Source organism: Cydia strobilella, chromosome Z (genome assembly GCF_947568885.1).
Source record: "Cydia strobilella chromosome Z, ilCydStro3.1, whole genome shotgun sequence".
In the NCBI taxonomy this organism is placed as follows: Eukaryota; Metazoa; Arthropoda; class Insecta; order Lepidoptera; family Tortricidae; genus Cydia; species Cydia strobilella.
The window spans coordinates 20,301,966-20,414,430 of NC_086068.1; the positions used below are offsets into that span (position 1 = coordinate 20,301,966).

Below are 112,465 nucleotides of genomic sequence, written 5' to 3' on the forward strand. Positions count from 1 at the left end.
TCATCCGCATATATAAATGTCCACCGTGCTGCGTTCTGAGCACCCTCCGTGAGAGTATCTACGTATCTAGTACCAAGCTAAACAGATACGGGCTGAACACCGATCCTGATAACTCCTTCGGTGACTGGTATTGAGCTGGTTACTCCCGCGGTGGTCCTGATCACAGACCTGGCTTCCCGGTACATGTCGGCTATTATACTGAGACCAAAGATAGATATAACTCCGTAATAGATGGATACAGTGTAAGGAAAAAACGTGCCTCGAAAATCAAGAAAATTTGATTCTCGTTCAGAGGGCGCTACTAGCTTTGGCCTACTGTCGTATAGATGGCGTTGACGGTTTCGTGTGTTATTTAACAATTTTAACGCATATCAGTGAAAGAACATGGGTCAAAATCATAAAAATAATTAATGCAAATAAAAAAAAATCATTTATCCATATTTAAATACATTTTATCGTATTTTTATAAATCTTCATTTTTAGTTTTAAAGTGTGTTGACAGATGGCAGTGAATTTACTGGGGTTACAAAATTTACTATGACAGTACCGCTCTAGTATAAGTTACTCTATGACTGAGACCGACGTATGTATGCCTCGGGGATGTTCTTAGTACGAAGACACCGCCATATTGTCTCACGAGGCCATATACAGCGGTTTTTTCTTATCCCGGTATTCTTCAGCGATGGTATTGAGAGCAAACATTGGGTCAATGGTCGTCATGCCTGGCACAAAGCCGTATTGGTTGAAAGAGAGCGTGCTTTCCATCCGTAATCGACTATCGATCACTCGCTCGTACAACTTCATGGTATGAGGGTATGACACATCAACTTTATGCCTCTATGGTTGTTGCATTCATAACGATTGCCTTTGCCTGTATAAAGAGGTACAATGGTGCTAAGCCTCCACGTATTCGGCATGTGTAGGGACTCCAGCATGATAAAGTTGAACAGATTTGCCAGTAACACGACGCCTTTATCTCCTTAACACTTACACGCCTCAATTGGAATGCCATCTGGTCCTAGAGCTTTTTTGTTAGCCTTCTTGTTTAAATATTTATTGACTTCCGATGGTGATAAAGGCGCTATCATTACTTTATTCGGTTGCGGTGTCGGAAGACATAAGGTGGGACTTTTAGTGTTCAGAAGTGTGTCGTAGTACTCGTACCTACGCTGTATAATATCCCGATCGCTTTACAGTATCTGTCCACTCGAGCCCTTTAGCAGTTTCGTTTTTGTGATGTCTTTAGTTGCCTGATTACGTCTCCTTCCAAGTTCATATATGTTTTTCTGGGCCTCTTTACTCTCCAAGCTCTCATAAATACCTTTCAGGGCTTTAGACCTTCTTAAGCGACTACTTTCCTCGCTGCTTTTATGAGATTTTTATATTCTTCCCTATCTTCATCCGTTTTAGTGACTTGCCATTTCTTAAAAGCTATTTTCTTTTCTTCTAGAGCAGTTTGCACTGGCTGAGTCCACCATCACGTTTCTGTAGGTATTCTCTTCCCCCCTGATCCCCTGATGTTCTTCCTAGTACTTTGTTAGTCGCTCTGAGAATATTACTCTGTAGGTGCTCCCATATCATTGGCTACATCACGTTGCCTTAATACTTGAAGCAGGGGGAACGCAGTGCCTAACAATTATTATCTTAAAACAATCATTGATTTTTTTAAATTATACGGACGGAAACACTTTTTTAATTTGCATAAGTTAATTGGAGTGGCGCTGTTAACGTCCTCGACTCCACAAAATATCTAATTTGCGATTCTGAAAGTAGTAGTATCTAACAAGGTCACGCCGATGCCACGCCGATGACGCCGCATCGGCGGCGGCGGCGTGGAAACCTCGTCGGCGGCGGCGGCGCGCCGGCGCGGCGCTCATATCTACTATGAGGTCAATGAGAGGAAAGATCATGTTTCGGCTCAGATTATCGACACCAACGGTATTAGACGAGATGGCTATTACGTTCTTCTTAACGTCACTGTCAGTCAATTGAGCAAGAGAGAAAGGGGGATAGTCACGAGTTGGGATATTTGAAAGAAAATTAGGGTGTCCAACTTAACTGACCCAGAAAAAGTGGCAGAAGAAGAAAAATGCAGGCAAAACTGGTCGAGGTCAACGCTATAATGAAAATAGTGACTAGTAGTAATAATGGGAACCCTATAAAAATCGCACTAAATAAGAAATATAACGCAAAAATGAATGAGCAGACTATCAGGTAAGGCATGATAATAAGCGTAGCGGTTTAGCCATAACGTGGTCACAGGCTGCCGCAGCGGGGAGAGACGAGAAAACATATGTAAATATGGAAGTAAAATCCGAAATGGAGATGGTCAGATAGCAGCGACTCACTGCTATGAATGATCTTTAATGGCAATCGCCACCGTGCTAAATCGTGGCCAAGCCGTAAAGCCTGCTGCTGTACACACACTCACCGATGCTCATCATCTCCACGAGGACCTCTAGCTGCGTGAGCAGCGCGACGAGTGCGGCTGCCGCGCCGCCGCACACCGTGGCCAGTGCCGGCGTGCCCGTCGCCTCCGAGATGTTGGCCAGCTTCCTGTACAACCATACAACGTACATCAAAACTACGAGCTCCTTAGCCTTTGTTTGAAGCTGACGCCTGTTTAAGCGTAGGTAGGTATTTCTCTTAATCGGGAGCCGTGGAGATCAAGGGGCTAAGTATAAAAATTATTATTTCACCGTTATAAACAATATCCAATCTTAAATATATTAACTGGTTATTACTTTAATTTATACAGGCTTTAGCTTTACAGAAAGAGATTGTTTACTAAACTTGTTTACTGAAATTCCTTGTAAAAGGCTGAATAACAATAGGGAACGCCCGTCAGGGCCCCTATTTCTATATTTTACTCGAAGCTTTTCCTTCTGGCAATCCAGACTCAAACAAACTGAGTGCTTCCGATTAGTATCTTTTGAAGCGTGTTATTTTTATTAAACTCGATGTTTTATACATGCACATAGGCGCATGTAGAAATTAATTACGTACGGTAATAATTTTCTAGTAAGATAATACTAGGCCATTTAACAAAAACCGCCATCAATAACTTTTAGAACCTTTTTCGGCTAGGTAGTACTATTTAGTTATTTCCAGATTTATTCCATTCCAGAATATTTACTCGATTCAGATAGAATTACTTAAGCGCAAGAAATAAATATTTACAGTGTAAGGAAGCGTAAATGGCATTTGGCAATTGGCAAATCTGAAAAAACGTTGTATTTTATATTGTATTGTGCCTACTTTGATTTAAAAAAGCGAGAGATGGTGATAGTGACCTGACTACTAAGTATGTAGGTAAATCTCTACAAGGTAGAGTCATACAGCGTAATATTTTTACTATTTTTGATATGACCACATAATCAAGGGTAGTTAGTTTAGGCTTTAATGAACACACTCATTGGCTTTATAAACTTTTATTTTTCCATTTAAAATAATTCAGCAAGCAAATGTATCACTACATTGTTTTTTTTACATGGGGGATAAATAACGTTACGATGACAAAGTCACCGTGACTCGCCGTCAAAAGGTGTCACTGTGACTTTTCACAAAAGAACGACGTTACAAAATCACATACGTTCCTACTGTTCCCAGCGCAGTCTCTGTTACTCAAACCACGACAAACGCGGAGCGTGACGCTACTGACGCTGTGACTATCCATACTGTAGCTGTAACTCGGCTCTAATCGGGCTCAGCCGGAGTGTTCGGGACAAAAAAAAAACGTTCGTTACAAATATCACAGTGACACGGGTAACAGGCGTGACAAAGTCACGATGACTTTTCACCGTGACTTTTTTGGAACGGGATCGTCAGTCACTGATATCAAAATGTAACGCTTTTCCCCATGTCTAGACGCGATGTCACAATCACAACTGTCACAAGTGGTTACGATGGGTTACGACCAAGGGTCTGACACTCTTTGATAGAGAAAGATAGTCTTATTGCGATTCCTATAAGAGGAAAGAGAAAATAGTGCCATGCTTTGTCCTTATCACCGACCCGGTGGCATCATAGGTAGGAGGCGATGGCGAAATACCGAAATGTATAAGAGTGAAAGAGAAAAAATCCTATGCTGCCCAAATTTTATATGAATATTCTTTCTTTTACCCCCGGTCGCTCGGTGGCGCGTCTATAATTACTTGTATATACTATGTCTATGGTTACGACCATAGTTACGACGTATAGTGCCTGCAACATAAAGTAGTAGAAATTAAATGAGGGCGCCACTTTCTACGTAACTGTCACATTTTTGATGTAATTTGCGTAAACATGGCAACAATTTAGTATGTTTTTTTTTAGTTCCATTTTATTTAATTTCTATTCTACTATATAGCTGGTCAAGCAAATCTTGTCAGTACAAAAAGGCGGCAAATTTAAAAAATGTAGGCGCGAAGGGATATCGTCCCATAGAAAAGTTGAATTTCGCGCCTTATCCTACTGACAAGATTTGCTTGACCAGCTATATTTTGTCAAAGGACTGTCTCATTTCAAACATAGACAGAGAGAATCATACTATCTTTGTCTTACACTAGTACTTGCACCCAAAAGAAAAGGATTAGTATAATTTGTTTGTTCTTGTTTACTGACAATTTGGTTTGACCAACTATAAAAAGTACAATACAATACAAACAATAAATATTTCCTTGATATACTATAGTTGGTCAAGCAAATCTTCACAGTAGAAAAAGGCGCGAAAATCAAATTTTCTATGGGACGATATCCCTTCACGCCTACATTTTTTAAATTTGCTGCCTTTTTCTACTGACAAGATTTGCTTAACCAACTATATTTCAAATGCAAAAATACAAAATACTTTTTAAATTTATATTTAATAATAATAAAATAGGTATTTTTTTTAATCACAAATACTTAAAGATAAAAGGTACTCTGAATAGTGAATACTTACATATAGTCTGAATAAAAAGTATTACTCGGAATTTCTGAGTTGGAAACGCTCTATTTATAATAAATAGTGTGTAAATCACACGAATTAATCCGTGGTCAATCACAATCAGTCCTCTAGACTAGTGCAAATTTATAATAAATAGTGCGTAAATCATAGGAATTCATCCGTGGTCAATCACAATCACTCCTCTAGACTAGTGCAAATTTATAATAAATAGTTTGTAAATCACACGAATTAATCCGTGGTCAATCACAATCACTCCTCTAGACTAGTGCAAATTTATAATAAATAGCGTGTAAATCACACGAATTAATCCGTGGGCAATCACAATCAGTCCTCTAGACTAGTACAAATTTCGAGTTGTTTCCTCAACCTCATGTTAACTGGTAGAATGGATAAATTTTTAAAAGCATTTATTATTTTACTACTACTAATTCATATAATGTTGTACAGCTAGTATATGCCTCTCGTTGGTGTGGTGAAAACGTCTCGTTTGTGTTTCACCAGGGTAAAAAAGTCTGTTCACCTCTCGTGCCTTAAAACCATCGCAACGCTAAAAATTCCACTTTTTCAACCACTCGCTACACTTGTGGTGGTTGTGGTCATATGCGGCGTTGGCGTTACTAAGCAGAATCAACAGTTCCACATGGAACTGAATGAGAGAGTTGCAAGGATTGTAACGTCAGGTCAGGAGAGATTTTAACTTATCTATTTACGTATTACGAGTATTTTGAAAATAGAAATAGGTCCCAAAAACTATTTCAAATAAAACACAACATAGTTTTCTTCAAAAGTTATTTTGTATTGGCATTTTAGAAACAGTTGTGGTTAAGAGTAGGTAAATTTATATTTTCTTTCAGAATCATTTCATACCACTAAAACCTACGTTTGTTTAAGTTTTATATAGGTACTTATTAACCGACTCCAAGATTTTAAAGGAGGAGGTTCTCAATTCGGTTGTGTTCTTTTTTTATGTTTTTTAATCCATAACTCCGTCATTTCTGGACCGATTTTGAAAATTCTTTTTTTGATTGTAAGTATATACATACAGATTGGTTCCGTTTTTGTCAAAAAGCAGTTCTGATGATGGGATCCATGAGGAATCGAGGGAACTCCTCAAATGTTAAAGGCATACATATAGTGATTTTAGTATTTTCATCAACAAATTAAGCACTTACATTTAAAAAAGTGACATTTGATAAAGTGGAACTGCTGATGATGATCAGAATGGAACTCTTCAGTGACGCATAGTTCACGTTTGGCGATTTGTCCTCTTCGTTATGTTTGTTAAGCAAGTTAGGTTTTCAAGAAACATTATTGTCAAGCTCGAGTTCTGATGATGAGATCCATGAGGAATCGAGGGAACTCCTCAAATATGAAAGGCATACATATAGCGATTTTTGTATTTTCATCAACAAATCCAGCATTTACATTTAAAAAAGTGACATTTGATGAAGTGGAACTGCTGATGATGATCAGAATGGAACTCTTCAATGACAGATATGTCACGTTTGGCGATTTGTTCTCTTCCTTATGGACCCCGACCCAAACTTGGACCCGGACTAGGACCCGGACCCGGGTCTGGACATGGACCCCAACTTACCCGGTCCCGGACCGAACTCTGACCCAAACTTGAACCCGGACAGCCGGACACGGACCCGGACTCGGATCCGGACCCAGACCTGGACCCGGAAATGCTACTAGAAAAGTGGGTTATTTTTGAACTGCGATTCTCACAGAACAGAACTGCTATCAGAAAAGTAGGTTAGATTAGAGCTGTGACCCTTACAGAAACGAAATGCTATCAGAAAAGTAGGTTAGGTTAGGTTAGAACTGTGACCCTTACAAAAACGAAATGCTACTGGAAAAGTGTGTGGTTTTACCTCCTTTTCTACATAATTAGGCAAAAGATACTGTCTTTTTCATTTCATTGTCTGGAATCTAAGAGTGCACCATCAACAATAAGTGAACTTTCAGCGGCATCCCCCATTGAAGTCGGTTTTTTTTTTTCTTAAAAATTATTATCAAAAACAGACGTAGTATTACAAAAGAATTATGAGTTGTACAGGGAAGATAAGTTGTTTTGCGAACTATTCTACTTAAGCTTAATCGTGGGTACAGTAAATAAACTATGTCTCATACGAACGCTTGAAGTAGAGTACATCGTGTATATCTTTATCTGTTATTCAATTCGAGGCAAGTATTAGATATGCGAGGAGGATATGCAAATTAAATTTAACTTTGATCATATTTCATAATGGTTTGGCTCTCGGAATAGAACTTTGTATTGTATTTTTTTATTTCTTTGTTATATTTATTACTGTACTTGGGCAAAGTTGATAATAGTTATAAATTTACTCAGCTATACTCGTATCTATTGTAAGTAAGTCTTTAGGACTTCCTAATACCTACTAATAAATCTAAGCGTCGTAGAGATCTATGCCGATCTCCAATAATTCAATTAGCCCTCGCGTCTTGAGTGGTATGCACCGGGCAGGCGGAAATAAATAGGTAGGTAGGTTAAAAATCTGTATAAGAGCGTAACGATATCGCATCGATGAATCAGGGGGAGCTTGATCGATGTCAGCGAGGACAGCGAGGCGTTAAGATAAAATAAGATAAGATAAGATAGTTACTTGAAGATGAGTCCGTCGTGGGCCATGGCGTAGACGACGCGCGGCATGGGGAACATGGAGCCGAACATGGAGACGGTGAGGCCGGCCAGCGCGCCGACGGCCACGATGTACTTGCACGTGGGCGCGCGCACGTGCGCGAACATCTGCACCAGCGCGCTGTCCGTGTCCACCTCGTCGTATGGCACTGCGAAAAATGCTTGTCACTACCATCAAACACTATTGTATAGATCGTACGTATACATATACACGGTGTTTCATGACTCACTGAAAACCTAAAAACAGTTTGTTCAGTAACGATAGGAGAATCGATTGCGCTATGTTTTAATGGGGGTATTTTTTTTATAATTTTTATTATTTTTACACGCCCATTCTACAGGTTTCTAATGCAACAATATCAATAACTAGCATTTGACACGTTCTTTGTCAATGAGCAACACCCTTAACTGGCCATTGGTGGGTTACAATGGCCAGTAAAGTTATCTCGTTGCAGTAAGGTATGCAAATGGTCTGTTAACAGCGTTTACGATGGTAACTAGCAATTGTTTCATGTCACTAAAACGACGAAGCATCTAGTGTAGAATTAACAGTCGAATAGAATTGTTAAGAAATCTAAACAACTAATATTTTTTTCAATATTTATCGGATTAAAGAATAAATACTCAAGATGAGTTCAAAATAAATAAAAAGTGTTGGGGTGTCTCAGGTTTTCAGTGGCTTAACACCGTGTATATACATATATGTATATATATTTAAAGGTATATATGTAAAGCCTGACCAGTAATATATGATCACGCGCCATACTGCGGAATTTCATTGAAACTATATGTTTCATACTAAACTGAACTGTCACCATACATGAGAATAACAGCGCCAACTTGACAGTGATCATATCTGGTCGGGCTTACATATGAAACCAATATTCTTTTAAGTAAGTACCTAAGTAGTATTACCTATCCAATTTATTCTGTAAGTTAGGCTTTAACAATATTTTTATAGAACTAAAATATAATATAATATATCTTAAACATATAATAACAATTCAAAGAAATGGTATGTATGTAGATAAAAGAAATATTGTTTCAAAATTATTAAGTATAGATGTTATTGGAGCCTAACGCTAGTACCGGACAAAGTAAGCTAAAGTACATAGATATATAGATATAACCAGCCAAACCCCAGCATTAATTACAGAAAAATAGCCGATTTAATGAATTAGGGGAAGGCGGGGTAATTACGAACACCTAAGGGAGTTTTGAAATAAATTAAAAGATAGTATTTGTAGGTTAACTGTAATAGCTTCTTCTGAAAGGTAAATTATCGTACTTTACTACAACCAACAGTATTCATTTCTCCTTATTTAATCAACTTTTATAACAAAAACAAAACCTCTAGTAGGACGACACTGGTCGGGCAATCACGGACACCTAATGGCACAATTTAAGATCGTTCACAATTGACCCAGACTAGCCTAAAACTGAGATCATATAAGATAGATTAGTCAAGATTAAACTTAAATTTTAAAAACGACATACTGCCTGGCTAAAATCACGGCGTTAGCCAAGTAGTCCATGGGCTAGCCAAGATATCGGTATAATTTGGGGGTAGGTACCAAATTTCCTTTTCACAGCAGCTAGATAGGTTTATTATGATATTAAAAAACCATAAATAAATAAATAAATAAATAAATATTATAGGACATTCTTACACAGATTGACTAAGTCCCACGGTAAGCCCAAGGAGGCTTGTGTTATGGGTACTCAGACAATGATATATATAATATATAAATACTTAAATACATAGAGAAAACACCCAAGACTCAGGAACAAATATCTGTGCTCATCACACAAATAAATGCCCTTACCGGGATTCGAACCCAGGACCATCGCAAAACCATGATTGCCAATTATCTAACTGCTGTGAAAAGGAAATTTGGTACCCCCAAATTATACGATTTTCTTAAATTTGGCTAGCTGGCTGTGAACCACCACAATACTTGAGTATTGTTCGTTTGGTGGTAGTTTGTTATATTTATTTGCGTATTTATTTTTGCGGTGGGAGGGCGGGAACATTAATTGCATGTAAAAATACGCAAGTAAGTATAACGGGTTAGCACTGATTGACTAGCACGTTATCTTTTCGCCGATTAGTATGCAATATTTAGGTATTAACGACATTTATTTGCATAAATAATTAGTAGTTTAGGTATTAATTAATATGGATTTCCACAAAGTAACGCCTGATTCTATTCATTAAATAAATGTCGTGTTAGAACTATTATTACTTTACAATTTACAATGTTAATGTGTTGTTACAGTGTTTAAATTTAATTTAAATAAAATTTCAATTTAAAGTATGCAAATATTTTGAATTAGTTTTAGCTTGAATATTGTGTGCACTCGTAACGCTCCACTAGTCGCTTGGCAGTAGTGACGTCATATTAGGTATCTCTTTCTAATATATAGTGAAACAGCTGCGGTCGCGATTACCCAGCGTTCGTGATTACCCTAAGGGGATATTAATTAAATTGAATGATAACTTACGCCTACTCTACGATAGACCGACATAAGTAAGTAAGATACGTAGGTGCTTGTCGATCGTGTTATTTATAACCAAACCGTATTTGGTAGACAACTCGACCGAAGTCAATAACTCGAGACTTATTTAGAATAGAACAGACTGTTCACTCTGAACAGGGACACACCTATGAAGATGGTTCTGGTGCAGCTTTAACGTCAACGTTGAGACATTGTGGACGCTTTCAGCAGTTTAATAAATATCTATTAGACAAGAAATCAATATTCTCAATTTAATATTGAAATGTAATTATAGGCCCTATTCAAATAACTACTGTGACTGCGACATCGTAGTTAGTGTACATGTTTGCCTTCGGTAAAGAGGCGAGAAGCGGAGGTAGATAGCTGTAAGTGTACCTACCCCAAATGCATATGCGTTTAAATATAAATTAAGATATTAAGAATTTCTAGTAGCTAAAATAGTAAGGTAATAAATGAAGTCACCTATTAAAGTGAGCATCATGGAGCTGCTGACGTAGGCGACGAGGATGATGCCGAGACTGAGCACGATGGCGAGCGGGATGGAGCGCTTCGGGTTGTTGGCCTCCTCACCCGTGGTCGCGATGATGTCGAAGCCGATGAACGCGTAGAAGCAGGTAGCGGCGCCGCTGAATACCTGCCCGAAAACAACTTGCACTCATGGGGAATAGCGCTATTTAATGAAGCCTCAGGCCGTAGTACTTTCAATCCCATTTTACAGCAAGTAATGAAATTATATAAGTTAATGTATGAGTGTATGTTTTTCTGTCCTGCATAGATAAACGGAGGAGTTTAGAACCGTTCATCCGTCTCCCCGTCTAGAACTTAAAACTAAAAATGTCGCTGTGTAATGGACGATCACAATCGACGAATAAGTACTTTTACAAGATCTCATTGGCTCACTCACTCATATTGTAATATTTACTTAAGTCAACATTAAACCGGCCACAGCTGAGCAAATATTTTAGACTAAATCTGAACTTAATAATTAACTAATTGTCTGTTAAAATTATTCAAACTTATAAATGTGACATACCTAGTTATAATATATTTGTATACCTAACATGTAAAATTACATTGCTTTTACTAATAAATATCCTGATTCCGATTCTGTTGAGACAAAAAGTAATAAAACGGTAATTTGACTGAAAAATGTATTTTCTCTCTCTGACTTTTATGAATAAAGACATAGCGAAGTTAATAGACCGCGGGCCAGGAAAAAAAATCCATGACCAATCACCTCCCGGGCGAAAACTCGTATATTGGTTAACGGCTATGTTTGATGAACCCTCGTGAACGTCAGCGGCTGCTCCGTTGGTGGGTTGAGGAATGGCAGCAAATAAATTATATAAAAAAATTTAGTCAACGCCTCCCGCTTAATATTTTGTCAGAGTTTAGATGCTATTGTGAATAAACAAAATCGTCAGCCGATTGTATCGCTGTGGAAAGACCGTCAGCTGGTCACATGAACATGTAAAAAAATCTTTTCAGTCATCGGCGTCATCGCCTCCCGTTTGATACTTTGTCAGATGATAGTTTAGATGCTATTGTTAATAAAACAAATCGTCAGCCTGTTGTATCGCGGTGGAAAGACTGTGTTACGCGTTTCGGTGGCTGACATTCCTCAACCCACCAACGGAGCGGCAGCTGACGTTCACGAAGGTTCATCATACATAGCCGTTAACCACTATACGAGTTTTCGCCCGGGAGGCGATGACTGACGAAATTTTCGCCTGGCTCGCGGTCTATAAAGAAAAAGCAAATCAAATAAAGCCCGAGGGAACTGGCACGTGAGAAAAATAAAAAGCTATTACGGAGCCTGTTGCTGCGCTGGTCGATTGAATTCCATTTCTGACTTCATAAAATATTCAGTGACCGCTATCATTTCCAAATAAAGATAGGAACATCAGAGAGGCCAAAAACTATCAAATACTCGTATCTGACCACGCCTCTATTATCTAGGGCCTAGTTTCTAGGCATTAGAGCGCATGTTCACATAATTTTGGCCTCCTCGTAAACTACTGGTATTTTTAACACAGCCAAAGATAAAACTCCCAATATTTTTTTACCAGCACATCATGACATTCAGCTCGTAAAGGCTCTCTTTATTCTTCACAAATTGATTAGAAAGTTGCAAAGTAAAGTTGGCAAAGTAATTTAAAGCAAATTTTGAGCTGTTATTAATTTCTTTATCTGGGGGCACGGTAGAGCAAATCGAAGCGCAACCTTTTCTCGAAGCGCTTCGTCGTTTTTTTGAACCCTCATAACTTGGGTTTGGATTATACCGGATAAACAAAATTCTCGAAATATGATGTCATTAGTGGACTTATTAAGCATAAAAAAAATCAATGATATAGCTCTTATACTTTATATTTTATTCATATTTTAAAAAACCCCGATTTCGTCACTCATCACTCACTGCTCACTGATGACCATCAAACTTTAGGGTACTTCCTGAAATCCCAGGAAGCTGAAATTTGGTATGTAAGATAGTCTTAGTACACAAACAACAGAAAATTTTAAAAACTTGAAATTTTTAGCCCCTAAGGGGGGTGGAATTTTGTATGGGGAATTAATAACCGCTGAAACCGATTTAGGTTATTTTATAATCCATACTATACCATCCATCCATACTTCCATATACTATATATACTATATACTATTATACTTACTATAATACTATACTATAATATTATAAATGCGAAAGTCTGTCTGTCTGTCTGTCTTTCTGTCTGTGTGTTCCCTCTTCACGCTTAAACCGCTGAACCGATTTAGATGAAATTTGGCATAGAGATAGGTTGAGTCCCTGAGAAGGACATAGGATAGTTTTTATCCCGAAAATCATCCCTTAAGAAAGTAAAAAGCGGGGTGGAATTGAGATAATTAACGAAGTGCCTGCTAATTTGTGTGTATAATATGCTTAAATTTAGATTACTAATGAGAATTTTTCCAGGCGCTATTCTTACTTTAGCTGCGGTTACTAAGACCACGCAGACGAAGTCGCGGGAAAAAGCTAGTATGGATATAAAAGTAAATTATGATTATTTGTATCTCCTTGGATTTAATGGGCCTTCTGATAGGCATGCGTGGGGATATAGATCCAACACATAGAGGCCCCCTTGGAGAGCTTTAATGTCATATAGAACGCCTGCTGGAACCCGTTCACGGGCGCAACAATAGACACCCATCAACCGGTCGAAGCAGGCATTATTATTATTATTATGTCTTTCCCACCACGAAACAATTGTGTTCCGGACCTTTGGGAGGCGTGCGCGGAGCCGAAGACAACACGTAGAGATCCTTTTGATACTTTAATGAAATGTACGGGGTACACCGAGCGGATGCTGCCTTTGCCCGGGTCATAGGATGCACGCAGAGGCAGCACCCGCCAGGGTGTAACGACTATTGAGAGTTGATGGAATCTAAAATAAACTAGGTTATTGGGTGAACGCGATGGACTAAATACTGAGGTATGGGATTAAAAACCGGACGCCTGCCTAATAAAACGGTATATATGCGCTCTCACAAGATAAGCCCCCACAAAAAGCTACATCTGGGATGGCTCAAAGACAACACCGGTGTGAGCTGCTCAGGACTCAGGAGTGTCGAGAGATATGCGCTGCTTTGGAAAGCACTAGGTAGACAGCCACTGTGCCAAATCGCGTCTTGTGCATCACCCCTGGAGCAGAAAACAGAGAAGAATTAGCGTCCCCTGTTAACAAGGACTATTGTATTGTAACTTATCAAAAACACAAACACAGCCCCCGGAGTTAGTTAACACCATTAACACTATGCAACACCTAAAGAATGATGAGAGACCGACAGAGGGCTCGGCACAGTGTATAACTCAATCTCAAACACAAACAAAGCATTTAGATACGTGTAAAAAATCGCCGGTCAATGCTACAAAACCCAATAACAAACGGCGGCGACATAAAACTAACGGGGATAATACGGGTAAAGTTGCGACTACCTGTAACCCTGAAATACTGCATAAGTCTAGTGAAAGCGGTGAACTAATGCTCGAGGGCTTTAAAATAGTATCTAATCGAAAAAAGCGGTCTCGAAACAAAAACATCGTCGGATCAGCAACTAACGTCGTCAGCAATCTGATTAGAGCAGCCACCCGCACAGCGAGTGTTTATGTCGCGAACCTAGAATCCTCGGTTACCACCCAGCTACTGGCGGATTACCTCACACAAATCGGCATGTCCGTCTTAAGAGTCGAAAAATTACCTGCCAATGAAAAAGTTACCTACAATGAATTTAAGGTAATAGTCCCGTGGGACAAGCTTGACAGCGTTTTAAAATCAGATATATGGCCCAAAGGTGTTATCATTGGTAGATACTACAATCATACTCAAATACTCTACAATAATCCGATCTTGACAAGTATTAGCGCGAACCACGACATTTTACCCGTTTTTGACCATCTGAGCTAGTTGAGGTAATAAATAATTTTATTGAACGTTCTTCTGCCTACTCATTTTAAATTTCCCATTCCTATCGGGACAATTAGTAGGTCAGAACATCCCAGAACGCGACACTCAAAAGAGTATTCACAAGCACAAATTAAAATAATTACGAAGTTAAAAATAGCCTCAATTAATTGTAGATCCGTACGGCGATCTACAAAATTTATTTACGATCTGTGCACCAATAACGATGTCGTACTTTTGCAGGAGACGTGGTTGCTTAGTACGGATATTCATTACTTAAACACTATTCACAGCGAATACAATAGTGTGGGTACGTCAGCGGTGGACAGTTCGATTGGAATACTACGCGATAGACCGTACGGCGGAGTCGGCATACTATATAACAACAAACTAAAAGTAATGTCAATAGACTGTGACTCGCCGAGACTCTGCGCCATAGAAATAAGTACCTCCGACTCCACCACTTTGCTTCTTATCACGGTCTATATGCCTACGGCGAGTGTTGATAATTTCACGGAATACTGCGAGTTATTAGGCAAAATACACTCCATAATTGAAGACCGATCTATCTACGACCGACTGCCTAGTGTTGGGAGATTTTAACGCGGACCCTGCGTACCGTTTTGGACACGAATTGGAGATGTTTTGTTCAGAATATAACTTTAAATACGCTGATAAACTTCTGCTACCGCGAAACACATAATCATACGTCAGTGACGCGCATAACACTACGAGCTGGCTCGACCACTGCCTGGCGACTGAAAGTGTGTTCGAAGCGATAACTGCATTGTACATAGACCTAATGGTCGACTGGACAGACCATCGACCTATATACGTCGAGTTGAAGTTGGACTCGTTGACCTCAAGTAGCAATGGGCACAATATTAAACCATCTAATTGAAACTGGAAATCATGTACAGCAGCGCAAATTGAAAAATACGCAAGTACGGTCGGAAACGATATTTGTCAGTTAATAGCTCAAAAAATTGACATGGAAATACCGACCAATACTGATTATTGCTATAACAAGATAGTGTCAATAATTCAAAATGGATCTCGAGTAGCGTCGTACAAACGTAAGAATACGCGCAAGAAGAAAAACGCGTCAATTCCAGGTTGGAATAAATACGTAGCAGAAAAATATGCCGCGTCTAGATACGCACGATGTCTATGGTACCGAGCCGGTTGTCCAGTAGGCCGAGCACATGATTGATGCGACAGTATCTCGCCGCGAGATAGACTACCCGTCTTCTACTAACTGTATGAATTAAAGGGGGATGGGTAGTCTATGTCGCGGCGAGATACTCTCGCGCCAATCATGTGCTAGCCCGGCTGGTACGGGGGAAGCGGCCGAGCGACGTAAACAATGCCGGGCGCAATTTAAATCTGCGTTACGATTGCCAAAATAAACATGAGCAAATAGTTATGGATAATATTGCGAGTGAAATGAAGCATAAACATTTTTGTAACTTCTGGCAAAGCGTAAATAAAATTTTAAAACCCACATCTAGCTTCCCCTCGCATATGGATGGAAGGACGGACGACGGCGACATAGCAGAAGCTTTTAGCAAGCTATTCACCCAACAAAAACCTGCAATAACGCACCAGGCTCAAGAGAAAGTCGACGGGGGCCTTGTATTATTTACGATCACGTCAGACGACATCAGGAAAGCACTCAAACAAATGACGCGCGGCAAGTCTCCCGGGTTAGATGGACTTACAGTTGAACACATCAGATACGGAGGCCCCGCAATGTCTCATATGTTGGCCATGCTGTTTACTGCAATAATTAGAACCGGTCACTTGCCGCAGGACTTGACAGATACCGTTATTGTACCTATCTGTAAAAATAGGAGGAAAAATATCGCAAGTGACAGTAATTACCGTCCGATAGCTCTGGCAAATATAATAGCCAGACTGCTGGAAAGGGTGCTGCATCAGCTTGCTGCTCTATACTTATACAGTGCCGACAACCAGTTTGGTTTTAAGAGTGACGTCTTAACAACCTCGGCTATATATGCCTTTAAGCATCTGCTTAAGATTTAGATTTAGATTTAGATTTATAGTAGCCTACTATCTAGTAGGCTACTATAAATCTATAAAAACGCCTGTATACGCCTGCTTCCTCGATCTCAGCAAAGCCTTCGACAGGGTTGACCACCAACTGCTGTGGAATAAACTACGTGAACGGAAAACGCCCACACCAATTGTTAAGGTACTGGAGAAGTGGTATTCCCAGCAGAAGAACGTCGTAAGATGGAAATCTACTCTATCCACAGCTAGCGGACTTAAATGTGGCGTAAGGCAAGGTGGAACTATGTCCCCGGCGCTCTTCAGCGTCTACATGGACGGGCTTTTGCACGCACTGACAAGGACCGGGGTCAGATGCTCCATCAATGGCACAATGGCCAACCACATAGCGTATGCGGACGATATGGTCCTACTAGCGCCATCTGTGGGAGCAATGCGTGAGTTACTCGCAGAATGCGAGAGGTACGCCACCGAGCACGATATGACGTACAATCCTGACAAGTCGGAATTTATGCTTATAGAGGCGGCACATATGCCCGTACACATACCACCACTGCTGCTCGATGGGGTTCAATTGCGTCAAGTGCACAAGGTCAAAAATGGCCATATTCTGCTTTCTACCTTAAAAGATCAGGATGACATAGAAAGACAAAGGCGAGCTATTGCGGTACGGGCGAATATGCTGGCTAGAAGATTCGCCAAATGTAGCAACGACGTAAAAAGGCAGCTATTCCTCAGTTTCTGTACAAGCGTCTACACAGTGGAGCTATGGGCCGACTACACCTGTGCGGCGATCAGTGACTTGCGCGTGCAGTATAACAACGCGTGGCGGGCGTTGTTTCGCTTGCCGCCCTGGTGCAGCGCGAGCGCCATGTTCGCAGAGGGGCGCGCGCCGGGCTGGGCCGCGCTGCTGCGCGCGAGGAGCGCCACCGCCAGAAAGGCGATCTACGTCTCCTCCAACACGCTGCTGTCAGCGGTCAGAGAGTGGGACGCCAGTCCGCTGCACGAGCGCTGGAGGGCCTACCACAAGCCTGTTAAATCGGGGTCGGGGTGACAAAGATTTTTGTGTTTTTGTGTTTGTGTATGTCTTAATCTAATTTAATTTAATCATATATTATTATGTAATTCGTTTTAAATGTTTTAAACTCATATGGAAAAAAAAATCTGGCATTCATAAAGCTCTAACGACCCCACTCTGGCCGGCCAGCTAAGGCAAGCCAGAGGCAGGGAATTCTTATTATTTATCATTCAAATTGAAATCATGACTTAAAAGTAAAACATGAGCAAACAACTCAAAATTTTTATCTGATTACTTTGCACACATGACGATAAAATGTAACTTTTTTATTAGTTTTTCAAGTACAAAGAGCCTTCACGAGCTTGGGTAGTGAAATAAACTATTATCAAGCGTAAGAAGATATTAAAATATTGATAGAACAATAATACTAATCGATTATTTCAGGGGCGTTTGCTAATTGCATTCAGCTCTTGAGAATATGGTTCTATTTTCTTGAAGAGCTCTCATTCACCCGAGCGGCCTCCAGATCAGACGATCGAAATAAATTGAATGATAGGCTGTTTAAAACAGATGACAATATTTATTTAATCTTTTAACTAGAATGAATTATATGGTCTCATTTAAATTTATGTACTATTCATGCATTTTATCAAATAGGAAGGCGGATGGATAGGTAAGTATGAATTCACTATAAATTTAACATCTGTACGGATATATGTACTGTATAATCTATACACGGTGTTTCATGACCCACTGAAAACCTAAAAACAGTTTGTTCAGAATCGATAGGAGAATCGATCGCGCTACGTTTTAATGGGGGTAAATTTTTTATTATTTTTACATGCCCATTCTACAGGTTTGTAATGCAACAATATCACTAACTAGCATTTGACACGTTATTTTGTCAATGAGCATTGAGCAACGGGTGTTATTTAATCGATCTGCGAAATATTCCTATTTTGATGAACAAAAATATATATTTGGTCAGCCAAAATGTGTATTTGATCAGCAACTTAAGGTTAGCAAGTATTTCAAAATCAGTTCGCAATTTATGTCATAATGAGCTGCTTTAAATTGATTTGGTTGGCAAATTAATTATTTGATCGGCAGTAAGTGATCCACCATTAATCAAATTTTGTTAAGCAGTCAGTGGGTAAGCGGATTATTTTATTTTGGATTACAATTTAACTGATCCGCAAAAATTAGTTCTAACCAAACTTAACCCACTTTTCTAGTAGCAGTTGGTTTCTGTAAAGGTCGCAGTTCTAACCTAACCTAACCCACTTTTCTAGTAGCAGTTGGTTTCTGTAAAGGTCGCAGTTCTAACCTAACCTAACCCACTTTTCTAGTAGCAGTTTGTTTCTGTGAATGTCGCAGTTCTAACCTAACCTTTTTTTTTTTGTTAGGAGGGAAAAATGCATTACGCATACCACCCGGGTGCGGGGGGTGTCCCGAGTGGTTATGTGGAACTCCCGTCTAGGCTAATGAGGCCCACGGTGTACCCACTAAAAAACCCCATATGCCGCCTCGTCGCCCTATTGGTGGGGTTACGGGAACGCTTACGTTAAGGAGCCGCTCGTGGGTGAGTACCCACGAGCGGCTCCTTTTCGAATGCCCGAAGGCCCTTCACGCTAGGCGCGCCAGATGGTACGACGCGCCTTCCTCCTCGGCTTCCGTTCTGTATTGTAGCGGACCCCCCTGAGCCCGCCACAAGGAAGCCACGGGCGCCAGAAATTTCCCCGGCGCCCGGCGACAGATCAGGTTTATGCTTCTGCCGCAAAACAACAACTCGGCTGCAGAGGACAGGGAGAACGGCACATCGTAACACCGACACTCCTCTTCCTCTGCAGCCCCACCAACGCCGCTACAGCGGAACGGCGCCGCCATTTTCGCAGGGGATAGGGAGAGTGGCGCATCGAAATACCATCACTCCTCTTCCCCTGCGATCCCACCTCGGCCGCCGAGGATAGAGAGAATGGCTTACCCGCTTACCGCAATACCGACACTCCTCTTCCTCGACGGTCCACCTTCGGCGCATCACAAGCGGGCTAAACCAGCCCACTTGGAGCGTCCTCCTCGGGCCAGCCCGCGACCCAAACAGGCCGGCCCTGGTTGCCTCTTCGCTTCACCGTGGCGTGGGTGACCAAGCCACGGTTACTAAGCCCCTCCACCACGACAAGGTGAGCAACCCGCCGGGGGAGTTCTAACCTAACCTAACCCGCTTTTCTAGTAGCAGTTTATTTTTGTGAAAGTCGCAGTTCTAACCTAACCTAACCCACTTTTCGAGTGGCTAATATATTCCATTTTACACCTATAATACTCTCAAAGTACCAAAACGGATAAATATCACCATTAAATACGTTAGAACACCGCAATGTGACTGCTAATAATCATTGAATGAAATGCACGCGCACGATTCCGCTTCGCCTGCAACCCTGCCGATTTTTCAAATCAAACGCAACCCATCGTATTATATCAGATTACCATTTGTTTAATATGCATACGTCTCAATTAAACTGCCAACAAATTTTTAATCTTGCTGACCAAATAATAATTTTGCAGCTCAACTATTTATTAAGCAGATGGATATTGGTTATAATGTTGACCGTTTGTGAATTATTTGCTGAACAAGAGTTGCAGCTCGATTTTTATTTATTGCCGGCAACATATTTGTATGCTGCCCAAATGATTTAATGGCAATTTTTTTTTGCAGATCAGTTTTAAAAATGGCTGATCATTTAATTACTTCCCTTGAGCAACACCCTTAACTGGCCATTGGTAAACCTTATCTCGTTGCAGTAAGGTATGCATATGGTCTGTTAACAGTGTTTTCGATGGTAACTAGCAAAACGACGAAGCATCTTGTGTAGAATTACCAGTCGATTAGAATTGTTATATAACTAAACAACTAATATTTTTTTAAATATTTATCGGTTTAAAGAATAAATACTCAAGATGAGTTCAAAATAAATAAAAAACTGTTGGGGTGTCTAAGGTTTTCAGTGGCTCAAGTAACACGTACCGTGTATATATAAATGCACGTGTCCTAACTGACTGACTCATCAACGCAGAGGCGAAACCACAAAAGCTAGAAAGTGGAAATTTGCACACCAGGTTACATTTATAATATGTATAAGAGATAAAAAGCGATTTTGAGAAAATCGACCCCTAAGGGGGTTAAAAAGGGGATGAAAGTTTGTATGGGGTTCAAGTTTTATTTTAAGCTAGGAATTTGAAATTTCGGGAAAAGATATATTATTAAAATACAAGAAGAATAATTTCAGTGTTTTTGAAAATTCATCCCCTAAAGTGGTGAAAAAGGGGTTAAAAGTTTGTATGGAGATCAAAATTTTTTTCAAGTGCGGCAAATCATTGTATATGGGCATATTATTAGAATATAGGAAAAGTAATTTCTGCGTTTTTTTTAAATTCATCCCCTAACAGGGTTATAAAGGGGTTGATAGTTTGAATCCATTCAAATGCTTAGAAACTTCTTGGAAAGGCATAATAGCCGATTACAAAAAAAATGATTTCGGCGTTTTTGAAAATTCAACCCCTAAGGGGGTTCAAAACGGGATGAAAGTTTGTCTTGGGGTTCTATTTTAAGTTTAAGCTAGGAACTTAAAACTTTGCAAAAAGGTATTCTATTGAAAAACAAGAAAACCAATTTCAGCGTTTTTAAAGATTCATCGCCCAAGGTGGTAAAAAAGGGGTTTGTATGGAGATCAAATATTTTTGTGAGTGCGGGACTTGAATCTTTGTATAAGGGCATATTAGTAGAATAGAAGAAAGGTAATTTCAGCGATTTTGAAAATTCATCCCCTAAGGTGGTGAAAAAGGGGTTGAAAACTTGTATGGAGATCAAAAAAATATTCAAGTGCGGGACTTGAAACTTTGTATATGGACATATTATTAGAATACAGGAAAAGCTATTTTAACGTTTTTTAAAATTTATCCCCTAACAGGGTTAAAAAGGGGTTGAAAGTTTGTATAAGGTCCTAATTTTATTTTAAGATATTTAATGAAAAGAGAAGATAATTAATTTCTGCATTTTTGAAAATTCATCTTCCAAGGTGGTAAAATATGGGTTGAAAATTTGTATGGAGATCAAACATTTTTTTGAGTGCGGCACTTCAATCTTTGTATAAAGGCATATATATTAGAATAAAAGAAAACTAATATAAGCGTTTTTAAATATTCATCTCTTAAAAGGATTAAAAAGGGGTTGAAAGTTTGAATCTATTACAAATGCTCAGTAACTTCTTAGAAAAGCATTGTATAAGATAACAAAAAAGTTATTTTAACGTTCTTAGAAATATATATATATATATGTATATATCTACGAGTATTATACAAAATTCCTTACGCAGCTACACCAAAACATGTACAGAAAACTTCTTAGATGTGTGGTACTTCTGAATAGTGCATGAGTAGGTACTTGTATTTATTGAAAAATAACAAAACATTGTGTGAAACTCATGAACGATCGTGTGATATAAGCGCTATCCGATCAAGCGCGATTTGATGGCGTTGCAGCGCCAGTCATGAATTTCATTTGTACGGTTTCCACGTCGACGGTTCAGAATGAATGCTTCGCTAAGGGGTTGGAAGTTGGAAGCTATGAGCACAGCGTCGGAAATTCCTTTGACACAATATGATTAGGATTTATTCGTCATGCCAACAAATATTCGCTATTAGGTTTCTGATTTGGAGAATGTAATAAATTTTTTATTCCATAAAGATTAAGGTACCTACACTCAGCATCAAAAATTACGAATCAGACTATGCGTCAAAAGTAGCTTAACAAAAATAATAAATAAATAAATAAATGTCTGTCTCACACTATATTCAGCAAATTTTTATTTAGTCTTTTTCTGAGGAGGTCAGATTCTCAGTAGGTTAGGGAGTTTTTTTCGTAGTAGGTTAGATTGGAACACGGACGGGAGAGGCGGGTAAATTTTCAGATTCTGTCAATTTACCCCATTTCACACACAAGCGCACTTCACGCACACTACCTCACTTTACAGGGGCAGGTCAGTGACCCCGTCATGTTTTTTTTTTTTAAGATAGTGTTTTTAGTTTGGTATTAACCGCTGGCCTCCTTTGAGGAACAGAAACTGTAAAAGTGCCCTCTAGTACACTTGAAGCGCACTATTTCGACAAGACGTATTTCGTTTTAAATAGTTGTGAATAGTCGAGTCCGTACCTCTACCATCAGTTGGCAGAGTAAATTTCACTTACTTTAAGTGAATAAACGCGCCGTACGTCACATATTTACGTCGGTTTACGTATTATGTGCCCAACTTCACTCCACTGCAAACGATGCTGTCCCTTTCTAAGTATACTAAAAAACAGAGCAAGAATTATATCGGAGTATTGTACAGCGCCTCTAGGTGTCACCTAAAAAACTAAATATCAAACGTATGAGTAAACGGTAAACTACCAGTTTTGACATTGGCATATTTACTCACGTCTACGCGGTCAACGTCAAGTCAACGTATATTCACCGGCCAATTGTCTTCATAAAGCACGTGCCTTCCTAAACCTTGACGTTGGCGGAATCATCGACAATATCGATGGAGCCATAATACCCAAAGATTGATTGAAGTCAACGTAATTTACTTTCTTGTATATATGTATGTGTTTATTGTTAATTTAATATAACTGCACTCGAAATATATATAATAGTAACTGCACTCGAAAATCAAGGTATTAATTCCACCTATATAAATCTCATTCAATCCATATACAACAATAGTACAGCGGACGTTAAGCTACAGTCATCCGGTCCATCGTTCCAAATACAGCGAGGTGTCAAGCAGGGTGACCCGTTGTCTCCGAAATTATTTACAAGTACCCTGGAAGAAATCTTCAAGAGCCTAGCAGCTTCCTGGCAGGATAGAGGAGTGGTCATCGGTGACAGGAAGTTATCAAACCTTCGCTTCGCCGATGACATCGTTCTCTTTGCCCATTCCGCTGCAGAACTTCAGGTAATGCTCCAAGACCTGAGCAATGCAAGCCTTCAAGTTGGACTTCAAATGAATCGAACCAAAACTCAAGTGATGACCAACAGCAGGAAACGTACGGTTACGGTAGACGGGCAGACTATACACTATAGGTATATTTACTTGGGCCAGTTAGTCTCTTTCAACAACAGGCAAGACAAAGAAATTGAGCGCCGTGTCGAAAACGCCTGGAAGAGCTACTGGTCCATGAAAAAGCTGATGAAGGGTAGCCTTCCACTGTCACTGAAGCGAAAACTCGTCGACATGTGTATCCTGCCCGTCCTAACCTACGGTGCCCAAACATGGTCACTCACAGAGAGTCAGAAGTCCAAGTTGAAGGTATGCCAACGGGCTATTGAGCGCAGCATTTTAGGTGTGAAGAGGACCGATCGTATCCGAAACACCACGCTGCGCGCAAAAACCCGCATTGCTGACGTCGGTGAGAAGACTGCTAGGCTCAAATGGGACTGGGCCGGTCACGTCTGCCGCATGCATCCAGACAGATGGGCTAGCATAGCCACCAACGGAGATGGCGGGACGACCTAGACACCTTTCTCAACAACTGGCCAGAGGAGGCACTATATCGGGAGTCGTGGAAAACAAGGGGAGAGGCCTTTGCCCAGCAGTGGGACACCATAACGGGCTAGTAAAAAAAATAATATATATTTTTTAAGCCATCATATAATGTTTATAATTCTCTGAATTCAAAATTCTGGGCTAAATCATCAGTGGCGTGCCTAGAGTTTTGGAGTAAGGCAAGCCGAAAGATTATGTTTCCGTAATAACTGTCCAATCTTCACTCTTTGTACTCAAATGAATTTCCTAGCGTATCGAGGTGAGCTAATCATAGCGCACAGGGCATACTCATACTACTACTAGATAGAATTTTACAAACATATCAGGGCCTACCGCGAACACCGAAGTTTGCAAGTTCCAGGCATTTTTCTCTGTCACACTAATTATTTACGCCTTAATTGAAGTAAAACAACAATCCCTTGTGTTTTGTAAACGGCCGTACAGAATTTTCTCTTATGCGACTGACTTGTAATACGTGGACACATCCCTTCCCTTCACAAGAAACGACTTCATCCATAGTTAATGTAGCCACTTTCATAAGTTTTACAAACAAATTAGAGGACAAATTGTAAGTACAAACGCGTAACTGAACAAGGCCACATCGACTAAATAATAATATACTTAAAGTTGATTATTAAACACGAACTATGCAGCTAACTTCATACCAAATAAAATTGCTATAGTTTGTCAAACATGAATCTAGATTCATGCTCATTTCAAACATAGACAGAGAGAATCATACTATCTTTGTCTTTCACTGGTACTAGCACCCAAAAGAAAAGGATGAGTATAGTTTTTTTGTTCTTATTTACTGCCAATTTGGTTTAACCAACTATAGTCGGTAAATAAGGCCCCATTCGCACGAGAGTTTTTTCAACGCGCGTTAAAAAAGCGTTTAAATGACAAATGGATAATCATGTATGTATTCACACGAAGGCGGTTTTTAAGCGCGGCGCTTTTTAGGGTTCCGTAGCCAAATGGCAAAAAACGGAACCCTTATGGATTCGTCATGTCTGTCTGTCCGTCAGTATGTTTCAGCCACTTTTTTCAAACAATTAAAACTATAATGTTAAAACTTGGTAAGTAGATGTATGTTGTGAACTGCATTAAGATTTTCACACAAAAATAGAAAAAAAAATTAGAACTGAAACTCAAAAAAAATTTTTATCTAACCCATACGTGTGGGGTATCTATGGATAGGTCTTTAAAAAATGATATTGAGGTTTCTAATATCATATCTTTCTAAACTGAATAGTTTGCGCGAGAGACACTTCCAAAGCGGGTAAAGTGTGTCCCCCCCCCTGTAACTTCTAAAATAAGAGAATGATAAAACTAAAAAAAATATATGATGTACATTACCATGCAAACTTCGACCAAAAATTGGTTTGAACGAATTTAGTAAGTAGTTTTTTTTTAATACGTCACAAATCGTAAACCGCAATTTACCTTTCACTCACATTTCACATAAAAAATACATTGTTTAAATTGTGTAATGTACGGAACCCTCGGTGCGCGAGTTCGACTCGCACTTGGCCGGTTTTTATCGAGCACTCTTCGATTTTCGACGTTGAGCGTTGGCCGTAAATTGAATTGAGCATACGGAACTCCGTGTATCTGTTCTCACAAGCGTTATAAAAGCGCCGGCGCTGCTGTCAGATGGCTGTCGAGTGTCAATCTTTGGTGTCAATCGTCATGGCTCTGCCGAGACGCGTTTGAATACATAACGCATATCGTACCATTCGTAACAAATAACTATGTTGGAGCTCGATCCCGAATTATTAATTCAAGAAGTCGAGTCCCGACCATTTTTACCGGAATACGCAAATAAACTACTTAAAAAATGAAGCGTGTGTTTATTACTATACTTCCACAAGGCAGGGACTGCAGGGAGTACGACTCACAAGTGATTTTTAAGCGTTCATATGAACACAAATATCAGAAACGGTAAAAAAGCTCCAACGTCGGGTTTTAACGCGACGCTTTTTAAGCTCTCGTCGAATGGGGCCTAATCTAATATGTGTTCAAAACGCGAGTTTTAAATGTTATATATATATATATATGCCTATGCACCTCTTGCTAAACCATAGTGTTGTTTTGATTACACATGATTTTCTGTATCAGAAACTGTATGTGTGAACTGGGTCTAATGACAAGCAGATTAGATCCACGCAAAAGCAAACAAAAATGGTATTACTATGATAATCTAAATTATCAAATCTCATATAGTCTTATTTATATACTTATATATGAAGTTAGTATGAGATGTAGTTATTACTGTTAGTTGTACATACTTACCAAATATGCTACAAACCTATTAAAAAAATAAAAATAAATAAATAAATAAACGTTTATTCAAAGATCTTACTTACAACTAAATACCTATTTTCTTCTGCCAAACCACACAGTGGTTTGTTGGCAGACGAGGCTCCTTACAAAAAATACCACTTCATTTTATTATTATTTATTACAACCTTGGAAATATTGTTGCGTTTCAGAAGGTACATCATTTTTCTAGCAAGTGTTCACAAAGTTAAATATCTAGCATAATCTACCTCTATGACTATATAACATTTTTAGAATTTCTAGAGTTGCCTGTGGCCTGTTTTATTTACAAATTGCATTGTAGTTCGAAGCGGTTAAAGTACCTAAAGATTACTCAGGTTTAGGTGATTTATCAACTATACATCTAACTTTCACTACCAACATATTTTTAGTTCTTATTTAGTTTTTAAAAAGCACTATATAACACTATATTCTTCAGATATCTTCCTGTTTTTATAATTTCTGAATGTGTAATGATGTTTACTGGCCAAGTCACATCCAGAATACTGCACATTCGGCCACATCAGATGATGTGGCTGTGATCATACAGTTCCATAGCTGTTACTTAAGTTTCCAAGTTTCATCAGCTACTATCATTGTTGTTATACTCCTGAAAAAGAATAAGTTTATAGTTTATTTAGGTGTAAGTTTACTGCTACCTACGTTAAGCATTATACACATTCATACTTTATAGATTAGTCACTAATCATATGGTATATTTACCTTGCATTTTGAAAAGGTATCGAGACATTATAAAGACATCGATGGACAGACATGGCAGGTTGTCTGATAGGATTAGGCCTTACAATAACACTCCATCATTATATTTGTGGGGTTGTTTTCTTGGAGGAACAAAAGTTTTACTATAAGGCGTTTAATTCGACCGAACTTTACACAGTATAGTTATTTATTTTAATATTATTTTCTAAACGGGCACTTGCCTCTTGTTTGACTGTTTGACACTCTTAGCGTACGTTCAAATACTTCTGTTTTTTCGTGTGTTTTAGGTAAGTCGTGATAAAACTACAATGATTAACTAAGCATTTAAATGATAATTTCATAACGGAAATGCATTTGTAACATGATAAAACGGTAATAAACATCCGAATAAAAATATTTCGTTCAAATATTGTATAGGTAGTTTCCAAGTTGACAGAAAATGTCACATCGAAAACGCACGTATTTTTCGATGACATCTGTCACGTTTATTCGCGTAAACGGCGTAAAGTATTTACCTTGACTTCCGGTTCGAGCGCCATCTTGATAGTTAGCATCGTGATTAATTACTTTGTTTTTTGCTTATTAATATTGTTTAAAGTGTAATATCGATAGCTTATTATACAGTAAACTAATGTGGTAGTGTGCAGTGAATGGAGAATTAATTTTGAAGCGCGTTTAACCAACATCTTGGAGTCAACGGCCGGTAGTCCACGTGCTTCTTGTAAAGTCTAGCTATCGATTTACAAGAGCTAACAAATCACCGTACACTGTCTTGTACAACCGTACAATTTTTGTCGTTTGTAAACCTCTCAATACCTTGATACTGGCGAAATAGTCCCACTGGGCTGAAGCCATAATTTTAAAAGAAGAAGAAGAAGAAGAAGATTTACCTAGAATAATTCTGGCTCAGTTTTCGTTATATAGTTAGAAAGAGAACTTTTTAGGTGTGAAGTTAGGCATGTATCGAAAACTCACGTTAAAACGTTTGTGACTCATGGTGCCAGTTGTTTTTTTTTTTTTGTTTTTTACGTGACCGGTAGAGGCACTGTACAATTACTCCATACATTTTCCTTAACTTTCTCACTTTCGACTGTCATTTACGGAACTCATGGTAGCCGTAGTTGCAGTAAGGTGGCGTTTTAGTATTTACTTATTATGGAAAATATGACCTAAGTAACTGAAGTTAACTACAATATGCCTACCTATTTCCAGATAGATACTTTCCACAAAGATTAGTTATAGATAGACTAAATGTGAAAGTTTGAAGCGGTTACTTTTATACTTACCAACCTAATTATAAAATCTGCTAATTAAAAAAATGTTCTTCACCGGTAGTTCCACTTCTCCATTAGAACGGATGTCTTTGTACATGTAATGCCATTGATGTCACTACCTACATAACAGTTTAATTCAACAGTACAGATGAAGTGCACACTGTGCACAGTAATTGTTTTATATCGTATGTTCTCGGAAACTTATATAGTCTCCATGTCGGAAACGTTCCTATTTGTCATGCTAGTTCAGTCAATGTTAGTAAAATAATTATGAACTACATCAGATCTATTCTGTATTTTCGTATTTTTTTGCAAACACGATGGGTACGGTGTCGGATGTCATCTAAATACAGTTATTAACCTAAAAACGCCAAACCTCGTAAATTGTATTGAGATGAGATTTGTCACCGTACCCATCGTGTTTGAATTTTTTTTTTTTTTTTTATACCACGTCGGTGGCAATCAAGCATACGGCCCGCCTGATGGTAAGCAGTTACCGTAGCCTATGAACGCCTGCAACACCAGAGATATTACACGCGCGTTGCCGACCCTTTAAAAACCTGTACACTCCTTTTTTGAAGAACCCCATACTGTAGCCCCTCGGGAAAACCTCGGCAGGGAGCTCATTCCACAGCCGAAGCGTACGCGGGAGGAAATTCCTCTTAAACCGCACAGTACGCGACCATTTAGGTGCTAGGGTGTGAGGATGAACACCCTGCCGATGGCGAGCGGTGCGGTGATAGAAAGCGGCCGTTGGCATCATGTCAAACAGCATTAGTAGGTATAGGTATAGGTACTAACAATAAGTATAATCATTTATCAACCTCTTTCATCATCTAACGTGTACCCTAGAAATGAATATAACTCCATCATCAGATCCTGAAATGATAACAATGTGATCATGTGACAAACTATCACATTTTTAGCTATATATATGATAATTATGATACTTGGAAACAGTGAGTTTAATTTAATTTTTAATGATCATTGATCAAGTACTTCATGCTACAGGGTTAGTTGTCCAACGTTGAAACAATCGTACACAATAAAACTTTGCGATTTCTCGGAAACTAGCTGTTGTTAGCTAGTGCCGTCTGTCAAGCAAAGGCAGGCTCAGGGACCCCCAGCACCTCCCCAATAGGGTATTTGACAACATTAAAAATATATAACGAATTGCTGTCATCCTGAAAGATAATAAACTAATAAAGTATATTTCACTATATTTGAATGTAAATTATGTTTAGTTTTTGGAAAATAAACGAAAGAAAATTTAATATTTTTTGAAATTTCATCAGGGACGTGAACGCTCTGTGATTGGTCAACGCTCGGATGACGTCACAGGCGGGTAAACATTCTTGATTGCCTTGAGTGTTTTAACAGTTTTATTTGTATTTAGTTAATTTTAGTTATTGTTCCACAGTTTTCTGATATATTCCGATTTATCCGTATATCTAGTAGCACAATATTCATAAGAATCTCAAAATGGAGCCGAAATATGTGAAAGCTGATAGCGGCAACCTACCAGACATAGACGCATTAATGGTTGCACTTTTCTTTAAAGATAATCCGGATTACTATGCTGCGGAACTTAGAAATGTAAAAACAGCTGTGTGAGTATACGTAGAAATTGTTTATTTACGAACATTTCGATTTCGATGATACGAATACGACGACGATATATATATAGAATACGATGACGAGAATAGTATCTCCATACTGCACTTCAGTTTGAAAGAAAAAGTATGCTACTAACTACCTACTAATGCTGAAAGAGCTATGTTATGAGGTTATGTAGTAATACGTTAAATACCTAAATACAACAAAATCCGCTGCTTTAACTACCATATTTATTTACAGTTAAATATTACTTACATCGAAGTGGTCTTCACACATAAAAACATTTGTATGCGCTAAAATGCTCTTTGGGTCTCTTCGGGCTAGTTTTAACCACATTTTTCTTTTTTTGGGATTCGTTGGAACGGAAACAAACAATTTATCTGGATTTTTTATAGTCGTACTTGAACATTGCGGCACTATACACCATTTATATACCATTTTACTGTGAAATAATCAATTCAATGCACATAAACCATAAGATTTACTAAGGTCATTGACTGAGTTTACTCGCGTGTGACGTCACACGTGTCACGTGATTAGCCCCTTTGCAAAAACAGCGTTTAAGGCGCGTTCAAAATAAATAAACTTTAACATTGTTTTTTATATTTAATACAGGAAATTTCACGGAAATATCAATGTAGTGTAATTATTAAGTCATAAACAATCAATTAAAACCATTTTCAAAAATTAGTCAAATAGCCTATACGCGAGCGCGCCTCGGAGAAGGAGCACGTTGCTACGAGCATTATTGTGAATTCGTGCGGCAAAAGTAAATTTTTTCATGTATGTTTCACAATTTTTAACGAAGATATAGAATCGAGTTTGGCGTTATTTAATTTTTTGTTGTGTTCTATGTGTATTAAAGTTTATTTGGAGTTAAGATTTTTAAATTTCGTTCACTCTTTGGTGCAGTTTTTTTTAATTGGTTAAAAAAACACCCCCTAGTCTCACAATGAAACATTTGTATCAAGGATAGATATAACTCCGTAATAGATAGATACAGTCTAAGGAAAAAACGTGCCTCGAAAATCAAGAAAATTTGATTCTCGTTCAGAGGGCGCTACTAGTTTTGGCCTACAGTCGTATTGACTTGACGTAGGCTTTGACGGTTTCGTTTGTTATTTAACAATTTTAACGCATATCAGTGAAAGAAAATGGATCAAAATCATAAAAATAATTAATGCAAATAAAAAAAAACATTTATCTATATTTAAATACATTCTATCGTATTTTTATAAATCTTCATTTTTAGTTTTAAAGTGTGTCGACAGATAGCAGTGAATTTACTGGGGTTACAAAATTTACTATGACAGTACCGCTCTAGTATAAGTTACTCTATGTTTGTATGTAGTATACAATGAAACAGGTCTCATGTTTAATGAAACATGATGTTCACTGAACACCATTTACCAGTACACAATGAAACAAACTTATTATTTTTTTAAATAATTAAAGCATATGAGAGAAATTTGTAAAAGTATAATACCATGAAAATTGATAATAATTTAACATTTAAAACTTTAGCGGTTTAAACACATATTAAATCACATTTAGAAACGGGTCTATCGCGAATTTATTTTGTTACCTTTATTTACCGACGTTTCGACACAGGTTTCACTGGTCGTGGTCGCGGCTAACTGACGTCCCAGCAAAATGTCAAAACAGAGATTTGTGTGACTACCCCACGAAAAGTGCATTTAAAGTTCGAGGTAGACATCACATTTTCAAACAACCCACTACACATAAAAGTTAATTATTGTCAATAGTCCGACACACAACACTCACAACATCCGCGCACACATCCGAAGATAGATCCCTTGGCTTTAACTTCTGGATCACTGGTCCCCAAGTTGCCGATAAGTTAAAACCATCTTCCCTATTAAAATTTCTGGGGTGCTTCTTGATTTCAATCGCTTCTCGCACAACTCGAGGATAATAATGGCGTTCAGTGGAGACAACTTTTGGTTTATGAAGCTCAATCCAGTGATTTGCGCCGCATGTAAGTAGATGTTCGGCGATCGCGTACTTGTTTACTTGGCGATTTTTTACTGCCGCTATGTGTTCTTTCACTCTCTCTTGCACACTTCGTTTGGTTTGACCAATGTACACACTTCCGCAACTACATTCTATTTTGTAAACGCCCGGATTTTGGTACGGAATGACATATTTTGGACTGCGTAAAAGATCTGCTACTTTGAATAACGGCTTGTATACAGCCTTGATGGAGAATTTCTTAAGTACTGCTCCTACTTTGTCCGTTATCCCTTTCACATATGGTAAGAACGCTGGTTGTCTGTTGACCTCTGGATGTCTTTCCGTTCTCTTCGGCTTGCGTTTCATCCCCTCTCGGTATCCATTCTTTTCCAGTACAGCTTTGACATGCGCTAGTTCACCGTCCAGGTGCTCAGGGTCACATAAGTCATGTGCCCTGTTCACCAAGGACGTGATCACGGATTGTAGGTGCCTTGGGTGATGATGAGAGGATGCCTGTAAGTATCTGTCGGTATGCGTAGGTTTTCTGTATACAGAGTGTGCCAAGGTGCCGTCCGATCTCACCATCAGTTTGACATCCAGAAAAGGTAAGGATCTGTCACATTCTATTTCATGTGTGAAATTATCAAAAAGAAAGAAAGAAACTACAGGAATGTAGGATATCGGAAAAGTATATCACTTTACTGGAACACTGCTTGGAGGGAAACTATTTCATATATCAAGGCCAGTATTTCCTCCAGGTGGATGGAGTAGCAATGGGTAGTCCGGTTGCTCCAGTAATCGCTAACATCTGGATGGAGCATTTTGAGGAGTTAGCACTGGAGTCGGGACCTAACGTCATTGCAATGTGGAAGAGGTACGTGGACGATATTTTCTGCATTTTTAAGGGGAATAACGATACCGTCAAAAGTTACACCGAGCATCTAAACTCCATCCACTCAAGAGTGAAATTCACACATGAAATAGAATGTGACAGATCCTTACCTTTTCTGGATGTCAAACTGATGGTGAGATCGGACGGCACCTTGGCACACTCTGTAAACAGAAAACCTACGCATACCGACAGATACTTACAGGCATCCTCTCATCATCACCCAAGGCACCTACAATCCGTGATCACGTCCTTGGTGAACAGGGCACATGACTTATGTGACCCTGAGCACCTGGACGGTGAACTAGCGCATGTCAAAGCTGTACTGGAAAAGAATGGATACCGAGGGGGGATGAAACGCAAGCCGAAGAGAACGAAAAGACATCCAGAGGTCAACAGACAACCAGCGTTCTTACCATATGTGAAAGGGATAACGGACAAAGTAGGAGCAGTACTTAAGAAATTCTCCATCAAGGCTGTATACAAGCCGTTATTCAAAGTAGCAGATCTTTTACGCAGTCCAAAATATGTCATTCCGTACCAAAATCCGGGCGTTTACAAAATAGAATGTAGTTGCGGAAGTGTGTACATTGGTCAAACCAAACGAAGTGTGCAAGAGAGAGTGAAAGAACACATAGCGGCAGTAAAAAATCGCCAAGTAAACAAGTCCGCGATCGCCGAACATCTACTTACATGCGGCGCAAATCACTGGATTGAGCTTCATAAACCAAAAGTTGTCTCCACTGAACGCCATTATTATCCTCGAGTTGTGCGAGAAGCGATTGAAATCAAGAAGCACCCCAGAAATTTTAATAGGGAAGATGGTTTTAACTTATCGGCAACTTGGGGACCAGTGATCCAGAAGTTAAAGCCAAGGGATCTATCTTCGGATGTGTGCGCGGATGTTGTGAGTGTTGTGTGTCGGACTATTGACAATAATTAACTTTTATGTGTAGTGGGTGGTTTGAAAATGTGATGTCTAGCTCGAACTTTAAATGCACTTTTCGTGGGGTAGTCACACAAATTTCTGTTTTGACATTTTGCTGGGACGTCAGTTAGCCGCGACCACGACCAGTGAAACCTGTGTCGAAACGTCGGTAAATAAAGGTAACAAAATAAATTCGCGATAGACCCGTTTCTAAATGTGATAATAATTTGTCTATCATATGGCAAAACATAAGATACTTAACTTTAGAAACGGCTGAGATATGATGGTTTATATGTTAAATGTATCATTGATGGCAAGGTATTGGTCACATGTCTAAAATTGAAACAGTCGTACACAATGAAACATCACGATATTTATAAAACACTATGTTGCTAGAAAGTGTATGATATCAAGCATGGAGATGCTCAAAACCCTCCGGCGTCCACCTAGTTGGCAATCATGCTCCGTGGACATAGAAGGCGTACCTTTCTCGCAGCATGCCGTACATGCCGACCAGATTTTCGATTTACATTGAAACTCTGGTGTGCGTACAATGAAATAACTCTTTCACTTTTATATATTTCAGCAATATTATAATCATTCCATAAGTCGGAAACCTTTTAAATAACCAATTTCAACCTACCACTATTTTCTCAGTTCCTTTCTCATTAATTGATTGAAAGCATATATGTATTAATGTCACTTATTTTTACACCGTTTCAATGTTTACTGACCATGTTTCATGGTAGACTATAATTATTACATTTGTTTCACTGTAAAAATTAGAGTGTTTCATTGAAAACAAGCATAAATACACAATGAAACAAAACTCATTTTTTGGAAAAAGTATTATAATACAGAAACTGTTAAAGATAGGTAGAAACCAAGAATGCCATACGATAGCCAACTAAATTGTTTATCTTCATACGAAGTATCAGAATCATAACTTTAACTTTTGGTGTTTCAATGTTCCACAACTTACCCTAAGTATACACCGTGTTTGTGTTGAATTCCGTCAACTCGTAGTTTCAAAATCGAAAATCGTGTTAGTTTAAATCAATATATCCGTCTACTCAGTCTATCGTTTGGTATATTTAAAGAAACACAATGATACAGTTAATTTTTGTTAAATGGTATTTTTTATTTATTTATTTCTTATACAAAATAATAAAAGCTACATTAACCGCTATTGTATAGCAGCTGTTACAATTAACTCACTCTCAGAGGAACAATATGACAGAGGTTAGGGTTTTTGTTTTTACAATATGAATATAAAAGTAAAATATAAAAACGAGTAAGAAACAAAACAAATTATTACATACAAACACATAAGAACCTAACCTAGGCTCTAGAGAGCCGCCAGCAGCAGAGCAAGGCCCAAGCCGCCAGTGGTCAGGGCCGCAGAGATAGGAACCGCCCGACTATCCGCGCCGTGTTCAAGACTACCGCCTTCTGCATCTGAGCCTTGATCCAATCACCTAGCGAGTCTCTCAAGATGTTGGTCGAGACGCGTTGATGTAGCGAAGACGCTATGAGACCGTTCGCTGAAAGACTATCAAGATCGTTGAATCAACAATCCACATGGCGGATATCTTCGTGAGCCAGGTCTAGGTACTTACTGGACTTGACCTTCTCGGCTTTCACGGGGGATCATGGGGGATGGTGGTGTCGACGAGCACGGGCCGGCGTTATTGGCTACAATAGTTCTGTAAATGATGATAGATAGATCTCAATAGAGCGTGGCACGACGGCACGACCATTTTCGAGAATTGGTGCAGGGAAGTAGAAGCAACTAATGGCTCGAACTGCGCAGAAACCTATTGACTGCATTAAATGTTGGACGCGTCATAAAAAGAAGAAAAGACACCATAAGCTATCAAAACATAGTGAAAGATATATTATATTATATAAACAGTCGATTGACCATGTGGTTTCAATTTAGGAAGGAAAATATCATGAAAAAGGCCTTGGACCAGTTATCTCGACAGGAGAATATTGAAATAAATAGATGTGGTCTGTTTATCAAGCAAGACATACCGTACTTGTGAGCATCACCAGATGGTGTAGTAAACGAGAAAATTATTGTTGAAGTCAAATGTCCAACCTGTAGGAAACAAAAAGCTGGTTAGAAGGTGAAGGTTTAAGGCCATTAAATACCGGACACCGCGTATATATTGACTATATTGTTTTATTTCTATTGATTTAATTCATTTTCTTTTTTTCTTTGCAGCATGTTCGGCCATCATACTCGTTCGGCTCATTATGGTGGATGGCTGGTCTGAGCAAATCCCGACTGATCTGGTTCTTTTTTTGGCGGTTTTTTGTACATTGGCAGATATATCTGTACAATGACTTGTACTGATGTTAGGCTAATCAGGGGAAATGGCTTTCGTTGTGACTGTAGTAGAGGTGGACTGGTCCGTGCAGACTGTGGCGTGGCGTGGGTCGATCAATTCCGGCAACAAACAATCCATATATTTTTTTTTAATTTTTATTTAATTTTGAACAAAATACACAAAATAGTTCTCTACCTATAGATCCAAACCTATAAGAAATGTGCAGTCAAGCGTGAGTCGGACTTAATTATTTAGTTTTTAATCCGACCCCTACAGATTTTTCAAAACATTTCACTCACGTTTCACATAAAAAATGCATTGTCAAAAATTGTGTAATGTACGGAACGCTTGGAATGCGAGTCCAACTCGCACTTGGCCGGTTCTTTGTTCTTTCCTATTAATGACTAGCTGTTGCCCGCGACTTCGTACGCGTGGATTTGTATGTTGGTGGTTATATATTTTAAATGAGCATAGAACATTATGCAGCAAAAGATATCAGTAGGGACGGTAAATCATTTGTTAATAATTATACAGCGCATGAAATTTGTCTTTCACAAAGTACGAAGTTTCAAGCCCCTAACTGAAAAAAAAATGTTCTCGATATAATGCCTCTCAACACTTAGATTTTCAAGTCCACTATTTAAAAAAAAGTTCGCTCCCGCTGCTAACTTTATTAATACAAACTTTTCAAACACGGTGCAATCAGTTTTCGTCTATTTTAATATAATGCCCTTTTACCAAGTTTCATGTTCCTAGCTAAAACGAAAACTGGTACTAAATATAAACTTACATCCCCTTTTTGACACCCTTAGGGGTAGAATTATTAAGAACCTTGAAATTACTTTTTTTGTAATATTATACAATGCCTTTCTAAGAAGTTTCAATAAGCATTTGTAATGGATTCAAACTTTCAACCCCTTTTTAACCCTTTTAGGGGATGAATATTTAAAAACGCTTAAATTACTTTTCTTGTATTCTAATAATATGCCTTTATACAAAGACTGAAGTTTGATCTCCATACAAACTTTCAACCTCGTTTTTACCACCGGCGGATGAATTTTCAAAAATGCTGAAATAAGTTTTCTTCCCTTTTAATTAAATATCTTTCTACGAAGTTTCAAGTACCTAGCTTAAAATAAAATTAGGATCCTTACAAATTTTCTACCCCTTTTTAACCACTTTACGGGATGAATTTTTAAAAACGCAGAAATACTTTTCTTAACAAGACTTCCGTGAGACACAGACATATTAAACATATTAATAACGGGTCACTCCCGTTACTTCAATACTTTTCTTGTATTCTAATAATATGCCTTTGTACAAAGATTCAAGTCCCGCACTCAAAGAAATGTTTGATCTCCATACAAACTTTCAGTCCCCTTTTTTATCACCTTGGGGGAAGAATTTTCGAAAACGCTAAAATCAGTTTTCTACTCTTTTAATGATATACCTTTTTACGAAGTTAATTCCTAGCTTAAAATAAAATTTGAAACCTATACAAACTTTCAAACCCTTTTCAACCCCTTTAAGGGGTGAATTTTTAAAATCGCTGAAATTACTTTTCTTCCATGCTAATAATATACCTTTATACAAAGATTCCAGTCCCGCACTCAATAAAATGTTTGATCTCCATACAAACTTTCAACCCCCTTTTCACCACCTTAGGGGATGAATTTTCAAAAACGCTAAAATTAGTTTTCTTGTATTTTTATACAACGAACGACGACAACGATTTTGTTTTTCTTTTTATCTTTTAACGAAGTTGCAAATTGCTAGCTTAAAATAAAACTTGAAACCCATACAAACTTTGGACTTAGGGGATGAATTTTGAAAAATCCCTTCTTAGTGGATACTAACGTTATAAAAACTACCTATTGTGAAAAATTCAGCTCTCTAGGTACAACGGTTTGGGCTGGGCGTTGATTTAAGTCAGTCAGTCAGAACTTTTACGTTTATATATATTATTATTATTATAGCCTCTTTATTCCTTAGGAAAAAATCACAATTGTTTACATGTATATAAGTACATAATTTTACAGCTTAAAATAGTAACATTTCAACATACCTACAAGCGTTATTTCTAAAACAATTAATTACAAATATGATTAAATGAATACTAATTTTTATATAATAATATTAATATTTTTTTCAGAAAAAAATATATATTCGATTAAATTAAATTAACAGTTAAAATGATATTTAAATCACTTAAACACTAACATTTGGGAAGTCATGAATGAATAAAATTCAAAATTTAAAATGTCATTAAAAAATACCTAATATAAATTAATTCAATCAATGAGCAAAAATAGTTGTATAAAATTATTTAAAATTCATTTGATTTAATTTGAAATATATACATATCACAGTTTTAAAATTCATAAATCGACAAAAAAGTTGTATTTTAAAAGGATTAGTTCACATTTTGTTTGTATTTCATTATTAAAATTTTAAAATAGATAAATAATTAAAACTCATTTCATTCGAATAGATAGTTAGTAAACTTAAGATTAAAATTAAACAAGAATACTTATTACATGCAGTTTTTTTGTTAGTTAAAATATTTTCTAAGGACCTCTTCGCGAGTAAAGGCCTCCTCCATACTCTTCCAGGTGTCTCTGTCTCTTGCTTTTTTTATCCAGTCTTTTCCCGCCACTCTGATAATCTCATCATTCCATCTGTCTTTCGGCTTTCCTTGCATTCTTTTATTGGGCGGGCCTGTCCATGTAGTGACTTTTCTTGTCCATTTTTCGGGGTTCATACGGGAAATATGGCCAGCCCACTTCCATTTTTGTTTCTTGCAGTATTCTAGGGCGTCTATAACATGCGTTCTTTCCCTGATATCGACGTTGCGTATTCTGTCTTTCCTTTTAATATTTAAAATACTTCTCTCTAAAGCTGCTTGACATGTTCGAATTTTGTGTTTGGTTTCGTTACCATATATCCATGTTTGGCTGCCGTAGGATAGACAAGGAAGTATGCAGGAATCTAAAACTTTTTTCTTGAGTTTTATAGGGATTTTGGATTTCAAAATTTCTTTATAGCTCCAGAATTTATCCCATGCCATGTTTATTCGTCTATTTATTTCGTCTTGATGTCTATTTTTGTCAAATGATATTTGTTTTCCTAAATACACGTATTCTGGTACATATTCTAGTGCAGTGTTGTTAATGTAAATAGGTATTTCTGTAGAATTTGTCATTAGTTTTGTTTTGGTAGTGTTTAGTTCTAGGCCGATGTTGAGACTGACTGTGTTGAGATCGCATATCATTTTCTGCAGTTGACTAGCTGATTCTGAGAAAATAATGATATCATCAGCGAATCTAAGATTAGTTAAGAAGTCGCCTTTTATGTATATGCCTTTTCCCTGCCAGTTTACTTTTTTCATTATATTTTCGAGCACAGTAATAAAAATTTTCACGCATGATACGCTTTTTCTATAAATATCCTGTAAGAGCTCTATAGTCTCTGTTGGTACATTGCAGTCGTGTAGTGCTCTCCACATGCTATTGTGCGATATAGTATCGAACGCTTTGGCGTAATCAATGAAAGCCAGGTAGAGCGGTGTTCTATACTCTTGGTATTTCTCTGTGATTAGATACAATGTGTGTATGTGGTCTGTTGTAGAGAAGTGTTTTCTGAAACCGGCTTGTTCAGGAGGTTGGTAGTTTTCCGTATATTTTACAAGACGATTTTCAAGGCACGAGGCGAATAGCTTGTAGATGTTGTGTTGTAAACTGATAGGCCTATAGTTACTAATATTCGCTGGATCATCTGGATAATCGCCCTTCTTGTATAATAAAATGATGTCGGATTTTGCCCATTCTTTTGGTACTATTCTGGCTTCGAGAATTTTATTGAACAAGTCAGTAATATGAGACACCAATAAAAACCGACCTGCTTTTAGTGCTTCGTTCGAGATTCCGTCGGTCCCGGGACTTTTGTCTGTTTTCAGTCCTTCTAATTTTTTCATGATCTCTGAACTTGAAAATCGCTCTATTTTGGTAGAGTTTTGAGGAATTGGTTGGTAGTTATTTGTTTCTTCTGTGTTCAATGAATAAAGAGATGTATAAAATGATGTAGCGATCTCAATTATTTTTGATCTAGAGAACGTTTTGACCACTGTAGAGTATTCGTATAGGCAAGGAATCCAATTTTTAGTGCAATTTAGTGCTTTATATCCTTTTTTCAGGCTGCCTGGTGATTTGAGGTGGGTTTCTATAGTTTCTATTCTGTGGTTTTGATTTTCTTTTTTTATGAGCTTATGAATATGTTTGTACAGATAACAGCGCTCTATCTTTTCTTCTTTTGTAATTTTATCCTTACTTGTCAATTCATATCGTCTTTCTATTAGGCGTTTTATGTCATCTGAGATTGTATAATGTTTATGCAGAGCTTTGTCGTCTATGTTTTTCAAGCTTCCTGTTATAGAGTTTTTTATTGCCTTATAATAGAGCTCTATATCCTCGGTGTTCCATATTTTCAGGTTTTTGAGTTGTTCGTATAGGTTAGCTAGGAATTGTTCGGTTTGTTCTGGTGAATTTAGCTTGGTTATTTTGTTTTTGAACTTGGCTCTACTCTTGGTCGCTTTAGATAGCAAAACCGTACTTCTTATCAGGCGATGGTCGCTGGGAAACGTATTGAGTACCTCGATGTTGGCGATTTTATTTTTATTATTAGTTAGTATGTAATCTATTTGGCTTTTTTATTTTTTGGAGATAGCCATGTCCAGAGGTTCTTGGTTTGCTTTTTAAATAGGCCGTTTGCAATGATTAAATTGTTTTGCTGGCAAAAATTTAGTAGTTTGGCCTCTTTTGTCTCTTTTTCCATAACAAAAATTTCCTAGTATTTTTTCTTCGCCTGTACGACGCTGTCCGACGCGCGCGTTGAAATCACCCAATATAAGTCGTAGGATTTGACGCTCTTGACGTGATGTGCCGCCGTGAAATTACGCACTTACCGTAATTCTCATTAGTGAAAATTACCGTAAATTACCGAGAAATTACGGTAACTTACCCATGAAGTATATTAGATTAAGATTGAATGTTGCTTACAAGTTTTGTACTTTTAAAATATTTAAATGTTTTTAACGTTATTGTTATTAAGTGTAGTAATGTTATCTGACACGTGGTTGATTGGTATAATCTATAGTCTTATTTCTCCTTATCTTAGTCCCAGCTCTATCTGGGCTTTCTTGTACTGCGGAGCCAAAGCGCTTTATCCTGGGGTATAGGGGTAAGGTTCTGAGCTTTCAATGCTTTTATCTCCCTCTTGACATTGAACGACCATGTGTCGGGAGGTCTTATTGAAATGGCTTCGTCTTTCCAGAAATGTTGTGAGGATATTGTATTGTAGCACAGGCAGGTTTTCGTAACTCAACGACGGACGCCTATTTTTCGTGACGGGGGAAGGGGGTGGGGGCTAGTCCTGCCACCCCAACCCCTCAAGAGGAAGGGCAACCTGCTGGATCCTGGAAGAGCGTATTCGTGAGTCTTTCATTGATGCCAGGTATGGCCTGTCGGCCTCCAGCCTGGTTTAGCCAGTGTGCTGTCGTGGTTTGTACGTTCCAGCAGCAGTGAGCGTACATTGTTAAAAGGCATCGGGAGAATCGATTCCTGGTCAATCGCCTCCGCACCTGATCCTTGCCTGGAAAGCTCGTCCGCACTGTCGGTACCCCAGGATCCACTATGTCCCTCGATCCATTAAAGGGTGAGCTTTTTATTATGACATACAGGTATGCCATATGGAGGTCTCCATTAGTCGTTCATGGCATTCATGTATGAGTTTTAATGTAATATAGGGCCATTAAGAGTGCTCTTCTGTCGGATAGTATGTGGATGGAGGATCCTACTACCTTCCTTGCAGGGATGGTAGCCGCCACATTGCTGATGTCCAAGCACTCAGCTTGGAATACTGAGTTATGAGCTCCTAGCGGAGTGGTAATGAACGTTCAGGTCTTGTGAGAAGGTTCCAGAGCCCGACCTACTGTCTGTTTTGGACCCATCAGTGAAGATTCTGAGCTCACGGGTATTAAGTCCTCCGTGATTGTCCTCATATAATTGTATTTTGTACATTTTGTCGAAGGTATAATTTGTTTATGAATCCGATCCGTGCCTGCTCTGAGCATTGGAAAGTCATCGTAAACCTTTTCCAGGCATATTGTGTGCCGAGCTCCCAGGTTAGACCATATGTGGAGGTCGTTGAGATTTCGCAACCTTGCCGCTGAGGGGGTGGCCTCTTGCTGTATGTGTAGGTGAAGCGGTGGAAGGTTTAGCATGACCTTCATGGCTGCAGTCTGTGCGGACCTCGTGTTTGTAGGGATGTTTAAGACGAATTTAACTGGCAAACTATCATCTCGTTTCATTATGTGGCCGGACCATCTTAGGCTTCCTCTAGTTAGTCAGTAATAGGGACCACTCTGAAAGATCCTCTCATGTGCTCATTGCACTATCGAAACGAGTAACAGGACATACTAGTAGAAAAGCCGAGCGCTGAGAATGCAGGATCTTGAGGGCGGGCCATCAGGAACCATTTTAATCCGCTAGTACCCAAACTGTACAAAAAATGCAATTTTCACGTGTTATTTTTTACCTGCAGTAAATGGTACATGCGAACCCAGTTGATAAGCGCTTACCTGTTTACAATATTCCGAATAGCCTAACTTAAAATAAACACGAGATGTAAAGTAATAAAATATCTTAAAACACACTTAAGCCAAGCCATTGCAAATCTAACTTTACCTTAAACATCAATGCTTGCTTACATATGATATGACTTATTGAAATATTGATGTTTGTTTTTTTATTACACTATTACTATTATTTTTGTCTTATTTTAAAACACTTATAGTAATAAAGAATAATTTTATTCATTATGAGATAGATTTTATACAATTAGGCTGGCAGAAATAATCAAGAACTCACTTTATTTTTCGTTAGGCAAGCACCTACTTTCATTAAAAACACTTTAAATCGCACATCGAATGAAACTTATTAAAATAATTTAATATTATAGTGCATTTCATCTCTAACATCTAATTATATCATTGATTAAAGTAAAAATTTATCTTAGAAAAATTACCCGAGAACATTCGCGGGGAAGATTCCCCGTAAATTACGGCGGTAATTTACGGTAATTTTGGTAATAAACTAGTTCCTGTAGACAGATTTTTTTGCAAATTTCAGTACAGATTGTATTACCTAAATAAAAATCAATTCTGTAAAAAAAAGTTAAAAAAAATTAAAACTTAGACAACTTTCTCGATAATTACCCGTACGGAGAACGTTACCGCGTAATTTACCCGACGATTCTCTTTGTTCTCGTAATTTACGGTAACGGCACATCACTACTCTTGACAGTGCACGTAAGCTTGCAGAAGTTGATTGTAGAAATTGTTTATTTCATCTTCGTTCGAATCAGAGGTTGGTGCATGAACTTGAATCAGAGAAAGTTTTGTATTTACAAAATTCAGTTTTAAGACGCATATGCGTTCCGATATTCCAACGAAGCTTTCAAAGTTTTGTTTATATTTCTTTTTTATAATAAAACCAACTCCGTATTGGCCTTTAGTTTGGCCGTAGCTGCAGAATATGTGATCATCGTCTTCTTCAAAGATTCCAGTCCCGCACTCAATAAAATGTTTGATCTCCATACAAACTTTCAACCCCCTTTTCACCACCTTAGGGGATGAATTTTCAAAAACGCTAAAATTAGTTTTCTTGTATTTTTATACAACGAACGACGACAACGATTTTGTTTTTTTTTATCTTTTAACGAAGTTGCAAATTGCTAGCTTAAAATAAAACTTGAAACCCATACAAACTTTGGACCCTCATTTCATTTTGAAAAATCCCTTCTTAGTGGAAACGTTATAAAAACTACCTATTGTGAAAAATTCAGCACTCTAGGTACAACGGTTTGGGCTGGGCGTTGATTTAAGTGAGTCAGTCAGTCAGTCAGAACTTTTACGTTTTTATATATATATATATATATATATGTCGGCAAAATAAAATAAGATGAACTATTGACTAATTGAGGACAAGGTGCGCTTCAGACCAGATGGCGCCACCTAACAAAACTTCGGAGCGGTGCGGCGACAAGCAGTGGGGAGGCATAAAAACCGGTCCACTGCACCCGTGCCGGCATTCTGTTGCGAACCTCCGACGGATCGTTGTGCCTCTAGTGATTGACTTAGAATATTTCTAGTCAATTATTGTTGTTTTTAATTATTGAAAGTGATTAATGTGTCATCTGTTTTGATCAAGATACCGCATATTAAAAGTGTTCCATTGTTTTACTTACTAGTGCTAAAATAGTCGTCTTACACGCCCACATGTTGGATCTTGAGCAACCTAAAGAGCCCGACAATGGCACTAAGCCGACATCAGAAGTGACAAAAGAACCCAGTGACGACAATAGCAAATGTGAAAGTATGCAAGATAAACCATCCGCGAGTGCAAACAATAATGACGCTGATATTTTTATGCGAGTATTGCGTATAATGGCAAGTGGTTTACAATCAACTCAAGTGATACCTAATTGGGCGCCTGGGCCGCCACTGAAACTCATTCGTTTTGACCCGGAGGATGCTGACGCTGACATTGAAGGATGGTGCAACATAAATGAGGTGATAATAAAACAAAGGAAGCTTGAAGGTACCGATTTATTATTGGCTTTAACACATGCATTGCGTGGTCGTGCAGCTTCTTGCTTAACAAAAATTAAAACTGACTGTATCACATGGAACAGTATAAAGGAATTATTATTATCCAAATTTGCTAAGCCAATGCTTATGCAGGACTACTTTGATAGTATTATTAAATTCCAAATAAATAACAAAGAAACTGCTGCTGATGCTGCTGTACGACTATGGCAATTAATTGAAAGGATTCCTAATCTTGATTTACCTGAGAATGTGATTACTGGCTTTGCCATATCGGTTCTATCAAATACTGACCCGAATATGCGACGCGAACTAAATGCTCACGTTATAACTAAAATCTCATTTGTGTCGAGTTTTGCGAGGTGTATCTCTTCTAAAAAGGAAATATGATGATGATTTCGACTAACACACCGGTAATAAACGACCACAGTATTTTGATTTTCGGACTTTCAGCGGCACATGTCATCAATGTGGCGAAGTTGGCCACAAATTAGTTAACTGTCATCTGAATAGACCTACCAGTTTACAGATTCCACAGCAGCCCTCCTCTCGACCGGAAGAAAAACGCCCTGTTATCTGTTATACCTGCGGTAAGCCTGAACACCTGTCATCAACCTGCCAAGCCGCCAAAGGTAACAAAGATAATGTGACGATCAAGGAAGTTAACCAATGTTCCAAGCAAGCGGTGACTGGTGAGCTAAATATAGCGGGTAAAAGCTGTCATTTTAATTTTTGATTCTGGTTCTGAAATGTCAATTTAAGGTTTAATGGTTAAATTTTCATTTCACGAAACAGTTCTTTTGGAGGGCGTACATGAGGGTGTCATAATATGTAACGAGCAATTGCATTGTGTTATTAGTACAACAGGCACTAACAATATTGCTGTACGTCGTTAGTGATAGTAGCCTATTAGAACCTGTATTAATAGGTCATGATATTTTTAAAATGAGGGTACGCGTTGAAATCGATAATGAGCAGGGCTGACCGAAGTGGCAGAGGCTTTGTGATGAGATTTATGCGGAGGATGAGACCGTGTCGGCATAATAAAAGCGACACTTATGAAAATACTACGATAGTAGTAGATGTTGAGGTGCATAATGAGATGAAAGACATTCCGGTAGTCCTTGGGACTAGCCGAATGTGAGGCTGCAGTGTTTTGTGTGAAGGTAGCTGCATATTTGTTGACTGGCTGCAATCTTCTGGCTTGCCTCACTCTATATGAGTGTCGGCCCCCAGATAGAGGCGCAGAGCTGTAACAAGTGCAGGATGAAAGCTGTTGGAGTGATTTAAGTGTGATGAATTGATTTGTAGTCAAGGTAATATTATGAACGATGTCTAATTTAATTATTATTAAGATTAAAGTGAAATTTATGGTAAATGTTTACAGATTAAGCGCCCGAGGACGTGCGAAAGTCAGGAAGGCCGTGTCGGCAAAATAAAATAAGATGATCTATTGACAAAATTGAGGCCAAGGTGCGCTTCAGACCAGATGGTGCCACCTAACGAAACTTCGGAGCGGTGCGGCGACAAGCAGTGGGGAGGCATAAAAACCGGTCCACTGCACCCGCGCCGGCATTCGATGAGTCGCAACTGTGACGTTGACGGGAACGCACGCGCTTGAGCACGCTCTCGAGACTTACGCACCCTACCCAACTCACTAGTTGTCGTGTGTTAACGCCAGTGTTGTGCAAGTACATAATAAATAATAATAAAGGCGATTTATTATTATTTATTATTTTAAATTCAGTGGCCCCCAGTGTTGAAAAGACCTCGCTGAGATCGTTTGCTGGTGGAAACCTAACGGTGCCAACTAAAGCCACCAGGCGCTAGCGGGGCCGTTTGTTGGTGGTGCCACAAACGGGGTTTACAAGCCCAGTCTCAACCCACTGCCATCTGTATTTTATCTTGTGCTCACGCCTGTGTTAATTACAGGTCAACACGCCGACACCGCACACACACGCCACAGCCATGGGCATCTATAGGACGCCTACCAAGGAGACGGAGGCCACATCGGAGGAGGACTCGGCCGCGGCAGCGGCCTCGACGGGGGTGATGCGACCTCAGGCCAACGACCAGCTCACGCAAACCCCTTCTCCGGACGTAACGGAGTGCACAAAGCCAAGGCGCTTACCAGCCTGTGGGAGCTACACGGGGTCTTCGGCGTCAAGTGACTCGGAAGAGGACCTTGACTTCGAGGACTCCGTGGAGGGCTCCGACGAAGGCTTGGGCGCTGAGGCCAGATGCACCTCCGGAACGCCCGGGGACAGGGAGGCGGAGCAGTCAGCGACCAAACAGGTCCCAACACGTTGTGACTTGTCACGCGATGACTCATCGCCGCTTGACTTGTCACCACGTGGTGGAAATGCATTACGCACCGAGAGTCCGCTGCCGCCGCCGCAGCCGGCCGGCAACCTCATCACGCCGACCAACTCGCCGCATCGCCGCCAACAGTCACCTTGCCGCCCTCAGCCCGGCCTCGAGATGACCGGGGCCTCCTGGATGGCGATATTCGAGAAACTCGACAGAGTAGCTCGGGGATCGCTAGACAGTTGCACCCTCGGCCCGCTCGAGGCGGCGCTGCTCTCAACCCTGTTGACGCACTCTAGGGCGCGCCAACAGAAGAGGCGACGGGACGAGGACAGCCCGCCGGCACAGGAGGAAAAGCGGGAATGTAACCGCATCACTCCTGTGGCGCGTGGGCCTACTCAACCCGCCGTCTGCCCACAGGTCTCGCAGCCGATGGACACGATAGAGCCAGCTACACCCGCCGCCGGAGGCTCACAACAGCCACCACCACGCAAAGTGCTATTACCCACGCCGGTAGTAAGCGCCAACGCGTACGCGGAAGCGGCCAAATCGCCACCTAAAACCGCCACTTCTCTGCCCACAGATACCGCATCCAGCAAGAAGAAGAAGCAGCAGGCGCCGCCCCCGACCAAGAGGGCCAAACCGCCCCAGGTCCTGGCCGAGGTCCTCCCAGACCCGGCCCACCACCTGAGGGCCATCAACAAGCGTCTCGGTTTTGAGGCCAAAACCGAGAACGTCGAACCGACCGGGGTACGGTTCTATCCCAGGACCGGGGAGGAATACCGAGTGGTATTCTCCTACCTCAGCAGCGAGCAGGCCCTCGACCCGAGGATCCAGTTCGTCAAGCATCCGGAGAAGTCGACCCTACCAATGAAGGCTGCAATCCGCGGCCTACCGTCAAGCATGACGGTGCAGGACGTGAAGGACGCGTGCGAAACAGAGGGGTATACTGTATCACATGCACGCTTAATCTCCACAGGCAGAGGACGAGGAGGCACCATCTTCTTCGTCCAGCTCGACGGCACGGAGCGAGAAAACCCTGGTTTTCTGGACCTCACAAGCATCGCGAACATCAACACCAAGGTTCGTGTCGAACCTTGGAGAGGTAAACCCGGGCCACCGCAATGTTATCGGTGCCAGGGCTTTAGGCACTCTTCACAGGGATGCCATCGACCGGTGCGATGCGTGAAATGCGCCCTGCCGCACTTGTCACACCAGTGCACGCGACCGAGAGAGGAGCCAGCAACGTGCGCAAATTGCTATAAAGACCACCCGGGCAATCACAAGCAATGTGAGACATATTTACAGGAGCTGCGCAACTGGCGAGGGGGCACCCGCTCCTACTCACGCCGCCCGCCAACCCGCCGCCCGCAACGAGGCCCGGACACTAGGGCCTCGGACACGCCTAACCTGGTGGAGGAGTCTTCCACAGGTTCCCTAATGGCACCCGCCAACCTGCCGAGGCAACGCCAGCCCGGGCAACGCAGACTGCCGCAGCCACAACACAAACCGCAGAGGATGTCGCAAGCGGAGATCGACACCACAGCGTTGCACAGGGACATAGTAGCCGCGGTGCAAACCGCGGTAACTGCGTCCCTGAAACCAACGCTAGACGAGGTAGTGTTAGCTATTAAGTCTCTGTCTAGGCCTGACCAAACTCAGGCCTAGCTCACCCCAGCAATAACGCAAGTTATTCGCCAGCTACACTCTTTTACGGCCTAAAAGAGAAAGATTTAAGGGTAGTATATTGGAACGCGCAGACATTAAACGGTAAACTTAATGATCTGCGCACTTTTCTCCACAGCCAAGACGTCGACATCATGCTGATTTGCGAGACAAAGTTGAAAGCGTCCAACACGCTTTCAGCCAGTGGGTACATCGTGTACCGCCTCGACCAGGCAAACCCGGAAACCGGGCACGCTTACCGAGGCCTAGCAGTCATTGTCAAGAGGACAATCATCCACCAAACGGTGGACATCGACCAGCCAGCCTCACTATCCGCACTGGGGATAGATATCAAACTACAAAGGCATAATCTGCGCTTGTTTGCTATCTACAGGCCCTGCGGACACTGCCGACCGGCAGAGATGCGCGCCGACCTCAAACGACTACTGGTGGACTCCCCCGTGCCGACCATCCTGGCCGGGGACTTCAACGCCGAGCATTCCGCTTGGAACTCCTCCGCGCACTCCCAAGCGGGAAACGTTATCTACCAGATCGTGGAGGACCTCGATCTGGTAGCGGGAGGGCCCTACGAGCCCACTCACTATCACAACTCAGACGTGTACAACAGGGGCACCACCATCGACTTTGCGATCTCTCGCGGAGTCGATACACTCATGAGGCACCAGGTATTTTACGATCTCACATCCGACCATAGGCCGGTGCTCCTGACCATCGCAGACCAACCGACGACGAGACTCAATAGAGGACCCGGACGCCGCTACGACTGGACGGCTTTCACAGAAGCCATGGTAAATTCTCCCCGTACAGGTCCCATATCGACCGCAGAAGAGGTCGATGCAGCAGCAGCCACAATCACCGGAGACATCAAGGCGGCCCTAGCCGAGGCCACCCACATCATCCCGCCCACAGACCGGCGCAAACCGCTCCCGAGGCCGCTTCAAGTGCTTTTGGAGAAAAAGCGCTGGTACAGGAAACAGTGGCAAAGGACCAGGGCTCAGTCGGTAAAGACCGAGCTCAATCGTCTGGAGCGATTGTTAAAGGAAAAACTCAGCGAGCACAGAGCTGCAAGCTGGGAAGCGCACATCGATAGCCTAACCGATCACGTTCCTTCCATCCACAGGTTATGCAGACAACTCAGCTCGAAACCCGAGCCGATACACCCACTAGAGGACGACACCGACGGAATCCTGAAATACGCAGCCAAGGACAGAGCGGAAATACTCGCTCGCAGCCTTGAACAGCAATTCAGGCCCTTCCCCGACACAGACCCGCAACACACAGCGGACATCGTACAGCACGTCCGAGACTATCTCAACGTGCCGGTCGAAACCCACGATGATCCAATCTACTTTTCTCCTTCACAGGTCAAGGCGACTATCAGGCATCACTGCAATCCGAAGAAGGCACCGGGCCCCGACGAGATCCCGAACATGGCGCTCCGCCAACTGCCGCTAAACACCTTAGCGGCAGTGGCGCGCCTGTTCAACGGGATCTTGCGGTCGGGACACTTTCCCACCGTCTGGAAGACGGGACGGGTCATCGTCCTTCCCAAACCCGGGAAGGACAGAAGAAAGCCGGAGAGCTACCGGCCTATCACGTTGCTATGCAACCTATCAAAGGTATTCGAGAGGTTGCTGCTCCGGCACCTCTCGCCACACATCCAACCCAGGCCGGAGCAATTTGGTTTCAGGTCTCAACACTCCACCACGTTGCAGCTCACCCGTGTCCTACACCACATGGGCATGGCGCTCAACAAAAAGGAGTACACAGTCGCTGTCCTCCTAGACATGGAGAAAGCTTTTGACCGAGTCTGGCACGAAGGACTAATATACAAACTTTCTCTGTCCACAGCACCCCGCCGCATCGTGAGAATCATCGCATCATTCCTAGCAGACCGACGCTTCCACGTACAAGTGGAAGGCACGGTGTCGCAGGACCGCCCAATACAGGCAGGAGTCCCCCAGGGGAGCTGCCTATCGCCCTCGTGCTATGCGCGCTACACCGACGACATACCAGTCGTAGGACAAGCGCAACTAGCCCTCTTTGCTGACGACGCCGCTTACTATGCTTCATCTTTTCAGATGCCGCATGCAGTCTCCAAGATCCAGCCGACGCTCGACGCCCTTCCTGACTGGCTCTCCAAATGGAGGCTATCAGTCAATGTGGGCAAAAAGCAAGCGCTCATCACAGGGCAAGCGCGAGACTTGCCCGCACCTCCTTCTCTTTTAGGACAACCGCTCACGTGGTCACCCACAGTGAAATATCTGGGGGTGACCATAGACAGGCGGCTCACCATGCAGAAACACACGGCGGAGACAATCAGACGAGCGAAAACCGCTCGAATGAACCTCCGCCCGGTTTTCTGCAGCAAGCTCCCTGTACGGACCAAAGTCGGTCTGTACAAAGCTTACGTCCGCTCTCGACTAACCTACGCTACACCAGCCTGGTATTCTTTCTGTTCCAGGTCCAACAAGCAGAAGATGAGGAGACAGGAGACACTCTCGCTACGGACCATCGTCGCAGCAACCCGATTCGTCAGCAACGCAGCCATCGCCGAGTACCTGAAGTGGCGCAGCCTGGACGAGTTCATCGAGCGTCTCGCGCGGGTCATGTATGACCGCGCGGACAACTGCAGCCACGACCACCTACGTGGGATCGCGCCACACTACACACGACCACCGGACCTACACGGGGCTCGGCATCTCCCCCGAGCCCTCCTACACAACGACGACGACGACAACAACGAAGAAGAGGAAGAAGAAGACGTCGTCGACGACACAACAACACCACACACACTCGGATGACACCTATGAAGCACACGCCAGCCTAAGCTGCCGGTCGCCTTCACTGCGGCCCCGAAACCTGGCCCCGCTCAAACGGTATCACCAGGCTAGGGGTAGCGGGGTTGGATAACGGCCGGTAGCGATAAAGCTGGCCTACACCGGATCGCACAGCCGTCCACAAACTGACGGCGGAAGACCGCCCCACGAAGATGGGGCGCGAAAATTGACACAGTCTCCGAAACAGGAATGTTGGAGAGACCCCTCACACCCTCCCAAAGAGGGTATCGAGATGATGATACTACTGCGCCGGCATTCTGTTGCGAACCTCCGACGGATCGTTGTGCCTCTAGTGATTGACTTAGAATATTTCTAGTTAATTATTGTTGTTTTTAATTATTGAAAGTGATTAATGTGTCATTTGTTTTGATCAATATACCGCATATTAAAAGTGTTCCATTGTTTTACTTACTAGTGCTAAAATAGTCGTCTTACACGCCCACATGTTGGATCTTGAGCAACCTAAAGAGCCCGACAATGGCACTAAGCCGACATATAGATTATTTCATGTAGGTACTTAATTGAACTCATACATTTTAGACGCATGGTTTATTTGCAAAAATTAATACTTTTTGATCTAAGAACATATAAAATGCATGATTTTTGTGTTAAGCGTTAGGTATATAAACGACATTTTTGCTACTAGTACTCAGAGGATATACTACTTTACAAAACTTGACATCTTCTTCGCAAAGATAATGTGAGTAATACCAGTTTAACAACTGTTTTCTTAGTGGTAAACTTACCCCACTCCAGCCGTAAGGCAGGAAGCCATCATGCTCGGTCCAGTTACTGGTGTCGGCGTAGAAGAGGCCGGCCGTAATCATGAACACCCACACGCACAGGTTGACGGCGTTCAACAGGTTGTTGAAGAAGAGCGACTTCTTCACGCCCGCCACCAGCACTACGGTCATCAATAGCGATATCCCGAACGCAATGAAATCCGGCGGTTTTCCTGTAGCAAAAAAAACTACATCAATATTCTAATTCTAATCCAATCAATTCATTATCTTTTATCACACATGGCAGAATTCGTATTGATATAAAAAGCTTTTGAACACATAATTTGCGATATCACGAGCTGCATAATGATTTGCATTCATGCATTATGTATAAAATGCTCATTCGCGTATGAAATCATATTAAATTAGAACTAAAAGTGTTGTTTTGCATAATGCAGTGACGGAGGGTCTATTGTTACTGGCGAAGTTTACGTCTAAATATCTGGGAGACCTTCGCTCGGAAAGCATATAAAAACTCAAAAATGCGCGTTTTCCCAGAGATAAGACCTAGCTAGATCGATTATTCGCACTCGAAAACCCCCATACAGCAAATTTCATCAAAATCGTTAGAGCCGTTTCCGAGATCCCCGAAATGTGTATATATAAGAATTGCTCGTTTAAAGGTATAAGATAAATATTTCACTGTGCTATGTATTGTTGAGTAGACAGGTATTTACTAAAGTCCTAGTGAAAAGTTATTTGGTCCTTGATATGCTGGCGAGCTAAAAATTGCGTCAACAGTCTGGATTGTGCTAAGGAAATGGATGCGTCGGGCTTATGAACATGACTGCAAATATTCTATTAAAAACTTGATACTTGGCGTTGTTATCTCCGTCGTAAGGCTATTAATTGTTAGATAAATATATTGTTTGGTAAGCCCTCTTCGACAACTTAAAAATTTATATATGTAAGGACTTTTAACATTGAAAATGTTTATCAATTATCAGATCTTTTTCGTGCGGGAGTGTAATTCAGCTATATGTATTTCCAAAAGTTATACAGATAGACGAAAGGAAATCATACTAAAAGATACAGAAGCTTGCGTAGCGTCGTAGGATACAAAAAAATTGAAATTCAGTGCGTAACTTTTCTTGGAAAATTGAAAAAACGAGAAAATTTTCTTTTTTTTTGTACAGAAAGTAGATTATTCTGAAAACAAAAGCCGATATCGAAAAAATGAAAAAAAAAAAAATACTTCCGAGGCAGATAGATTGCCTATCGTTTGGAAATAGTAGAAGTGGAAATATAAAAATAAAAAAAAAATATCGTGTGGAAAGTGAACCATATCACCGGAGATACCTAATAGTTCGAGGGTGAGATGGTTACTTTTACCCGAGTTAAACACTCTACTTTACATTTCGACTATGAGGAAAGTCAAACACAAGTAATGTAGGTTTATTATAGGTATATTTCTTTTGACGGTTAACGACGGGATAGGGACTGGGCAGCAGGGATAGGGGGTTGGGTATATAATAGTTATTTGTTATACAAGGGTGCAAAGTTGTATTTTACCCGCGAGTGTGGAATTGAAACACGAGCAAGCGAAAGGATTCTATAGTTGAACCACGAGCGAAGCGAGTGGTTCTAAAATAGAATCCTGAGCGTAGCAAATGTTTCAACACACGAGAAGTAAAATACATTTGCATCCGTGTGTAACACAAAACTTTTCACCTCACTATAGCGAGGAAAGTGCAACATCCACAGGCGTTAGATCATCTTCATCACTGAAATCACTCATTTTTTTACGATATTATAACAAAAAACTGAAAATTCTGTATTTTTACGTGAGAAGTTTTTAAGTAAAAATTTTGTTGACAATGTTGACATTTCTGACGTATGAAATGTCAATGATGCGTTTTGAAATTGCATCGACTCAACTTGTGCGTTCAGAATTATATTTAACATCATTATTAAAAAACAAACGTTTCTTATGGAACTTTAAGGTTAATGACATAAAATCATTAAATAAAGCTAAATTTGGTATTTTTTATTAGATTCTCAAACCATTTGTTTAATGATAATTAATATCAAACGAATCATTATTATGAGCGTTTTACGTTTTGTTATCTAAAAAGCTACTTAAACGTGCTCCATCCAAGGTCAAATTACTTTCCCCACTAGTGGATAAAATGCGTTTCTCCCCGCTTATTTTAAAGGATAAAAGACAACTTTCCGAGCTAGTGAGGGGAAAAAATTATTTTGTGCTTTTCAGTGGGTTGGTTTCTTGAAGGCGATGCTATTCGGATAGTTCACCTTTCATAAGCTGATAGCCTATGAAAGGTGAACTATTCGAATAGCATCGCCTTCAAAAAACTACTAGATATAAAATAGAATCCTGAGCGTAGCGAGTGGTTTCAACACACGAGAAGTAAAATACATTTGCACCCGTGTGTAACACAAAACTTTTCCCCTCACTATATTTATCTTTATCTAGAGTGTTTTTTTTAAATTTGTACTCCGAGCAACGGCTAACAGCCACATTATTCAGTTAAAAGCTCTCATATTAGCTTCCACATTTTCAGACCAAGTATTACCGTATAATGGGGTGAGTAGGGTTCGCGGGGAGAGTTGGGTTATGATTGGGGAGAGAAGGGATGAAAGGGGGGTGAGATGGGTTTTTAAGGCTGCTGCTACAAAAATAATGTATTCCAATTTAAAATGGAGCTATAGTAATACTGATAATTAAAAAAAATCGATCCAATAAACTTCCAAGATCACCTTTGTATGAAAACCCACCTCACCCCAATTACGAGGAACTACGGGGTGAGGATAAAAACTAAAATACAAACGTCCGGAACACTTATTATATACACCATTCAGTTTGCATATGTATTTATTTAAGTAATTCCAACAACAATATTTAACTAATTTACAAAGTATGGTTAAACCCGTAGGGTTTGTCTCGATACCGCAGTAAAAATATGTTATCGAGGTTTGAATGTCATTTTTGCGCCTACTCACCCCATTTTCATCATCATATACTTAAGAGTAAGTCTCTTGTCGGTGGAGCAATTTCCATGTTTCGCGGTCCTCTGCCTTCTCTTTGACAGCCTGATACGACACGACACGACACGACACACCCCATTTTACGGTACCGAAATTATCGACGAATGAAATGAAATTATTATGCCAATTGCATTGCATTATTTAAAAAAAATGTTAATATAGTCTGTCAAGCCATTTCCGTCAGTAGAAAAAATCGGCAAATTTAAAAAAATGTAGGCGCGAAGGGTAATCAACCCATAGAAAATATTAATTCGCGCCTTTTTCTACTGACTAAGTTGTATGACCGGCTATAAATCAATACATATAAATGACGATGAATATTTAAAATAATATCATTACATTACATTCATTCATTCAGTTTCACTTTATTAAGGCGTGTATACATTAAGGCCGTTTCAGGCACATCCCAATTTAAGGTCGGGTTGTCTCTGCCAGTCTATTTATGAAAGTTCCAGTACCTTAGAGCCTCCCTATAGGAGTGCTACGAACAGAAAATCTCCCAGTGTGCCAGGTCCCTCCTCATTCCTCTTGATCCGAGTGATCCGGGGGAAAGGGAATGGTTCCTGGACGGTGCGCCCCGGGAGCAACGGTAAGTAGTCTCTTGGTTTCCAAGTTATTGCTTACCGGTGCTGCTAATGTCCTGTCGTGGGGGGGTTAGGGGATTCCGCACAGGGTGTCCTCTAAATGAGGGAGAGTTCACCCGAGTGACAGTTCACCTTTGGTCCGGGCGGATGCGGTCGCGGATGGGGCCTTCGAGTGCGTGAGGGCACAGTAATGCCGCTGACCTGTATAAAACTGCGGTCCCCGTAACTGTCTAAGCAGAGCGCCTATGATGACGGCCGGGGGGGGTTGCAACTGCTGGCCGGCGTCGGCGTGGTGGCCACGAGGATGACCACCTCTATAAAAAAATCGCTAAAGCAACCTGAGGGGGTGGAACCCCGCGTGGAGGTTATCATGAGGGACCAGTGTGTGGTGTCGTCCTGTACACTACCTTCTAGAGGGGGAGCTCCGGCTCCAGGGCCTTCGGGCCAAGGAGGGGACAGCTACGGCTGTCGGCAGCAGGCGGTGTTCGCGGTGGAATGCACTGCGATCGCTTGTTCACCGTCACCATTGCTGAGAGACGGGCATACCGTGAAGGGTTTAGTCGGTATTTGGTCCCTTGGCCACAAGACCGGCATATCCGTCCTAGTTCCCCGGATAGGCGGAATACCTATGCCTGACTCCAGGAAAAAAAAGGGTCTCCCTACATATGTCGACGCGGAATCGGCAAAAGCCGATACAAAAAAACCTTTGTCTGCGCAATAAGAGCGAAAGAGACGTCGACGCGTCGGCAGGAATGACGACTTTTTCGCTGTCATTGCGCAGACATAAAGGTTTTTTCTATCGACTTTTGCCGATTCCGCGTCAACATATGTATGTAGGGGTCTACCCTTAACCGTCAAAAGAAATATATTACCTATAATAAACCTACATTTCTTGTGTTTGACTTTCCTCATGGTCGAAATGAATAGAAGAGTGTTTAACTCGGGTAAAAGTAACCATCTCACCCTTGGTTAACAATCTACTATTTGATATTCATTCATTCATATTCATATATTTATTCAGTATAACAATAAACATTGTGTTTAAATTTTTATTATAATTAACTTAACCTAATTAAAAAATTACATTAAATAGTTTAAATTAAATATTATATAATAATCCATGCTCATTATTTTAATTAATTATATACATTTCATTTTCAACTTATTCATTTTCAACATATTATTACAATTACAAGTGCGAATACAATTAATATAAATAATGTCATATATGTCTATTGTATACAAAACTAGCATAATTAACTAATATCTTGTATCGTCATCCAATAAATATTCCTCCACTGAATAGAAGCATTTCTTTAGTAGAAAAGCTTTTAATTTATTTTTGAACAAGTTGGCATTTGTGAGCGACTTCAAATCAATTGGCAATTTGTTAAATAGGACAATAGCCTGGTGACCTGCCGAGTGCTTAAATACCTTGAGATTTGATCCGACAGTCAGTGGCAAGTCCTTTCTTCTTGAAGCTAGACGAGCTTCCCGTTTCTCTATGTTTTCAATCTCGTTCAAGGACTTTACCAAATCACATAGCACTATAAGAATGTACAGGCTGGGTACAGTCAGAATTCCAAACTCAGAGAAGTAATTCTTACAGGACGTTAGCTGCGATATTCGTGCTATTACTCTAATAGCCCTTTTCTGGGCCACAAAAGCCGAATGACAATTGTATTGGTAGCTGTTACCCCAGAACTTAACACTATATCTTAATCTCGATTCGACTAACGCATAGTAAACCATAATGAGTTGGGCCAATTTTATTTCGTCTCTTAGGCTTCTGAGTGCGTAGCAGGCTGAACTTATTGAACCTACCACTGCGGATAGCTCATATTTCCAATTTAAGTTAAAATCTATAAATACGCCAAGAAATTTCACAGACTGCACTTGCTGGATGTTGGATCCATTAGATAATAAGTGATGAAGTCCACTTACCAAAAACTGTTCCGAATATCCCTGCCAGATGTTTCGTGATGGCCCCGTCGCACAACGAGTCGAAGCAGGCGCTCAGCGCGCGTGCACACGCACTCGTTCCGATCTGTATCGACAAAGCTTATTAAGTTTACCTAATATATTTTAATACTGTACTTACAGGTATCTCACTTAGGGGCTACAAATAATTGTCTTGAGTTTTAATAGAAGTTTTGTTACCTATACATTCTCTATTTAACCTATGAATCCCATCAAGGTTATAAGCTATAGCAGCGGTATATGAAACTTTTATTATTATTATTATAAACTGATTGGCGATTGGCCCTAGTCACACCTGATGGAAAGTGAAGACAGGGCCTAAGATGGAGCTCACCGGTTCAGTAACAACAGCCTATTCACTCTTGTTTTAAAGAGACCGAGGTCATATTGATCAGGGAATACAGATTACAGATGGCGGGAGCGCATTCCATTCCTTAGCTGTCCATACCAAAAAGGAGGAGGGAAAACGTTTCGTCCGAACAAATGGAATGTGGACCACGAACGGGTGCATTCGCTTCCCGCGCCTGGATGTCTGATGATGGAAAGGGGAAGGTGGGATCAGGTCGTGCAGTTCCTGTGCGCACTCCTTGGAATGTATCCGATAGAACACCGATAGGCAAGCGACTCGACGGCGATGCTCAAGGCTCTGTATCCTTGACTTGACAGATGGGTCATCGCCAAAGAGTCTATGAGCCCGTCGCTCTATTGAGTCCAGGGCCGCCAGTTGATATTTGGCGGAACCGTCCCATAGGTGGGAGCAGTATTCTATGTACGAGCGAACTTCCCACCTAGGGACAAGTTTAAAAAAATGCTCCAATCACTTTTATTGTTTACTTACCTACACATAAAAGCTCACTTCAAATATTACACTGTCTCCTTACTAATTTTCAACCCCAATTTGGGGCGGAGGTGGGTCCATACGCAAGGAATAATTTGCGACCGGTCGCTGCTTGCGATGGGTCTATCTCTATGGCAGCCACCTGTCCGGTGGTTGGCATGGTGAATGGTCTCGGGGGGAGCACAAGTTGCAGAGAACCTCGAGGCAAAACTGGTTGTGCTCCTTCCCGAGGTTACCGCCTGTTAACTGCCTGGTTCTACCGTAGAAACAGGCAGAACAGAAACAACCAGTTGAATCATCTTGGGGTGAGCTTTGCAACGGATCGAACACCAGGCTCGGAGGTAGATGATGTCATCCGCATGACACCATCTACTACTGGGCCAGGAAAGAGAACCAGTGCAAAGAACACCCCCCACCATCCCTCATATGGATCTATGTTTGCGTGCCAACGTCGAGAAGCCACTGTAGGTTCGTCTTCGTTAACGGAGGCGAACATGCAGGGGCAGAACGATGGTGGCGCGCAAATAAAGATCCATATCCCGTAAAATCAACCGTAAGCGATGACATGGCATGTCGCAGCGGGCTTTTCATCCACAAAGAAGGATGATTAGCGGTAGAATGCCACCCGCGTGTTTGTGCCGTGCGCGGGGACCCGTACGGGTGGAGAAGGAGATCCTGGGAGCGGGTGCGAAGCGGGGGTCTGTAGTCGTTATCCCCGTTAGACGAAGTTCCTTTGGCTCTAGATTCATCTCACACGGGAGGTCTTGGCTTAGCCAGCCAGGATCAATCGGCTGTTGTGTCCAGTCAGATGGCCACGTGGCGAGTTTCCTGGAGTGTAGGGGTCTGTAATCGGCGGAGCACGATTCCTGTGTTGGCTGTGGAGCTGACTAAGGTTTTGGCACCGTGCGGATTCATGGGCAACGCACTCTGGGACGCTATATCAGCTAGGTATCTCTGATGTGTCAAAGCATCCCAAATGTGAGGCTCCAAGGAGGGTGGGGAGCCTAGCTGCTGAAAATTTTCCTGTTGGTTTATGGATAACATAATACCTAAAACGACGGTAGGAGGAGAAAAAGCCGGACCCGTACGGGATGAGGCAAAGGCGCATAGCGCAAAGGTTGCTGCACCAGCTGGGAGTGGACCTGTCCCTGACAGGAACACGGGAGCAGGTGGCAGTAAGGCATGGAGGTCCGCAAGGACGGAGGGCGCGCATGGCGCGAAAAGCAGAGGCCATGGTGGAGCAGGCCACTCCAAAGGTACCACCAGATCTTTTCCCCAAGGGTTGAAAAGTGGATGCGTTCAGCAAGTTCCCGTAAGGGGACCGACTAACGCAGGTGCTGGAGGAGTAGGCAGCGGAACGATGGCCCACTGCGAGAGGCAAGCAGGAGCACCACTTCCAAATCCTGCTGGCGTTGCTCCGGGCGCCCATGACAGTGCGGCCACGCCCAAGGGTGTGGACGAGCAGTCGGGTGGAGGAGCCGCTATGTCCAGGAGGCAGAAGAGGCGTGCGAAGGCGCGAATTGCGAGGACGGACGCGCAAATGGTGGCCGGACCCAACACTAGTGGAGCGGGAAGGCCACCAAATAAGAGGCCACTGGGGGCCAGTGGCGACTCGTCTCTGCTCGCTAGCGACCCCAAAAGAACGAAGGTGGGAGGATCGTTTGCGGAAGTCGTGGCGAGCGAGAAGATGGCCATCGTCCCAGTGGCCTTTCCAGCTGAGAAGGCGATGCAGGAGCACATGCCGGCGATCGTAGGAGCTCTGCTCCTATTCCTTGATGAGGCCGCCGAACCTATGCCCGACATCACACTCGGCAACCTTGTGGGGGGCGCGCTCAGCGTAACCTGCAAGGGGAGGGAGACCGTGGAATGGCTCAGCACGGTGATCGGAGGTGGTGAGATTGCCGGGCTGCGCCTAAAGGTCATGAGTGCCAGAGACCTGCCGAAACCGGTCAAGATGGCCTGGAAAACGGTGGTTGATGGCAGTCAGGACATCACGAGAGCCCTCAGAGTGCTGCAGAGGAGGAACCCGAGGCTGCACACAAGCGAGTGGAAGATAGTCGACACCGTGGGGTCGGGGCCGAGCACCAGGCGAATCGTCCTGATGGACCGGGTGTCGGCCGCCGTCATCAAGGAGGCCGACTATGTTCTGCACTCTGGGCTCGACACCAGCCACTTCAAGCTCCTGGAAGAAGGGAGGGAGCAGGGGCCTGAGGGGGCTGAGATCGGGGCCTGTGGGGTAGTACCCGAGGAGGCTACGGTTGCTACGGTGACAGGGGAGGCCCCGGAACGGGAGGCGCCACCAACTGGCGACGCACCTGTGGAGGTGGCTGGGGACCGGTCGGAGGAGACGGGGGATGTGGTGCAGCCCGGGGGGGACTACGCTGAACCGTTCATGGCTCGGGCATCGTCACCGAACTCGGTGGCGGGGTCAGAGTACCTGAGCGGTTTTTCGGAACTCTACCTGGACGGCAACATATCACCCATGTCTTACAACGACGGGGACGACACGGTCCAAGAAGTGGCTGCTGATCTCAGCACCACCAAACATTAAAAAGCCGCAATGGAGGGTATAAGGTGCGTACAGATAAATCTTCAGCACAATAAAGCAGCCACTGCCCTTCTGGCTAGGCAGCTAAAAAGCGACAAGTTCGATATTGCTCTTATTCAAGAACCATATATTTACAAAGGCGAGATAAGAGGCTTAAACGGTACTGGCGGGACAATGTTGTATGTTTGTCCTGAAAGTAATATGAGGACATGTATTTATGTTAAAAATGGCATTGACGCTATGCTTCTACATGCTTTCTGTTCCAGGGATCTGACTACGGTCAAGATCCAAAACAAGGGGGGGGGGGTAAGGCTCTAATCTTCTCATCAGCCTACCTTCCCTACGAGGCAGCAGATCCAATCACTGGGCAACTGCGGGATCTTGCTGTCTACTGCAGCCAGGCGAACACCGACCTGATCATCGGCTGCGACGCGAACGCACACCACGTCATCTGGGGAAGCTCGGATGTCAACAGAAGAGGGGAGAAGGTACTGGATTTTCTGGTAAGCTCTTCCTTACAATTATTAAACAAAGGCAATGAACCGACATTCGTCAATGCTAGGCGGGGTGAGGTTATTGATATAACGCTAGCGTCCAACAACGCGAGTAGTAAGATTAGCTCATGGCATGTCTCTGGGGAGATTTCTTTATCGGACCATAGATACATATGCTTTAGGTATAAGACTAAAATTCAATTAGAAATTATACGCAAACGGAATCCCAGAAACACCGACTGGTTAGCGTTCAAAAGCGACTTGAAGGCGGAACTGGGAGACCTTAAAGGCAAGCTAAACTCTATCAGTGACATAGAACTTGAATCAGACCGAATGGTACAAGCTGTTTATACAGCCTGGGCAAACAACTGCCCGGAAAAGAAAATCCTGGCGAAGAAGGTGCCCTGGTGGAACCCGGAGATCGCAAAACTCCGGAAGGAAACCAGGGCTGTCTTCAACGATGCTAAAAGGACTAAGGACTTTCAGCATTATGCGCAGAAACTCACTGAATACAGCAAAGCGGTGAGGAAAGCAAAAAGGAAGGCATGGATGAACCATTGCGATCAAATCAGGTCCATACCGGAAGGCATGAGACTTACAAAAGCGCTAGCCACAACGAAGTCAGTTCCGCTCACTTCAGTTAGAAGAAGTGATGGAGGAATGACTGAAACGGGGTTAGAAACCCTAAAAGTCATGTGTAACACACACTTCCCAGGCTCGATAATACACCAGAGCGTAACGGACGATATAGTAACTAGTGTGGTGGAACAACCCACTAGCACTACCAGGTACAACTGGGACACGTCTAAAAAGGTAGTAGATCACGATAAGATACAATGGGCACTATCAACATTTCAGCCATACAAAGCCCCGGGGCCAGATGGAATCTACCCCATACTACTACAAGAGGGCGCCAATGTACTAATACCACACTTAGGTAGACTGTACAGAGCGTGCATAGCTTTCGGACACGTGCCACGTGTGTGGAGGATGGTAAAAGTAACATACCTGCCTAAACCAGGCAAAGCAGATTACACAGAAGCCAAATCGTACAGGCCGATAAGTCTGTCATCATTTTTCCTCAAAACATTGGAGAAACTGGTAGACAGACATATAAGGGATGGTCCTCTTAAGAGACATCCACTGCACCAATTGCAATGTGCGTACCAGCCGGGTAAATCGACTGAAACGGCACTGCACCAGGTGACAACCAAAGCAGAGCAGGCGATAGAGAACAAGGAACTATGCCTAGCCACTTTTCTAGACGTGGAGGGGGCATTTGACCGCACCACGTATCAGGCAATCAGCACTGCAGCATCTAAACATGGCATAGAACCGACAATCTGTAGATGGATTGGTACTATGCTAAATAGCCGACTAATAAAGTCCACCCTCATGGGAGATGAAATATTAGCCACGGCCACGAAGGGTTGCCCACAGGGGGGGGTTCTTTCACCGACTCTCTGGAGCCTGGTAGCGAACTCACTGCTGGAAGAACTAAACAAAGGCCCAATATACACGGTAGGGTATGCAGATGATTTAGTGATTCTTGTAAACGGGAAATTCCCGGGAACGGTATCGGAAATCATGAATACAGCACTGAAGCAAGTGGAGAGGTGGTGCAACCATCATCAGCTCTCCATCAATCCTGGCAAAACAGTAGTAGTACCGTTTACCAGGAAAAAGACCCTTAACGGCATGAAACAGCTGAAGCTTTATGGAAGGGTTCTGGAAATGTCCGATGAAGTGAAATATCTAGGTTTAACACTAGATAAAGAACTGAACTGGAAAAAGCATGTCGAAACTACCATAACCAAGGCACTGAGGGTGTTTGGAATGTGTAGAACGGCATATGGCAAAACGTGGGGTTTAAACCCAAAGGTACTGAGATGGATCTATACCATGATGGTAAGACCTATCATTCTGTACGGATGCCTGGCATGGTGGCCAAGGACACTAAAGAGCACATGCAGGGATGCCCTTACGAAAATACAAAGAACGGCGTGCATGGCTATTACTGGCGCGTTTAGAACGACGCCAACAGCGGCGATGGAGGTACTACTAGACCTCCCGCCGCTGCACCTAGTGATACAATCTGAGGCGCGGAAATCGTTACACAGGCTGGCTTTGACAGGCCTCTGGAGCGATAACAAGCCAAAGACTAAACACACAAACATGGAATGTGACAATTTCATGAAAAGGATTACGAATATGGGCTGCGATAAGATGCAACCCAAGTTTGTGTTCCGTAAGAATTTTAATGTTAAAGTTCCAACAAGGGCTGAATGGACCGAAGGTCTTGAAGCACCAATGTCTGATGAAAATGACATCATATGGTACACAGACGGGTCCAAGACAGATTCTGGTACTGGGGCAGGCATTTATGCAAATGACTTTAGTAGTAGCATAAGCATGGGCAATTACGCCACTGTCTTCCAAGCCGAGACATACGCTATAATTGCCTGTGCACATGAGAATATAGTTAGGCAAACCCAAGGGAAGAATATCTATATTCTCAGCGACAGCCAAGCTGCACTCAAAGCGCTTAAGGCGCCTAGAGTGGACTCTAGACTGGTATACAATGGCATCCAAGCTCTGAACAAGCTTGGAAGGCAAAACAAAGTGCAACTGGTGTGGATCCCAGGGCACGAGGGATTCATGGGCAATGAAAATGCAGATGAACTTGCCAGAGCCGGATCTGCAAACAACCTTATAGGTCCGGAACCATTCGTGGGGCTCTCACAGGGAACCATCACAACGGCTATCAAAGACCTTACTAAGACCAAACACCAGGAAGAATGGGACAGTCTGACGGGTCTAAAGCACTCAAAGCTCTTTATACAAGGGGTAGACTCTGGTTGGAGCAAAAAGCTTTGGAAACTTAGCAAACGGCAACTCCAAATAATAACGGGGGTGTTTACTGGCCATTACGGGGTCAAGGGAATCCTGGCCAAGATGGGGCACGCTGACAACACCGATTGTCGTATGTGTGGCGAAGAGGAAGAGACAATAGAACACCTTATGTGTGAATGTCACGCCCTCGCCAGACAAAGAATGAAGGACTTTGGAACAGGCTACCTGGTACCAAAGGAATTCAAAAAGCTACCCATAAGGTCCATCATCCGGCATATGGAGATGGTGGGGAAGGCTCTTGAGTAGCGGACGGGTCTTTTCTAGGGGGTAACTGCACAAAAGATCCCTATGGGTCGAAGTGTATCCGAAAGGGCCCCCGAAACTATAAGATAAGATAAGAACCCCAATTTGACTTCCATGGGGGTTGAATTTTACAATAACACCCAGTAAGCGACATTCTATATAGACTCAGTTACAGGTCTGCGCTGATTAGCCATAGCTACTTAGTCAGTCAGAACAATTTGTATAAATGGCTGTGCGTGTGCACTACACGGTATACGTGTGTATAGCACGTTCGACTTATTTGAGGGCTAATGCCATAAACTAATCGAATAACACATATTTAGATACCCATAAGTAATAATGAAAAAAATGCACACGTTTAATGAATAAAGACCCAGATTTTGTTAACTGTTAATGAAAAAAATGCACATATTGCTTTAAGGCCCCGTGGGTTTATGTTCTTCTCTCACTCTCACTAAAGCTTGAGCGAGACGGCTGTGTGTGCCCGGGATCGCGGATATCATGGTTTTTTAATTTTTTGTAAGTTTTAACAAAAAAAGTAATCGATGTTCGGTTAAAAATAAAATTGCGCATTTTTAGAAGTCATTTTTCACATTTTTAGCTTTTATGCAAAAGATGTTACAAAATTTTAAGGTGCCATTTAGACTTATGTTCGTGATTCATTTCTATCGAGCGAAAGTCTAGAAATCAGGTTCGAATCGATGAAATTAGTTACTAGAAAAAAGGCCTCAAGATTGCCAATAAAATTTTAGGCAAACGTATTGTGATCTAAAAATGCACTACGATTTTTAAAAACTACTAGCTGGACGTACTGCACTAGAGCGATTTCAAATTGTCCGATCCGATATCGGATGTAGGATCCTATATCCCGTAGTGAGGCCGCGGGGGCGCGCCCGCCTGGGCGCCGTCTTTAGTGGTCATCACGCACACTACAACAGGGATTATGCCGACAGAGAAACACATATATCTTACATTTTACTTCCTTCCGACATCCGATATCGGATCGGACAAGGTGAAAACGCTCTAAGCTGAGAGGTTATTTTGCTATTTATAGACCTAGCAAAATGGTTTCAGTAAAGGGTATTGTTGTTGTTGTTGGAAAGCCATCCATCCAAAAAACAAAGAAAAAACTGAATACTTTGAAAATGGGGATTAACTGTAATTATTCGCTTCGATAAGTTTTCAATTAAAATATAAGGTTTTCGACAAAAAATAAACCTTTTCACCTCAGCAGCTCCCTGGAGTGAGGAAAGTCCCAGTGAAACAATGTAGCTTTTTAATTTAGTGAAGGCCATGAACTGCCACTTCATACTTTTATTACATTTTTTTTATGGTATGGTATGGTATGGTATGGTATGGTATGGTATGGTATGGTATGGTATGGTATGGTATGGTATGGTATGGTATGGTATGGTATGGTATGGTATGGTATGGTATGGTATGGTATGGTATGGTATGGTATGGTATGGTATGGTATGGTATGGTATGGTATGGTATGGTATGGTATCGTATCGTATCGTTTCGTATCGTACCGTACCGTACCGTACCATACCGTATCGTATCGTATCGTATCGTATGGTACATATTATATTACTTTTTTTCTGTTTATTCTGTGTAATTCGAAGTACATTTTAACCTTTAATATGTTCTCACTACTGACGTGAAAAATTATGTGTGCAACACACATTTACTAAATTCAAAAACTGCGCCGATCGCTTGCTCGAAATCGATTCCCATTCCGCTCTGACTATTCTAAAATTTTGCCTTTTTGTACCAAAATTTACTTGCTACGCTGCTGTCCATTTTGGAAACACCAAAACTCCTTATTATCGATTGACAACCTTATTAGATCTTCCTTAGAATCCGTTCTAAATATACAGCTTAGCGAGCATTCTTGGAACCAGGCGTCCCTGCCCATCAGATTCGGCGGGCTGGGTACGCGCAAAATTTCCAGTGTTGCTTTGCCGGCTTTTCTATCTTCCGTCCATGGCACTTCCTCCCTCGTAGGAAAAATACTAAAGGCCTGTCCTTTAAACTACGAGATGGCGTGCTTGACGGAGGCCAGAAACGCCTGGCTGACGGCTTGTCCGGGTCAAAATTTACCCTCAAAATTAAACGTTCAACGTTGCTGGGACGACACGTTGTGCAAAATTAAGTATGAGGAACTACTTTCCAGCTCTGACGGCCCTGCGCGCGCACGGCTTCTCGCAGTTGCAGAACAAGAATCCGGCCAGTGGCTGCATGCCTATCCCTCCCCCCCCCCCACTGGTACATATCTAGAGCCGGATACTTTACGTTTAGCTGTAAGTCTTAGATTAGGGGTAAAGATCTGCGCCCCCACAGATGCCCCTGCGGCGCAACCGTCGATGTGCTTGGACACCACGGCCTTTCTTGTCAATTAAGCGCTGGTCGCCTCTCCAGGCACGCTGCCCTGAACGATATCATCCGCCGTTCTCTTGCCACCGTCAACGCGCCGGCTATCCTTGAACCAAACGGCGTTTTGAGGGACGACGGCAAGAGACCGGACGGTATGACCCTGGTCCCGTGGAAGATGGGACGGGTGCTGGTCTGGGACGCCACATGCGTCGATACACTAGCTCCGTCCCATCTACCAAGAACTTCGTTCAGGGCTGGGGCGGCTGCCGAGGCGGCTGCCGAGGCGGCTGAAGGCAAAAAGTTCGCAAAGTACCGAGGTATCGGCCCACAATACCACTTTGTGGCATTTGGCCGTGGGGTCCAAGCGCAAAAGTTATTTTTAAAGAACTTAGCAAAAAGCTCGTCGACTTAACCGGTGACCAGAGAGCTGGCGGCTTTCTCTCGCAGCGCATAAGAATAAGTATTGCCATTCAGCGAGGGAATGCTGCCAGCATCTTTGGCACAATGCCGCGGGGGGCCTTATTTAGATGTTTTTTAATTTTTATTATTTATAAGTTATTATTCTTAGTTAGTTTTAGTTTTACTTTTAATTGAATAATAATATGTTACACAAGAGCAAAGTTATTTTACATCTCGTGTTTTTGAGTCCCTCGCTACGCTCAATTCTACCTTAATCTTTCGCTTTCTCGGGACTCAAAATAAACACTCGCAAGAAAAACCAACTTTCCTCTCTTGTTGCACAAATAACTATTGTTTTGTGATTGCACTGAGGCTGGCGCTTTGTGTAGGTATTTATTTATTTTTCAATAAAATCCTATTGTATTTATTATTTGTTATGAAATAAAAAAAATAGGGGATAAGTTAAAACAGAGTTTTTTTTGGAAAATAGATATATAAGTACCTGAAACCACTTTTTGAAGCCTTTGATAAAACCACGTAATCAGGAATAGGTAGCTACTCGTACATACATTTATCATAAAATAAACAAGACAAATACAACTGTATTTCAATAACTATACAATAATATTGAGCTTTCAGTCAAAATATCTTTTAGGGACTATGGAATTCAGTGTAGTGATAAGATGCTTTTAGCAAGGTACTAACTTACTGTGCCATAGGCGCTAGGCACCGTTTATGGCCGTAAATTCTAACTTTCTAGAGTTTATCTTCGTAACGGTTCAACAAAAATATGAAAAAATAATAATATATGAATCTACGTTTTATGTACAATATTTTTAACGTTTGTCTTTTTTCTTGTGACTTAGTTTCTCCATAAAAGGGACATTACGACAGGCCGTTTTCGACTAACTTTGCCTATTTTTACTAAACGGTTTATAATCATAATCATAATCTTTATTGTCTTATTCGATTAAAGTTATTTTTAAACTAAAATAAATGTTAAACAATCTTTTTTTGAAAGAAATCGAATATTATTCAACATTTCGTGCGTAATTGCGTATGTAGCTCGAAAAAGGCGTGACAGTTCAACTGACACGACTGCCGGCTGAACTGACTCAGTTCAGTCGTGAGCTAGCTTTGAAAAGAGGAGGCTCGTCGCTCCGTGCCTTCCTTGTACTCTGTCAAGCATACAGAGCCCAAGTGCAATAAAATTGGAGTTATCGTGGCCAAGGACTAAATACCTGCAGTTTATTAAATAACTTTTTTTTTTTATTCCCTGTTTTTGACACTTTTTCCGATCCGAACGCTTAAGTAGAGTGCTTGCTTTCTTGTGAATTTCTAACACAGAGTTGTATATAATGTATACAATGATATGACCGTCATCAGTTTAAGCTTCACAAAGTAGGACCTCGCAGATGTGCGCCAATTTACCCCGCTTATTATTATAATCGAGCGTTTTTGTAGAATCAATACCCGGTTTACATCTACTGCATTTTCCCAGATGGTAATTGCATAAGTTAGTACACTTTGAACATAGGCATAGTATACTGTTTTTAATGTTTTATCCTATATACATATAGGTTGGTTAGGTTAGGTTTGTTTTATAGCAATCCTGTATAGTTACGCGTTTCTGAGAAAAACCAAATTATGACTAACGAAAATGTGGACAAACAATACATTATGACTTAAAACTATATGGGAAACAATAGAGACCTGAGGAATATAAATCGTACGTTATGATCAAAGCTTTTATGCAATGGAATAGTTTTTTTCTTAAAAATGGACGGCAAAGTCGACGTTGCCTGTTAAAAAGTAGGTCGCGAAGTGCGTAGTTTATGGTCAGTCAAAAAATTAAAAATTTAAAAACATTGCAGTCTCGTTTTCGGGACTGCAATGTTGCTTACAAATTCCATTATCTGTCGAGTTCCAAACTTTTTAAAAGTTGAAGTGGCCATTTCAAATAAAGGCATAGGTCCATTAAACAGCCAAACAGATGATCAGTACTTATTATTATAATGGTGGTGCCGCGACTATTTAGGTGTCTCAAATAGGTTGGCGTATTTTCAGCAGAACTTCCATTTTTAATTTAAATAATAAAACGGCGGCAAAGCAAATCTTATTACTTTTTTCTGTGAAAATATATACATAAGAACGTTGCTTCTGTAAAATATTTCTATTATATTTGCATTTATTGCGCCATTTTTGAGAAAAGCACTATATATGACTCGACTGGAAGGCTACTTGCTGGCTCTGCCAGCAAGTAGCTACTTCCGAGCCTCGATAATAATGTACTATTAAACGGTTCATTTTTATTAGTGTTTATTCTTGATATGCTCGTAAATGATTACCAGGAGTTTTATACTACTAGGTACAGTTGATGTCACAGTTATGTGCCGGTCAGCAGAATATTATCAGCACGTGACGATAACATAGACAGGAGATAAATGTTGTATCGCCGTAGATTAGAAATGAAGAATTACGATTTCACGCGTGTATAAAAGCACTAGTTAATACGGAATAAAGTAGTTTAAGTTTACCATTAGAGGGTACCGTTTTACATTTTATACACGTTTTCAGCTTTAGGCAAAACGTATATAATAACCCTTCAAAGCGCCACCTAATAGCGAAGGTAATCAGTTCAAACCTCCTTGACGCACAACAGTACTAATAAATTGGGTAAGGAAAATAAATGCAAAAAGAGGGTCAAAAGTTAGGTATGTCGTTTCTGACTACACATACATATTTACTTCTAAACCTTTTGGGTTGTGTGGGTATATATGTATAGACTTACCAGGTATTCGAGGACCATGTTCCAGCCGATGACGAAGGCGATAAATTCGCCGACGGTTACGTAGGAGTATGTGTACGCGGAGCCGGTGGTGTTCGGCACGCGCACGCCGAACTCCGCGTAACATGCACCTGCGTAAACAAACAACCACTTGTATGTATAAGTATGTGATCGTATCGCTGGATAGTTCTAAGAGCATATCGCGAACTACTTCGTTCTTTCGTTCACCTATTTTACTCTGTATTGCTCGAATATGCAAGAACGACAGAAAGACAGGTAAGGAAATATCGATTTTAGATAAGAGCAGTAGGGGCCCTCTGATAAATAATTTGACAATCGTAAACAAAATAGTGTTTCTGCGGTAAGCTAAATAAGACTCGTGTTGTCAATTTAATTAATACGCGTTTTTGCGCTCAGCGATAAAAACAGCTGAACGTACGGCTGTTATCAATTCGGTTGTATGTTATTTTTTAGTCTTTTTTTATGTTTGTTACTCCATATCTCCGTCATTTCTGGACCGATTATGAAAATTATTTTTTAGATTGTAAGTATATATATATACATATTGGTCTCGTTTTTGTCAAAATGCAGTTCTGATGATGCGATCCATGAAGAATCAAGGGAACTCCTCAAATGTTAAAGGCATACATATAGTGATTTTTATATTTTCATCAACAAATCCAGCATTTGCATTTAAAAGAGTGACATTTGATGAAGAGGAACTGCTGATAATGATCAGAATGGAACTCTTCAACGACACATAATTCACGTTTGGCGATTTGTCCTCTTCGTTATGGACCCGGAACGGGCCCGGACCCGAATCTGGACACGGTCCCTAGCCCTAGAACCAGCCCCGGACTCGAACCCGGACCCCGACCCGGTCTCGGACCCGGACCAAAGTTGGACCCGGACACGGACCCGGACCCGGATCTGGACATGGTCCTGGACCTGTACCTGAACCTGGACCCGGACAGACCCGGACCCGGTCCAGGACCCGGAGCCGAACCCAGACCCGGACCCGGAATGCTACTAGAAAAGTGGGTTAGGTTAGGTTTGAAGGCTTGACTGCGATCCTCACAGAACCGAACTGCTATCGGAAAATTAGGATAGGTTAGAACTGCGATCCTCACAGAAACGGAATGCTACTAGAAAATTGGGTGGTTTTACCTCCTTTTCTACATAATTAGGCAAAAGATGCTATCTATAATTTCATTATAATGAATAACACTGTGCAAAGGGACGGTAGATTTTTAAAATAAGATCATATCTTGGGCTCAAAACTGACATGGGATTTACGTCAACATTCAAATACTTATGTAAATATATTCCACACGTCAACACGTCGACGTGTGTATGCTGACATCTTACTCCACCGTGTCATAAATATCTACATCGATATAGGTGATACATTATTAGGCAGCGGGCATATAGTCTCAAGCTGTACCTGAGAAGATGCTGGCCAGCGCGGCGATGATGAAGCTGAAGACGACGCCGGGCCCCGCGAACTTGCGGGCCACCAGCCCCGACACCAGGAACATGCCCGTGCCCACGCACGAGCCCACACCCAGCGACACCAGGTCCATCGTCGTCAGGCAACGCTGCGCACAAACACGGCTAACGTCATTATTTAAACACTTTCAATTTAATTGGCTGTCCCTTGTAATGGTCTTTTCGGTTATTTGTGGAGAGTATAAGTGTATTCCTATCATATACGGAACGATCTTCTATTAAGTTTTATTTCCGTTCTAAGTTTGGTTGTAGAATTTAATCAGTTTTTGTTTGTCCCTCGACGCGGTGTGGTGTAATCAAGGGCCTGACACTCTTTGATAAAGATAGTCTTATTGCGATTCCTATAAGAGAAAAGAGAAAATTATGGCAGCATAGGTAGGAGGCGATGGCGAAATACCGAAATTTATAAGAGTGAAAGAGAAAAAGGATTATGCTGCCATACATTAACCTGTCAATACATGAATATGTCTTTCTCTTACCCCTGGTCGCTCGGTTTCATGTCTATAACTACTAAACTATGTCTATGGGTGTAATTATTAAGCAGCGCACAATTTGGGTATTAACAGTTCGCACTTATCGTTAGGCGGTTATCACACTGATGCGGTTTCCGGATATACGTTTAACCGCCTTACAATGTCATTTTGTTGGCGTATTTTCTCGGGAGACTGAATTTGTGGGCGAACATTTACGCCATACTAAAAGTTGGACCAGTCCGAATCTAAACTATATTTTAATTATTTTATAAATAAAAAAGAACTAAAAAAATTCCATACTAAATTGTTGCCATATTTAAGCATTTTACGTCAAAAATGTGACAGTTGCGTAGAAAGTGACGCTCTCAATAATTTTCTACAATTTCTTGTCGGACTATTACTCAAAATGTTTTCCCCTCACTAACTCGCAAAGCCGTCTTTTATCCTTTAAAATAAGCGGGTAAAAGCGCATTGTATCCACTAGTGGGGAAGTAATTTGACCTTGGAGCATATTTAAGTAGCTTTTGACAGATAACAAAACGTAAAACGCTCATAATAATGGTTCGTTCGATATTAATTATCATTAAATAATTGGTTTGAGAATTTAAGAAAAAATACCAAATTTAGCTTTTTTTAATGATTTTAAGTCATAAACCTTTATATTCCATAAGAAACTTTTTTTTATATAATGATGTTAAATATAATTCTGAACGCAAAAGTTGAGTCGATGCAATTTCAAAACGCATCGTCAGAAATGTCAACATGTGAACAAAAATTTTACATAATGTTATACTATATTGATGATGATTATAATGTGAACAAATAAAGACTTAGTTTTTTATGAACTTTTTTTGCATGTTGCGCTTTCCTCTCTATTATAGTGAGGTGAAAAGTTTTGTGTTACACACGGGTGCAAATGTATTTTACTTCTCGTGTGTTGAAACACTCGTGGGTAGAATACAACTTTGCGCCCTTGTATAACAAATAACTATTTTATCATACTTGCGAAAAACATGACATTTTTTGACAGGTTAGCCAGGTTAGGCATCGAAGGCACAGACCCATCCGGCATTCAACCACGATTGAAATATAGGTACTGTTAGAAAAGCATAATAAAAAATAAAATAAAAACCAAAAAATAAGTAAAAACTGTAATAATTTAATTTCAATTCCTTTTTTAAAAAAGGGAACCGCCTTCAAAAAACCAACCTGAAAAGCACAAAATATTTTTATATACCCCACCCCCTACCCTTGTCCAGTCCCTATCACGTCGTAAAGCAAATTTCTGCCAAAAAGTAATTAATACCTAATAATAAGCAAATTAATAACCATCCGGGTAATGACTTAGTTTTTGAAGGCGGTGCCAAACCAACAAAGACTTTTTTTAACTAAACATGTCTTTTTGGTTAGTTTGACACCGCCTACGAAAACTAAGTCATTACCCGGATGGTTATTAATTTGCTTATTATTAGGTATTAATTACTTTTTGGCAGAAATTTGCTTTACGACGGGATAGGGACTGGACAAGGATAGGGGGTGGGGTATATAAAAAATATTTTGTGCTTTTCAGTGGGTTGGTTTTTTGAAGGCGGTTCCCTTTTTAGGGTTCCGTAGCCAAATGGCAAAAACCGGAACCCTTATAGATTCGTCATGTCTGTCTGTCTGTCCGTCCGTCCGTATGTCACAGCCACTTTTCTCTGAAACTATAAGAACTATACTGTTGAAACTTGGTAAGTAGATGTATTCTGTGAACCGCATTAAGATTTTCACACAAAAATAGAAAATAAACAATAAATTTTGGGGGCTCCCCATACTTGGAACTTAAACTCAAAACATTTTTTTCATCAAACCCATACGTGTGGGGTATCTATGGATAGGTCTTCAAAAATGATATTGAGGTTTCTAATATCATTTTTTTCTAAACTGAATAGTTTGCGCGAGAGACACTTCCAAAGTGGTAAAATGTGTGTCCCCCCCCCCCCTGTAACTCCTAAAATAAGAGAGTGATAAAACTGAAAAAATATATGATGTACATTACCATGCAAACTTCCTCCGAAAATTGGTTTGAACGAGATCTGGTAAGTAGTTTTTTTTTAATACGTCATAAATCGTAAACCGCAATTTACCTTTCACTCACGTTTCACATAAAAAATACATTGCTAAAATTATGTAATGTAAGGAACCCTCGGTGCGCGAGTCCGACTCGCACTTGGCCGGTTTTTTTAAAAAAAAGAATTGAAATTAAATTATTGACAGGCAATCTTTTACAATCTAGAAATGTAGGGACATGATGGTCGTAGGTAATTGTCTACGTAACCGCGTGATAACGACAGTGTTTTTCTCTCAATCGCGTGGTGATAAAAAGCACATAAAAAGTGACACTTATTTTATCATGTAGATAAAGTCATTCGTAATTCGCCTGGGGTAATTGTCACGAAACTTTTCGTTTTCATCGGTCATTCCGATACATTTATTATTTTCGATTAGTGTTTCATGATTAGCGTTTATCACCTCGGCAATGCCCTCAGGCCAGGACAGGAAACTTACCGAAAGCTTCTGCTTGCCGGGCACAGCGATGTCCTGCGTGGTCTCGGAGTCGCGCGGGTCCCTGGTGCGGATGAGCTTGGTGAAGATGTTGTGGCCGTCGCGCCTCATGCTCCCCCAATCCACATCGCGTAGGCGCTTCATGGCGCTGTCGAAAATACATACACATTACTCTGATTACTTGGTGGCACTCCATTGAGTCCACAAGGATACATATATGTTTATACGTTTGACGATTAGCGTATATACTTCCACTAGGAATAGGCATGATGACAGATTTTGAAAAACTGTCCTATAATGTTAAAAATCATAAATTATTTACTATGAATAACATATTTCTGCATTTATTAAAGGTTTAGCAGGAAAAAACTACATTTTAGTTTTTAGATTTTAAATTCGCTCCAAAACGCTTGTAAGTGTCATGGCGTCCCTAGTGACGTCAAGTTCATATAAACAAAACGCACGTTCTAGGCGTTCCTTAGAAGCTTATTCAATAATTTGTTTATTTCGTATTATTAAATATTGTAGCGTTACCTACATATTTATTTTTTTGCCATCTATCGGTGGCTTTTGGACCCTCTTCCATATCAACGTAGTTTGTGTATTTCTCCGGTTTTTTTTTCTTGTTTGTTATGCGAGGGCTAGTGGGTTATCGTTAGCGCGGAATTATCTTAGATGGCGCTCTAAAACACATGGAACCTTTTTTGGACTGAGATATTTTTGATGTAGGCAGGTTACAATTGCGTTGAATTTTGAATTTCAATTCTGATTCGGAAAGAAAAAAAATTGTTTTCTTCGGAGGGCTTCAGATGGATTTTGAGATTGACGTGGAAAGATCTGTGGTCCGCGAATATTTTTTCAATTTTTTCCTTGTTTTCGTCAAGTAAACCTTTAATCGAGAGGAACGTTTTCTTCGGAAGTTGCCAATAATAACTTGGAGTGCGCTTTTCTTTCCGTCGTTCCGCGGCCTTGTTGGCCGTAGTTGCCTGCGACCGGACCCTTTTTAGGGCCACCGTCGAGCAGTGCTCCGGTGGTACTACGTGGTGGCCGTATCAACGACAAGGCACAACCGCCGACGGGCAGTCGGCAGTGGATGGTCGTCGACCGGCGGTCAGGTACTATTTTTTGAATATTTTTTTAACGTTATGGGATCGGTTCCCGCATAATTACCCTATAATTGTTCATTGTTATTTTTTGTGCCATATTTCTTTTAATTCTGTAAAGCCGCTGTTATCCGTATTCCGCATTTCTTTACGGCATTTTCAAAATTCTAATTGCCCCTAATTGTCAGGCGAAACTAATATTCGGCATTAAATTTAGGCACCAATCACCCGTTGAAACAGCCATTATCGTCCATAATCTCACTCTCATTAATCCATTTCTTTCCTTCTACAGCTAAACTTATACGCCGTTATCTTTCACACGTACACCTGTTCACGCCAGTGCGGAAAGCGGACAGTCAGAAAAATAATTTGTTTAGGTTATAATAATTTTTAAATTCCATGTGTAGATTTTTTTGGTGTTTTATGTTAAATTTAGAGCCAGTGCTTAACAAATTATACGTGTTGTGCAGAAGTATTTGTTTTGCTGCAATATGAATACAAAAGTGTTTAAATGTTGTGCAGTTCCTCAGTGTAATAATACATCAATTACAACTCCTAATAATTTATTTATGCATGTTCCACACAATAAAACAACACGATACAAGTAGCTTAAACTTGCAAGGCGAGACATTAACGGCCGTATTGCCTAAGACTCATCTTTATTTTTGCGAAAATCATTTCGATGTGAGTATTTAATTTATTTTTCAGTTACTATACCAAACAGTATCTATCTTGTTTGATGCGTAACTTTAATATTATATAAAAGTTGCATGAGAGTAGGTTTTTGAGGTTAGGTTTCAAATTGCACCAGTTTTGTCTTTTATTAAGTACTAATGTTAAAAATCGAACGTACTTATTAACACTAACCTTTAGCTTTAAGTTTAATTTATTTGTTTTGTTGTCATTTGTTACTAACAACTATGAAGTATCTTCTTCGAAATAAAGATATTTTATTATTATTATTTATTTATTAATAGATATTGCCAAATTCTAATATTAACCTGCTATGGAATACACATAACTTACTTACTTAAATTAGTATGATTTTTATATAATTATAAATGTTGTTTATTGTACTTACAAGAAACTTTTGAAATCCCAAATTCTGCTGAACAAAAGTCTTCGTTTGATTGTAAAAACTCTCCCGACATCATCACATCGATTCTAGGCAAATTAGCACTGTTTGCCTTAGTAAATCCTTGTTCCATGATTCAAGTTATTATTATTAGTTAATATTCGGTTTAAACTACTAAAATTGAATCCGTCAATCGTAAATAAAATAGCAGGAGAACCATAGGAGACTTTCAGTACTTTGAATATTTGTTGACATGAACGTGACGTCATTCGCTCTGATTGGTGTTCACCGAATTATGGCGGACTTGCGTATTTTGTAATTTTATTTTAACAAAACATTTACCAATCTCGCTAAATATAAAAAAATAAATGCGTTTTTCGTATTCTACGACTAAAGTTTCCTTAAATAAATATAATATTTTAGTGACTTTTAATTACTGTCATCATGCCTATTAAATTAAAAGTATCGAAACATTATTTTAACAACAGCAATTTAAAAATAATACCTTAAGTTTTATTTGCCAGGCTGACGTTTTTCAAAAATCGGGATATTCTGTGCTTTTCTACTCGCCATAAGTAATATAAGTATTATCATTCCTTAAGAATATCTATATTGGTATAGGAGTAGCTTAATGCCCAAGTTACCTTTTTTCAGATTTATGAAATGATTCGTTTGGTCTGTAGTACAACCGGATTAGGTCTAACCTCGAAATCCTTCCAAAGATATGAAATTTGGTATGTATGTAAATTAAAGGTCTCTTTTTCATGTCCACACTATTTGACATTTGGGGACCTCGAGGAGTCGCAGCCATCTTGGAAAATGTGTACCATCCTGGAGAAATTTGCGTTTTACTCTAAATATACGTTCTCTATGAAAATATGGTGTAAGGCAACAATAAAGCTTATTAAACTCTACACAAAGTCCTAGATATCTCTGCGGAAATAATACATCTTGTTATAGAAAGTAATAGCTGAATCCAGATTTAGCATATACTTATACCCTTTCAGGGGATATTCTCTTAATAGAAAACTTGTAGTAACATGAATTCCGCTTTTGTCTATACATTTGTACACGTTATACCCCAATATCAACATTTTACTCGACTGCGACTTAAACAGAAAGTAGGGTTATGGGTTTAAATACTGATAATCAGTACACCGTGTAGCTCAGAATACTGGACGGATTTTTTCAAATGACGTATCGGTAGATTCCTCTTGCCCTTCCCAACCTGTTTACACTTGTTTTATTAAAGAAAAACAATACAGCCGCCTTGAGAGGATGCCGAATATTAAATCATATTTTTACTTCTAGCGCCTAAAGTATTGAGTGGATTTCAATGACATCAGTAGATCCATAATTGGTACACGAGTGCTATGCAATACAAATTTACTAAAATAAATGGAGGAAAAATATTTAGGACTTAAAAATGTAACTGCAAAAACAGATTTTAGGTCTTAAATGGGGTTTAAACAATAGTGACAGTAACGAAATTTAACACCTACAATTTCAGAGATCCCTGTTTGCGTGTCATAAAATTGGAGCTTGGGGGACCACGGGGATCAAACGCCATCTTGAAAAGTATGTCTTTTTTGGTTTTTCTTTTTTTCTCGGAATATCTGTGTTTAATGTGAATACTGTGTATGGCGAAACGAAAGCCGGCTGGACCGATCATGTTCGCTACTGTTATCATTTAAAGTACTTGTTAAGCTTTTGTTTTGAGATTTTTTTCATATTTTTTGGACCCATGGTTCAAATTAGAGGGGGGGGGGGGGGGATCCCTCCCACACACATTTTTTCGATTATTTTAAAAAACGGTTGTTGGAGACCCTTATTTGTTTTAAAAGACATATCTAAAGATATCCCACACCATTGGGTTAAAGCGAAAAAAAAAAACCAAAAAAATCAGATTGTATATGATATACATTTTTTTCGCTATGCATGATTTATGTGTCTATGGCAAATTGCAGCTTTCTAGCACTAACGATCACGGAGCAAAGCCGCGGACGGACGGTCAGACGGACATGGCGAAACTATAAGGGTTCTTAGTTGACTACGGAATCCTAACAAGCCTCAAAAGTAAAGGGTGTTATTTAATCGATCTGCAAAATATTCCTATTTTGATGAACAAAAATATATATTTTGTCAGCCAAAATGTGTATTTGATCAGCAACTTAAGGTTAGCAAGTATTTCAAAATCAGTTCGCACTTAATGTCATAATGACGTGCTCTAAATTTATTTGGTTGGCAAATTAATTATTTGATCGGCAGTAAGCGATCCACCATTAATCAAATTTTGTTAAGCAGTAACTTGGTAAGCGGATTATTTCATTTTGGATTACAATTTAACTGATCCGCATAAATTTGTTCTAACCTAACCTTACCCATTTTTCTAGAAGCAGTTAGTTTCTGTAAAGGTCGCAGTTCTAACCTAACCTAACCCACTTTTCTAGTAGCAGTTGTTTTCTGTGAAGGTCGCAGTTCTAACCAAACCTAACCCACTTTTCTAGTAGCTAATATCTTCCATTTTACACCTATAATACTCTCAAAGTACCAAAACGGATAAATATCACCAACAAATACGTTAGAACACCGCAATGTGACTGCTAATAATCATCGAATGAAATGCACGCACATGATTCCGCTCCGCCTGCAACCCTGCCGATTTTTCAAATCAAACACAACCCATCTTATTATATCAGATTACCATTTGTTTAATATGCATACGTCTCAACAAAGATAGATATAACTCCGTAATAGATGGATACAGTCTAAGGAAAAAACGTGCCTCGAAAATCACGAAAATTTGATTCTCGATCAGATGGCGCCACTAGTTTTGGCCTACTCTCGTATAGAGGGCGCTGACGGTTTCGTTTGTTATTTATAATTTTAACGCATATCAGTGAAAGAACATGGGTCAAAATCATATAAAAATAATTAATGCAAATAAAAAAATCATTTATCTATATTTAAATACATTTTAACGTATTTTTATAAATCTTCATTTTTAGTTTTAAAGTATGTCGATAGATGGCAGTGAATTTACAGTGGTAACAAAATTTACTATGACAGTACCGCTCTATCTTATTATATCCTCTTTGGTCTCAATTAAACTGCCAACCAATTTTTAAATCTTGTTGACCAAACAATAATTTTGCAGCTCAACTATTTATTAAGCAGATGGATATTGGTTATAATGTTGACCGTTTGTGAATTATTTGCTGAACAAGAGTTGCAGCTCGATTTTTATTTATTGCCGGCAACATATTTGTATGCTGCCCAAATGATTTAATGGCAATTTTTTTGCAGATCAGTTTTAAAAATGGCTGATCATTTAATTATCTCCCAAAAGTAAATGCCATTTTTTTTTCGTTCAGGCCACTTGCGGATAACGTTTTAATATATTTCTGTATTTTTAACGCACGCGTTGATAAAACAAATAACAACCAACGTTCATCTGCATGTACAAACATCCGCCTTTTTGATGTTCTCCGCTTTATATTTCTCGAACGCATTTTAGCTTTTGGAATTGGTTGATAGTACAGTTTTTCTTGGTATAACTTTAGATTCTAAACTCCAATGGGGTCCCCATATTGATACTCTTTCGAATAGACTGAGTTCTGCAGCTTTTGCAGTGAGCAAAATCCGTCAGTTAACTGATGTAAAAACAGCTCGATTAGTATATTTTAGTTACTTCCATAGCGTTATGTCATATGGTATTTTACTGTGGGGTGGTGCTTCAGAGATAAATACCATTTTTGTTCTGCAGAAGAGGGCTATTCGAGCAATATATAAAATGAACCATAGAGACTCACTTAGAGATAAATTTAAGGAAATTGACATAATGACAGTGCACTGTCAATATATTTATGAGAATATTCTGTATGTACATAAAAACATTGCCAGTTTTAAGAAAAACTGTGACATACATAACATTAATACTAGAAATAAGCATAAAGGTGACAGTCCATTTCCAACCGCAGCTGCGTTACTGCTCCGACACTACTGCAGCGGCCTGAACGCGTCGGTGTTATTGTCAATTTCCATAGTAAAATGAATGACGATATCGACTGCACGTAATATGGTGATTTTAACGTTTTCCCGACCGCAGCTGCACTACTGCTCCGACACGTCGGTGTTATTGTCAATTTCCATACTAAAATTAATGACAAGACCGACTGCATGTAGCATGGCCATTTTTGCTTATTTAGTGTATTATTGCAACTGCGGCTGCAGACCGCACGTCAAATCTGTCACCTGCAGTGAAATGTCTTTGGGTCACAGATATTAGTAGTTCTAAGCAAAGAGGATATAACCACTTCGTTCTAATAAGGAGCTAATTAAACCCAAGGATAACAACCCCGATGGTACAGTCGCCATATATCGCAGATATATCGGGTCGGCCCAGGAGCTCACAAATATCTGAACACGCCTTTATTGTCAAGGCGCTAGAGTGCATGTTTAGATATTTTTAGCACCTCGGTCGCTCCGATATATCTGATGGCGACTGTCCCTACTGTAAACTTTTTTGCTAATCTATATTGAGCCATATCACAGAGCCAGTTAGGAAACGTGTGTGTTGTACACAATAATTGTGTACAACACGCACCGCGCTAGTTGTATGCATGCACAATTGATATTGTACCTCGGCTCGGCAGAGGGGAAATAGTGTCCCAATTTGTCAGTAAATAAGAACAAACAAAAATCTACTCATCCATTTCCTTTAGGTACTAGTATACTAGCCTAAGACAAAAGGGGATATTACTGCAATGTTCTGCCACCAGAGTGCAGGACTAGCCTTTTTAGTAAACCATAGAGTAACGTATACATAACATACTGTACCTTTAATAGGTTTTTCCTACGTGATTTTTTTTTATCATTTCATGATAAAATCATTAAATAAACTGTTCTTTTATTTTTTCGTAGTTTTGCGAGGATAGCTATAAGCTCGACAGGGCACGAGCGATAGAGAGGCAAATAGAATACCGAATATTCGGCAAAGTGGCCGAATAGGCCGAATAGTTGCCGAATATTCCTGGCAACTCTAGTCGTAATATCATATTATATAATGTCGTTTATGGCGACACTTTCTAATTTTGTCATTGCAAAATTTGCAAAGCCATTCCTGAGCTAAACAAACGAAGCAATCATTAATTTTTATTACAAGGAGCCAATATGTTGTTTAATACCTCCTGGTAATATATTGATATCCAAACATACGACAGGATACGAAATTGAACCACGAGAAAGCGAGAAACGAAAAAAATAAAATTTAGAATATTGACAGTTGCAGGGGTCTTAAGGCATGAAGGTTAAACAAACTTTGTTACAGTGCAACACGCAATTTTTCATCACACCAACACGAGGAAACCATTTATTATTCAAATTAATTTATTAGAAGTTCTTTCTATCGGCCAAGGTGAGGGAAATAGCTTTCTTCATAAAGGATTTCTTGTCTCGCCCGTCAAGTTTTATATGGATGCACGGTCATATCATAAAGAGTGCCGTGCCGCCCATAGACACCTGCAACACAAGAGGGATTTTAATTTGTGTTTCAGTTTCAAATAGGAAACTTGACAATATGAAGTGTAAATTGCGCAATTACCTTAGCTCTTACAAATAATTTTATTCATCACATCGGATTGCTGTGTGCGGTGGTCACCTGGTGGTCACGCATTTAGGCAAGAGGATGGGAAAGAAAATTTCACATTGTGAACTTACCTTAATGTTAAGAATAATTTTTCCTCTGCATTAATTTCATTTAATTAATTTGATTGTATTTCGTCAATTATTAAGTCTCATTCAATGTTGAATTGCTTTTCATTTAATCGGCAATATTCCCTGAATAAACGGTCACCATTAAATATCAGATTTTTTATTAATATTGCGTAGCTGCCTTCGTCGGACTCTGACTATTGTAGAAAGGCAAACTGGTCTTCTTTTTCATGTAGCATGTAGCATTATCGTCACTCGCTTCTTCACGTAAAAAATACAAAAGTAAATTAGTATTTTATTTGTACGTCTGACATTATATGACTTGACATTGACAAGCCATCAACGAACGCTGTCGCGACTGCACGCCGCAACAGCTGCAGTCGTGCTGCTACAGTAGTGCGGCACCTGGTAACGTCGCAACTGCAGTGCAGGGGCAGTTAAAAATGGACAGTCACCTTAAGCTTGCAGTAACCTTCACTCGGCTCCATAAAATTAAAAAATCATTCATGGCTAATAATAATAAACTTCCAAATATCATCACTGAATTATCTGTTAATAAATTTAAAAAATATTCCCGGGGGAGCCTTTAACCTTCCCGGGGGAGCCTTTAACTTTCCCGGGGGAGCCTTTAACCTTCCCGGGGGAGCCTTTAACCCCTATGGGAACGCGTCCCCAAGGTGGCGGATAGGGGAGTGCTCGCCTGGTTCTGCGTAAGTAGAACCAGGAGGGTAGGAGCGAAATAAAATAGCTCCCGCGGACCAAAAGGCCGCAGACGGACACTGCGATATAAACCCCTGCTGCGGGCTTCTTCGACACCTTCGGAGCAGAGGCCGCAGCAGTGCTGTGAGTCCGGGCTGGGGCTCACAGAAGAGATGGCGGCGGAAGAACCCTTCGGGGCCAACGGCGGCGCTCACACTCCGCAGCGGGTGATAGCCTTGGCGTCAGGTGGCAACCGGCCGTAAAAACAAAGCCAATCACCACAACTCCAAATCATGAAAAGTACAGATAAGAAAAGGGCAAATAATTCTAGGGCGTCCCCCTCAAGCGACGATAACAGTGATGGAAATGCAGCAAATGCTAGGGCGTACCCCCAAAGCGACGCAAATGTCATCAGAGCACCCGGGATATCACCCACGATGCGCATAGCGAGCTGGAACGTGGGCTCGATGACAGGACGCAGCTCAGAACTCAGCGAAGTATTACATCGAAGACGCATCAACATTTGTTGCATCCAGGAGACGAAGTGGAAGGGGTCCAAATCGCGTAATATCGGGTATAACTACAAGCTGATTTATCATGGAACAAGGGCGCAGAATGGAGTCGGCATTATAGTAGACAAACACTTTCAAGACCGCGTAGTTGAAGTAAACAGAGTAAGCGAAAGACTAATGTCAATCAAGCTTGCCCTGGACGATCAACCGTGCATGAACGTCATATGCGCATACGCCCCCCAGTCCGGAACCCCAAGTTCGGAAAAGGAATCTTTCTGGGAAGAAATCAGCGATCTGTTGCAGTCTACACCAAACTGTGAGCCGAAGTTCATCGGCGGCGACTTGAACGGTCACGTTGGTGAGAAAACTACCACTTACCAGAGAATACATGGCAACTTCGGATATGGTAAAATCAACCCGGAGGGAGAGAGCATCCTTCAAATGGCACTGGCACACGACCTTGCAATTATTAATACTTTCTTCACAAAACCTGTAGAACATCTAGTAACCTATAAAAGCGGCGGGGCATGCACGCAGATAGACTACATTCTAACTGATAGAAAACAACTAAAGACATGCAAAGACTGCAAAGTCATACCCGGGGAACCTCTTACCTCACAACATAGAATACTAGTGGCAGAGTTCAAAATACCAAAAACATACAAAGTCAAGAAGGAGAAAATCATAAGAACACGGTGGCATAAATTGGAGGGTGAGGAAGGTCTCAGACTATGTGAAGACATCGCACAATACCTTCAGGAGCAGCAGGATGATACAGCCGATGCAATGTGGAGAGATTTTCAACTATACTGCAATGAAAAAGCAAAACAATATTTAGGAGTATCTAAAGGTGCCATCAATAATAACAAGGATACCAGCTGGTGGAATGAAGAAGTGAGAGAAAAATTGGAAATTAAGAAAACACTCTTCAAACTATGGCAACAGACGAAAGACGATGTTGACCACCAGGCTTATAAAATTGCTAAGAAAATCGCAAAACAAGCCGTCGCACAGGCCAAGGCAACCGCCAGGGATGATTTCTATGCTAAACTTGAAACTGCTTCAAACAATAAAGAAATCTTTAAGTTAGCAAAACGCAAACACCAAAGTAGTAGGGATACTGCCACAAACAAGTTTATCAAAAATGAACAAGGAAAACTATTAACATCAAATGAAGACATCAGAGACCGCTGGAAAGAATACTACACAGAATTGCTAAATGAGGTATTCCCTAGTGAGGTACTACAAGATATCCCTGCTACAGAAGGCCCTATCCCATGTATAAGGCCTGAAGAGATAATTCTGGCAATCAAACGAATGGCAAATAACAAAGTCTCTGGCCCTGACGATATCCCTGCTGAATTCTGGAAGCGAATAGGAGATACCGGCGTACTGTTCCTGACGAAACTTTTCAACAAGTTCCTGGCTGATGGAATTCCCGATGAATGGCGAAAGAGCTTTCTCATCCCTTTCTACAAAAATAAAGGTGATATAAGACTCTGCGGCAACTACAGAGCTATAAAGCTAATCTCACATTCCTTCAAAATATGGGAAAGAGTCATCAACAAAAGGCTACTTGAAATTACTAGCGTCACTGAAAACCAATGCGGGTTCGTCGCCGGTAGATCCACCACTGATGCCATACATTCGGTCAGAACACTGATGGAAAAGTACAGAGATAACAAAACAGACTTGCACATGATATTCATCGACCTAGAAAAAGCTTTCGACCGGGTACCGAGAGAATTAATTTGGCACGCTCTAAGGGCCCAGAGGGTCCCAGAGCATTACATAATGACTGTCAAAGATATGTACCACCAAGTATCAACCAAAGTGCGAAGTCAGGCCGGAACAAGCGATGAATTCGATGTAAAAGTTGGCGTGCACCAAGGTTCCGCACTCAGTCCTCTGCTATTTAATATTGTAATGAACCATCTCACCTCACATCTGCAACGAGCACCGCCATGGGACATCCTATATGCGGACGACGTCGTCGTCATCAGTGAAGATGCGCACAACCTACAGCAAATTTTAGAAAAGTGGAGGGAAGCTCTGGAAACATCAGGTCTGCGAATAAGCAGAGAGAAGACCGAGTACATGCACTGCAACTTTAGTGGCGTCAACAGCAAACACACCATCTGTCTGCAGAACACCCAGCTAAAAGAAGTGGACAATTTCAAGTACCTAGGGTCAGTCATCAGTAAAGATGGGTCAATAGACACTGATGTCACCCATCGCATAAATACCGGGTGGTTGAAATGGAGAGAACTAACCGGCGTGCTATGCGACAGCCGAATGCCCGTGCGCATAAAGGGACGAGTATACAGAGCAGCCGTCCGACCGGCCATGACATACGGAGCCGAATGCTGGCCACTCAAAAAGCAGCATGAAAATCAATTACACTGCGCAGAGATGAAGATGCTCAGGTGGGCGGGTGGTGTAACTAGGCTGGATCATGTCAGAAACACACACATAAGAGGCACCTTCAAAGTGAGACCTATCCCAGATAAACTACAGGAGAGCCGTCTGCGGTGGTATGGACACGTTATGAGGCGACCATCCGACCACATGACCAGGAAAGTGCTAGATATTGAAACTAAACCCCGAGGACGAGGAAGACCCCGAATCACATGGATGTCCGTAGTAGATAAGAACCTCAAAGAAGCCCAAGTCAACAAGGAGACGACCCAGGACCGAGCTGCCTGGAGACGCATGATACGGAGGGCCGACCCCAAATAAAATGGGAAAGAGCCAGGCAAAGAAGAAGAAATTTAAAAAATATGTAAAACGTAAACTTATCTCTAAAGCCTATTATAGCACACAAGACTACATGAATGATGAAACACCGTGGGATTGTGATTGAAAATAATTAATTATTTATTATTGTGTTAATAATGATGAAATTGATAATTCAATGAATACCTATATTAGGTAATCTGTATTTTTTGACATTTAGATTTTTATTCTAGAAAGTTTCTAGACTAGTATTTATTATACAATTTTGGTGTTTGACGATCCTTTTGTGAATTCTTATTATTAAGTTTGACATATCTATAATAATTCAATGTTTTTAAGAATAATAATAACTGCATCAATAAATTGCTCTGATATTTAGATTAAGGTAATATTTAAAACTTGACAATATAAAAGTGCTTGTTGCTAGGCCTATTTGAATAAAGATTATATTGACTTTGACTTTGACTTTGACTTTAAAAAAAGAACAATATTGAGGCTTGTAGCGCGTTTATGAACTAAATAAAATGGGGTAAACCTTTTCGGCCATTTCCCGTAACGCCGTCGACTATAATCTAATGCAACAGGCAACGTACCAATTATTTACATATTTACACAACGTACAAGTCTTAAGTATATATTGTACACAACGTGAGGGAGTAAAAAAATATTTTTTTTATTGAACGAGGTTATGTTGGGAATCACTTATGGAAAAAGTTCGATAACCTTTCTTCTAAATATTCTGCATGCACAGCCTGCCTCTGAGTATTGAAAGGATCGATTTCGATTCTGAAATATAACTAACCCCGTGCCGTGGGTTGAGGTTCTTCTCTCACTCTCATTGAGCGTAAGCGTGAACAAGACCGTTGTGCGTGTCCTTCAAGATTTCAAAAGGAGGAGGTTCTCAACTCGGTTGTATGTTTTTTTTATGTTTGTTACTCCACTTACTCCATAACTCCGTCATTTCTGGATCGATTTTGAAAATTCTTTTTTTGATTGTAAGTATATATATACAGATTGGTCCCGTTTCTGTCAAAACGCAGTTCTGATGATGGGATCCATGACGAATCGAGGGAACTCCTCAAATGTTAAAGGCATACATATACTTATTGATTTTAGTAGTTTCATCAACAAATCAAGCATTTACATTTAAAAAAGTGACATTTGATGATGTGGAACTGCTGATGATGATCAGAACGGAACTCTTCAATGACGCATAGTTCACGTTTGGCGATTTGTCCTCTTCGTTATGTTTGTTAAGCAAGTTAGGTTTTCAAGACACATTTTTGTCAAGCTCGAGTACTGATGATGGGATCCATGAGGAATAGAGGGAACTCCTCAAATTTGAAAGGATTACATATAGTGATTTTTGTATTTTCATCAACAAAAACTGACATTTGATGAAGTGGAACTGCTGATGATGATCAGAATGGAACTCTTTAATGACGCATAGTTTACGTTTGGCGATTTGTTCTCTTTGTTATGGACCCAGACCCAAACTTGGACTCGGACCCGGACCGAACCCGGACCCAGACTCGGACCCGGACCCAGACCGAACTCGGGCCCAAACTTGGACCCGGACAGCCGGACACGGACCCGGACTCGGATCCGAACCCAGACCCAGACCCGGACCCGGAAATGCTATTAAAAAAGTGGGTTAGGTGGGTGGGTGTGTTTGAACTGCGATTCTCACAGAACAGAACTTCTATTAGACAAGTAGGTTAGGTTAGGTTAGAACTGCGACCCTTACACAAACGAAATGCTACTAGAAAAGTGGGTGGTTTTACCTCCTTTTCTACATAATAAGGCAAAAGATGCTGTCTGTTTCATTTCATTGTCTGGAATCTAAGAGTGCACCATCAACAATAAGTAATCATTTTTTTTAAACAGATGATATAAAAGACGTGTAGTGAATCTGATTGAAATTCCTAAACTTATAGGTAGAGGTTCGGATTTTTGTCTTCTAGAAATCGATTTTCGCTCATGTCGTATCGGACATGGGTATATTTGGTATCAGTGCATTCAGTGTGATGTCCTGAACACAGATATATGAGATGACAAGCGCGAAAGTGGTGGGGGTAGTTGCTGTGACGTCATAAAGTCGGCAGTACAAAGTTTTTTTACTTTTTAGGGTTCCGTACCCAAAAGGGTAAATATTGTTTATTTCAAGTTTTGTTTATTAAAAACGGGATAAAAACGGGACCCTATTACTAAGACTCCGCTGTCTGTACGTCTGTCTGTCCGTCTGTCACCAGGCTATATCACATGAAACGTGATAGCTAGACAGTTGAAATTTTCACAGATGATGTATTTCTGTTGCCGCCTATAACAACAAATACTAAAAACAATAAAATAAACATTTAAGTGGGACTCCCATACAACAAACGTGATTTTTTTGCGTAATGGTACGGAACCCTTCGTGTGCGAGTCCGACTCGCACTTGGCCAATTTTTTGTTTTAAACATACCATGTAGGGTACCAAATGAAAGGGATTTGTGAGTAGATCACAAACATCTAACATACTGTAACATTTTCACTACTTGATTTAACAAATTATTAGAAAATATTCAGATTTTCGCAATCCACAGTTGATTTTGAAATGTTCTAAATTGAAAATGACTGAATGGATTATTCCAAAACACATACCAAGTGACTGTGAATATCCGCTATATAACGTTAAAAATAACTAACCAGATATATCCAAAAATAAAATATAAATACATCAAGTTGAATAACAGTATAATTTTCGGTTACATTAAACTGCAACTATTATTAAAACTAAAATTATACTCGAATACCGCATAATTATAAATGCCTGGTAGTTCTTTTTTTACTTCTGCTAGCAGAGCACCGCGGTCAACCGAATTAAAGGCATTTTTAACGTCTAATTTTCGAAAAACTTCAAAGTCCGGACGATTCAAAAAAGTGCGCGCAGCGTGTACAGCTGCCTCGCAGCCGCCCTTGATTCCAAAACCCAGCTGTCGAGGTTTAAAGGCGTTTGTCAGTTTTTTATTGAGCTTTTTGCAGCAGAGCTTTGAAGCCAATCGTCTGATGGTGCAACCCACGGCAATCGGGCGAATCTCGCCTTTTTTTTGGCTAGGGCCACGAGATTAGCACCGTACAGCAGCGGGACGATCTCGGGGTGTACGCGGCCCAATAGCATTAGGTTTATTAACGCTGTGAGTTCCTTTAGTAGCTCTTGCTTCGCCTAGAGACATCGTGGTCAGGTCCTTTAGGTGCTGTGGAGACAAATCATCTAATCCGCCAGCAGATCCGTTGGGAAACGATAATATGGCTTGCAACATTTCGTCCACGCATACATGTATCGTAGGGTTGTCAGAGGCGGCTAGAACTGGCAGCGTCAAGAAAGCGGCAGGGGCGCGCGGGGTGTTTTTCAATCAAAGCAGCGTAGGTCTCAGCAGTGCGCAGCCAAGTCGTCGCGAGAGAATAAAAGACGGGCCCCACTTACATCCCCTTCCGAAAATTTATTTTCAATTGATCTTATCTTGGTACTGAATGAATTATTTATGGCAATGCTACGAAGCACCATCAAAATTATTATTTGGAGACAAAACTATTTATCAAGCATGGGCTGTCAACAAGGAGACCCGCTTGGGCCCGCCATTTTCAGCTTAGTCATTCATCCAATCATCACTAAACTAAATTCAAAATTCAACCTCTGGTATTTAGATGACGGATCCCTTGGAGGCGATACCTTAAACTTTCTACAAGACGTTCAATACATAATTAGTCAATTTTCCAAATTCGGACTTGCGTTAATCTTTACCAAATGTGAGATTTTCTTATCAGATCACCTTTCACCGGAAAACAAATTGAAATTTTAACTAACTTTAACGCGGTCCTGCCAAATATTTCTGTTCACTCTAAATCATCCCTCACCCTTTTAAATTTATTCAGTAGTACATCTGATCTTCTGTTCAAAATAAATCCTCATATGGCGCTTTCTAACATTCGTTTCTGTTTGTTCACCCCAAAATTTATGTACTTACTCCGCAGCTGCTAAATTTGGAAATTCCCATCTATCCTTTCATCGATTGGCTCCTCCCTTCAGGCAACTTTATCCAATTTTCTCAACATTCATTTTGAAATTAGGCTCTGGACCCAAGCGGTTCTCCCAATAAGATTTGGGGTGCTGGGTGTTCGCACATCCGCGAGCATAGCTCTACCTGCTTTCCTGTCCTCTGTGTACGGCTCGCTTTCTTTCGTCGGTATTATTTTAAACCGTAGCTCGATACTTGACGATGAGATAGCGAACCTGAAGGAGGCCAGGGAGGCCTGGTGTGAGTCGTACCCGAGTGCGGACATCCCAGTTGCCCGTCATTGTCAGCGGGATTGGGACTCCCCACTAAACTTCTAAAGATAGCCCATGCTTCACTCATAGAACATAGCCCGGACAATTCCGAACGTGCATTCTGGCAGTTTCGGCCCCCGAGTCGGGCCACTAGTTAAAAGCTCTCCCATCTAGACAGATCAGCACTATTCTGGACCCATGTAGCTTAAGGATAGCAATATGCTTAAGACTTGGGTCCAGAATATGTGTTCCTCATGCGTGCGTCTGCGGCAAGGATGTGGACCAGTTGGGCCGTCATGGCCTCTCATGTTCAAGAAGCGCCGGCCGAATATTCCGCCACGGCACTATTAACGATTTGGTCCGTCGCGCGCTTGCCACCGTGTCTGGCACCCGTGGGCATGGCAAGGGACGACGGCAAGCGTCCCGACGGAGCCACGTTGGTTCCGTGGAAATTAGGAAGGGCCATGATGTGGGACGCAACATGTGTCGACACCTTTGCACAGTCCCACATTCAGGGGACCCACATTCGGGCCGACTTAAGCGCCGCAAATACTCAGCGTTGCTCAACGACTATGAGTTTGCGGCGCTCGCGGTTGAGACTTTGGGTCCCTGTACAGCAGACATGAAATTATTTATGGGAGCACTGTCGGCGCGGCTGGTCGACACCTCAGGGGACCCCATGGCTGGCGCATACCTCTTTCAACGTATTTCCCTTGCGATACAGAGAGAAAACGCTGCCAGTGTCATGGGGTCCATGCCGCAGTCCGACTTGTTAGAAGGGGTATTCTCTTTGTAATTGCTTTTGTTTTTTATAGGTAAGTACTTATATTTTATAGTTTGTGTTTTTATTCTATTTCTAGGTTTAACTTTAGTTTTATGTTTGTAATATTATAATTTAGTATATGTTTGTATTATTCCTATCAATAAAGCACTCAATACTCAATACACTCAATCTCATACCCATAATACTTTACATGTGACCACCTAACAAACCTTTGCTTTGCAAGAGGAGTATTCCCCGCCCCACTGAAACAATCGATTGTGACACCGGTGTATAAGAGTGGAGAGAGAGATGATGTAAGCAATTATCGACCTATTTCCGTGTTGACTGCCATCTCTAAAGTAATAGAAAAATTAATAAATAATCGTCTTGTATCATACCTTAATAAATTTAATATACTTTCCGAAAACCTATTTGGTTTTCGGCAGTCCAGATCCACAGAAGATGCTATACTATCCCTAACATCCTTAGTTACCGACAAAATTGATAAAGGTAAGAAATGCCTCGCTATATTTTTAGATCTAAAAAAGGCGTTTGATACGGTCTCTCTCTCCACTCTTACACAAAAAATGGAACGAATTGGCATAAGGGGTCTGCCTCTCCAATTGCTGAGTGACTACTTGCTGGGGCGTACGCAAAGAGTGAAAATAGGAGACTTCATAAGTAACGAAACAGATATAACTTATGGTGTCCCCCAGGGAAGCGTTCTGGGGCCCACGTTGTTTCTTATATATATCAATGACTTGACGAATCTCAAACTGCAACGTGGGCACATCGGCTCTTATGCTGATGACACAGCTATAGTGTTCGATGGAGAATCCTGGGAGTCAGTGTTCAGAAGTGCAGAATCTGGCCTCCGCAGAGTGGCTGTATGGCTTAGAAATAACCTCCTTACATTAAATGCCAGCAAAACTAATTATATTTGTTTTAGTAAATATGACTGTTCGCAACCTAATGTTAACTTAAAACTAAAGATACACATGTGTACCCAGGATGATCCTTGCCCCTGTGAATGCATCGAACTGGAAAAAGTAAAATTTACTAAATATCTAGGTGTACTACTTGACCAACGCCTCTCATGGCACATGCAACTGGAAAATGTAAACAATAGAATAAGAAAACTTAACTGGATTTTCAAGATGTTTAGATATATTACTACTAAGGAACTACTGAATCAACTTTATATTACATTGGCACAACCTGTCATGAGTTACTGTATTACTGTCTGGGGTGGCGCTGCCAAAACAAAATTTTTAGAGGTGGAGAGAGGGCAACGTTGCCTGCTCAAGGTGATGTACTCAAAACCATACTGGTTTCCTACAAAAAAACTATATGAAATTAGTGACCAATTAACAATCAGGAAGCTGTATGTTTTGAGTGCAACACTCAGGCTACACAAAACCCTAGATTTTTACCCTACAATTGAAACCCGTCGACGTAAAAACAATGTTACCCCCCTATCATGCTATAAATCTATGTTTGCCAAAAGGCAATATAAAGCACAATCGGCATACATGTACAACAATATAAATAAGTTAATCAATATCTATCCATTACTGTTGTATAAGTGTAAGATAGAAATCACTAAATGGCTGAAACAACTAAGTTATGATGATACAGAGTCATTATTGTACCGCATAAATTATTAACTATACATAAATATATTGGCTGAACACATACGCAAATCCACACACGCGTGCACTCGCACACACACACACACACACACATACACACACACACACACACACACACACTTTTATTAGGCTTTATTTTTTCAATTTAATTAGGCTAGAACATTAATTAATACCATAAATACCTAAACTATAAGTTAAAATTATAAGTAGTTTATAAATAACATCATCATCATGTATACCAACAATATTTCCTAAATAAAAAAGACTGTTATATTTATAGAAGAGCGGGGCATCCTGATACAGGTACATTCACCTAAAAGGAAGTCCCAACCACTGATGGCAATTTGTAGACTAAGCTTACAAGGAAATAAAACAATTTTCATTTTCAAAACAATTTTCATTTTCATTTCATTTTCATTTCATGAGTAGTGGCCTAAATAATCTGTAAATACAGTAGACCAAATAAAAAATTGCATTCCGGTTTAGCACATACATTTCACCTAAATGACTTGTTTTATATCGGACTCAGATAGATATATGTTTTCAGAGTTTCATACCAGTAATATAATTCTAATATATTTCTAATCTCAGTGCGTTGTGTACATAACGTACAGTATTTAAAAATACTGCGGGCATTGGCAATTTTGCATATAAAATTTGCCTGGTGACATTAAAAGGAGAAAAAAGAAAAAGACGACCTAGACTTTTTTCTTTTTTCAACCAAAACTTATATCTTTGAACATCTACATGGCTAATATAAATTTATATCTGAAGAATGAAGTGACCAAATATAATTGATCATCAAACGAACTTCTTGAAGTGAAGTTCGATCGAAATTATATGAGTCACTTCATTCGAAGATAAAATATAAGGTCCCTCCCGCCCTAGAACCCTGATATAAGTTTTGGTTCCTGTCTACTTGCTCTAAAATTATGAACTGCGGAACGCCGATGAGCCGGTAACCTGAAGTAGCCGGAAATTGCTTTGGCAGTTTTAATCAAAACAGTTACTCTTAAATGTGCGCGATGCTACCTGTACAATAGGGAAACTACGTGGTTAATATTTTATATCTTCGAATGAAGTGACTCATATAATTTCGATCGAACTTCACTTCTAGAAGTTAGTTTGATCATCTATTATTGATTTAGGGATACAAATAAAACGACTATTCGATACGATAAATTATTATTTATAGAAACGCGTGATACTGACACTGACACTGACATTAATGACAGCTGACTATTAGGATGACAACCATTTTTAATGCTTGAAAGTCGTATCTCATATTTTTAATAAATTATAAATATTCAACCGAACCATGAATTACTAAATCATTCAAATTGGTATCTTAAATGAACCTATATTTTCAGAATAAAATATAAATGGGGGTATATAAAAATGAACAATCTTAATTCATAATATTGTCTTCGGTTACCGCGATAGTTACTCATGAAATAAAACTATGAAAACGGATTATATCGCGTATATTGAATTTATAATACATCCCGACGTTTCGAACTCTTTACAGCGTTCGTGGTCAACGGGTGACTGAGGAAAAATTACAAAGTGCAAAAATACCCACATACTAAAATAATGAACAATCATAGACTACAAACTTTAAGGCTGGTTGTACATGCAAAATCGGTTCATAAGGCTAGTTATACACTATAATTATTTTTCAAGTAAAGATATATATATATACGCGATAAAAACTATGCCGGCTCCAACCCTACACCACGGACCCGAGAAGATTTAATTCCCTCCTAAATTGTAGGAGGGTATCCCAATATGGGACCGGCAACAAACTCGGCGGGACACATCTTTTCAAAACATCAGAATGTCCAGCATCATCCAACACTAAGGTCTCACAGTCTATGTCTCGCTTGCTCCTTTATCAGGTGGACTACAGGATCCCAAGCTGGTGGTAGAGAAAAGCCATCTTCCCTATTAAAGTTTGGATATTTCTTAATCTCAATGGCCTCGCGCAGCATTCTGGGTTTATTTTGACATGAATTTCTGATGTAAGAAGTCAATGAAAAAAAAATTGTGTGGTTTTAGGAAACCACGATGCGTGAAACTTTTTTCAGATTGTAGATTGTAACTGAAATTTTTACGAAAAATTAGTGAATATTATATAGAAAAGGTAATATAGTAAACTAAGTATTTTTATTGCTTTCAATTTGGTATACAAAGATAGTAACTAATAAGAGCAGGCGTAAGTACCAAGTAGGTTGAATTTGTTGCCACTTTTTAATTTCAACTCTTTTTTGCAAGACTGTATAATATCTCTGTTTACGACATTTACTTTTGTGTGACAGTAAACAACAGTTGAGTTATGGATGGTATAGAAAGGATGCCAATCTCTTATGGCAGAACTATTGCAAAAGTGACCAGCTTTCAGCTTTAAATAATAGTTCCTAATCTCTCCGGTGGCGCTAGTTAGGCTCTGGGACATGAGTATAACATGAACCAACAAATAACCCGACCAAATTACGTAGGTTGTTTTTGGTAGTATTTCGGTGTATGGTGGCGCCGCCTAATTACTGTTTTTTGATGGACACTTTTCATACATAGAGATTTGGCTCCTTTATATAGTCTCCATGAGTTGAGTTGCTAGGTTACAATTGCCAGGATGAATATTTGCTATACGACCGTGCGCGTTGGAGGGTCTGCCACCTTGTGGCCTGAATCGGAACCATAAACATGTACATCACATGTACATTGACACTTCACGCCAAAGCAAGTGCTGCCATCTTGTGGGCTACTTTGGAAGCATAAACTACACATTTACGCCTCGCGCCAAAAATCTGACGTCTCCTGTGCTGCCCCCTACAGTTTATGCACGCTCCCTATTCACAGTCGAATCTAAGTATAAGTAGTGAATGTTCTTTAATAATAAACATAAAGAATAATGACGAAAGACTATGAACTCTAACTACTAGAATTAAAGTTGAATTTTACTAACGTACATATCTTTATGTATTTTGACGGATTCTATTTGAATTTGACAGAAGCCCTACCGTATTTAAGGTTAATAAGGTCTACTGTCCTTAAAATTGTGTATGAAATCAAAAGCAAATATCAGCCTTAATGAATCCGTGATGTTTGAAAACAAAGTCGTATGCTTATTTTTAAGACTATGAACTCTAAGGATTAAAGTAGAATTTTACTAATGCTGTAACGCTGTAACGCGACATGCTACACAGCCAAAAAAATTTGGGGCGATAGAATAAAAGTTTCACTTTAAACAGCTACTCTTCCATATACCTATTCTTAATTCGTACCCGAAAGAGAACAGTTGTAGGTCCATCTTTTGGGTTTTTTAAAAACGACGTCGTGATGATAGGAATAAATGTAAAGAGTTCTACTTTCCTTTTTATTAGGTGTTTAATCATTAATGGATTATAACTGACCATCTTTCCTAGACTCGGCTGAATTTACAGGTTTTGAACCGATTACATTACATTATTATTTTACAAGATATGTGCAAGTTCTTCGTCCATTACGCACTACTCATGTAATAACTAGCACTTGTATGTAATAACTAGAGCAATTATGTGTAATCATTCTGAGACCCCGTTATCAGTGGTTAAATATAATGAAATGCTAGGGTTGGCACTCACTCCTCCACCATGCGGGTTAGATTCTATAGAGTTAAGATATTTAATAGTGCTTGATTATTGCATCAAAACTTGACTTAAATGAGTATGTATAGAGGTCATAATTATACATCAATAATTATAATTATACGCTACTAACTATTACCATTATTATTGTTATTTGTATGTATTTTCCATATCTCGGGACCATGGGGTCCCGGATCTTTGTGAGGCATGCGTGGGGCCGAAGCCAACAGCGCAGAGGCCCTTTAAGACAATTTAATCTAAAAGCAAAGGATACACGTGGCGGATACCATCCCCGAAAGCACAATGTGATACATCCGGAGATGGTCCCCGCCAGGTGCAAAGACTATTGCAGCAGTGCAGCACTTTTGTGCTGCGATGGGAACAAAGGTCTTGGGCTATTGATTTGAATGCTGGATGGACTGGATAATGGGCTATGGGAGGAGACTAGCGGACACCTGACGTGACAATCAGTCTCAAAATTGTGAAAGACAGGTGGTGACTCGCCAACCCATTTAGTGGGCCCTACAACGGCCGCACGCACAGTGCGACAATAGGACAACACTTCAGAGCGGCTGTGAGGTTGTCGAGAGGTGAGTCTGCGGTATCCAGATCCCGGTAATCCGTTCAGCAGGCCGCCGGCGTTATGACATTTTACACTTCCAACCTGGAGCATAGGTCCCGCTCTTGCGACTCCACTCTGGCCGGCCAGTCAAGGCAAGCACAGAGGCAAGGGCCAGATGATAGGGCCCTCTGGAATAGGGGTCCGCGGTGTCGCCACTCACCGTCAGCTCGCCACAAGCTGCCCCCGCGGGGTTATTATTATTATTATTAAACCGAGGAACAGGTGGATGGACTGTGTGAAAGATGATATGAAACTAACGCAAGTGAATGATGAGATGACGGGTGACAGAGAGGTATGGAAGAAAAATACATGCTGCGCCGAACCCAAGTGAATGGGACAAGGGCAAGCGAATGATGACGCTACTAACTATTATGTAATTTCTGGGCATTTGGCTGTATTCTGCAATTACAAAAGTATTAAACAAGAATAACAAGATTAAACTTATTTATTTTGTATTAAAGTAGTACTACTCGTACGTATTGGCGTTACGTGCGAACTTTTGAATTCGTAATTTTTAAACACTTTTCCCCAACAAATATAATAAATAAATCGTTAAAGGTTTTTTAATGCAACATGTGTCGAACTGCTTTCACTCTGCGTCTGCAGTTCATGTGGTTCCAAAATATCGACACAAAAGACATCAAACCCTACTGATACACACTTCGCTCCCATATTTAACAATTGCACATATTTAACATGTATAGACTCATTCGGCGTAAGAGTACGCTGTGGGTAAGAAATCGCGGTGTACAGTTCACCGGCGAAGGTGATGGGAGCGAAGTGTGTATAAAGGGACCCATTGACTATCAGTCCGCCGGATGATATCGGCCTGTCAGTTGTTCGCAACTGTCAAATTTTAGTTCTAACTTATAGGCCGATATCGTCCGGCGGACTGATAGTCAGTGGGCCCCTTTAGCAGGATTTGATGTCCTCCACATGTTGCATTAAAAAACCATTAACAATTTATTTATTATTTTTGTTGGGGAAAAGTGTTTGCAAATTATATAGATGGACCAGTCAGTAAGACTACGTTTATATTATTCAGTTCGTGCAATATTAAATAAAAGTAAATATCTCGATATAAGGAGTGGACATATGGGTAAGGACCATTCGTTTAATTATTTTGCTGATTACCAATATGGATTTCAAAGTTCATTGTACCTGTAGTAGGCGCTATCAGCGTGCCTTTGATCATGACTTTTAGAGCAATAATTCAGATTAAAAATAAATAAAAAATCAACGAGAATTCACACTGGATCAGATTTCTGAACGTACACTTCCTACTTCCCTCCTAAGACATCTGTCAGTGCCACCTCATTTAGTTTAGAGTACAAGCCAAGTCATAACACTTTCACTACCAGTGACCCGCTAGGCGGATTCTCTATTCTTAGGCGCTTGTCGCTACAAAGCGGAAAACACGTGTTAACAGCTTCACACGTAGCTCGCGCTGGCAGTGAACATACCACCAGATATAACAGCTTGGCCCACAACTCAGCAAAGCCAATAATATCTTAAACTTTGACAGGGATTTACACTGTTAGAATCCCTGGTTGTCCCAGGACAACGCGGGTACTGGGCGGGAGGGATCATCATTTCGAAGTTTGTGAAGCTCATATAATTAGAATCGAAGTTCACTTACAGGTAAGTTCGTTTAATTCCTAATTATATGTCGCTGCACAAACTTCTTCAATGATGTAAAATAACTTGTAGATGTTTATAGATAGGTATTCAAAGTTTGTTATGGCTTTGTATTGCAACAATGAAATCAATTATTAACAATGATTTACGATTAGATTTCATTATAAAAAGTAGTACCTGTTCAGTTATCATTAACTGTATTTCCAATTAAGTTTAATCTTGTTTAATAATTTTTGTAATTGCAGAATATCATATCATATCCTTTATTTATATTGAACATACATTGTCATAGTTGCGTAATTTACATTTAATATTACACAATAGGTATGCCAGAAATATATACAATTAAAATTAAGTAGGTATCATTGTAAACATTGGAAAAAGAATAATAATTAAATTCACAATAAAATAGCTAAACCCGGTTCCAATACGTTAGGATAAATTTTATTCATTAATTTAGGAAGTCGAAAAATAACACTAGCCTTCCATTTAACCTTCATTAGCCTTCCAGGAATTCTTTAACCGAATAAAACGCCTTTTGGATCAGGAAACACTTGTTTTTTTTATATAAATGAGATCTGAGGCAACATCCTTTATATCAGTCGGCCAAAAGACGGAATACAGCCAAATACCCAGAAATTACATAATAGTAGCGTATAATTTTAATTATTGATGTATAATTATGGCCTCTATAATGAAATGAAATGAAATGAAATGAAATGAAATGAAATGAAATGAAATGAAATGAAATGAAATGAAATTTATTATTAATAACAGAGTTACACGTCAACATTTTAAATATCACAATATTAATAACATTTATACAATATTAAGTATATAAATTAATTGCATTTACAAAATTATAGGTTATCCAAAAAAATCTTGATAATTATAAAATAATTCTTGCGACAGCCACTTTTTTAGTCTAGCTTTAAACGCCGCGATGGAAGTTGCATTTCTTACAGTGTCAAGCAGGCGGTTGTAAATCGAGGGGCCTAAAATGTACACGGACCGCTCTGAATTGGCAAGTCTGTGTGCTTCGGTGACTAGCCTATTATGGTGCCTATTACTGCGGAGGTTGTATGTAATTGATGTTAATACCTCTGCACTTAAACATAGCTAGGTTTTCGCGCATGAATATTGCTACTTGGTTAATAAATAGGCACGGTAGGGGTAGAATCTTGAGATCGCGGAAGATGTCTCGTGCCGGTGCATCGGCCGCCTTGCCGGCCATCGCGCGGACGGCGCGCTTCTGCATAGAGAACGCACGTTTCCAGTCGGAGGCACGTCCCCATAGCTCAACGCCGTACGTCAAGAGCGAGTGCACCGTCGCAAAATAGCACTCTCGCACTGCGCCCTTTCCGGCTGTGCTCGCTAACCGTCGCAATGCAAAGCACGCGCGCCCTAGCCTTCCACACAGTTCATTGATGTGCGCCTCCCAAGAAATAGTTTATTTAAATAGTTTATTTATAGTTCATTTAAATCAGGCTTTGATTCAATAATCAAGCACTATTAAATATCTTAAATAAAGTTTTGTTATTTAATTTAAGTTATTTAATATTCTTAAATTAGTACGTGGATATTGATCAGACAATTTCATAAATATTCGTTAAACTTTATTTTATTGACAATTCCATTGAAATTTTCTTGATGCGAACAATTACCCCACATGCGTACTTTTACCCAATAGCTTGCCGAATCTTACTCACAGGGTGGAGGAGTGTGCCACCCTGGCATTTCATTAAAATTTAACAACTGATCACGGGGTCTGCTAGTAAGTAGTAACACCACTATCTGAAAGCAAGGCAGGTAAAAGGCTACTAAAAGCCTTTTACCTGCCTTGCTTGCGGAACGGGATTAATTCTCCCTTGAAAGCTTTAGAGCTTTCACGGGAGAATTAATCCCGTTAGAGAGTTTGCAATTCAGTGTTCGCCTAAACTAGCTTTGTGATGCTAACACACATCAGGCAACGACTCTGCACCAGCCTGTTGAATGGCCAACGGCCGCTTGCCGGAGGCGTATACATACACTAGAAATATGATACCAATATTACCGCGTGGCGTAGCACTCGTTTATGTTACTACGCTCTAGAGTATAATAATATCAGTTTCTGAATAAGTCTCCCGACTGCTGCCGGCCGCTTGTGGCGACGTCATATCAGCACCGTCGTCTACGTTTATGCGTTTATATCACGTTTATATAAAACAAGACTGGTATATCAGATACTTTTATTTTTCTTATATTGCAATTTATTTTGTAAAATAGATTGCAATATAATAAAAATAAAACACGAGACTTAGATTTGGCATTTTAAATTAAAATTAGTGGAGATGATCATTTTGACCCCAATCTAAGTTCTACAGTAACCCTATTATTCAACAATGCAACAATAAAAAATGAAACGCAAATTTAATCTCCACAGCATATCTGCATAGGCCGGCGGCAGCAAGACGAGCATTCTTTTTTAAACAGACTAAATATAAGGGTCGTATAATTTTATTTGGCATCGATACCTTTGGGCCGGGAATCTGAGTGCACACATCGTGTTGCGAACGCAACTTATTATTTATATAAAATATTCTTAGCAGTAGCTAAACGCAGCCGTCGGGCTCGGTTAGTATGCGGACGCTTTTTTAAAGCACCAATAGGAGCGCTCCACATCATTTGTATTATCGCGGCCAATTAGAGGCACCTAAATTTAAACCACCTTTTTACTGTTCAATTTCGCTAAATCACTCTCATCAGCCTCCATACCATAACCACCACTTCTACACCTTTTAACCGTTTTGGGCAACTGTACCTTTGTAACCAGTATTGAAGATTATATCAGTTCACTTCAAATCGAAGTCTTTTTATTTGAGTCGTCGAGACCTGCACGGCGGCTACACATCGTATTCCTAATAAAATATCTAAGGATTATCCTTACACACAACATAACAATCTTACTGGAGGTGTTTCGTTGTTCTCAAAATTGTATACATTTTTCGGAAGCTTTAATGAATTGATAATACGAGTACATGTCCCTACCGTTAAAGTAGTAAGTGATATAAAGAAGTTAATTATATTTAAGTACCTCTGCATTGTGCCGGCTGCAGTCCCCTGTGACCTACATCGACGTTGCCACCACCTGTCAAAAACACAAACATTAGCTGTATCAAAACTAATTAGTAATTACCTACTACTTACTCTTTTACTAATCTATATATATAAACGTAAAAGTCCTGACTGACTGACTCACTTAAATCAACGCCCAGCCCAAACCGTTGGACCTAGAGAGCTGAATTTTTCACAATAGGTAGTTTTTATAACGTTAGTTTCCACTAAGAAGGGGTTTTTCAAAACTCATCCCCTAAGGGGATGAAATGAGGGTCCAAAGTTTGTATGGGGTTCAAGTTTTATTTTAAGCTAGCAATTTGCAACTTCGTTAAAAGATAAAAAAAAACCAAAATCGTTGTCGTCGTTCGTTGACTTTATGATTTCGTTTTCCATCTGGATTAAGGACACCAATTTAATTTCTAATCTTTTTAACAATAAACATTCCATCCGCTGCGCCCTCTAAGTTACTTTACTGTTACTTTACATTACGAATCTACTGACATTTGACACAGTACGTATGTGAATACAAGATATTGCAATATTTTACAGTCTTTCTTTACACATTTTTGATGAAGTGTCTACTGTTGAGTGTAAATATATTTCGATTTGGACGTCATATTTTTGTTGCATGCGTAAATATCAACATGTCTAAGAAAATGTTTGAGTTTTGGAAACGATGGTGATAATTCGCAAATTGTGGACAATCACGTCATCTTTTGGTGGTTAGTCTGCAGGACAGCCCTAGTAAATAAAAAATCTGAATCTGAATCTAAAGTCAAGGCTTCACGTGTGATGTTGATTGGCTTTGAAATTTTTCGACAAAAAATTACTCGATCTCGGACCACGAGTTATTTACCACAAAGTATTTAAAGTTTTATATGTGAAGTGATAATAAATATCGTCTAGTTTAAAATTTAGATCTGTATTCATCAAATACACACCTGTCAAAATCAATACATAAAAACAACTACCTACCGAAGAAGAAAACTCTTTATTTACATACAAGATATATACAGTGGTACTACGTAAACGAAATTAATAACTAGCTTAAATCTAAAATAGGTCCTTGAGGCATAGTACCAAGGATGCTGGCGGCATTTCCTCGCTGAAATCGCAATGCTGATACGTTGTGCGAGGAAGCCGCCAGCTCTTCGGTCACCAGATACCACCTATGATGGGACAATTTACACAATGATGCTTCCCATGCCGTCATTTCATGTTTGAACAATAAGTACCTACAAAGTAAAATGTAAACAACTTAAAATTACCATTAACCTAAACAAACAGAAATACAATTTGGAAAACGACCCCCTTAAGGCAATTTTAGAATCAACCATAGTTTTTAAGTATACAGGATGCCCTCAAATATACTTTTCCATTTTTATATGCTAATATTATGTGTATAAAAGGTAATTACTAAGTTACCTGTACCTAAATAAAGGATTATGATGTAAAAAATATTTTTTTAAGTTACTGAGTCGATTGTTGCTATTGCCGACCCATAATAATGGCTGTGAAGTTATTAACGATTTTTAAGCACCTATTACCGATCGTGATAAGAGAAGGTATGTGCCCAGCAGTGAGACGTATATACCTAAGCTGGTGTGGTGACAGTTTACAAAGTGGATTAATTTGAAAATTTCTAACATTTTTATAGGAGGATTAAAATTTTCTATTTTCAATATGAATGAAAATTTTCTAGAATTTTCTAGGAACTTTCACGCTTTGCTTAGTTTGGAGAGATTGATCTGGGTCAGTTTGAGTGTGTGTATTTATAATACACTCAACTATTTGTATTTATAATACAACAACAATTGTCTTTAGGCGACCGCAGAAATTGTGCAATTTTCCTGTGCGGGGTGAAGATAGTTTTCACAGAGTACCTAGTTATTGAGTATTTTTGACATATTATCTGTCACTCCTATGATGTGAGACCTCAGTGTGAGACTGAATGTTAAAGGTTGTGGCATGCTAGGACACTCAGTCTATAGGAAACCGACACACACACGGACCGCTATTTACACGCGAGCTTGTACCATCATCCCAGACAGTTAAACGCGGTTGTGGCATCAGGGCATCACTGACCAATCGAGCACACGCTCTGTGTGACTCGCTACATCTAAACCAGGAGTTGAACTATGTTCCTGTGTTATGAGTCCTAAGGATGAATGGCTACTGAGTTAACATTAACAAGCGGGACGGGACACAAAAAGCAAGCGCATCACCATGGAGTATAGAGTCGCCTCACTCATCGTGTTGAGAGACATGCCGTACGTCAGGGGAGTGACTACCTCTTCCATAGTCACTAACACTAATAAATAAAGTTATACTAAATATAACGTTTCCTTCAAACATTACAATACTAATAACAAAACTTCCGTGAGACATAGACATATTAAATATATTAATAACGGGTCACTCACGTGTTTTAAGTCGAAAACGCTCGACATGTTTCACTCTGTACCGAGGAGCGTCATCAGGAGCTTGGTACGGAGTGAAACATGTCGAGCGTTTTCGACTTAAAACACGTGAGTGACCCGTTATTAATATATTTAATACATTACAATACTATTGTTGAACATAGAGCCTGTGCATACCTATCTAGGTATTTTTATTATAACAAATATTAAAAATACTTTGGTGGTAAGTAAGGATGCCTCACGCTAGACCGGGCCGGGCCCGGGCCGAGGCGTCCGGCATGTCGTTTTCTATGACGGGTGATCGGTGATCACGTGGTGCTTTCCATAGAAAACGATGCACCGTACGCTCCGGCCCGGCGCCCCCTGCCCCGGCTAGCGTGAGTCATCCTTAAGTGACGACCGGTCTGGCCTAGTGGGTAGTGACCTAGTGACCCTGCCTGTGAAGCCGATAGTCCTGGGTTCGAATCCCGGTAAGGGCATTTATTTGTGTGATGAACACAAAATATTTGTTCCTGAGTCATGGGTGTTTTCTACGTACGTATTTATCTATATAAGTATGTATTTATCTATATCGGCGGCTAGCACCCATAGTAGGTACAAGCTTTGCTTAGTTTGGGGCAATTAGGTTGATCTGTGTAAGGTGTCCCCTAATATTTATTTATTAGTAATTACCTACTGGGTTTTTTCGTAGGCGTATGCAGTGGTAACAAATAATACAAAAAATCTCAACTGTTACCAGTGTTACTACAGCGGGGAATAACCCAAAATACTAAAAGTAGTTCGAGTTATTAGCGTGCGGGTTTCGTGCGTGCGTTTTACTTTTCCAATTTTACTTTTAACCCTAATTTATACGTCCACTCAATTGAGTTCGGAGATTCAAAATCTTTATTACTTTAATATTCAAAATTGTATTACGTACCTATTACATAAAACAGATAGTTAAACAAAAATATTTATGTGAACAAGTTTTTGTTCAATTGCCTGAATGGAATTACTGTTGCCACGTTCTGTCGTAAAAATTAAAATGAAAAAGTAAAATAAGCGCCGAGTATTTTCATTAACGATTAATTTGAGTGACTCATCATAATATGTAATTCATCGTAAAATGAACAAATTGCAATTATGTGACTGTTATTGTATAAGTATTACCTAATATGATTTGTATTGTATATATTAACATTTAAGTTGATAACAACGCCATCTCTCGCGCCGGCTTAATACAACCATGTTGTGTGGTCGGGAGGTAAGTCATGCGCTAACGCATGTCCTCAGAGGTGGTCAAGGTTGTGAACCTTAATATGCAGATGTCGCTAGTGACGTCGTCACAGTTGCAATGATTAAATTCGCATTGATTGACGGATGGTCAGCTGGCGCAATTGGTAACGCATTGGACCGGCAATCCAAGGATGTGGGTTCGAGTCCCACGCAGGGACCGGCCCGCTATCCCTTATCGGGGTTTTATAAGGGTATTGCATAAGGCTTAACTCACCATACACTTTGCCAGACGAAACCCTTTATTTTGCTTTTAAAAACCCTTATATAAAGCTACCACATTTGAGTAATCGGTAGCCCAAATACCCTTACAAAACCCTTATCATCCGCTCACCAACACCTTGCATATTGCTTATAAGGGTTAGCCTTATAAAGGGCTTCACTTTTAGCATATAAGCGTGCTAATTTAAGTCGTCTACCTTGTTCATAAAGCACACATTACTTCGAATCCGAGCGATCGTCGGCGGCGACGGCGGCGTTCTTTGACTAGGCACGTATTTTCTTTCCTTTTCATACACTACCGTAGATATATACTAATCCTGTCTCTTTCACGCAAAGGGAAACCTTTATAAAAAGCGCTTAAAGATAAGGGTAACCCTTATTAAGGGCTAGCCTTATTTTTGGTTAGCTTTTCGGTAAGGGTTAGTCAAAGGTAGGGGTATGAATGGGCTTGCAGTTCAAAAGGGAAAGTCTTTTAATGTGTTAGCCGTGTTTAAGTGTCGCCCATTGAAAGGGTTTTATCGCGGAAAGGGTTGTCTGGTCCCTGGTCCCACGTTGACCAGTTGTGTGATCATCGTTTGATTTTTTCATTGTGATTGACATCTGTATATACAATTTATAGATTGTAATAATGTGGTACGTCCCACAATAAAAAAGGAAAAATATCTAATATGATTAATTGTGGGAATGATGAATGCCCATAATACTGCTATGTCTAATAATGTATAAAAAATTCGTAACTTATGTAGCCAATATTTGTTTTTATTGTCATCTTCTAACAAATCTATTGGTATTACTGAATTATTTGACTGTCTTATCTAATTTAACCAAAAAGTTTTGGTCTAATAAATTCTGACCTCCAATCTCAACCAATTACTACAAACACAGCCCGTGGCCCAGGTCAGCCACGTAAATGAATGACCTCCTTGTCTACCTCGGACGTGTCGAAAGTACTCACCCACGTGCGACTATTTTTGTCTACCATTGTTTATTAACCCTTGTTAATGGACTTTATTGCAAAGAAATAGTCTGACAATAATCAGTCAAGCGTTGTATTAGTAGGTATATGACTTATATGAGTAATAAACATACCTATATGTACAGAGAGCTGTGGTACTCGTAGTCAGTCCAGTGTAACTAATACAACATTTAATTGCATTTTACTATACTTACCTAATATATACTGATTGAATTAATATATATTTCTTGACAAACCTGGCAAATTATTAAATTTAATTTAATTTCGGTTAGTATTAACTAATTAAATTCAGTCAGGTTTGCCAAAATAGGTTAATAATCTTAAAATAACTCCACACTTCTTGTTTTAACTGTCCACACAAACAATAATTACACTAACCAAGTAAAAGTAATTTTGTATCAAAAACAAAAGCTATACATTGTATGAATTAAATGCATTTGTAAGAAGGAGTCACCCGTCAAGTCACAGATATAACGTGCAGTTTCGTAAAAAGTCGGACAGACGTACAAGTATTTTCGGCCGTGCAGTGAATTAAGGATTTACAACCTACAGGTTGCCTGCAGAGTGACGAAGCGAAACTACAGTTTCAGTATACTTACTTGGTTGTTAGTGCGGGTTGTCGTGGAGTAGCGTCTGTAGCAGGCGGCTGTCGGTCGCCAGCGAGTGGTTTCCTGAAGGCGCGAAAAACGCGTGTAGCGCGAGGAGGGCCTACGCTCGCGCGACCGTCCTCCTCGACTAAGCGCACCACACTGCTTATCGACCTCTCGCCTCTCACTTGCCGCCCTAATACGCCGCCGCGCCCGCCTACCGCGCACCATTGCCAAAATGTGAGAAACCTTTAACAATTCATCTGTCACTACCCTTGCCCTTGCGATCGATGGAAAGTATAACGGTAGTCCAGTTCCACGAAGGCCGGATATGTTACCTGCAACTCACGTGTTCATATCCGGTGTGGACCTACGCTAACTTACTCCGATCGATTCGCTAAACCAAAAGCTTTGTTGCTTGTGTTTCAAGTGCTGTCAAAAATGAATGCGAACTATGGACAAAGAATCATCAACATTGCTAAGTATATACCCTTTTTCTGTATTGAACTAAATATACATATATATATATATGTATATATCATTATTTTCATTATTTATTCATGGACAATATTAATTGTGTATGAAATATAAAAATATACAAAAAACTCTTGACATTACTTAACAATAATTTTTTTTTACAATTATCTTAAAAATAAACAGAATTAATATTTACAAAGCATTAAAAGCATTACAAAATATCATACAATAATAAATTATGTCTAAGTACTTAATGGAATAATGATAATAATAATAAATGTCAATTTATACCAATTACCTATGTCAAAAATTCTTCTACCGTGTAGTAACACTTCTCTACCAAAAAAGCATTTTATTTATTTTTAAACAAGATGGTATTGTTTATTGTCTTAAGCTCAGCAGGTAACTTACTAAATAACATGACAGATTGGTAACCAGCACAGTGCTTGGCCACTTTCAGTTTTGTGATGCCTTGTAGTGGCAAATCTTTCCGCCTTGTCGCAAGGCGTTTAACTCTTTGTTCCTGCGTTTCAATATGCGCTATGTGCTTGCTCAAGTCTGTGAGCACCACTAAAATATACAGACAGGGAATAGACAGAATTTTAATCTTGATAAAGTATGGTCTGCTTAGCCTGGCAGTTTTTGCAGTCCGACCACATTCACAAAAAAAATTTTTTTTTTATTTCAATATTGAAAGTATGGTTTCTTCATTGCTTAAACTAGTTTTTTAAGCATGTAAGTATAAAAAAAAATAACAATACAATTGGAACTTAAGGACTAGCTTAAGCCGTCAAAACGTCGCCCCCGTGTTGTCCCCGGCGCAAAGGTACCCATCACACTAGCCGCGTTACCTACCTCGTTGAATGGCGATGGACCTTTGCACCAGGTCCGAAAACGCGCGGGCGTCAGACGTCCCACTTCTATCCATCCATCGCCATTCAACGAGGTGCTGGGCCAACACCCAGTTGTTTCAAACGCAAGGGGTGCAAAATAATAATTACCGCCCGCCGCCCAGGGCCGCATATTTATCCCGCTTTTGACCGCGGCAAAGTCTGCAGCGGCATCAGCCGCCCTCACATTTCGGCCGAGGTGTGCGGCAGCGAAAGTACTAACGCGCGCCCCATAAGAGGCACTTTCCCCTCTGCCACTGCACCAAAGTCATTGTCCGGCCTTTTACCATCGGCGCAGCAGAGATCCGGAGGCTCCAAGACACAGGGGATGTTGGCGGATACTAACTCCTTACGACGTCATTGAGTGTGGTGACGCGGAAACCTTCCCAAACAACGACAGCAACTCAATACGTGATGGCCATTCGCCTCCACCATGGAGCCGCAGATGAGGCACACAAACAACGCAGCCTAGGCGGAGCCCTACTGCCACCCGCAATGAGTCGTTGTCCTGGAGTGTTCCCCTGCCAAGAAGCCAGTAAAATATTACATAAAAAAATTATGTAAAAAATTGGGAAAATATGCGACTGGTTAGAAAACTTAACAGGAAAATAAGCTACTGGAAAATAAAATTAATGGGAAAATATGCGATTGGTTAGAAATGCTTTCGGGAAAGGAAGCTATTGAGAAAAAATAAAATTGTAAAAATTGCGAATAGCAAAAATTGCGATCTGGAAAAAACGATTTTCGGAAGAGAGAGTACACACTCCTATAACTATATGATTTTTTTCCTAAATTGTACAAATGGCATAATGATTGTAAGAGGCCAGTATGCATGTAACAAAAAAGGTTTTATCCCATCAAAGCCTAAACTACTTCATTTCCGATGATTTTGGTGTGCCCCTCGTATTTGCTAACCTGTTAAAACATTTTTGTTAGTTTAAAAATAATTTTTTAATACAGTTGCTCAAAAAGTGTTAGGCAAACCCAAGGGAAGAATATCTATATTCTCAGCGACAGTCAAGCTGCACTCAAAGCGCTTAAGGCGCCTAGAGTGGACTCTAGACTGGTATACAATGGCATCCAAGCTCTGAACAAGCTTGGAAGGCAAAACAAAGTGCAACTGGTGTGGATCCCAGGGCACGAGGGATTCATGGGCAATGAAAATGCAGATGAACTTGCCAGAGCCGGATCTGCAAACAACCTTATAGGTCCGGAACCATTCGTGGGGCTCTCACAGGGAACCATCACAATGGCTATCAAAGACCTTACTAAGACCAAACACCAGGAAGAATGGGACAGTCTGACGAGTCTAAAGCACTCAAAGCTCTTTATACAAGGGGTAGACTCTGGTTGGAGCAAAAAGCTTTGGAAACTTAGCAAACGGCAACTCCAAATAATAACGGGGGTGTTTACGGGCCATTACGGGGTCAAGGGAATCCTGGCCAAGATGGGGCACGCTGACAACACCGATTGTCGTATGTGTGGCGAAGAGGAAGATACAATAGAACACCTTATGTGTGAATGTCACGCCCTCGCCAGACAAAGAATGAAGGACTTTGGAACAGGCTACCTGGTACCAAAGGAATTCAAAAAGCTACCCATAAGGTCCATCATCCGGCATATGGAGATGGTGGGGAAGGCTCTTGAGTAGCGGACGGATCTTTCCTAGGGGGTAACTGCACAAAAGATCCCTATGGGTCGAAGTGTATCCGTAAGGGCCCCCGAAACTATAAGATATGATAACATAAGATCATTATAAGTATTATAACACGTTTATTTTTTAATGTTGAAAAACCGTTCTTAATAAGTTGTCTGAATGGAACGGAACGCCTGTCAAAGAAGAGGCGTATTTTCTTACTGTAAGAATGTTTTAAGTTTTCAAAGGCAACATTCGATATTGTTTTTATAAATATACGATACACAAATAATCGTAAATAACGATATTTAGGTAATAATAGTACAATGTTTTAATATTTACAATTGTTTCTGTCTTATAGAACATTCATTTGAAAAAAAAAAACTTTCATTGAAGTCGGTTCAATAATAATAACAAAATCTATTCTAGTCGAATAAAAGCTATAAAAACACCTCTTCAATGTCAATGATGTCAGTGTCACAGAATTAATAATATAAAAGTTTCTAATTCCATTCCTTACTTCTGCTTTTCTTATTTTTTCGCAACTGTATTAAAAAACGTCGTTCGATACACGTGCGGATATGTCATTCTTCACTCGTGGCAAGAGATCTCGGTACTCGTGGACTAATGACATACTTTCCGCACTAGCATCGAAATGTACTATTAATCGATTAAGCCGTTTAATAGAAATACCTACGCAAAGATAGCCGCAAAATGGCCTATCGTATTTTTTTTACGGAGAAACTATAAATTTCTGGAAAAAAGTCAAAGGTTTCATACAATTGTTGTACAAAAAAATTAAGATTCATAATTTTTTGTTGACACATTTAGAAGAAATAGGCTCTATTAAGTACCAGTTTGGCCAAAAACGGCGCCTAGCGCCTTAAATGAAGTTGTGTTGTGATATAGTTTTCTTATATAAAAACTGTCGGGTGGGGAGCTAAGTTTACGCTAAGTCTGACAGACTCCGCTCGGTATAATGTTGCGCACTAAACCGTCTAATAATGCCCGCCTTTACGTAATTTGGTCATCTCAAGCCCTTGTTGGGTCAGGTGAATGATAGGATACGCAAACATACTGTGCAATAAAATAAACGTATTGTTCGTAAGAATGTATTGTTGATAATCGAATTGACGATACCAAAAATTCCTACAGTCAAATAGATACCACATTAAATGCCCTGTTACAGCGGGAATAAAACGGATGCGAATCTACATATATGCATTATGGAA

At 40.3% G+C, this 112,465-nt stretch overlaps 1 protein-coding gene across 1 annotated transcript; it reads right to left on the reverse strand.

The window, feature by feature from the left end:
- Positions 1-633: 633 nt before the first annotated feature.
- Positions 634-108,504, reverse strand: LOC134755141 (probable cationic amino acid transporter). The gene is made up of 11 exons (XM_063691618.1): positions 108,243-108,504; positions 102,731-102,784; positions 75,214-75,358; positions 72,129-72,282; positions 70,688-70,815; positions 58,050-58,152; positions 52,480-52,688; positions 10,575-10,746; positions 7,558-7,741; positions 2,432-2,556; positions 634-722 (listed from the first exon to the last, which is right to left on the reverse strand). The coding sequence occupies exons 2-11, from the start codon at positions 102,736-102,738 to the stop codon at positions 634-636; spliced, it is 1,317 nt and encodes a 438-aa protein (XP_063547688.1). The 5' UTR covers positions 102,739-102,784; positions 108,243-108,504.
- Between the last annotated feature and the right edge of the window lie 3,961 nt (positions 108,505-112,465).

What these genes read in the sequence shown, in the direction of transcription:
- LOC134755141 (XM_063691618.1), bottom strand. An exon ending in CCGGCAAGCAGAAGCTTTCG is followed by an intron (nt 72,283 to 75,213) that starts GTAAGTTTCCTG and finishes GTTTGTGCGCAG; the next exon opens with CGTTGCCTGACGACGATGGA. An exon ending in CGTGGAGATGATGAGCATCG is followed by an intron (nt 723 to 2,431) that starts GTGAGTGTGTGT and finishes GCTTTGTGCCAG; the next exon opens with GCATGACGACCATTGACCCA.